Source organism: Stegodyphus dumicola, chromosome 6, assembly GCF_044657685.1.
Source record: "Stegodyphus dumicola isolate Sdum_Otavi_A_Nest chromosome 6, ASM4465768v1".
Taxonomy (NCBI): domain Eukaryota; kingdom Metazoa; phylum Arthropoda; class Arachnida; order Araneae; family Eresidae; genus Stegodyphus; species Stegodyphus dumicola.
The window spans coordinates 138865234-139009412 of NC_140773.1; the positions used below are offsets into that span (position 1 = coordinate 138865234).

Genomic DNA, 144179 nt, shown 5'->3' on the forward strand with positions numbered 1-144179 from the left:
CCAAAAACTTTTATCTGAAAATTTTCATTTTTTTCATTTTTAAGTTATTGTGTGCAGCATAATCTGTATAATGTTCCAACATTTCTCGCTAAAAAGCATATTTCATAATATTTTGGGTAATTATTTTCAGTTAGACAGCGGAGGATTTTCTTCTTACAGTAATTCGGTTGCGAGAAACATTGTCCATATTGAATTCGTTTTCTACATGCCGCATTATACAAATTAAAATTTTGTTTACTAAAACTTTTCCCCCATTTTACCAAAAGTTACCACTTTTGCATTTTTGAAGTCTATTTTATTTTATTCATTTCTTAAAGGGAATTATAGGTATCATCTAACAGTTTAAAACTTATTTAGCACTGCAATAATATTGAAACAGTATAGTATAATAAGAACTGTGAATGCATCTGTTTAAACTCACATCTTACAGGCGTGTTTAAATACAGTTATTCGGGATAACTTTAAAGGGGCGGAAAATTGCATTTTTCAAAATTGCTGAAATATTACATACACCCTGAACCCCATCATACACCGAAATCGATAAGTACGATCTAACTTATTTATGGATGATTTTGTTACTTTATTTACAGGTTTTCATCTCCATAACATAATGAATATTACAAAAGTAATTTTCCCCCTAATTATATTTACCTTGATTTCATGAAGAAAAATGATCATAGGAAAGTTTACGTTTTTAATAAAGATCGATATTTCTTTAAACTGTAAACATTTTGAGAGTTTCTTTTGTACAATTTTGTGTTATTTGATTTAAAGCTTCATTACAAAAGCCAGTCAGACACCACTAAACAGCTTTATTAATTGAAAGTTTGACAAGAAAACATTCCATTGAGAACAATTAGAGATGAAAAATCAGTCAAAACATATGACAAAAATAGATGATTGAAATATTTCTTAGGTAAACACATAGACTGGGAGTCTATTTGAAAAGAAGATGATGTCTGAAGCGAGGAATGAAGATCCAAAGATTAACAGAAATTTTCGAGAAGTACCTGAAACAAAAAGAAAATTTCAGTTATAAAATTAATTTAGACGTTTTGTGACTAACAAATATCTGAAATAAATTAGTTAATTTGGTATAATCATGTACTAATTGAAAATTAGTACATAACTGGCTTTAATTATTTTCCTTAATGTGATATCAATCGTTGATTTAAGTTCGAGATATTACTCCTTCCTTAAAACAACTTTCTAAAAATTCTGACTGTCTTGTGTCTAATATTAAAAAATATCTTTACCCAATCTAACACGTTATGTTAAAAGACATTATGTTTCTTTTGCCTCATAAATTTAGATTATTATAGATTTAGATTACTTAGATTTAATATTTATCTACTTCTGTGTAGGACACTATCAGTATACGAAGCTCATGCATGTGAAGCCGTCTTGATTTCAAACACTTCCTTATCTTTGTAAAACATCTTCAGAAATGCTTAGGATTGCGTTGCATGGAAGGGCATCTTATATTCAGATCACTACAGTAATTAACTTTTAATTAAATGATATTTTTTTCTCGAAGATCTCAAGATAAAGCCTTTTTCAAAGGAACAAATAGCATACACGATAACCGGATGTTGTAATCTTTACTTTCGTACTTAATGAAATGCATCAAAATAACCACAAGTAAATGTTTCATTTTAATTGCTTATGACTGTTAAATTTTAAGATATACTACTACTGGCTAAGAACCTATACCGAAGCCATTTTTAAGCCCTACTTCTAATAGATGTAATTTACCTTAACTACCACAGAATATATTAGAATGACTACGAGCCTAGTTTAAATTTATAATAATTTCAACGAGATTTAATATTTTTTTTTCTCTCTCCTAAGCCTAATCAATATATTTCTCTAGCTACAAAATTCACCAAGTTTAAGCATTTGGATGAAATTGTACATAATGCCTTCAAGAACTTGTTTTAAGAGAAAATCTGAAATATCATATTATATTTTAATTAAAAAATTAATAAATGGAAATAAATAATACTCGAAATCTTTTATATGCGTCATAAAATCTAACGGGAGGGGGGCTACGGAGTGCTAAAATTTTCATAATGCTTCCATTTCAACTATGTTCTGCATTTAGTTTTGTATTATTCTAGTATTCTGAACTATTTAAAAATTATCCTAATTTACTCGTTCTTTTGTTCTTTCCCCCGAAATAATAATTTTGTTATAATGCAATTTTGGGCTTACTGATGTTATAATAAATTTGGCAATAATGATGTTCTTTGAGAATACGTTAGAATAACAAATAACTGTAAACCTTTTCTAAATTAATTTTATTATATCCAATTTATTTTCCTCTAAATATTTAATTTCAAAAATTAACCATTAAAAATTTTTTAAAAGTTAAATTAAATATTCCAAAGTTTTTCGAGATGTGTTTACATATAGAAGATTAACTGCAGTTTAGATCAAGGCTTCCCAAAGAAGATTCCCTGAGAATCGATGAAATTTTAAAGAGAGTTTATGACCATTAGTTGATGGTCGATAACTGTTTGTGGTCGATTGGGCGTCGATAGCCGAATATGCACTGAAATAAAGAAATATGATCAATAAACTTGATAGTTAATTATTTATTTATATAAAGCTGTATCATGTAGTATAGAAAAATGCCATATAAAATATATAATTTATAAATATGATATATAAAATAAATATATATATTGAAAAATCTACTAACATTTTTTAATATATTTTAAAAATCAGTAATATTTTTTAATTATGTAGATTTATTATGCAATAAGTGCAAAATAAAAAAGCAGAAAGCAAGAACATAACAAAACACAGTAAAAAAAATACGAACGCAAAACCAGATTGGTGAACAAAAAACAAGTTAAACATTTTTGAACGAGATGATTTAATTATTAAATCAAACAATTTTATGCCAAATTTTAAAAACACTGCATGAGTGCATCAAATGCAGCCATCATATTAATAAAATCGAACTTTTGTGCTATTAGAAACTGCGAGTTTCTTACTGGAAACTTGATTATATTTGTGTAAAATTAAAAATGGTAAAATATAAATCTAACAAACTGTGTTTTTTTCATATATATGGAGAGAATATATCCATATATAAAGGTTTTTAAGATATAAGAGATTTATTATATTTTTCCATAGATAGAAGAAAATATATATTATATTATAGAGAAAAACTATATATTATATATTACAGAGGAAAATGCGAGGGGGGTCGATGAAGAAAACCATTCCTTTAAAAGGTTTCGATGCAAGAGAAAAAGGTTGGGAATCCCTGATTTAGATGAAGATATCAAAAGATGCTGCCGTTTTATAAAGTTAGGCTTTAGGTAAATTTAAGTATTTGTGTTTGAGAAACTATGACTAATGCGTATAAAATTCTGTAAATAAAATTTCAAATGTCAGTACAGTGATAAATTTAATAGAGGTCATATCATAAGAAATAATTTTTTTTGCTTTTATTTCTGCGTGAATGCAATAAATGTGTCTTTAGAATAAGTATACTTACTTTTAAACATGCACGGGTGAAGAAGGATGCTGGTTGGATGCATCTCTTTTAGAACGCACTACATCATCATACGCAAAATTCTGCCTTGAGTTCTGAAATTCTGCATCATTCAGCTCTAGCAGCTGTAAAGGAGAAAAATTTTGTGTCATGTGATATCATTTAAATATATATGTTGTAAAAGAGGCTGAAGAAAAATTAGCATTTTAAATAATAAGAATGAACATATCAAAAATTGAAATTTGGATATTTAAGCTACATGAACAAGATAATCAGCCTGTTTGAAGAGACCGAATATCTGAATTTTTCACTTTAAATATTTTATGAATTGTCGTTAAAAAAAAGAAAGTAATTAAGAAGCATCTTTTTTAAACATTTTCTATTTAATTTTTTAAACATTATTCTTTATTTTTATGCGCAGGAAACACTGAAATTTTTGAGACAGAGCCAAATAACACTCACTAAAAAACAATTATTGTTATATATGTGAATATGAATTCTTTCGTAACTGCAGACAATAATTTGTGGCAATAACTGCAGTCTATGTATAACTTTTGAAGGAAAGGAAAATGGAGCCGACTCTAGAACTTTATCACGCGTCTATGAGTTTAGAATGAGGCTAAATTAAGAAAAATGCCTTCAGTGTTTACAATTGGATTATGGAAATAAGCCAATTGTAAATACTGTATTTCGAGCTATATTCAGATGGTTTATAGAAATTCGCAGAGATCGAAATTCTTTTTTGGTTGAAAAACATACAGGAAGTCCTTTGTCAGCTAAAGTTCCAAGAAATGTTTCGGCTATTGTTCACCAATAATAATCGCTGTGCGTACCAAATGATACAAATGGGACTTAACATTGAACTTGTAGCTGTATATAAAATTATTCATAAAGAACTATAAGCGAAAAAATTAGTTTGCCGTAAAAATTAGTCTCCTATGAGTTAAAATAACACTAAAAACCAGATCATGCCAGAATCAGAAGGAACCCTAAAGTTTCTTAATGGTGGTGAATATCGCATTAGTATGTTATCTTAAAGCTAGTTTTTTTTGTTTTATAATCTTATTTTAAATCTTATTTTAGATTTAATTTTATTTCGAATAAACATTTTGTTTAGATATCTGTAGTTGATACCGGGTTTACGTTTTAGCAACTAAATTTTAACTTCTTTTCTTTCTGAATTTACGAATCCTAATTTCCATACAATACTCTATGCTATGAATAACTTCATAGCATAGAGTATTGTATGGGCGAAGTTTTGGCATTGATTCTTTTGGCATTGTGCGCTAATACATTTGAGATGCAAAGTAAATCTACAAAAAGTTTCAATTTCATAATGTAAAATATATTATCTATAAAAATATCTTAAAGTTTTTATCAGTTATCTTATGATTTAACAATTTCAACAAAATTTCAATTTCAAAATATACACAGTTATTAGTTACAAAAACTTTCCAACGTTTTATTAGTTATCTTCTAAATTTATGACACATGTTCTAATAATGGTTCTTATGTAAATTCATTAGATAGAATAATGTATGGGCAAGGTTTTTGCACTGTTCCATTCACATGCACTTCATGTTTTTCTAAATAAGCATTTATTCACCTTGAATGAATTCGCGTTGCGCACTAAAATCTCATCCGAGGTTCAAAATAAAGTGTGTGTTTTTGTAAATGGGACTCAAAAGTTCTTGATCAGAACATCCATTTAGTGAACTCTCGAATCACACAAGCTGTAGAATAATAGAATGAAATAGAAATAGAATGAGTTCTTTGTTATCCCTTAAGTTGCATTAATTAAGTCTGACTGAGCGAGATCATAAAAACGGATCTGCCTCAAATTATTTTATGTAACAATAACAGTAATATAAAATATTATTGAACTATTTTTAGACGTTTGGTTTCACAGTTATTAAGTTATTTCGATATGTGAAACCTATAAAAGGTTTGAATGGAATCCCTGGGATCCATAGAATATAACTGAAGACCATAGATAATTTGAGCTTAGCATTTCTGAGTTAATTTAAATTGAGATAAATTTATGAGTTTGGCTGCAAAATTTTCGAAATTTTGCAGAGAAAATATTTTTAACTTTATAATTTTAAAAACAATAGAAGAAAGGGAGACATTTTGAATTGAACTTTTACTTTTTGGTTTATTTCTAGTAATTGGAAAACATGGCAGAGAGTCTAAAACTCTCCGATTTTTATAACCAGTAAATTAGTAAATCATAACTTAAGCAATGCAGAGTTGGTAAAATCTTGATAGAATATGAAGAATAATAAAATAAACGAAGAAAAGGAATATAATAAGAAAACAATACTAAGTACTGGAAAAAGAAATTAGAAAGCGAATGGTAAGATAAACAGGATTAGATTATCTGATTATGATGATTATGGAAAGCACATCATGATAATTTGCGTAAGGAGTATGGTATCACATTTAATTTCACTAACAAAGTTGCTTTTAATTTACACTTTTCCTACATCCTCACTTCGCCACGGAGTTCGGTCTTTACAGAGATTACGAAGATGTGAGTAATGGAATGTAACTTCGAATACGGTCTCCCGTTTCCTATACTTATATTTAGAGAAGTTTTTACTCGTTATGAAAAAATACTACTATAAGAAGTTTTGCTCCCGTACGGCAAAAATTGAGCGGGTTATTTAATTTCAAAATTTGCAGTGTTTGATGTCCTTTTCAACTTGTCTTGAGGAATCGATTATACTATAATATCTAACCCCCTTTGCTACCATGCAATGTGATTATATCTCAATGTCAAAAATTGGCGGTTTCTCGCACAGGAGGGAAGATGATCACAACAGGGAAACAGTGTAAAAGTCCTTTTATTAATCACAACTCTACTCTTTAATAGAGAGGCACGAACTTCCTGCTTACTATAGCACCGACTACTTGGGGTGAAAACTTAAGATAATGTAACAATAAATTCAAAAGAAGTAGTGCTAAACTATGCAATTTAATTTAATATAACAGGCTGACTCAGAAACCTACACCGACGATAGACTAAACCAGCAATTCTTAACCTTTTGACTAACGCGTACCATCTAAACAAAAACTGAAAGCCACCACTACAAAGTACTACTACCACCACCACTCTTGAACAAAGCTCAAATCGCATAAATTTACGAGTGTTAGAGAAAAAACTCAATCAGGATGTTGGGGTTTTAATTTTTTAATTTAATAGTTAAAAATACTTTGCTTCTTTGTGTACAACCTATTTTTCTCTTGCGTACCACCGGTTAAGAAGTCCTGGACTAAACTCTTAGTAGCGTAGCCGCTATTCCGATTAACAGCTGGAGGACAGAATAGCAAACGTGCGCTTTCAACAATGAAATCCCGCTCTGCCTAACCTTTTCGTTCCAACAGATCTCTGTTCAATAACCTCTGTTCTGATTTCTGAAACCTCTGAACAATCTCTGAGAACAACCTCTGTTCTGATTTCTGAAACCTCTGAACAATCTCTGAGAACAACCTCTGTTCTGATTTCTGAAACGGTTGAACAGGACAGTTCCGATATTTTGGTATTGTTTCAGAAAAGATACCAAAATTAAAATAACTGGTTAGTAAAACTAAGGGAAACCCTACAATACATGTTAGAATAATTCGAGGAAATACGCTTGAATGAAGTGCAGCAAAAAAATGTGTATAATTTGATAGACCGTACAAGTGAGTCATGTAATCATCAGATTTTTTTTTTTAGTCCAAAGGGGCTTTGTCCCTGAAGAACTATAGTTTTCGTTTTGCGATTTTGCGTTGAATCGCTATAAATATCGGTTTCACTTTTCAAACTGTTGCCACCAAATGTTAGAATCCTGCATTATATTTGAAGAAATTAAATTATGAAAAATCTGCATAAATGTATGTATATTTCTCGCATTGTGATAAAATAACGGTACATAGAACCATCGAATTTTGAATGACGTAATCCTCCTATGAATATGGGCATGTGGAAGACCAAATTTGAAATTTGGAATTTGTTTCATGATCGATTTCATGTTTTGTAAAACTTTAACGAATTTTTGAGTAACAAACTCAACGATTTCAAAGCGAGCAATGGCAACACTTTACGGGGGGGGGGGAATTTTTATCTCCAGCGCGCGGAACTGTGTATCGGAAATTCTAAAGATAGACTCATTTTAAAATTATTTTGCGACATTGGTATTGAACTGAATTTTATGGTTTAAGTGCAAAGAACGGGATATTTAATAAATAAAGATAACACACAAAACGTTTAAAAAAAAAAAAAAAAAAAAAAAAAAACCGCTTCTCTGGACGTAATTTAAAATCTGAAGCCTTTCAGATTAAAAAAAATTTTTTTTTAAATTTATTTTTTAATTTGTAAGTTTATTGAAATTATTACATTAAATTTATTTTACAAATGAAGACTTTCAGACACAAAATAAGTCATACCATCAATAGCAAGCAATATAATAAAGTTCACTTATACAGAAAAAATACCAGACCATGAAACATATAGAAATTTTCGTATGATCCTGTGTCATCATCACATAAGTATTTTATTATCTACAAAATCAATTCATCCACGCGATATCTTTCAGCATATATTTCATGGTTCACGCTTTCTGCCATCGTAGAAGGCTGTCAAAATGTCGGTCTCGTATTTCTCATTTCGTGCAATATATCTTCGTCACCAGAGAAGCACTGTGAGAAGTTACAAATAGGATGACATCGTGCGACATCCACGCTTAGAGTAAGCTTTTCTAACAAGACGTTAAACGCAGTCGTGCATGGATAACTGGTAACCGCAGACTAGTCTGTGTTGATAAGGCAGCTTCATGTTGAAGATAATTCAGATATGTCTGTCGCTTCCTTTAAAAGAATAAGCATAAATAATTATTCGACACCTAGAATCAGTAGATTCGAAACGATTCTCATAGAAGAGTTCATATAAGCGAGTGTTATCGAGTGTCTGCAAATGGTCATTGTGATTCTGAAGCAGAATAACTAACTACATTTTATTTTTGAAATAGATGAACAATGAATGTAGGGGTTAATAAAAAGGCCCTTTTTCTATTTTTGAAGTGCGGTATTTCTATGAGAGACCCTTGGTTATGTGAAGGATCATTCGAGTCACGATGTTTTGATCAGTGATTCTCAAAATACTAATCGCGATTTGCCTATGGATAGTGAGATACTTTGGAGTGGATCGTTATGTATTTCTAAGCTTTATTTCTTTTTCTTTGTCGTATTTCTAACTGTACGCAATGTTTATATCGGAAAAGAGCTGCTCTCGTGTGAGGTATTTATGTTAATTAACAAATTATTATAATTAATTCAGACCTTTGCTATAACTTCCTCTTAACCATAGTCATCACCAGAATGTGAGCTTCTGGCAGCCTTGCCTGCTAGTTATTCATAACGTCAGCTTTGTCAGAGATTATTCCGGCTTTAGCCATTTTGACACCCAACGTTAAAAATGCGCCTTTAAAATATTTGAGTTAGCTTAAGAGGAACATTTTGTGTAGTCATCCGATCACATTACCTCAAATTTGAATTTCAATCAAATTCAGTTATTTTAAATCCCGGCAAGTGGAGGATTTTTTAAAAAAAATCCTTAACACATCGTCTGTCCTTAACTCATCCTAAGAATTTCAGCAAAAACTGTTCAATATTGCGTTCCATAAACAGTATTACTATTGTATAAAAAATATATAACAAGACATAAAGTATATTACTACAAATTGACCATCACTTTGTAGTAAATCTATTTGTGAAAGATACATAAATGAAATGCCTGGCATGGCAAACTGCCATTTTCCTGGCCAGGTTTTTGTGCTATAAGACAGAGGTCTCAAACTCGAATTACATGTGGGTCAAATGTACGATCTGCTAACATTTAATGAGTTCAATTTTTTTTAAATCAAAATGAAAATTTTTTATTAACAAATTAAAAGATATTTTAAATAAATTTAAAATTTTTGCTGACTAAATATTTATTAAAACATATATAAACAATAACATTAATATTTCAAAGGGTAATAGAAATTATATCACTTTCTATCTGAAATCTAAAGTTTCGGATTTGTAAAACAGTTTTAGTTGCAGCTTGTTACTCAAATATACTGATAGATAAATAGTGTCTTAGTCTTTAATTTAAAATAAAAAAATGTCTTAGTCTTTAATTTAAAATAGTTTATAATATTTTTAATTTAACATTAAGTAACTTGCTTAATTTAAACTAAAATTAAACAAATTATGAAAGCTTTCTATGTTTTTCAGAGATAATTAATTGAGTAAAAACTTGAGAATAAATAGTCTTTTTCTTTTATTTATTAAATTTTCTTCGACGGGCATATATTTTGCGTAAATAAGTATACACTTCTTTATTTCTTACTGCAGCTTGATAGTGGATATTGTTTCGATTCTGATAAACTGTGTAGGCCTGGAGAGCACTTACTGTAAATAATCTTCATCACGGATTGTAGATGCTCATCGGTCAATCGAGTTCTTTTCTTACTCATTTTTAACTGTGGAAGAAAAGGTATTCACATATCCCTAAACGAATTTTTAAACAAAGTGATTATTCTTTGTGCAAAACTCCGTAACTGAGTTTATTTACGTTTTGATAAGAACGAATAAAAGTTAATAAAATATGTATCTTTAAATCTTTAAGTGTTATATCGCACTGTAAATTTATTAGCTCAATTTATAAATTTTTCTGGTTTCTTACTGACTTTCGTTGCTTTTGATAGCAATGAAAATAAACTCGGATTTGAAAACAACTACAATCCTGAAATCGTCGCACCACCATATTTGCAACAAATATATAATTGAAATGTATTCTAGGGCCGTTAGTTTGTACTTTTTTCTTGAATATCCTGTATTTTTAGTATACTTCTTAATATACTGAATAATATAATTGTATATTTCTTAATTAATTGTTAATAAATTATAGAAAAAAATCTGAGGGGGCTCAAATTTTAATGGTTGTCCGAAAAGGTTTGTTAAGGTATTTCTATGCTCTCGCTGAGCTCGCAGTCTACCAGTCTGCTGTTCCACTCGCTCCTGCTAACCCATTTCTTTTTTACTTTTTAGCTTTATTATTACTCATCATTTTCATCGCATTTACGCCACATACAATTCAACAGCAAAATTACAAAAATTTTAAAAGCAGTATGTGTTCAGAACTCCCAATGAGGTGCTAAGTGTTGCATTTTTCTATTTTTTTCAGTCTATTCTCTGTTTGCCATATCCATACACTGTTTTTTTGAGTAAGATGGCTTGGAGAGTTTTGTTTATTAATATTTTGTGTGTTAAATTTATTAATTAAATAGCATGTTCTTTGAACTTACGCCACATAAAATTCAGCTGAATAGCAAAATCACAAAATATTTAAAAGCAGCATATTTTTAAGATTTCCGATATACAGTCTCGCTCCCGGTAAACAACAGTATTTTAATCCATACAGTATTGCCACTGCTTGCTGTCAAATTGTTGAGTTTGTTAAAAATTCATTAAAGTTTTAAAGTATATAAAATAGAAAATTTGAAATTCAAAATTCGGACTTCCAGGTGCTCATATTCGAGCGAAGGACTATGTTATTCAAAACAAGACGGCCCTAAGTACCGTCGTTTTTTAACAGTGCGGGAAACATGCATACATTCATGCAGATTCTTTATTATTTAATTTCTTTAAAAGTAACACAGGGCGATAATATTTCTTTGAAGCTATTTGAAAATTAATTTAGGCATTTAAAGTGATAGGCCGCTAAATCCCGTTTCGAAACTCATAGCTTATTATTATCGGACTAACGGCCTTTTGGGCTAATTATTAATTATTCGATTCGATTAGTTCATTAGGATCCTTTTTTGTCTTTATCTGCGGCGTTGAGTTATTCTTGCCGTTAGGCTTGCTTATATATATCCCTAAACAGATTTTTCAACAATTCTTCATCTTCAATTTTCTTCACTCTTAATCTGACATTAGGACAGAGCCAGCTTGGATGCCATTTCAGTTGTGAAACAGTTTGGCCAACTTATTTTCATTAGCCTTCATTTATATATTATACTTAATTTAAGTCAGAATTGTTGGTTACTGTAAGCATGAGTTGGTAGCGACTGTTCAACTTTATATGAGTTAATAAAAGTATTTTTTTTTTACCTTTTCCCTGTCTCTGTGGTCTTACAGGACACACTGATAATTCACAGATTGTCTTTTAGAATTCTGAATCTAGTTTATGCTACCTAAGAACACTAAACTATATGAACTCAATGTATTCATTTTAATTTTAAATATTTATTTCAGTAAAAGACATGTTATACATGTTAATTTATTTCTAAAACTTCTGATCAAATAAGTGAAACACTGCAAACTTATCCCGCAAATTATTTTGTTTTTCAACTGGAAAATATGGAGATGCAAACTGAGAAATTTCTGAAGTAGTCCTTCTGCGCATTCAGTAGACAAATGGAGAAAATTATCTATGCGTGAAAACTAAACATTTCCACGGAGATGTATTACATAGAAATCGCGTGTACAAATACTGGATAAATAGACTTAAAAGAATTTAACAAATGTTTCTTTAAATGTATTAAAAAGAAATAAGAACGCCTTTCTTCTCTCCTCCCAAGAGAAACCACAATGCTATTCATCATTATTCAAACTTCAAACAAGAGAAAACTAACAAAATGCAGTACTGGTTGGATAATTTTTGTCTCAGCCGTCTGTTTTGGTGATGTCCCAAAATAATTTAATCCCAAAACAGCCTTGACGATTTTATGCCCGGTTTAGCTCAATTCCCATATTAGCCTTCGTTTTCCAGTTTCTTCTATTTCTTTTTGCTTGTCGCACTATAGTGGACTCGTTACTTTAGAAGTTCTTTTAACAAGATCTTAGGAAAATGCAATATATTGAAAATCAGGAATAAATTGAAATGGAATGTATTGAAACTCAGAAAAGACAAAAATCTCTAGTTTAGGATGGCAGGTCGTTTAGACTGAAGCCGTCATATGAAAGTGGAAATATACATTAGGCTTGCCGATCTAACAGTTGCAATAGAAGTAATTATTCTTTTAAGTACAGAGGAGAAAGGTATTGACTAGAAAAGTCATATTTGAGTGATATGACATTAATAGAACCGTGTAAATTAAGGTCAAGAGTTTCTACTAAAATAATACAAAATAAAGTTAAAACCAAAATATTTATGCAATATTATTTTCGTAAAGAATCTTATCCAAAAGTGATAAATCGTGATTAAAAAGTGTTATGCCTTTATTATGTACCCATATTTATGTAAGAGCGTTGCAAAAACACACTTCGTGTTATAAATGATATGAAGGGATATTTCCTGATCGTTCTCGATTGGGAATAAAATTACTGAACCCTCTATTCTAGGTTCAGATGGGAAGAATTTTCCTTTTGGACCTGTGGGTTTTTTGAATTTCAATTACGGTGTTCGGCAGTGGACAGGGTCAGATTTAGGAGTTTATGGATGACGTACCTTTTGCACTAAATGAAATCGAACGGAATTCGCAAAACAATTCTGCAGTCCCGGAACCAGCTTTTTTATTCGTTTTAAAAGGGTTTATCGTACAATTTCTCAACCGGTAGAAATTATTCGTTTTAAAAGGGTTTATCATAGAATTTTTCAACCGGTAGAAATTAACGAAAGGTATTTCACAACCGCTTCATCTACGCATCAGTTATGCCATTCTAATTAAACTCCTAGCTCTGATAATTAGAAACCGATAATATAAAGATTATAGTGATAAGAATGTAAACTATTTTAGTCTTTTAAAAATGTAGTTAACTCCTCCCAATAAACCAGGATAACGTCTTCCATAATATCCTTAGTTAACTCACAATCACGATTAAATCCGTGATATTTTCTCTTAAGTCTAAAAGTTGAAAGGTTATTTTGCCCCTCTCCTTTATGCCTCATTTCGTTACGTACTCGCTCAGTACAGTTTATACGTATTCGACTGGCCAACTGTAGTTTAAATTGAGTAGAGGAACCTTAACCGCCTGACTTATAATAGAGATCTTTTGGTGTTGTTTCGCAGTCGATCTTACCTTGCATCAGAAGCAGCTGCTCGAATCAGAATGTTGCCAGGCATTAATTAATCCATGTTGATAACTCAGTTATTATTTAGATATAGATCGTCCGACCGAAGTATGTTTGTAGCCTCAAGTAGTAGCACTGGTATTGTAGCCAGTTAATTAGTACGTTCAGCCGGTTCCTGGAATTCGGGAAGATTTAAATTTTGTTTTTGTATTGTTTGCCTTTCAAAAATGATAAATAGTGAAGTAAAATACAACTAATAGTTTACATTATTGAGTGATTGTTGCTCCCACAGTCAGTTTAAATTAAAGATTATAGTTCGCACCGTTCGAGAGGTGAAGTTTAGTACAGGTATTTAGCAAGTTAGAAGATCCCTCAAACGTTGTTAAGCTGAGGGCCGTTTAAAAAACAAGAAAGAGGAGAAATCCATATAAAAATAAACAGAAAAGAACGGGGTTCAGCCAGTTAAACGAAATTCCGGTTAAAGCGGAGAATGAAGTAAACAATTATTTAATTAATGGAAATGCACTTTAGTTAAAGAAGGCTGAAAATTAGGCGACTCGCTCCATAATTTCGCCATGTTTTTTAAAAGCTCCACGTCAATGGAGGAAGCCTATGCCTGTTTTTCCACATAGCATAGAGCATTTCCGAAACTTTTGCTCCATCTGTATGTGATATGAAGGAGGTCTCATTTTCATCGACGTCAGATCATCGATCGTTATAGTAAACAACATCAGTAACAGCTACGATGATGTCATCTGGAAAAGTTTCTGGATGAAGGTTCCTGTCATTAGTCAATCACAGCTCCACGTCTTCAGTATCAACATCTTAGCATCCACTAAGGCATTGCTTTCTTCGACACCGTCTCTTTAAATTTTCAATACACCCTGGTCCATGGGCTGTAGTTGAAACGCTACGTTAGCCTGCAAGAAAACTGCATCAGTATCACCTACTTTTAATTCAACGAGAAGGAGCATTGTCCAACAAAACAGTGCTGAGATATTTAGTCACAGCTGGAACAAACTCAGAATGAAGCCAACTCTTTGAATAGCTGCTGGATCATTGAAGCAATCTTTACAGCTCGATAGTACACTCGCAGGACTTGACGTTAATATTTTTAAACCCTCTTGTTTTACTGATTTGCCAACAATTGCGATCCATGCGCCCTTTCCTTTAAATTTCAACACGTGTCGTCTCTATTATTGAACTGTATTCTAGTTAACACCTTACCCACCCATATTCTGAGATCCTTTTATTTATGAATCAAGAGAAGTGTGCGATAGCATTAATGCACAAAGTGTCCTTTTCTTAAAAGTTTATTTATTTTTTTATATTGTATTTAAAATACATAATTACGGAATTTTCATTTTTTTATAATCTTTTTGCTTATTTTTTTATTTTCATACTTAAATTAATTATGGCCAATTAAAGCGGAGATCCGGTTAAATGAAAGCCGGTTAAGAGGGAATCTACTGTACTAACAATTCACCTACACTTTCAAGCAGTTTAATGTCAAGAATAAGTACATTTGATTATATAAATTAAATCAGTATGCAAAATTAAAAGAACGTATTGAAGAATAAACGGCATTGGAAGTAATGAAAGAGAAATGGAGCATTGGAAAAAGCAAACAGAAGCATTATAAGGGCAGCGAATTTAAATGTATTCTTACATGTGTGCAGCTCGACTCAAAAGCCAAAGTAGGGTTAAAGCCAAAGTAGGGGCAGACTTTCAGGGATGTTCCCGTAACCCAGCCAGCACTGCTGAGAGTTCAGAAACGAATTATCACGTCTAGTGGAATGTCACAACCTCAGCATGTATGCATCTCTGTTCAGCGCGAAGTAAAAAGGAGTAAGCGCATAGAAAAATGGAAATTTTTTTCACTTTCTCCCTTGAGAAAGCTGCTCTTCTTGTGGAAACCAATCTGTTTTGCAAGCTGGGTGTAAATCGAGGATCGGCAGTTTGATAACGAGCTTCATTTGATAATTTGTTGTAAATAATGTTTCGCATGTATTTGAGTCCCCCCCCCCAAAAAAAAAATTGAGAGGTTTCAGATTTTTAACAGTAGTTCAAAAGAGCTTGTTAAGTTTTTTAAGCTTTCACTTCGGTTTTTTAAGCAGTCTACCAATCTCTCTTGCACTGCTAGCGTCTTTATTTTTGTCTTTTTATCTTTGTATTAACACTCTAAGCTTAATGGAAGCAAAATTCCGTATCGATGGATAGCTTTCTCAATGGTTACACATGAAAATTTCTGTAAAATCCTGGTGAATTCCATTTCGGGTTGGATGTATATTAGAAGAAAAGGATTCCATGTACAAAATTATAGTCAAGAAAATGTTGATTATTCATGACATTTTGGTGAACTTTGAAATTTTAGAGCCAAATTCGCAACGCTCGTAGGGTTCAGCATCGCTTTCCTCGCGCTTACGCCACATACAATTCAACAGCAAAATTACAAAAAATTTCAAAGGAGCACAGTGGTACACGTTTAGAATTAAAGATGCAGCGTTAAGTATTGGCATAAAAATATTTTTCTGTTTTTTTTTTCAGTTTTTTCTAAACTTTTTTTTGTCTTTTTATTATTAACGTTTTGTGAGTTTGCTTTATTTACTAACCATCACATTCTTGGAACATACTTCACATAAAATTAAAATAAATATTCTAAAGACAGCATGCCTTTAGAATTTCCGACAGACAGTCTCGCGCGCTGGACATAAAAATGTTTTATTCCGCACCGTGTTGCCACTGCTCGCTTTGAAATTGTCGAGTTTGTTAATCAAAAATTCGTTAAAGTTTTGCAAAATATGAAATACATATAAAAAAATTCGAAATTCAAAATTCGGGCTTCCAAGTGTATATGTTTGAGTGGAGGACTACATTATTCAAAATTTGATGGCTGTAGGTACCGCTTTCTTTTCACAGTGGGGGGAACATACATACATTCAATGCAGATTCTTCATTATTTAATTTCTTGAAATGCAATAGGGCGATAATATTTTGTGGGAAAAATCTGGAAAGTGATACGGCGCATTTAAGTGCTTCGACTCAAAATTCCGTTTCAAGACTAACATCCCATTCGGGACTAAAGTCCCTTTTGCACTAAAATGGCTTTCGCAGGTCCGATTTGATATTAGTCTGTGATATTACAGTATAAAAATAATTAAATTTAATTTATGAATAGTAATGATGAACAATAATATTTGACACAGAGATTGAACAATGCCCCTGAATCATTGGGTTGAATAATTCCATTGAATAAATTGTGATACTAATTTTCCATTTGTCTGTAAAAAACGAGCAGCCCCTTTTTTTAAAGATTGGGTTCATTTAATGCGTAAGCCGTTCATTCCGCCATCGTTCACAGAGAGAAGACCGTAAGACAAAATAATTATTTTTGCTTTATTATAGATACGGTACGTTGACAATAAACCAATTTAATAAGAAACTTAACCTTGAAATGTCAAATTTTATTGTTCAGTTTTCCTACACATCATCTTAGCATAAATACGCTAAAATTGTCTACATTGACTTTCGAGGAAGCGTCAGTCTATCAGTCTAAAGAAGAAACGTAATACATACGTAACGTAAATACATAAACATGTTTTAAATTCCAAGTATATATTAAGCATTTCTGGAAACTTTATTTCTGCAATTGAGATATCATTGTTTAAGATAGCAATTTACTCAGTTGCTAGAAATCTGTTATCTAAGAGGATAAGAGTTGGGATACTTACAGCCCGCAGAACTTCCTTGATGCGCTCATATCGGCTGTTGTCCGATCGCGTGGGCAAGTAACGTCCATCCACTCTAAGAGTCGCACACACCAAAAGGATTAAGAAAATGCAGACCAGGCTATGTTTGACAGCTGTAAAGAAAATAAAAATATCATGATTATAGAAAACGAAAGACAAGACGGGATAAAGATGAAGCGCTGAATGATTGAGTTGTTCTATAATCATTTTAACTTTCCCGAGGACAAAGCGGAACAAATAAAACAGACAAAACCGATTTTGAAATGCAGTTTTCTCTGGTAACATGAAAATAATGTTTTGTTTTATAGTTTTTTACGGAATAAGAGTTGTTGAAGTTTCAAAAAATTTTAAAGTTACTCAATTTTTGACTAAACATGGTAATTTTAAGAGCTATTTAAAGCGATAAGACCTGTTTCAAGCGTTTTGTGGAGCTGCAGTAGCGGCGATGAAGATATAAAGCATATTCTTTTTGAGTGCGTACATCGTGTCCAGAGGAAGCGACTTCAGGAGTCTTTTAAGCGCCTGTCTTGGCCACCACTTTTTTCTGACTATTTTTGGACTGAAAGATAATTTCTGCTTTTCGAATTTTCATACTCCATTTAGATTATTGAGCTCTCTTTATTTTATTACTTTTTTATTTTATTTTACTTTTCTTATTTATTTATTAATTTTTATTTATTTTAATATTTTTTCCTACCTGCAGTGCACATTTGTTCATCCATTTTTCTAGAGCTGCTATTTACTTGAATAAGCCTCATGCTATGTAGAACATGAGGAGCTAAAATTAAAGCTAACAATAAAAATGTATACTAAAAGGAAAAGAAAATATGGTAAAACTAAAAAGGCCATAAGCATGTCAGGAAAACATTTAAATGTATTTGAAAATAAATGTATGCATTTACGGTAAGCTACGGTTAATGTTATCACATTTGTCCTAGGCTATTTTGATGATATTAAACGACTAGCCGCTACACGGCCAGCCTGCGTTTGGCTTTTAAATGTACCAGTAAAATGCCTAAAGAGAACAGCAAACATTAAATTTAAAAACTGCACAGAATTTTACTCTGCAGAACAACTTCATAAAAAAAAAACACAAATTTCAACAAAAATGTATTATATATATAAAAAATTACAATGAAATAAGCAATATCCCTTAATACGAATATTAATTATCCTAATAAATAAATTAACCAACTTCCCGTTGGAAAATCCTAAGAATTCAAATGGTATAAAGTAAGTTAAGAACTTTGTTTCCTAAAACAAATCATGCAAAACATTTTATGTAATTAAAATTATATATAATTAAAACATAATATAAAAAATTACAATGAAATAAGCAATAAATCTTGTATTTTTAAGAGAAAACAGTCAGCAGTCCAGTATCCAAAGCAATGAATGAAAACCGCATTTCTAAAAGAATGAAACTATCATTAGAAAGTAATAACAAATCAAAATTGCGCTTTCGGCATGACATAATTAAAAATATACAAACCTCTTTACCATTAGCCAATAAAGAGAGAGAGAGAGAGAGAAAAAAAGGAAATTCTTTTTGTTATGTCTCGCGAGACACATGCGCGTCAGAATAAGAAGATTGCGATGTGCACGTTGCATGTTCAAAAATCAAAATTAAAAAAGCAGCATTTTATCTCAGATTTTCAACAGTCAGCAGTCCAGTATACAAAGCATTGAATGAAAAACTGTTGCTCTAAAAGAATGAAACTATTCAAAATGATGCGATTTCATCAATAAATAAATAAATAAATAAAAATAAAATGAAAAAAAAATCTGATTCGAATTTTGAAAAAAAAAAATCGCTTTGTCTAGATGCATCTATGCACTAAATTTCGTAGGATCTATTTGCTTACACGTAGCACGAACCAAAGACAAACACACAGACAGAAAGACGAAAGGCACACACAGACACAGTTTCTTTTATTATATGTAAAGATAAAAAAATTGCCTCAAAGTAGCAATGGAATTTAACTAATTTAGTATAAAATGTAAAGAACACATAAATAGGTGAACTAAATACTATGTCTTAGCGGAGAGTGGACTTACTACTTTCAAAGTAATTATATTTATAATTTAATTAGCTACACAAATTTATATTGACAAAATGATGAAAATTTCGAAGGACTTTTTTTAACTGTTTATAGATAATGGCTCATATAATCTTAATATTTTGCCCTTTTTTTCAACTCCAATGAATTAATATTTCATTAATTTTATTCATACGTAAATGATGCCATACAGTAAGCTGAACATTTCTATATTATGCTTTCGAGTTTCGCCTGCATGGAAATGCTGTAGTAATCAGCACGAATTCTTTTCTTTTTTTTTTTAAAGTATAGGGCAGTGCTAGTAGTGAATATCAATGCTAATGGGCGTTCACGAAGTTCTATAGTTGGAATTTTAACCTTCCAGGACGAGCCTAGAAGTTGCAGATCAAGGAAAGTGAAAACTTCATTATACACAATGGATTGAAAATGGTACGAAATGTAAGCATACATGTATAGGAAAGTTTCCTAGTGCTTTGTAGGATATGAATTTATAACCAGTAACTGCAATTCTCTATTCAAGAGAATATTTTGTTAGAATATTTATGAAAGGTGTCGAAAGCGAATTCTTTGTGCTAATGCTACTCAAACAAGTAGTAGTTGAGAAAAGAGATTTTCTAGGGCATTATATTATTTGACCACTACTTTCGTCGACTTGCACGTGGATGCAAATTATTTAAAGAGAGATCTTGAACCAAAGAGGCGTTCTTTGCCTTGTAATTTAATAGTTAAAATTTACTTTGTAGAACAATTGAATATACATTTATTTATTTATTTTGCAATCCGGGAAACAAGAAGAATCAACAGTGCCATCGCTAGGATCCGAACTCTAGACCTTCTGATGCAAGGCGGACATACTTCCATGTATATAACAAACACACGTGGTGAGGAAGAAAACAATCCTTATACTCTTGCCCACTTAAAAAGCTACTGGGAAGGGAAAAGATCCAATACGTGGAGACGAATAACCAATACGTGGAGCCCACGACACTTTAATTCGAGTGCCACTTGTAGAGACTTTTTAATACGCATTTGAATGCAGGAAAGAGTAAAAATAACGTATCCCCTCCCAGGGATTTGAAATCTGAACCTCCTGTGTATCCAATTACATCATAAAGGCAGTGGTGAGTAAGCACGAATTTTTTTCAAACTTGAGTATTTTTTTCTGAATTCCCGTAACCTACTGAAACTCGATTTTCTGTTATTATTCAGGCTGATTAACGGTCAAGCTGACGGATAAATAAAGAGATTTATTTTAAGTTTCTTTCTGATTTGGAGTTATTTTACTTAAGTCTAAGACGAGAAGATAAGTCGCTCATCTGTCTTTACGATTCCTGGAAATTAGTGAGTTTTTTTATAGTTTAGATCCGTACAGTTTCACACAAATCTAAGATAACAACTGAAGTAGGTTTTGCTCAGCATGCAGTAGCATACGGAAGATATGATTGTGAGACTTCATGTTTATTAATGCATTATCTTATAAGTCTAAATTTTTATTTAGTTCACTCACAATGCTTCACTGTGAGTGTAATTTTGTCGTCGACTGATAAGTTGTCGAATTCAGATTTTGTGTGTATGCCTTAAATTTGACCGGAAACATAAGATCCACTTCATCTGTAGGAAATGTAATACTGATCATTTCACTTCTAAACATTTTCTTACCTATTTAGAACTTGTAAAACAGAACCTATTGAAAAGACATATCTCCATTTTGGATTTATTGACAGTTCTTAGACTCATGGATCTGATCTAGCCATCTAGCATAATGGCTAACCAGTTATGATCAGTAACAACAACAACAATGATAGATTTTGTGTACACATTGCTAGTCGATGGAAATATAATGTGCTGAAGAGACGTACTTAGATTCATTTTTTAAAATATTTAATCGATTTTTTGCACATCATATCTTTTATAATGAACAAACTAAACATATCAAAATTTTACTCTTCGCCGTTGGTATTTCTTGTACTTCTAAATTTGTGTTAATTACAACGTCTCAGTGCTCCTACATCAGTACTTCTAAATTTGGTTTCATCACGCACAAATATATATATATATATATATACAGGGTGATTCTAAACTGTTTTTACAAATTAAGAGGGGTGATAGTACTCATCCAGATGAGTAATAATTACCATAGAACATAAGGCCGCATTTCATTCTGAGAGGCAGAACGAGACCAAAAGTTGCGCAATCAGCTTAGTAAAAAAACTCACAGAGAATGCACAAAATGTATAAAACCGAAAACTTGGCGTTCGAGTGTTAATTCGAGCTCAGACTTTGATGGCAATCACTCATGCACATCTTTGGTTGACAAGGTCTCAACCTCGCAAACGATTGCATTAAGTTAATTATCTAAATTATTAGGGGGAAAAACTGATGCCTTGATATCAAATATCAAAGTAGCAGTTTTTTCCCCTTCGCCATCTTCTATCCTGTTATCTTGGACTTACTGTGCTGCACTCATTCTGCTTGAAGTGAGCCGGAACACAGCATGAACTTTTCATGCTGATCCCGGTATACAGTTAAAAGTGGTAGTTAGTTGATAATATTCTGCCTTTGATTAGATAATTAACTTGTTGCAACTGCTTGTGAGGTTGAGACCTTGCCAACCATATATTTGCATTTGAGTGTTTGGCATCTAGGTATGAGCTCGAATTAACACTCGAACGTCAAGTTTTCAGTTTTATCCATTTTGTGAACTCTCTTTGAGTTTATCACTAAACTGATTGCGCAACGTTTGGTTTCGTTCATTCGCTTTCTCAACACTGTTGTAAGTTCAGGTTGGAATACTAATATTCCTCTTTTCTGGCTCTCAGAGTGGAATGAGACCCTATGTTATATAGCCATTATTGCTCATCTGGATGAGTGCTTTCATCCCTCTTAATTTGTAAAAACAACTTAGAATCCCCCTGTATATGTAATAGATTCTGTAGTAGAACGCAGGCGGTTGAAACCGTAATGAACAGCGAGAATTTTGGTGGCTTAGAGATGTTTAAACTTCAATCCATAATGAATAAGAAATTTGGCAGTCAAGGTATCTTTAATGCAACTTCTATTCCAGCAAGCATGTTGCGGCCACAAACATGCTAGCTTACTGTGCCGCTATTTATGACTATTCCAAAAGTTTACATTTCTGATAAATTTTCAGTGAAAAAAAAAGGAGCAGACAGACTACAATCCAGCTAGGTCAACACGTAGAAAGAAAGTGCGTTATGTTCAGGGTGAAATCTTAATTCAGACTGAGTTAGTTTTGGTTCTTAATGCATTTTAATTGGATAATTAATATTGCTGTAAAGTTACTATTGGCTGTTTGAGTTTTAATTCCCTTTACACCATCAGAATTATGTAAGAGTCATGTGTCATGGATTAATCTCGAAATAACGCAGTGCAGAGAGATTACTATTTTTTGAATAGAGAAGGACAATTAATTTACGCTGTTAATTTAATCTTATACGTAATTTTTATTTTTCTTACACACACTCATATGTAATAAAAATGTTAACATTCTGAAACAGGCACAAGTAGTGCGCCAAGTTGTTTGTGGCCACAACGTATTTACAGAAATAAAAATGAAGATTTAATCTGCCTTGGCTGCCAGTTTCATTAGAGATCACCATTCTACAAAATCAAAATTCTTGCTGTTCATTACGGATTCTACATTCTATCTACGTTTCCACGTCATCAATTGTGTCTACAAAAATCATGATTTCTAAATTTGTTTGTAATTTTGATGATTTCGAAATTTGTGTCTAATTGAATTCTAAATCATGTTCTTAAATTTGTTTTTATTAAATATATAAATGAGTCCAGCTATTGTGGTCTCATGGGCACACAAAAGAGCAGAAGGACTGCCTTTATTGCTTTTGAACTCTAAGGCTTAGTTTTTCTTTTTTAATCAATGTTTTACAGTTTAAATTTGAAAGAAAATTTACTTTTGAACTTTTTTTATTTTGGAATTTTTTTAACTTTACCAAATCGCAATAACACTAGAGCAGCAGTTTTCAACTAGCGGTACGCATAACACTGTTAGTGAACAAGAGAAATGTAGGTGGTACGCAGAGAAACAGATTGTTTTTAACTATTAAGAACAAAAATCTCGCGAAGAAAAGAAAACAGTTAATAGAAATTTCCTGTGATCAAACTCGAACTGAAGATTTCAAAAATAACACACTGGTTAACTTTTGACTGAACGGGAAAAAAGAATTTGAAGGCATTAAATTAAATCTATTAAATTTTTATTGCCATTTTGCACAACGTATTTGTGTGAACACGTGGTTTTCTTCCATGTTTATTTGAAACGTAAATATGGAACAAAATTAGAAGTGGATCCTAATTTACGGTTAAAGCTAAGTGAAATAAGGGCAGACATAAAGAAACTGACTCTCTTAAATAGACTCAAATTTCACACTAAATTTTAGAATTTAAGTAAACTTAAATTTTGATAATTAAAATGATAATCAGTTTTTAATCTAACATTTTTATGTGTGCATATTTAACACGTCAATAAGGTGTGAAAATGGCAATATATGTATGTCATAATAAAAGCAAAGGAAAAGACGGAGCAGTGTCGATGCTTGCTTAGATCCATATTGAAGAAGAATTTTTATTGCGTAGTATTTAAAGAACTTGGCAGTCGAGGCAGTTTTAATTCCATTTTTATTTCCAATTGATATTTGTGGCCACAATCACTTGGCACTCTAGTCGTGCCTTTCCACAGAAGATTTACATTTTTGATATTGTTGAGATAGAAAGCAAGCCAGCGAAATTACATCTTAGCACAGTAGAGAGCAAAAGCTGAAGTGCGTAGTTATGAAGAATGGAAGCACGCGAAGAGGAAAATTTTTGTTTGTTATTTGGTGATTGGTTAAGAGGCATCTGCATTAGTGGTTACGTAAGATCGCATGATTAATTTGAATGACGCAATGCAGAGAAGTTATTACGATTTTAGAATAAAGAGGAAGAATTAATGTTTTATAGTTTAATCTATAATTTTGATTCATATATTTTTATCTTACATATATATATTCTATTGAGAATTTGAAAAAAAAAAAAAAAAAAAGCATTGTAAAATGTAGCGGTGATACTAAAGTTTTTCAATTTTTTGTTTAGATGATACGTGTTAATCATAAGGTTGAGAACCGCTGCATTAGAGTATAGAAGATAAAATTATTTTATTTCGGATAGTGGCAACATATTTCTTTTTAAATCTCTGAGTTTGTTGATTACGTTTAAAAGATAAATAAATACCTCACGCTTTGCCGAGTGGTAATTCATTTCTGTTAAACCACTGAGTTTTTTTTTATTAAACTTGAAGCGTAAATATATTAAGGCACGTTTGCCGAGTGGGAACACTTTGCTTTTAAATCGCCGAGTTTGTTAATACAAATGAGTTTGCATACTACATAAAATAGATGAAAAACAAATTCGAAATAATTCGGGTTTTAAGGTTCAGAGGTTCTTATAGAGAACTCCTACGTGTTCAAAATATCGCGGCTCTTCAGGTGGCGGTGTTTTGGTTGCACTATGCGAAGAAAATATATACATACAGAGTGCAGCATTATTTAATGATAGAGAAAAAGGCCTCAGAAATGTCATTTCAAACATGAACTTTTTTCTGGCGTTGTGCTATTCGTTTGACAGTTACAAAATCTCAACGTGTAACGTTCTGTTTACAGATCCGATTGCTGATCTCAGCATTGTGAGGAAACTATACTAGGAACGGGCAAGAAAGATACGGATCTAAGAAAAACGAGATAAGAAAAAACGGGGAAGGGGAAGAGAGAGAGAGTGAGGCATCGGAGAGGGAATGAGGGAGAAATGTTTATTTTTAGGCCGATACAAAATTCAGCTTTCGTTCATTTATCGGCGGGAAGACTCAACATCATGTTATGGCTCTGGAAAGCTTCAAACGTCCAGTTGCATTTCAATCATGGCTGAAGATCTATACCTCGGAAACAGATTATTTTAATGTTTATAACTTATCTTTCATCACTGTACCCATTCAGTGTGCAAACATCCTGCAATAACATCCCTTCGGACTAGAGCCTGTTTAGATACTGAAATCTAAGGTTTCGTTATAATGTTCTTTTATAAACAATGCTTGATTATATGTGCTTTGGCTTTTTATAAGATAATGATTTTTAAATAAAAAGAAACGAGAATATAAACCTAATATTAAAAATCATGTTTCTTAATTTGAACGGTCATACAGCCAGTTTATGTATATCAGTGTTAATCTAACCAATAAAGCATTACATATTCGGCTACAAAGTGCAACTTTATGTATCTTTACAAATTTTGTATGTATGTAAATAGCTTTAGTGAAATTATATGTAAGCTGTAGTATCTCTTTCACACTGTAACATGAAATGCTTGAAAGAGACAAAGCTCTGCCGGAAAAATAAGGTTACAGCGATAAATCCATTTAACATTGGGGTAAATGGCTGTTTTAGTAAAATAGGGCCAAGCTGGCGATTGGCTATAGTGACTAATTTTTTTCACCAAATTTGGCGAAAGTCGCCAAGCTTGGCGATCATTTGGCAGCATTTTGGGCCGATCCCTTTGTAACTACAACTACTTCTATCGCTATGTAGCTGTAACCGTGTAGGCCTTCCAGCAATTTCGAGAAATCGAAGGTGCTGGAAATTTCTCGGGGATGGGAGAAAACTATATAAGATCGGAGAGCAGTTCTCTAGATACAAAACTTGCAAATCCTGCAAGTTAATCAGCTGCGTAACCAGCGGAACTTGGAACTCGGTTAAGATCAGAGAAATCACCACTACACACAGGGAATGTGGGAAAGCATAATTCTTTACAACATATGAGAGCTCGTTTTTTGATGTGTGTTAATTTAAGTAAGACCCATACTGTTAATATTTACTTAATCTTATACTTAAATCAGTTAATATTTTGGAGCAAGAAAAGTGAAAACTTTATTATGCCGTCTTCGGAATTCGAACCATGGATCTTCCACCTGGTAGATAGAAGCGTTAACTATTTACACCACGAGATCACCTTGTTGAACTATGATAATTCTTTACATTTTCACTTAATCGAATGACAACTACAGAGAGGCAGGATAGTTGTGTAACTAAATTCAGTTGATGACGAGTTATTAGCATCCCGTTTTAATTTGGACTACCCAGAAGGAAAAGTGGTTAGCTGCTCTCACTGCTGTATCGAAGAATTGCTGCTGCACCCGGATTCATACTTTCAAATAATTTTAACAAAGTGCGTAAATCACATTTGGCGTTATTGTGACAAAACAAATATACTAAATTTTAAAACGCTCCAGTGTATAAATTCACGTATAACTTTGCAAATTTTGAATAAAAAACTCTAACTTTCTGCATGTACGTCTAGAAACACATCTACTTTAAAATGATGGTCAATATTTTATAGGTCTTAATTAAAAAAATGTTGTCGAAAAATTTATGAAAATGACTAAAAAATACAAATTAAACAATTAAACAATTACTGCGAATTTTATTTGGATCGAATCTAAATTTCGAACTATGAAAGGAGTATCAATCAAGTTAAATAAAAAAAAGAGATATTAGTAAACTAACGCCAAATTCTATAAGCACTGAGGAACTAAAACTTTTAGAGCTAATTTCTAAAAACTACTCGTGCGGATTTTATAAAACTTGGTCCTTTGGCGTAATTTGAGTTGTAGAATGGAAATGCGGAAAGAAATCGGTATGTCGTTTCAGAAAAAGTCCAATTTTGTGTCAGAATACCTATGATAGGACTAATAAATATCCTAATTCGCTAATATGTGTAAACTAATAAATATCCCAATTCGCTCTTTTGAGACAGGAAAAAGTGATTCAGGTTAAATTTCGCCAATCTGTCCAGTAAAACTGGAGATACGAAGGATTTTTTTTTCTTTTGTGCAAGCTGTATCTTTATACGTCACGCAAAAAATGCTTCCGAATAGGTTGGGGAACTGTCAAAATGGATTTTTATGTTGAAATATGATTCCCGAGATTTTTCATGAATATAATATTTCCTTTTTACTTCGTTAGTATTGTTTATTTAATTGCGTTATTTTAGTTCTGCGGTCAAGTACTATTTAGAGGTTACCTCGCTTTTAATAGAGCTAAGATGGCAGAATTCAGGGCTTGCTTTACACGCTTGCTAATTCAGTAAAAAAAATAGTAATTCTGTAGTCTTTTTAACAACCTTGCTCATATATCCCCTCCCCCCAAAAATATAAAAAATTTAAAATTTTATCGCATTTTTCCTATACGCGCTCTCATACCGCTTAAAAATGGACACCACAAGATCACGACGGCCCTTCTTCTCATTGTGTTGTCATCTTCTCACAGAGGGAAAGACAGGATTTTATCGAATTAGGGAATTCGTCTTATTTTTCCATTTTTCCGCAACAGTCATTACTATATTTATGGGGCATGGCTTGTGCTTATTGGCTTGTGAGGGAGAATCGCTTTGAAGTGCATCTTCTAAAGTGACAAACTATAACAACCTGTTAAAAAAAGCGAACTATTGTTAAAGTTTTAAATAGCTCACCATTGCATGCATACTGATGATGTCTGCGAGAATCAAGCGCTGTTTACGTTAGTTTTAATTGCATGTAACTGCATCGTAAAACAGGGAGGCTCTCTCAATACCAGCAATACCCCCCTCCCGATAAAAAGAATTGAAACTTAAACAACTGAACAATGACAAATTTCCAGTGAAACTATACAATTCTCGAATTTGTTTAAAGCGATGAGTGTAGCGTGAGTATAAATTACACGAAACAAAAAAAAGTTAAAATAGAATCTGGCATCCATTCAAAATTACTTTGTTACTTTGTCGGAATATACCTAGGAAAAGGCGTGGCTGTGTTACTTACGAAAAATGTGGGAGAAAAAGTTGGTAGGAAAGATCTTGCTGTAGCAAAGAGCGAAACACCGAAAGCTGGAATTCCAATTATTTGCCACGGTGAAGCTTCAAAAGTTCCGACAGAAATAGGAAGAAGGTAGCGAATGTATTTAGGAAATACGTTGTTACTTGAAATAACATCCTGAAATAAGACATTTTCTTGGATATTGCTTTACATTGAACTTAAATAGCAATGCCACCTAACCGTAGAAATCCAAAGCTCGGTTATTTCTGACGTCTTTGTTCATTTGAAGAAAAACTGGATTACGCTGTGTGCACAGGAGCACCTATGTGACAAGCACCTATGTGAAGTACCTATAAGCACCTATGTGACAAAAATTTGTTACACAACAGAACTTTTCATATAATCATTTTACAAGCAACACTTAAAGAAATGGATGACATGCATTAACTTTTATCTGCATTCCATAAAGCATGAGCATAAAAACTGAAATTCTCCTTTTTCTTGTGTCAAAACAGACCAAAATGGGAAACAATTTTACTTATAAATCTCTTTCAAGTAGTTCTCATTTGGCTAGAGTTTTCCTTTGGTTGGTTTGGGTTATTTGATTATAACAAAGCTCACGAGGGCTATCTGCTTAAAAGGAAGGACAGCCTTCGTGGAGGATATTTTGTGGGAAATGCGCTTGTATCTATGTCACGCATGAAGGAAACCAAGAGAACTCTCATGCAATCAGCTCTTGTTTAGATCAATGGGGCTAAAATTTCAGGCTTTTTTCTTTCATTTGTATGGTAGATTATACTAAAATGTTCATTATAATTTCTGTTACTTCACTGAGCAGTTCAATGTATGTATATTGAATGTCAGCTCGTATCCGAATGAGAGCTATTTGAGAGTAGGCGGTTCGGTTTGTTTGAATGTTGTTATGCGCGCGAAGAAGAGATGCCTTCGTGAAGGACTTTCTGAGGGAATCTAGCTTGTATCGTGTATCCAGGTTACACCCGACGAAAAACACGCAAACGCCTGATGCAGTCAGCCCATTGGTAAAGTTTTGAACCCACGACGAACTAATAATGGTCAGCAACTTGTTGAATGGATTTAAAAAAAAATCTGATGTGGACACCACATGACATTCTTGTACAGTCTATTAAATTACAGAGTTTTTGTGGCACTTCAGTAGAACTTATGACCTTGAATTATTCGAATTATTCTAACTTAATTAACCGAGTCCTCAATGGAACTGAAAATGACATAAAAAATTGCACAGTTTGAAATTAAAACTAATTTTAAAGGCAGAATAAAAGTACATATTCAGATTTACAATGTTTTCTCTTAGAAAAAATACAAGATTTTGGCTGCTTCTGGAAAAAGAAATCAGATTTGGCCATACATACTTGGACCCCAAATCATTTGAATTCACTTGTTTGGTTAGTTCCTGCTATTTATGACTACTAATAATTTAGGCGTCCACAGTTTTCAAACATTTTACCCAAATCCCTTTTACAATCCCTTTTGAAAAAAAAAAGTCCTTAATTCTGTCCATACGTACAGACGCCACGCAAAAAAATCTTCCAAATGGATTTGGTAATGGTGAAAATGCAGGTTTTCGTTAAAATCTGATGTCCAAAATTTTTCGTGATTAGAGTACTGCCTTGTACAAAGTAAAGGAAGTAAAAAATATAGTTGGATTTTATGAATTCATGCAAAATTCATCATATTGCCTTCTTATATTATCGAATCTTCCATCGTAGCATTTATACATAATATTATCTAACAAATAATTGTAGTTTTTCAACGAGAGAAATTAAAGACGTTATCCTTCACAGATGTTTTTATGAAAGCACACTCATAAAATATCATGAAAGGGTTCCAAATTAAATTTGTCTTTCTGTTTTTCATTTCTCCCTAATTATTTTTATTGTCGCTGCCATCTAACCGCAACATAATAAGAAGAAACATTTATTAGTAGCTGTCAGCATAAAGGGGGAAAAAGTGCTTCCCTGAAATTTGTTAATTTCGTTAAATAACTCAGCAACTGTAGCAAATGTCAGTATTTGCATTCAGGGACCACCATAATAATTTTTAAAGCTAGTTTTATTTTATCGAGTTTTCTGTTAAGGAAGATAAATGCAATATTCCTTTTGAAGACCAAATACAATGGGGTCATAAATTATAGGCAGCATTTAAGTGATAGATAAATAGTGAGCTAAAAAAAAATATCTATCTGTATTATATATTCAAATTATACAGCAATTCAAATAGTGTTTTAATGTATTTTTATGAATTTTGTACACACGTAAATAATTTTAGTGAAATTATGTATGAAATTGTAGTATTTGTTTTGTATAATGCAAGATGAATATTAAAGACGCGATGCTCTGTTGAAAAAATAAGATTACAGGGCCAAGTCTATTTAATATTGAGGTAAAAGGCTGTCTCGCTAAATTGTCAAGATATCGCCAAGCTGACGACATTTTTGGCGACTAATTTTTTTCGTCGAATTTGGCGAATAATTCCCCCAAAACTTCGAGATCGTTAGGCGACATTTTGGTCCGGTCCCTGTAAAACTGTAATTGGTATTGTAATTGAATTACTGTAATTGATCCCTATATGTAACTGTATCCGGCTCTCATATGCTTTCCAGTGATTTCAAGAAGTGGAAGGTACTAGAGATTTCTAGGCAGCCAGGGGAAAACAATATAAGACCGCAGAGAGCATCAGCTTGTTGTCAACGGTTGTTGTTAGTGAGCTGAATTCAGAGTGAGATGAATCATGGGTCAGAAACGTATTTAGACTAGTCTTTTCGAATTGCATAGAGTTATATGTAAATAGCAGTCTGACAGTATCGATAAAATAAGTAAGAGGAATAAAGGGTAGTAAAGTAAGGATAATAAGTAGCGGTAAAAATAAGGGGAAAATTTATCAGTGGGAGAGTTCAACGATAAGGTTGCTAATAGCCCAATGGTTAGAAAGGATTTTAATGGAATCTTTTCGAATACTTTGAATAAATCATAATGGCTTAAGAATTTAATAATATAGAAATTTAATAATTTATAATATTAAGAATTTAATAATTTATAATATTAAGAATTTAATAATTTATAAATTAACAATTTAATAATTTATAAATAAATTAAATAAAGATGCAGAGAGACATTAGGTATTTTTTGGAAGCAGGAAGGGTGAAAAATTAACAACGCCTTCGCCGGCTATCGAACCGCGGATCCAGATTATATATAATTATATATAATCTGGAATACCGGCCCAGTGTGCAGACCACCACACCACGAAGGCACGCCAAGAAGGTGGAAGAAATACCTTATAAAGAAATAATTGAAATTTTGTATTTATTGAAGTTTAAATTTAATTTGTTCATAACATATCCAACTGATGGTTTTTGCATGTACCGGTGAGTTTTTATGAGTACTGTAGAGATCTGTTAGAATTTCTAGAGAAGGAAAGAAAAAAATTTTACTGGTGCTTTCCTTCGACTTGAGCGCGACATTTTCCAGTTGCTAGTTGCTAACTGGAACTGCTATGCTAATCCCTTACAAGCCGTCGGGGGGTATGTGGTAATTTCGTCCAATTTACCTAACTTAAGGGCCACTAGGGAGAAACATGAGACGCAATCGACCGAATCTAGGTAGCAAGGAATTATAGCCCACTACATTCTAATCTGGACATTACTGTAGAACATTCAAAGATTTTAGACGCAGAAGGTATGAACAATGATCTACGCCTTTGCTGCAATTCGAGCCAAGTATCTTCCGTTTGCAAACTAAAAGTGCTAGCCATCACGAATGCAGGCACAAAAAAATGTCTGAATTCCTTATAATATTGTAATTAATTTTAATAATATTCCCTATAATATTGCAATTAATTTTAATAATATTCCTTATAATATTGCAATTAATTTTAATAATATTCCTTATAATATTGCAATTTTAATAATGATTTTATGAATGTTATTATAATTAGTGAAAACTGTTTCTAATGTTGCAGCAATATAATTTCTAATGTCGCACAGATTAATGTTTTGTAACAAGCGATTAAATCACGATGAGATCTTTAACTCTAACTTGGTTTGTATTACACTACTCTATTCTAAACTGCATTAATACTCAAAAACGAAATTTAGTTAGTGAATATGTTTGCTTATTTGTTATGGAATATTCCGAATCAAAAATATTTTTCATTTTCGTTCTTCATTTCGTTCAATCAAAAATATTTTTATTTTCGTTCATTTACACGAATTAGTTAACACATTAAAAAAATTCTTTTAAATTTTTACATGAATTTGAAACTGTACAGAAAATATTAGAAAATAAAATCTCCAAATTTCCTATGCATTTTTTTACACACTTCCATTTTCCTCATGAATTATTTCATTATGGAAAAATCACACCGGGATATCAGCCTATGAGAAGGAATATAGTCGTGGAGGACGTTTTAAGGGAATCTGGTTCGTAGTCATATTGCACATGAGGAAACCCGAGACACCTCCCATATAACCAGCTCTTTCAGGCGATTCGAATTTTGGTCAGACTACCAGGGTTGAGTGATTTTTACCATTCCAAAATTGGTGAGTTCAGTTTTCCTCAAAAGAAGAAAACTAAATATTCCGTATGTATTTAGGGAACATAATGTCATCTTCTGTTCTTTGCAATCAAACTAAATAGCTAATTTAGAAGGAAATCGCTCAAATGCAAAATTTTAAACAAGTGTAATTTGGTAAATATTTTGAATAATTTTTTATTGCTCTTGAAGAAGTGGGATTTGTAATCTATAGATGTCTCTCTCGACATCTATAGAATTTTATTCACAATTTAAGCTTAAAGGTGTTGTTTTGCCTAATTTAAAGCTAAGTATTTCCTTATGAGAATAATTTTCTTGTTGCAGACTGAAATACATTTACGATTTTAATTAACATTATTTTTAACAATAAGATTTTAAAGGCAGATTTTTTTAAATAAAAGTCTTTTCGTTACAGTTTTAGAAAAACTGGGGTGAGGAATCTTTTTACTATATCTTTTTTTGCTTCGATTTGCAACGGCGCATTGAATACAATGAGACTGCCTGTATTCTAAAAGAAAGAAAAAAAAGTTAAAATGCAAAATACCTAAGTGTACGCCTACCTCGTTATTCTGTTTATTTACTCAAACAAAACTATCTTTCCACCCTTCTTTTCTTTTAACAAGCGGACTTTGAACTTCAGGCGTTTCTAAGTTTCGGACTGAAAAGATTCTACAACAAAAGCTACAGGAATGGATAAATGAGCATTTATGTCAAAATTAGCAGTTCAAAAATTTTCTGCATTACTAAGCTGCATTACTTTCTGCTGATAAGTAGGAAATCGCTTTGTAAAAATGATCATTTTAATTTTACAGCTGTATCGCAATATACCAATTTTCTATGATAAATAGACTGTGATTTTTCAATATTACAAACACTTTTGCTGCTAACCATATGTCACCAGCCCCGGGATTTCACGCACACTAATAAAAATGAAATAAAGCAGGGTTTCAAACTGAAATTGCATGTGGGTCGAATGCACGATCTGTAAGCTGGCAACTAGCCAGAATATATTTTTTAACAAAATTTAAAAACGTTTTTACCGAAATATAATAAAATAACTAAACAAACAAATCTGAAAGTTTTCGGGTTTTAACGGTAGCCCAAAAGGACTTATGAAGGTTTTTACGCTTTTTCTGAGCTCGCAGTATGCCAGTCTCCTGTGCACTCATTTCTACTAACCCACACTTTTTGTCTTTTTCGCTCTAAGTATCATTTCCTTTGCACTTATGCCATATGCAATTTCAACAGTAAAATTAAATTTTAAAAGCGACATCGAAGTGTACGTTCAGAACTCCCATGCAAAATTAAGTGTTGGCATACATTTTCCTTTTTTTTTTCTTTTCTCAGTTCATTATATCAATGGTCAATTTTCTTACTAAGAAGGCCTTTTTTGTCTTACTAACATTTTGTGCTTTTACTTTATTATTAAATTCCTACTATTAGCTCATACTCTCCCTACATCTTGTTCAAATGTTCAATCGTTAATAAAGTACTTTTTATTCAAGTTCAAATACACTTTTCTAAACTTGTAATGGATGGCACTTGATATTAACACAGTTGTTTTACATTTTTTCACATTTTTTTTAGCTTTAATTCATTGAGTCGGATATATCGCCTTGAGTCGTGTGAAATCATTAGATGGAATATTAATTGAAAAATTGGACTGCTCGAAACTCACTGGAAAGGTTCTTTGCAATAATGAAACACTATAAGCGATGAGAAATTATAGACCACCATCAGCTTCATAAATTTAGAAACGAAAACATGTTAATAAAAAGTAACTAAAATAAAATTTTTCTATGTTGACTTAAGTAGGAACTGACTTTAAAAAAATTATATTACTTCTTTACTAAACATCCCGTTCTTGGCGCTTACATCACATAAAATTCGATTCAACAGCAAGATAACAAAATATTTAAAGACAACATATCTTTAGAATTTCTGACAGACATTATCGCGCGCTGGAAATAAAAATGTTTTATTCTGCACAGTGTTGCCACTGCTCGCTTTGAAATCATTCAGTTTGCTAATCAAAAATTCGTTAAAGTTTTAAAAATATGAAATATATATAAAACAAATTCAAAATTCAAAATTTGGGCTTCCAAGTGTCCATGTTTGTTTGGAGGACTACATTAGTCAAAATTTGATGGCTGTTTTTCACAGTGGGAGAAACATATATACATGCATGCAGATTCTTTATTATTTAGTTTAAGCATAATATTGGAAGATAATATTTGGTGGCCACAATTTGAAAAGTGTTACGCCGTTCATAGTGATTCAGCGCAAAATGTCGTTTCGAGATTAATATCCCATTCAGGACTAAGGTCTCATTTGGGCTAATAAATAACAAATTTTAAATTTCATTAACTGAATATTTATAGAAACCTACATAAACAATAATAACAGCACAAAGAAAATATTCAAATTTATATTAATTTTCTATCTGAAATTTAGAGTTTGTACGTGCAAATAATTTCCAATGTCTTGCTTTGTAATTCAAATGCACTGAGAGTACACTCTACACTAGGAAGAAGGGAATTCCAGACCTGGGCTATCTAAAAACCTTAACATGGTTATTGACGCCCCAACCTCTAGAGGCGATCCAAGGAGGCATAACCCCACAGTCAATCCAGGAGGGCAAAATAGCACATAGTGAAAAATTTGAAACGCAAGTGAGAGGCGATTAGGCTACAGGCTGTTCACCTGAAAACAGAACGAAATCAAGTGAAAGACTCTTTCCTTGTTTTGACCAAGGAGAGTAAAATCACCAAAGGAAAACCTTCGATATCTAACGATGTAGCGTGCTCACAACCAAATGGCATACAAAGCAGTACCACTAAGGTCCCTGCTGAGCCTGAACATACCGAAGAATCGATGGTATTCGTCACTGTGAAGACTCATTATGTGCCCGGGGTGCCGAGTTTGCAGATGTGCTTCCTTACGGATGGTATTCATTGAAACAATATTTCCGGATGCCTGTTGAAACTCCTCGCGGATGAGGGCCATAGGTTGGGTGCGGATCTTCCGAATTTCTGTGGACAGCATTCGTCGGTCTCTGTCTCCCAGTTTCTTTGGTCTGCCTACTCGGGGCACATTCCGACAGTCACCGCTTACTTTCCATTTCTTAATCACATAGGCCACTGTCGATTTTGGGTACTTCAGATCGCTAGATATGTCCCTTAAGAATCTACCCCATTTGTGATACCCGATAATTATACCTTTCTCGAAATCAGAGAGCTCCGAACTGCGAGGTATCTTGCATGCGACTAAAGCCGATGCTGTTTCCTACACGATATATATCGGCGGAGTCCGTGACGTACCTTAGGACCGCAGATATCGTCATTTGCATAGTTGTCCAAATACTTACTGGTAGTCAGTGTAATAGGAACATCTGTATCTACAGTAAACTTTTCATCGATGAATAAAGTAGTCTTAGAATATTTTATCAACGCACTAAACAAGAGCATCTTCAAATCCCCTGAATGAACTATTGAATACATATACACGGATGCTAGATTAAATCGTGACTGTCCATTAATAATGAAAGCAACCACACACATATCGCCTGCTTCTGAATCATTACGCTGCTTTAACAGTAAATTCTGTTGGTATGCAATCTGAGACACTCGTCGAATTTCTATTAATCGCAACACCAATTTCGTTCTTTGGGAAGTGTAACTTTGCGTATACACATTATCCAATTAAATTTTTTTTTGTGTGTGTGTATTTGCTAAAGCTCTTTCATTCATTTAATGATACATTTAGATTGATCGTAACACTTTCAGTTTCGAAGGTATAAGGATTAGTACAAACCCCAAACTGCATCTTATTATTTGCTTTCCCGTCACACTAATAGCATTAAACATCACACTAATTGCATTTTGAAAGCAATTCTATATATACTCTTAGACCCCCCCCCCAAAAAAAAAAAAGTTGCACCACGACGCACCGAGAAGATATAAAACAAATTGGACACAAATTGATATGCATACAGGTTTCGACGGAATATGCAAAATTTTACATTTTGACTGCCAATGAAAGAACGGTTATGGCTACAGCGCATCTGATCTGCACAATTGGCAGGATATTTAAGAGGAGAAATTAAGATTCCAAGTCATAATCGCAAGTTCTTCGTCTCACTAGGCAATGAAACCTTTACTTTGAGACTTATAAGATCTAGTGTCCCAGAGGGAAGCATCCTCGGACCGGTTCTTTACCTGTTGTATATCTCGGACTTCCCTCATCCTGGACCTGATAACTACTCTCTTCTTGCATGCTACGCCGATGATACCGTGATAACTATCAAGTCTATCAACGCTAATCATGCAATTGATAAAATGCAAGATTTTCTTTACACTGTAGAGGACTGGTGCACCTATTGAAGAGTTAAAATTAACGCCAATAAGTCTCAACTTTTAAACCTTCGCAAAAACAAAAACGCACCAAGTTTAAAGAACTTTTCCTTTTTCAAGAGCCTGTTCCGTTAGTTACAAAAGCCAAATACCTGGAAGTCATTCCTAACCATAATCTCACTTGCACCAACCATATTAAAAATGTTAAAAATAAAGCAATTGGAATTATGTGCAGATATCTTCCAGTAATTGGAAAATTTTCTAACCTTAGCCTAAGAACCAAGAGACATATTTATACTACTTGTATCCGACCTATTCTTTGTTATACATCTCCAGCTTGGAATACTGCCTCTCCTAATCAATTACACCAACTTCAAATAGTGCAGAATAAATTTCTTCGTATTATCACTGATGCTGACTTTCTCATCCGAAATGAACTTATTCATAGAGATATTAAGCTTGAAACCATCACAGAATTTATTAAAAGAACAAAGGAGAAATTCTTCTCTAAAATCTGTCAACTACAAAATACTCAAAGAAGACCGCAACATAAGACCACTAGCAGCTCACACCTTCATGGGATGAGGCCTCTGCTTCTTCTCTTGCTCTTCAATTGATGGCTGTATTTCTTTCATTTTACCTGATGAAGACAGTGCTGTACTTTAAATTGTTTGGATTGCTAGTGTGATGTTGTAATCACCATTGTATGTTGATTTTCTGTTCGCATGGGTTGAATTTGTGTAGTTTTATAGTAGTATTGAACTTTTTGTTGTTGTATTGTATTTTGAACTATGTTTTGCATTTGTCGTTTCTCTGAATTGTCAAGGATCCGTTTGGATTTTCGTCATCTTGCCAAGTTCCGTTCGCCTGCTAGATGCCTTTGGCCTTTTTTCTTTTGGTACCCTTCTCACTTTTCCTTTCTCCGTTTTCTCATCCGAGATGTTTTCCATTTCCAGAATTCATTATGTCATGAGCCCTTGGGCTTAATTTAACCTTTTAACTGTCATGCCCGAGATTATCTCGGGCACAGCACTGGTGTTCGAAAATGTCACGCCCGAGTATTTCTCGGGGTAATTTTTTTTTTAGTGCATCGTATTGTCATACCCGAATATATATCGGGAGATGTTTATTTCGGCTACATTTGGTTTTTCCAATAAAAAAATTTGACAATTTGTGTACCCAAATCATCAAAATAACTTGACATTTAAAGGGTTAAGGAACCGGCAACGTTGCGCCTGCAATAGTTCGGTAATATAGAACTGTCTAAGTCTTCCAGGTCATAAATTTTTCACGAATTTCATTCCGTGTACTCTGGTAGATAGTAACTATGCCTCGCATACAGGTGCGCGAACGATATGCGCAGATGTCAGAATTGGTGAGAGGTCGTGTAGTGGGTTCAAAGGAGCTTATCGGGTAATAGCTCGACATTTGAGCAGGAGCGATGCCGCTATTAGACGATGTTGGCAGGAATGGGTGAAACATGGCCGCACACAGTGTCAAAGAGAAACGACAAAACGTGAAGACCGAGCAATCGTCTGAGCGGCATTCACAGCCCCAGATGCATCATTATTATCGATTGTACGTGCAACTAGTGCTTAAGTGACCTCAAGGACCATTCATAGACGGCTCACAGAAAGGGGGCTGAGGTCACGGCGCCCCTTGCGGCGACTACCATTGACCCTGTACAACGTCAAGTCCATTTGGCTCATTCGCACTAGAATGTCACTGACTGGAGTAGAAAAGTCTTCAGTGATGAGTCCCGCTTTGAACTGAGCCCCGATGACCAGAGAAGGCGAGTCTGGAGACGCCGCGGACAGCGGTGTTATACCAACCTGACTGTCTTCCAGCAGATAGGCCGACAACCAGCAGTGGTGATCTGGGGTGCCATTTTTCATAGTAGAGCCCCTTTGGTTTTCATCCGTCGCAACCTTACAGAACAGCGCTACGTCGACAAAGTTCTAAGGCTCGTTATGTTGCCCTTCATGTCAAGCCACCCTGGGCTTACATTTCAGCAAGATAATGCCCGCCCCCACACTGCACATGTTTCTACTGCTTGCCTTAGTGCTTGCCGAACATTACCTTGGCCAGTAAGGTCGCCGGATCTCTCTCCTATTTTAGCACGTTTGGAGCATTATGGGCAGGGCCCTCCAACCAGCTCGGGATGTTGACGGTCTAACGCCCCAGTTGGACAGAATTTGGCACGATATCCCTCAGGAGGACATCCGCAATCTCTATCAATGGATGCCAAGCCGAATAACTGCTTGCATAAGGACCAGAGGTGGACAAACGCGTTACTGACTTTTTCACTTTGTGAAGCTCTATCACTTCAATAAATCATCCAGTTTTTCTCAAACTATAATCATTTGTTTTTCTATACATGTACATCACTTCTACCTATTTTCGTCCCATTCAAATAACTCCTTCTTAGTGCGTCGTTTTTTTTTTTTTTTTTTTTTTTTTTTTGTCTAAGAGTGTAAGACAGTGCATTCAAAATAATTAAACCCACAATGCGAGCAAGTGAACTAATCAACAATTAATGCTTACTAGTAACATCTCTGGCCAGAAGTTGTCAATAATTTTTAAGTAGGGAGGGAGGCAGGATTTTCAGATATAGAAGGAGAAATCAAAAAAATTGTAGAGAATAACTATCATAAAATGACAAATGAAGGATTGGGTGATCTTATAACACCAGCAGAGGGCGAAAGCAATGAGAGTGAAGAAGACAAAGAGCCTTTTATATATAAAGAAGTTAAATTAATTGGTAAAAAATACATAGAAGTTGTCTGATTTTGGAATGGAGATTGACCCACGTGAGAAAAAAAGAGAACGCTTGATGAGAGGTATGAAAAACTTCGCACTCTTCACTGCAAAACTTTAAATGAGTTGTGACAGATAATGTCCCAAGCAAAAAAACTCTATCTATTTAAAAAAATAGTTATATCATGTACCCATTTATTAAAGAAATCCTTTTAACTAAATTTTGTTGGATTTTTTTTTTCCTTTTGAATTATGCCCACCAGCGGCCGAGTGGTAAAAGTCGCTAAACACTGGTAGTTCGGTCCGAGGTTGGAATCCCGCGAACGGGCTGGCTGCATGGGCGTTTTCGTGGTTTTCCCCATGTGTAACGTGTATACGAGCCAGTTTCCCTTAGAAAGTCCTCTACGAAGGCATCCCTCCCCTTAAACAGATAGCCTTAATGTGCTTTCCCATACTTAAATAAACCAAACCAAACCTTTTTAATAATATTTAGGCTTGTTTAAAATCTTAATACTTTAACCTGATTTATACCTACCCCATTTTTTCCATACAAAGTAAACTTTGTTTACTGCGATTTTGTCGTACTTCGCAATGTTGTAGCCTCGCGTTCGGCTAAGGTTTACTATATTAACAGTTTCCTTGCATTTTCAAACAGTATAATATAGCGAGCAAAAGGAATACTTTGTAAATAATGGAAAAATAAACATTATTAAAAATAAAGGCAAACACCAAAAAACTTGAATAGCGAAACACTCATTTTAAGCTCTCGTTATAAATATTGCGAAATCTCAAACATAAAGTTTAAGCTCGCGTTATAAATTGTTTCTAGAACGTTTTGCTCGCTGCTGTATTTATCTGACAGACATCATCTGTTACCATTGCTTTTATCGCACTCATTTTTCTCTTCCTTCCTGAATTTCCCATAGACAGTTTTGTTTTACGCTAATGGTTTGTGATAGTCATTTTTCCATCGTTCCATAATCAAGCTGAATTTACCGTTTTTACATACGTGTACAGGTAGTATTGTATTTTACGAAGTAAAGGCAGTATTGTAACCAGGAAAACTTTCGGGTAGCGTATTTCAATAGAAATACCCATTTTGACCCTTCCCGAACATGACAGAATAAAGGACAGTTTTTTGAAAAATGGATTTAAAAGGGATTGAAAGAGTCAAAAATCATTAGCCCTAGAAAGCTGAAATTTCGTAAATAGGTCTGTTATAATATCTAGTTGAGCACCTTCCTTTTTTATTTCAATCGGCAATACGAGACATATATAAAGCCACCCCTTTAAACGGGTTAAAAATCCTGACATGACCTTTATTTTTATAATCGATGGTCGTAGTCAGTCAATTCCATTTACAGAAGTGTTTTAAATGGCGAAAATATTCAACGCAATCTAGCTTGTAATGCAGTCTGCCGTTTCCTATATTTATGTTTGGGAAAGTTTAATCTTGTAATGAAAAAAATAAGCAGTTTGACTTCCGTTTGACAGAAATTGACCCTAATATTTAATTTAAAAAAATTGCAGTTTTTTATGTCATTTTGAACTTTTTTTAAGGGATAAGTTAATTAATTATCTTAGAATAATTCTTGAAAATTAGCTTGAATGATATTAGTGTGCCTTTATATGTGCTTTTTATTGTGCGAAGGTTATTATTTAAGCCATCTCTTTACAAACAGTAGAACGCGTATTTTTGCCCTCCCGATTTTCAAGCAGTAAATAAATAGAAAAAGGGAAGAAACACACGGTTAAATAAAATTTTAATGAGTACAGCTATTATAATTTCACGAGTTCAGATAGCAGTTAATAATAAGACAGATAAAGAACTGTTTTATAGTTTTCCACTTAGTTTGTTAATCAAAAACAGATGGGCTAAATTAAAGAAACATCAAATATCTTGCGTTTTGCCGAATGGTAATACTCTCATATACATGGAGAAGATATATATTTTTTTGGGGGGGGGGCAGCGGCAAAACATTTCTTTTAAATCGCACAGTTTGTTAATAAAATTTGAGAAAATAATAGCTTACGTTTTGCCGAGCGGCAAGACATTGCTTTTAAATATCTCAGTTTGTTAATCAAGAATAGATAGATTAAAATTGAAAGAAAAATTAAGTACTTTACGCTTTGGCAAATGGCAATACTCTGTCACGCACATGGAAAATAAAAATATTTTATTTCGGGCAGTGGCAACGCGCAGTTTATTGATAAAATTTGAGAGATTCATAGCTTACGTTTTACCGAGTGGCAAGACATTGTTTTTAAATCGCTCATTGTTACTCAAAATTTTATTAATGTTGCACAGAATATGAAATCAATGAAAACAAATTCAAAATTTGCGCTTCTAGATGCACATGTTCGGGTGAAAGAGTATATGTGTTTGTTGTTTTGTGTTTTGTCGACAATTTGATGGCTCTGCGTGCCGTCTTTTTTCCGCAAACATACATACATACGACAGATTCTTTATAATGTAATAATTCATCGTGTAATAACAGTAATAACAGTGTCTTGATAATCCATCTCCGATTAATGAAGATTAACAAAACTATGTATCATCTGCAAGTCTATTTAACACAAAGACATATATGTGAAACGTAAGCAAATAATTCCTAAATTTTTTCTAAATTTATAACTTTATGAAACACTGGCACTCAAAGCCCATGAGCATTAAAAGAATAAATGCATGTAAAAATAGAAAAAACCTAAGTTATTCGAAATTCAATTTGTGCAATTAATTTCTCCTTTTGAAGCCATGTAAATTTAAGTTTCCTTATTTATTATTTTCCTTATTAATTCATTTACGTGTTTTTAATTTCATATTAATTTCAAGAATAAAATAAATCCTAAAACTTCACTTTCAATTCTTAATCTAATTCTCATGTAAATTAGTTTATTTTTTAAAGCAGTAAACCGAAACTAAAAATGAGAGTTTATTCGAAGGAAATTTCCGTTATCAAAGCTATTTTCTTCTCATAATGTTTTAAATTTACACATTTTTCGAAACTTATTATTCAAAGCTGTTATTAAGTAAATACTTAATTAGTCCTCTGAATGTCTTGAATTATCCGAATAATCTTTCCACCCTTATAATTGTAATTCCAAAATTGTTTACGCATGCTATCTGATATGCAATTGCCGGTTACCTAAATTAAAAAATGTAATTATATTTATAATCTGAACATTGTGCAATAGATGGCGCCACAAGCTGCTAAAATTGTACAAGCGTAGTCTTGCAGTAGTTTTTGCGGGAAAGTTGGTTATTCTAAACAATTTTAACTTCCGCCCCCTCCCCAATTCAATATTGTAATTCTCATAATATTTGCAGACGCATTTATGCATGCTATGAATGATATTTTGAGCTTAACTGATCGATGACTGTAATTTTGTTTAGCTGTAAACATATGCAACAGGAACAAATAATGCTGCATTCATTCTAAATTCTTTAGATTTCCTTGCTGCGGATTCAAGTTACTTAACCATAGAAGAGCAACGAGGGGAGAACAAGGATCATACTCATATGGAAGCGACTGATTTGCATAACTATATATATATAATTTAATTTTGCGCAGATCTTAACTTCTAAAATTAGAAGTGGCGGAGCTCTATGGAAAGTTGTTACCAGATATAAATAAAAATAAATGTGTAAAATAATAAATAATGAGTAAATGAAATTAAAAATGGAGTGAGATAAAAAATAATTAATTAATTAAATTAACGGCAAATAATTAAATAATGAATTTTAAATAAAAAAGGAATTCACCTTGCATGAATTCACCTTCCGTTTGAATTATGATTTCCATGCAATTGAGGATGTAATATATAGAAGTTTATCTTAAGTATAAGAGACTTTTTTTTTCCATTTGATGAAGCAAGGGTTTTAAAGTTATATAATACTGAAAGTAATGAAGTCAGGGAGGAGTAGGCGTTTTTTCCTTCTGGCATGTGACACCACGATCTGAAAGAGTGCCCTTCTAAGTTGTATGATTAACTTAAAAATATACGGCCAATTTTAAGTTGCTGCTTTAAGTTGTTATGACACACTTCACACTTAAATATATTTATTTTATTATTCGAGATATATTTCTCTTCATCCCCCTTTATTTCTCCCAACTCGCAACTTTTAACATTTGGAATTACCTGATTTATTTTATTTGGTTCCAAGCTTATGGCAATAAATAATGTCATTTGCTGTACGTGTTGCTATAACTTCGACTGTAATCTCTAGAGAAATGAATCTGCGGAGTAAAAAATCTCGGCAAGCGTTTTTTTATCGAAGGCAAGATGATGTTATTAAACCGAGATCAACATTTTGATACAACAAACAAGCAGTTTGACTTTCACCTATCTAAAATCAGCGTCTTTAGTTGTCAAAAATAATTTATAAATGATTTGTTATCTCTCGGGGACAATTCAAAAAGTCCCGAATAGAGATTGTGAGAACAATAACGACTCTAAACTTTCTTGCAAATCTACCGCTGCTTGGATATGTATGGAATCTACCGCTGCTTGGATATGTATGGAATCTACCGCTGCTTGGATATGGACAGCGAAGTTGACTGCAAGTACACAAGATTTTTACTATTCGATAGTCAATTCTTTAAGAATAACATACCGTTGTTTACGTGCTGGTAGAAAAGGCTACTGAACACGTTTGACTGAATTAAAATAAAAACAGCAAAACCATATTATAAAATGTGTTCTGAAACGTTACAGCATAAAAAAAACTAATGGAAAGGAGTTTTTGCTGAGGTATATAAAAAATTAGGAAAAGCGAGAACTAGTAAATATTCAAGAAGTTAGGAAACTTTAATTTTGCAGAACCTAATCAGTATTCTTTTGAATACTTTATAATATGCATTCATAGATCCTTCGTGTGAATAGCTCAGAATGGGAACTTGATGATAATTGTGTAGAATGTACATTCCACAAATCTTTGCGAGCGTAACGACACTGGCTCAAAGTTTGCTACCTTTAGGAAATAAATGCAGTTGTATCTTTGTTTCTCTCACTTCTGTGATATCATTGAATGTTGGGAAAAGAATAACTTTATCTATAGTCTATCCTGAGATTTTGGTGCTTTCGATGACGTGGATGGCAACAATTCTTCTTGGAGTGGGCCATAGCTACCTCTTATGGTTAGAGTTCTGGCAGCAATGGATTCATTTTGTGTCCAACTCTTGTCCGAATAAGGAAGAATACAAGGAAATGCTTGAAGAGTGGACTACCCAAAGAACAACAAAGGTACCCAAAGAACAACATAATAAAAAAAATCTGAATTTAACTGTCGCCCAAACGGTTTTTACGCTCTCGCTGAGCTTTCGGTCTACAAGTCTGCTGCTACACTCACTTCTACTAACACAGTTTTTTTTGTCTTTTTAGCTTTATATTATTAAGTATAATTTTCTTCGCACTTACACCATATAAAATACAACAGCAAAAATTACAAATTTTTAAAATCAGCGTAGCAGTATACGTTTAGAATATCCAATGCAGGGTTAAGTGATGGCATAAATATTTTCCTCTTTTTTTCAATCTCCATGTTTTCATTTTTCTTACTAAGATAGCTTTACAAAACTTCTTTTTGTCTTTTTATTATTAACGTTTTGTGTGTTTACTTTATTTATTAAATAATCCGCCCTAGGCGCTTACGTCGCCTAAAATTCGATTCAGCAGCAAAATCACAAAATATTTAAAAACAGCTTATCTTTAGAATTTCACACAGACTGCAAGGAGACTGAACGCAAGAGAATGCAAGATATCGTGAGCTGGATATATATATATATATATATTTTCCGTACAGTGTTGCCACTGCTCGCTTTCAAATCGTTGAGTTTGTTAATCGAAAATTCTTTAAATGTTTACAAAATATGAAATAGATAATAAAACAAATTCGAAATTCAAAATACGGGCTTCCAAATGTTCCTATTCGAGTAAATGACTACTTTGTTCAGAACTGGATGGGTCTAGGTACCGCTGTTTTTCCACAGTGCGAGAAACATGCATACATTCATGCATATTCCTCGTTATTTATTTTCTTTAAATGTAACACAAGGCGATAATATTGTTCCAACAATCTGAAAAATGATACACCGTTTATAGTGATTCAACGAAAAAGGCTGCTTGCAGACTAATATCCCATTCGGGACTAACATCCCTTTTGGGGTAAAAATAGCTTTTATGCGAAAAAGTATTAATTTATATAAAAGTAATCATCACTTAAAAACAAAATATAAATCGACATTATTTTATGTCCTTTACGACACTAATTAACATTAAAGGCCAAAATAAGAAACTTTGAACCCATTCTAAACACAGACGGGGAAAAAAAAAAAAAAAAAAAAAAAAAAAAAAAAAAAAAAAAAACCCGGAATTTTAATCTTACTTTGTGTAAAAGATTTGCTTAAGTAGTTTCTTGTTTTCAAATTTTCACTTTTCTTCAAATGGAAGTTTACTATTTTTAACTACCGGATTGCTACTTCATGCTTTGAGTAAGTTTTATATTCATATTCTCGGTTTATTTTGTTATTTATTTCAATGTTTAATTCAACGGAAAAGTATTTTTTCCTTTTTCGTCGAGACGGACTTCAGAAATTTTAGATGAGCTGTTATTTAAAATACTTTAGAATAGTTCAACAGCTTATTTTGAATGCAGAAACGCAAAGGGTTTCTAAGGGAAAGTGGATTGTAATTGGGTCTGATGTTTCTTCCTCTTCATAAAGTTACATGAAACCCATTCAATTCCTCTTTTTATTTATTTTTTTCTGGTATTGTTACCTTTTTGAAATATTTATTATTTTTGATTTTTGAGTTATAATTTCACATTTCTTTAATTCTCAATTTGTATTTATTGGGGTTTTTGAAATTTATTTGAATTTCATTTTGTTTGGGATTTGTGTAGAATGGATCCTACATTTCTTACTTTTTGCCTATACTGATCCAGTTTCAGCAGCGTGTTGTGCGAAAAGGCTTTAAATAATTACGTTTTTAATAAGAAAAACTTTTTGTGATATTATATATATATATATATATATATATATATATAAAACTGATTTTATCTGTTGTCAAATAGTGTTTGCGCTATACTTTCTGTCCCCCTTAATTAATTTTTAATTATATTTTGAAATTATTTAAAAAGAAAGCTCTTTCTACAACACACACACTGAAAGGGATTAGAGATTTTTGTTGCAAAGTTAATTTTATCTTTAAGTATTGATAAGTCAGATTGAACAACATGCTGAAACTAATCTGCAAGTGTATCGTGATCTTGCCTAATGAATCGTCATCCATAATTCATGTTCAAACAGTTGGAGTTGATTGTTCAACTCTGCCGTAGAAATGTTTGAGAGACTGACATATGGCAAACAAGAAAGTCAATTTAGACTCTCCAAATCAGAATAATGTTTATCCTACCATGCCCAGTGAGTCGACCAGAGGAAAGATGCACTGTTTCGGTAGCTGGGCTTTGACGCCTGAATAACGCCTTTTGATATGAAACGGGTAAGATACGCGGGATACGCGAGGACAGCCACGTTCTTAAAACGCTGAAATTTTTCTGAAGGTATTTCTCCCACCTTCCTAGCGTGCCTTCGTGGTGTAGTGGTTCTGCACGCTGGGCAGGTATTCCAGAAGTCCGTGGTTCGAATCCCAGGGAAGGCATTTGCTAATTTTTCATCTCTCCGCTTTTAAAAAAAAAAATAACCTAATGTCTCTACAGTAGCACCCGAACTAAAAGGGTGTTGGATGATGATTCTCCGAACCCAGGATTTGGTGAGTGGGTCCCCTAAATACCCCAGTCGCCCTTTAAAAGGGGGAGTATATAAGATATTTCTCCCACCTTCCTAGCGTGCTTTCGTGGTTCATGGTGTAGTGGTTCTGCACGCTGGGTCGGCATTCGAGAAGTCCGTGGTTCGATTCCCGGCGAAGGCGTTTGCTAATTTTTCATCTCTCCGGCTCTCTCTCTCTCTCTCTTTTTTTTTTTTTTTTTTTAAATATTTAATGTCTTTACAAAGTGAGAGTCGAGATCGGTTTTATTGTCTCAACTGCAAAACATTTTGATACATTTGAAGTTTAATTTGTTTTTAAGTATATGTAAACAACTAATTCACTTTTTTATCTCTTTATTTCTTTATTTTTTATTATTTGTTATTTTAATGTTATATTACTCTTTTTCTAGAATTAATCTTTTCTCTCTTTCTGTTTTTTTTTTTTTTTTTTCTTTTTTTAGGAGCAATAACTTCCATGTAGGTCGCGAAACATGGGAGATGTGAAGAAGCTCGAGAATCTTTGGCTGAAATGAAAGACTTTGCTCTAGCATTCTCTTGCAGTATAATATTCAGCAATTCAGTTTAGTGATCAGAAGAACAGAGGTTAACATCCCGGCAAGAACAAGGTTCATGTGTAAGATTACCACTCCTCCTGATGATAAATTAAATGTTTTCATTCTAGTGGCATTAAAAGTTGACGATTCGACATTCTGGCGAGGGTACTATACAAAAACGGCAGCTATCTCAGATATTGATTGAAAAGTTTGCATTTTAATGATATGGGCCTAATCTTGATTCTGCAACAAGTTGCTGACGGGGAATTTTGTTTTGACAAATGTCCAGTGTAGATTTAAAGAAGAATTTGTTAAATAATACAAGAAAATGGTTTTCGTGGAACGAATATTTTATCTTCTATAAAATAAATTGGTAGAATGCTTTCTCATTGTTGTCATTGATTATATTCTAAGCTGTAATTTCTTTTAAGGTTTAGGCATGCTGGAAATTTACTGCTGGAATTTACAAATGCTCGGAACTTATCCAAAATTTTTGTCCAGACCTCCTGATGTCCTCTATCTAATCTCTACAGCGCTCGCTTCGTCAGATTAAAATGTATGGGATCTTGACCTATCAAACTAGTACAGCATTTTCAAACAGGTCAAGGTCCACTTTAAATGTTTCGAGCCCTGAAAAAATGTAGCTTTAGAGTTCTATTCTATGCAGCCTCAAGGCAAGGACTGTGTGCAGGTGGGATTACGACTTAAATAATTAAGCCTTACAAAGCCTTGAAAAATTTTGAAGTAATATTGTTGAATGACCAGGAAATTAATTGAATGCTTTGATTTGTTTTATGTATGGCAAACTACTCGGGGGCTATCTACCTAAATAGAAGGATGCCGTCGTTCATTGTTTAAGGAAGACTCACTCATATAAACGTTACACATGAGGAAAACTACGAAAACGCCCATGCAGCCAGCCCTTTCACTAGGATTCGAACCCCAGACTGAACTAACAGTGTTCAGCGACGTAACCGTTCGGCCGCTGGTGGGCAATTTTAACTGAATGTCATTTGTATCAATATGACTAATGTATTCAGTGACGTTATGTTATTCTCTGTTCATTCAGGAAATTTCTTTGACCAATATTTATTGCCACAGGAGCTTGCGATTACGAAATAACTTAGTGTTTAGAAAAAATTTAGTTCCCTTTATTTCTTTGAATTGAAAATTTTAGAATTAAAGAAGAGCGGTAATCGGTTTTGCAGAGTAAGATACGGCAGCTAGATCTATGACACTTAGCCGACAAGACATTTAGCGGACACATACATTTTACTGATAGGGCATTTGCCAACACGGACATTTAGCCAAAAGGACATTAAGACATTTAGCCGACAGCACGTTAACCGATAATGCGTTTAGACGACAACGTATTTAGCTGACAAAGCGTACAGTTAGACAAAAGCTTGCTGCAATGTTCAAAGAATATTCCTTATATTCTCCCCCTTAGATAGCTATAGGGAAAAGGGAACTCAATCTTCGTATCCTGGTGGTGAAGAATTAACGTCCACCATATTTTTATAGTTTGAGCTCAACTTATAGAGATATTTAGAAGTATTTCAGAGGAGGCAACATGAAAAATCAGCAAGTTCCTAGCCGAGATTTGAAATTCAATTCTCCCATTTGCTTCCAATCTTTCTGATTGAAAGTGAGTAATCAGAAGCGGCAAGTGGTAAAGTAACTGAACATTGGTAGTTTGTCCGGGACTCTAATCTCGGCGAACGCTTTGCTGCATGCGCGTTTTCGTGGTTTCCCCATATGTAAAGTGTGTACGAATTAGTTTCCCTTACAAAATCCTCCACGAAAGCGACCTTCCTCTTTGGCAGATAGCCAATGAGTGCTTTGCCATAATTAATTAAATTAGACTAAGCTAAACTAACCTCCTAGTAGGACGTGACACCTATTCCCCGAAGGCAGGTGATAAGAAGAAATAAAAATTCTCCACGAATACATCATAAAAAATTTGTTACAAGTTTTTTTTATTAGTTATGGCACTAACAAAATAAATAAATAAATGTGCAGTAGTTCTGCAAAGTGGGGAAAGCGTAAATAAGTTAAGATGAAAATAATGTAATAAGATAAAGAGATTCTAAATTGATAAAAAAGTTCCGAAAAATAGAAATTATCTCTTTAGTCAGCATATGTTCAGAAAACTTTCGTGGCCTTGTTACAGGCAGGTGCTTCAAATTGGTCTGGAATATCTTTCTCTGCTGGACCTAATGAAAGCACTAAAGAAGAATAAGATTTGCATCTTTTTTCCGCTACCGCAGCTGCACAATGTACTTGAAGCAAGTCCAAATCACTATAAATACCTCTTAAAATTTATCCAGTCAAAAGTTGAGTTAATTACAACAAAGTCTTAATCTTAATAATAACCTGAATTTCAAAAGCAGATTTCTCTGAAACACTAATTCTCTGCAGTAATTTTAGCGAAGAATGAGACGCACTGCATATTAAAACGCACATTGATCTCAAACCACTACAAGAATTGTGAATCCATATCACAGCAAAGTTTAAGATGCGCAACTCAGTCTGGAAAAACAGAGCACTCATCACTGATTCTGTGCTATTTGAAGTCTCTTTTTTTTTTTTAACTTCATAAACAACAAAGCATGGCCAACCTTATCTTCACTTTTACAACCCAACTCACGGAGTTTCCTAATTCGCCTATATTTTTTAAATCTTTCTTCAATTTCAGAGAAACGTTTTTAAATTTCTCAACCATTTAAAAATTCCTTTTATAAATTTAGACGTATGCATTAATTAAGTTTTCAGATATTGGCATATCTGAATAAAAGAAGACAGAAAGAATACTAAAATTTATTAAGTTATGGAAATAATCTAATCAGTTAATTAGTTAAATAAAAGATGAAAATTGTCAACGTTAGTGTTCGAAGCGCAAAGAAAATGTTTAGTCTAAACTTTCCAGTTGTCAACTTTTCCGAGCTTTCAACTTTTCTTAAGCTATAATTTAAATCTAATTTTTGACAGTTTCATGTGAGCTATTAAAAGTTTTAAGGGCAAATGTTACTTATCCGCAAACTAATTTATATTAGTATTGACAGCTACACTTAAAAAAGATTCGAATTACTGTTTAGAATTCGTAGTTATAAAAAAAAATCTGAAAGGTTTGAGATTTTAATATAGCCAGAAAGAGCTTGTTAAAGGGTTTTTGTTTTTACTCTCATAGCATTCTATTAGTCTGCTGCTGCACACATTCCTATTAAAACCCTTTTTTTTTCTTTGAAGCTTGATTATTACGTATCGTTTTCTTTGCACTTACGCTAGATGTAATTCAACAGCAAAATTATGAGAATTTTAAAAGCAGCAGAGGAACATATGTTTAGAATTCCGATGGAGTGTTAAATGCTGCCATATAATTTTCTATTTATTTCAGTCTTTTCTCAGTTCATAATACCAACGTTCGATTTTCTTTTGCAGAACACATTTTTGGTCTTTTTATTATTAACGTTTTGTGTGTTAACGTTATTTAGTAAATATCACGTTATTCGTACTTAAGCTATTAAAATTCTTGTCACTGTCTAAACATAAAATTCAGTTCAGCGACAAAATAATAAAATATTTTAAAACAGTATATCTTTAGCACTTCCTATAGACAGGCTCGCGTCCTGGAAATAAAAATACTTTATTCTGTGCTGAGTTCACACGCTTGCTGTGAAATCGTCCAGTTTGTTAATAAAAAACTCGTTAAAATTTCGCAAAATTTGAAATAGATAATAAAATATATTCAAAATAAAAAATTCGGGCTTTCAGGTGCCAATGGTCGGGTGGAGGACTACATTATTCAAAATTTGATGGCTCCAGGTACCGTTGTTTTTCACAATGCGCGAAACATGTATGTGTTCGTGCAGATTCTTCATTATTTAATTTCTTTAACAATAATACATGGCGATAATATTTGGTGGCAACAATTTCAAAAAATGGTAGTCGCTTATAGTGATTTAACTCAAAATCCCGTTTTGGGACTAATAGCCCATTTGCCCTAACACCGTTTTTGGACTAATGAAGATATTTTTGGTTGATTATAAATTTATGCATGTTTTACCGTTTAATTTTTTAATAATTTGTGATAATGTAATTTATATTTTTCAAAATGAATATATCTGTTATGTAGTATAAACAGATGATCAGTTGATTTGTTAGTTTGACTTTTTTTTATCCTCAATTGAAAGCTTTTTCACGCCTGAAATTGTAAGCGAAAGAATATTTGATAATGTCTCATCAGTTACGAAATTATGCCAAACGAGTCGATGGAAACTGGAAGTCATCAATGAAAAATCCTTTTGGATTTTTCACTGATGACTTTCGTTACTCTCGGCAAAAATTAGTTTCGGTCTCTGAGAAATGTACAACTGTATATTCTACAGAAATAAGTAGCTGGCTTTAACCAATATGCCTAAGAAATACAATTGTCTAGAAATTCACCTGTAATCGCTTCTATCTCGTTGAGAAAACTGGAAAGAGAAAAATATTTACTCCAAACTCGTGTTTTCACTGCATCGAAGGTGGGGTTTCTTATATAGGCATGTTACGATTTTCTTCATCGCCCAACCAGGAAAATGTTCAGTGACTCTAACTACAGTACCGAAGGGCCCGGGTTCAAATCCCGGAGAAATCATGCATGTTTGTCAATGTATTGTGTCAATGCGGCATGAGGGCACTCAAAATACGCGGCGAGCCGGAAGTCCTCTAGAGGCCAGTCCCCTAAAATGCTCTCCTTTAAAATTGGAGTTGAGCAAAGTCGAAGTGTCACCTGTATAGTGCACTAGGTTTTGTTAGCGACAGGCGCAATCTTGACTCCTTGCCACGATGAATGTCGTGAGTTTGCTCTGATTTCAGACAAGCGAAATTAGTCCAACAACAACAACAGTAATTTTTTTTTTAAATCTAGACTGCATAAAGAGGCGTATTCGAATTACATCATGTTCAATATTTTCGACTGCAAATCTTTTTAATCCAAAGGGGCTTTGTCCCTGAAGGACTATTGTTTTCGTTTTGCGATTTTGGGTTGAATCATTACAAATGTCCGTTTCACTTTTCAAACTGTTGCCACCAAATGTTAGGGTCCTGTATTATATTTAAAGAAATTAAATAATGAAAAATCTGCATAAATGTATGTCTATTTCTCGCATTGTGATAAAACAACGGTACCTAGAGCCATCGAATTTTGAATGACGTAATTCTCCTACGAATATGGGCATGTGGAAGACCAGTTTGAAATTTGGAATTTGTTTTATTATCGATTTCATATTTTGTAAAACTTTAACGAATTTTTGATTAACAATTTCAAGGATTTCAAAAGGGGAAGAAAAAAAAAAAAAACCTTTTTATCTCCAGCGCGCGGAACTATGTATCGGAAATTCTAAAGATATGCTCATTTTGAAATTATTTTGTGACATTGCTCTTGAACTGAATTTTATGGTGTAAGTGCAAACATGATATTTAATAAGTAAAGGTAACACACAAAACGTTAAAAAAACGCCCTTTTTGACTTCATTTAAAATCTAAAACCATTCAGATTTTTTTTTCGCTTTTTAAATAAGTTGTAATTTTTTTAAGATTTTGGAAATTTACAGGGATAAGAAATATATAACCAATTATAACACACATTTCGCAGGCACTTTCAAACACGAAAGCAAAAGTTAGTCCCACAGCAATCCGATATAAAAAAATGAGTAAAGTATTGCAAGGGCCGTAGTAAACATAGCTGGTGATTTAGCTATGATCCACAGCTTGTCATTCGATCATCGCTGATCCAGAAGATTCTAGTAAGAGAGTGCATTTGCTTATTTGCAGCGTGGATACATAGACGTACATCCCTGCAATATAAATGGAACTCTACATGCAAACCTGCTTACGCTACGCCCAAGATTTACCTATTTTACCTCTCGCCAAATCTGTATACACAAGTTAAGGAGGTAATATTTTCGGTTCAAAAATTAGATAGGATACTTTCAACGGATTTAAGCAGTCCACAAAACCTTTCTTTTTTTTTTTTCTTTTTTTTTTTTTTTTTTAAGAAGGATGTCTGTCTTTGTGTATGTGTGTGACGGTTTTTTCGCCTACAATAACTTTTATATATCAATTTACCAAAATTCTCTGCGTTCCGTATTTAAGCTTTCTGCAGTCAAACAAACAGTTGATTAGATTTTGGGTTAAAACTGGGCAAAGGGAAGTGAAACTTTACAAAAGTTCCCTAACAGTTTTTAATGAAAAAAAATATATATATTAAAATCCAGAACTTTTCAATTTTAGTATTTAAGACCTTTACGTCAATAGAAATAACGAATTAGATATTGGATAAAATTAATAAATCGAAAGTGATACCTTATTTGAAGCTTTGAACAGGTTTTCGTGAAAAAATATGTCAAAAATATATAAAAAACTTCTAAGATTTGGTATTTAAAACTCGTATATGCATGTACGATAAATATACAATCACGTTTGAGAACAGCAGATCAGTTTCGACCATGTATGATAAACTGGAAGTGGTACTTTGGAAAATCAGTTTTACATAAATAAATATCTAAAAGTCTATTTCTTTATTAAGAAACATTATATTATTTATTTTACTACGTGTGAATATATTTTCAGGCATTTTGTATGAAAGCAAATCATGCTCAAAGGTAAGTATGCTTCTTGCGCTGTGAAAAAATGCATGCTGCTGTTAAAATTTTTGTAATTTTTCTGCTGAAAATGTATATGGTGTAAATGTGAAGAAAATGAGGCTTAATAATAAAGATAAAAAAAACAAAAAAGAATGGGTTAGCAGGAGTGAGTGGAACAGCTGAGTGGTTGACTACAAACTCCGCGAGAGCGTAAAGAACCTTAACAAACCGTTTTGGGCCACCATTAAGATCTGATCCTTTTCAGTTTTTCTTTTCTTTTTCTATTTCCGTATGTACATAAAATTTACTCATACATGTTAATTTTTTTCCGATTTAAAATAATACTTTTACGGTATTCGAAAATTTACATGAATTGAAAATAAAAATAAAATGTGAAAATGATGCGATTCGATAAGTTCTCAGAAGCAGATCAGCAAATTTCCTTTTAATACAAAGAATAAAAGATCCGAGCCTTTCAGAAAATAAATTTTGTTTGAAAAATAGAATTTTCTTTTGAGACTGACATAAATTTCATCATCGAATTACTTGCTCCACAGACTGGAGAATCTTCTTTAAACTGTACAAGGTCCTTCCAGTTGAATGAATCATAACTGCATCCTTATTTTTTATCCCTACTCGCCGAGCTTAAAGATTGGTTTGAACTTCATATCGATTAGTGTCATTAATATCGATTGCAAGATCTCTGTAATTTAATTACTTCTTGTCTAAGTTTAATATTTGTTGCCAGCTGTGGTAAAGAAATTCACTATTCGTGAAGTTTAAAAAAAATTAAATTTTTTTATTTTAGGAACTTAAAAATGAGCTGATCATTTACTTAATTTATTAAATCGGGAAAAATGATACTGAAATTCTTCAATTTTTTCGATCAAATTTCGTACTACAGTCGATTCCTGATTATTTGGTCTGTTTAATCGGGTTGTGGATTAACTGGGTTTTGTCTAAAAAAGTGCAAATTTATCTATTGTATTCTAAATTGTATTCTAAAGCAAGGGAAAAATTACTATCACAAAACATCATCAGAAAACAAAACTGTCTGCGGAAAAAGGGGAAAAAGTGCATGGGATAGTAGTATTGATTAGCAGAGCATATGCCAACCCAACGTTATAGTGGTTAGCGGAGACTACCGCTGTACCGTAGGGACCGGGTTCGAATCTCTGAGAAAGCATAGATGTTAATAAACATGGAGCGTCCGTGCAGTTTTGGGGCACTCTAAATAAGCGGCGAGCCTAAAGTCCTCTCGAGAGGTTGTGGTAGGGGAAAAGCGCTGAGAAGACTTCGCACTAGCCTCTCTTCCATGGGCTCTCCATTAAAATTGGGGGCAGAACTGAGCAAAATCGTACTATTACCTCTATGGTGCTCAAGGCATTTTGACAATGATAGGCGCAATCTTGCTCTTGCCACGATGAATTTCGTGGGTTTGTTCTGATGTTACTGTCAGAGAAGTGATATAAGTCACAATAACAACATTTACCTTTTAAATTCGGGGAAGAGGGAGGACGAAAGCTAGAAAGTCCGAGAGGATTCAAATTTTAATTTCGCGCCAGAGGGCTTTTTAAATTTTTTTTTTTATGCTGTCCTTGAACATTCACCCATTTCATTTGGGTCTGGAATGGGGTCTATGCTTCACATTTGTGTGAGCTACATTTCTCGCAAGCCCAACACTACACTACTAATGTGCGCTGATGGCACAGCGATTATTGCCGGAAGTGCATTCGTTAATCCAGTCATATAACATTTACAAAATCACTTACGGGCACTGGAAACTTGACAGAAAAGGTGACAATTCAAGTGAACGTTAACAAAACTTTGACAATGTTATTTACTAGAAAGAAGAAAATCAACAAAAATCTTCAATTCTATGGAACAACTCTGGCTTGGTTAAGCAAGTCTCTTATCTTGGGTGATGTTGTCTAATTCTATCCCGTTCTCACCCATTACATTTATTATCCGCCGCCCAGACAGGAAAGTGGCTAGTGATCCTACTGCCGTACCGAAGAGCCTGAGTTCGAATCTCGAAGAACACATTGATATAAATTGTCTGTCACTTCATACGAGGTAACAGCGGCCGCCTCTGAGCCTAACTCCATAATAAAATGACCATCGCTTCTGGCCTTAGTAGTGGCCAAATCCTAAAAAATGGCTATTGCCCGCCATAAATAATATCCAGAAGTTTCGAGCGTGTTAATTTACACTCTGTTCTCTAAACAGTGTTCTATATATTGGTAACAAGTTACTCATTTATAAATACGTTCTGCATTCCATGATCTGCTATGCCTGCCTAGTCCTGGCTTATACTGGCTGGACTAGTCCTCGCTGGACGCCGTATATGATTGTAATATCATAAATATATACTTGATCAAAAAAGAAATAAAGCAAATCGGGGTTGAAAATTAGGTCTCAAATTATGAAGATAGTTTATGTTTTACTATATATATACATATGGAAATAAAATGACGCATTAAATTCACTATTAACTTCACTGAATACAAATATTTTTTTTTCAGTAAAATATATCATATTTATTTACGCAGTTTATTACACTAACAGAGAAAAGATCTTTAATTCATCTCCCGCCTTCTTTTCTACGAATCTGTTTATATTTGCTACTGCAAAATAAGCATTTTCCTATTCTTCCATACATATAACAGTCTTGTACATTTACTTAATACAGCATCAAACTTCGAAAAATGAAGTTTGCTGTTTTTAAACACATCGGCATACGTACAGTTAGATTTATGAAACTAATTTCCATTACAAAAATAGAGAGAGTTACAAATGCTCGTCTTGAAGCGCAAGTGGAAAAATACGATTCGTATTTTTCCACTCGTAGATTTGGCTCAGACTCAAGTTAGAGATGACAGGAAAAGCAAAATGGGTAATTCTTTATCCAAAGAAATATTTCTTCAACCCTGCTGATGAAAAAAGAATTAAACTGTTTCCAATTTTTTTAACATGCATCTAATTTTGAAATTGACAAGTTTCAGGATTTATTTTTGATTGATGACTAATTTTAGTCATCAGAGCATGAAATTGTTGAAGTGGATTAAAAAAAAAAAAGGAAAAGTGAGCAAAACTGATTTAAATCTTCTATTTACTGAACACATAGTTTTTGCGAATTGAATTATGTTGTTTCATTAAAACAAAAAACCTGAGAGCTACCTCTCTAAACTTCATTCTGACTTTGATGGAAAGTACCCTAGGGGTTGGATATCTTTTATAATGAAGTTACCAGTAATTAATTAAAATTTGAATAGTTGATCGCCATTAACGTGAGAACTTTATTTGCCAATCAAACTAAATTCGAAACCTTTAAATGCTTTATCATCTTTGAATGCACAGCCACCAGTGGCCGAGAGGATAGGAATAATTAACAAAAGGACAGTGAAACCTCACATCACGATAGCCTCAATTTACGAAAACGTCGACTCACAAACAAATTAATTGTCCCCTTCCCTCCAAAAAACGAAGAAAGAAAGGTTTTTAAATTTTGACGTTCCTCCAAAAGAGTTTATTAAGGTTTTTTACGCTGTCGCTGAGCTTGCAGTCTAAGAGTATTTTTGTCTTTTTAGCTTTATTATTAAGCAACGATTTCGTCACACGTACACCACATATAATTAAACGAATATCTGATGCAGTGTTAAATGCTGAGATACATTTATTTATTTATTTATTTTTAGTCTTTTCTCAGTTCGTCATATCAATGTTCAGTTTTCTTAAAAAGGTGGCTCACAAAACGTTTTTTTGGGGGGGGCCTCTTTATTATTTTTTTTTACCTTTTTGTGATTTTGTCTGTTGACCTTATTTATTAAATGACACATTCTACACACTTCATTTTATCTGGCGTATATGACACATAAAATTCAATTAATCAGCTTTCATAGAGCCGAGTTTAGTTGAAACTGGAAAAAATCTTACATTTTTCCGAGTGGCAAGAATCTCGCGCGCTGGAAATAAAATGTTTTATTTCGAACAGTGTTGCCACAGTCTTAACAAACCCTTTTGAGCGACCGTTAAAATCTGAGCATTTTCAAATTTTTAAAAAATTTTGAAAAGTCTTGTGAGATGATCCATTTTTCTTATCGGGTCGGATATAGCGAACCAAACTTCCGATCCTAATTTAGTTATAGCGTATTTGGAGTGTACGTATGATTTCCTTCACTTATATAATATAAGTTTTCATTATATTTCATTTACATATATAAATTTATATGTTTCATTCATTTATATGTTCCTTCATTTATATAATATAAGTAATATTTAATTAAAAATATTCATTTAAAATAAAGCATATTTACTAATTCCTTACGCATAACGTTACTGAATCTATTATCCTAAGGTATCATTATTAAAATGAGTCATGCAAAATACTTCATTATTAAAAGTATTGACTGAAGCATTTAATGTGTAGCACTTATATAACAAAATATATTGCTTTTTGATGTAAATATAATTTGGATTTTACTTGCATTGCTGAAAAATTGAAAAAGTAGAAGATAAATTTAAAATTATAATATTCGAGATCTAAAATGAGAACTAACTTCGAAATGTTCATTTCTGAAAAAGTTCCGAATAGTTCCACTTTCACATAAAAACTTTCAACTAAAGCACAGCATTCCGAATTCACATTCCTTACATTAGGTATAGCTGAATTCCTCCTATCTTAACGAGTGTCGAACCAATTTAAAAGCGAAGCAGAAATGCAGTCGCACAGATATTGGAACTGAGATATATTTCAGAAAAGTGAATAACGTGTTCGATATATTAAAAATAAAGTATGAACATACCCAAGGAGAAAAAAATTGCTTGAAATCTTTTAGATTGTGCTGTGCTCATGAAACGCCAGTACTTTGCCTTCATTTTAATAGAAAGCATATTTGACTGTGACATTTTTTCTTTGCCAAATGTGAAATTCTCTCTGTATTTATTTGAAAATAAAATGTGTTTTACTCTGTTATATGCAGAGAAAGTTTCATGCACTGTCCGCTAGAGTGAATGTATTTTAAGAATCGAAATTCACAAAATGATATTCAGTGGTTTCAAACTCATATTGCATGCAGGACGAATGCGCGGTCTGAAAACAGCTGACGGGTCAGAATTTTTTTGAACAGAATGAAAATTTTTTATTTACAAAATAAAAAATATTTAAAATAAATTTAAAATTTTGCTTATTAAATATTTATCCAGAACAATTATAATAATATCGCAAATGAAAAAATTCCAAATTTTTATTTAATTTCTAGCTGAAGACTAAAATATGATCCTTTAAGACATTTTTGTTGGTTATACATTTTTATTCAAATATACTGATAGCTAAAATGGTAAATTTTCTGACTGATATTCATTTAAAATAATTGTAACATGTTTAATTGATAGCTAAATAACTTACTTAAACTAAAAATAAACAAATTAAGAAACATTTCGAAAATTTCAGAGAAACCTTTCCAAAGGGGACAAAACTTGAGAATATATACTGATAACCTGGTGTTTTTCTCTTATTTATAAAATTTTCTTCAATGAATAGCTAAAACTAAGATGCCTGTATATAAATAATTATGAATTTCTTTCTTTTTTAACATAGCTTGCCAGACTTAGAGACGTTTCGACTTTGATGAAATTGCCTTGGCGAGAAATTACTAGAAATTATTTTTATCATGTAATGTAGGTGCTCGTCGGTCAATCGGGTTCTTTTCTTATTCATTTTCAAATGTAAAAATGTTATTCATATGTAAATGCATTCCCAGACAAAATGATCGTTTTTAGTGCAAAAATTAGTTAATTTAATAGTTAATTTTTAACAAGAATAAATCAAAATTAATAAAATCTGTATCTTTAAAGCTCTTATACATATATGTAATAAAATTGCTCCATTATTGTGATAAGACTGCGATATTATTGTAATAAGATGACTTAGTACAGGAAAGTTGCAACGGATATGCGGCGGTTCTCTGCATCATAACGGGAAGAATTTGCTGCCTAGTTAAAACGATTGGATGCATAAACCAAAAAACCTGCAGACATGGCCTAAATTCCACAAAACATTTTATTTCTTGGATAATGCACATCATTACTGTATATATATATATATATATATATATATATAATAGTTTAGAACGTTGACAGTCAGTCAAAAAATCATTTCCTTAGCAGGGGAATTTTGGGGCAAAACTTGTTATGGAGTACTCCGCCTACTAGTGTTCACTTCATTATACGAAGTAAAGGACGTAATGTAAACGTGAAAAGTTTCGGCTATCAGATTTCAAGGGAAATATCCATTTTGATTTTGATTATTAATATTTTTTTTGTATGACGTCTGTATGTACTGTATGTACGAACAAAATAAAGGACTCATTATTCCAAAACGGACTGTAAAAGGGACTTTTTTGTGACGTCTGTACGTGCGTACGTATGTATCTCTCAAAAGCGATTAGCCGTAGAAAGTTGCAATTTTGCATATGGAACTGCTATAACACCTAGTTATGTACCTCCGTTTATATATATATATATAATTTATTTTATAATAGATTATTTAATATATTATCTCGTTTGACAAAAGCAGTTATTTCCAAAAGGAATAAAAATTAAGATTATCCTATATAAGGAAAAAGACGTATATTTACCCCCTTTACTCGACTAATCCCGGAATTTATTTTCGAAATCGTTTGGTCGTAATCATATACTCCCAGTTACAGAAGTATTTTTAATGAAATTTTGATTGAAGTTTTCCTGTTTTGGCAATGTGGAATTTAAAAACAAATTAATCTTAGACAAATAACGAAATCTAACTTTTAATGTGGTCTCCTATGATTGGCTCCCATGTTTATATTTGGGAAGTTTTATATTCGTTATGAAAAAGCAAAAATTGTTTGACTTCCGTGCAACAAAATGTGGCCAGTTTATTTAATTTCAAAATTTTCCATTTTTTTAATGTTATTTTCAACTTGGCTTGATGGATCGATTAATTGAGTTATAATAATTCGAGCAAATATGTTTAAATGAAGTGGGGCAAAAATGTTCTTAATCAAATAACCCATACAAAGAGCAATGTGGTGTCTGCATCAGATTTGTTTTAATGTATTAGATGTCACAGTTGCAAGTTATAATCAGTGCAAAACATATCTCTTACAAAAATCTTGTGAAATAAATTTATAACGCAACATTTTTCATTTAAAGTTACTTAAATGAAAAAAAAGTTTTTTTTTTTACCTTTTTGTATGCTTTATCCTCATAGTTTTAGATAAATATGTATTGTATAAAACAAATATATACACATTTTACACCAAGAATTCTTTTTAAATCCAAAGGGGAGTTAGCACAGAAGGGCTATTAGTCTCGAAACGGCGTTTTGCGTCGAATCACTATAAACGGCTGTATCACTTTTCAGACTGTTGCCATCAAATATTTATCGCCCTGTATTATGTTTAAAGAAATTAAATAATGAAGAATCTGCATGAATGTATGCATGTTTCTCACACTGTGAAAAAACAACAATACCGAGTTTGTTTTATTATCTATTTCATGTTTTTGAAACTTTAACGAATTTTTTAATTAAGAAATTCAATAATTTCAAAGCGAGCAATGGCAACACGCTGTACGAATCTCCAGTCCGCGAGGCTGTCTATCGGAAATTCTAAAGGTATGCTGTTTTTAAATATGTTTAGCCCAAAGGGGCGTTAGCTCAAACACTCTCAAAACGGGATTGTATGTGTAAATGAAAAAAAAAAAAAAAAAAAAAAAAAAAAAAAAAAAAACACCCGCTTTTTGCGAGTATTATAAAATTTGAATGCTTTCAGGTATTTCTTGGCTTTCACCAGTGGGCGAGTGCTAGACCTCTGAATAAGGATGTTTTGACTTGCGCTGGCTGCATGTTTGCTTTTGTGGTTTCGTGGTAATGTGAACACGAGCCAATTTGCCTCAGAAATTTCTCCAAGAAAGCATCATACCTCTTACACAGATAGCCCTCGGCACTTGTAACTTTCACGTAACCTAACCTAAACTAAATTATAATTAATTTTATTTTAAATCTTAAATTAAATTACAGAAATGTGTGAAATTTACTGAAATAAAATTTTTGCAAATTAATTACATCAATAAAATGCGTAATTATAACATTCACTTTCAGACTTTGTGTAAAATTCCAAAATTGCTTCTTCTGAATCCTAAATTAATAATCTATAATTTTAAATGAAAAAGACCGCTGTTGTTTTGTAGGTAATTTCCCTTTAAATGATCTATAATTCAGTAATCTATAATTAAGTAAAAAGCTCTTCAGTAATTTCAGTATTTTAATAGAAAACATTCAGCTAAGAAAGGCAGTTAAATTAAATTCTAAGCTAACCGACCTCTTTCGAAGGGTTTCTTTGAAATTGTTTGTTATATTTCTGTATTTAGAAAGCTTTTCTTCGATTAGATATAATCACTTCAAAAGTGACAAAAATTCATTATTTTGTGAAACTATGCAAAACCTGAAAATTTCCTGTCGAAACATCACTTATCACTAACAAGAAAATAATGAAGATAAAAGCATATTTTTAGTTTTATGTTTTATATATATATATATATAAATTAGTTAATCAACCGTTTGCGTTAAAACTGCAAAATAATAACATAATAATTTATTTTCTTATAGATTATTTAGTATATTATCTTCTTTGAAAAAAATAGTTAGAATTCTATTGAAATGAAGTGACTCATTAGCATATTTAAAATGAAAACTTTTTTATGAGATCATTATACCTTTTTAAATGTTTTCATTTTAAATATATTAGAGTTTTCATTTTAAATACACTTACGAGTTACTTCATTTCAATAGAATTCTATCTACTTCTGTCAAAAGAGATAATATACTAAATAATCTATTAGAATTCCCGAAGCTCTACTCTTACTCTGAATCAAGCATAATAATGTACAAATTCTGCGTACGTGATTCTATGAGGAACTTTCTGAGGTATTAGTGTTGATGTGAACATAAATCATAAAAATTTAAGAAAAAAACACAAATCCCATTTAAAGTTTTCAGATTAGCGTTGCATGACATATATACACAACTATTCAAATTGCCAAATGAAAATAAGAAAGCAAATTATAAAAATACTTTGCCAGATTCTCTAGGCATACTAAAACGTTTAAAACTATTTAGTTAAAAATGCAAAAAAGGCAGAAAATTGCATTTTTAATTTGCTTTAAACTTTGACTTCCGATGTGTCAGACAGTAACTTCCGATTTGTCGTCTCTCAGAAAAAAAAAAAAAAAAAAAATGGTATATCTCCGCTTCTAATCAACATATCAAAAAAAGAAAAAATGTTTTTGTTAGCTAAGTATGTGGCGTTTAAAAATATTATTAATAAAAAATTAACATTTTTAGCCAAAATCGGCCTTTTGAAAGATGTCGATTTGCCAAACAAATTTAATATCCATAAGAATGCAAGAAAAAGTTTCAGCAGCATAAAAGATGGGAATACGGAAGTTTAATATTTTATTCCTGATCATATTTTTATATTTTAAATCCTATAACTTAAAATGTGTATAAAATGTTTTGTATATTAAATGCTGTTACTTATGCTTCTTTGAAAGACCAGACCCGAGGCATATGACTTGTTTGTGAAAGTGTTTGCAAAAGTGAAGCTTCCGATAAAGGTTTTACTTGATGAATTATAGATTACATGCGGAACGGAAGTAGTTTGTACTAGTAGATTTCCTTCACCATGTGCATGATTAAAAGCCAACTGCTATCTAGTAGAGTAAAGTAAATTTGGTAATATAATTTAGTAACTTAATTTGGGGTAAAAAAGGAAAAGTAACCTTTTTTTTAAATTGTTAAATTAGAAAATGAAGAAAAGACGTTTTTCTAATTTACAAAAATTAAAAAAAGATTACACGGAAGTCATTGAATTATAATTTATTTTCCTATTCAGTGAATCATGAGCATTATTTATTTTATTTTATCATTTATTTAAAAAAAGAAGTTTTTTTTCTTTTATTCTGAATTAAATTTAGCGATACGCATTATGTATATTCTGTTATATAATTATGACATGTAAATTGACACATGACATATTTTCAAAATGCTTTCTTATTAAAAAAAACAAAAAACAAATCCATAGTTAGAAAGATAAAAGTTTCGTGCTTCAAGTATAAAATTACAATTTAAATGTAACAAATAAAAATTAAATTCTCTGTTTTAGATATATATTTTGTCTCTTTTTTAATATATGCGAATTTGCACATTATGCTGTTGCATTTTTTATTTTCTTTAAGCAGCTTCGATAACAAAAGTTCTTGATAGTGTCCAAGTATAAAGGACATCTTACCTGTAAATGCCTTTCATGTATAATTCAGAATATTGTAGTGTATTGACAGTATTTCAGCGTGTATTTCAATGACATTATTAAACAAATAAATATTAGAAATATAATAAAAAATATTTCCTCAAAATATAAATAATAGTAAGGCTGTATTTTTAATGGTCCAAAAATTTACAATCTTGAGTGGATTAAGCATGAACACGAGTGGATTAAGCATGAACACGTCAAATAGCTAAATGTTAAAACAACGTGAAAATACGTAACGCAGAACCGGCATCAAAAATGGTGGGGCAGCTTCAGGTTTTAACACTTAGAGGCCGTAAAGCTCGCACCGGATGGCAAAAAACCCAGAAAGTTTATACTAACATGAATACTTTTCCGAAACTATTATTTCCAAATTAAAATTTGAGCCTTCTCTTTCAGCTATGAGTGTAAGAATAACGAAAAGAAATTTGCATCTAGGACAGAACAATACAAATATTAGAAACGAAGCTTCTAGTGCCATGTGTTGACCAAAAAGTTAAAGAAAAGAAAACAGGAAATAAAGTTGGGAAAATTGACTAGAAAGATGCATTAGACTAATTGACATCAGTAACCAGAGCCGAAAGACGTATACGGATGTGAAAAGACTCCAGAAAATCTAATTCTCTAATATTTTTTTTTCAATAATTTTGGTGGCAGAGAAATGAAAATACGATTTTTTGATCAGAAACTGTGGCGAAAGAAGGATTTGAAAGTTTAGTTTTTCCGATCATATGTGCTTGAGTGCGAAATTTCAAGGCAGTCTCAAAGTAAAGTAAACTTAATGCTTTAAATAAAAGCCCTCTTTTTAGCCCAAAATGCGTTAGCCCGGAAGCCCATTCTTATTTTTATTTTGAGTGTAGAGATAGTTTCCGGATTATTCAGTAATTTCATTGCTGCATTTTAAATTTGTAGGTAAGATCCCTTGACTGCGAAGCTTTGCTTTCCTAATAGGCGTGAGCTTAAAATTATTGGAGCCATCGTATCTCATTACTTCCGCGTAATTTTGAGGCGATAGAAACGTATTGTTCAGTATTTCGGGAGAAATATTATTAAAAGTAATATGTACTGCTTCTGTTGTGCCCCTTTCTTCTAAGAGGAATATGTCTAAGTTTTTCAAGTTTTTCTCCATAATCTTTGCATTTACGGCTACAGTTTTGTTTTTCCAAGGAATCAACATTAGCGTAAGATTCTCCTTCACAATTATTTTCGGAAGCACGTTTCTTGATTCTTGATGGGGTCATTCTATTAAACTTAAATTGTCTTAGCTTGCATCTTTCTGCAACTTTTTGTTTTCTTTCCTCTTTTTTTTTTCTTCGGTTGCATAGAGGTTTGGACTATTGTAAATTGATCTTTGTCTCAAAACTCTCTTTTTGTCCTCTTGGTTTTAGAAAGGATTTTTATCTTTATTCAACCGAAATAAAGCAACTGATTTCGATCAGCGGATGAAATTAAGAAAATAATTATAATTCGCAGTAATTAGGTTAACTTAAAAATAGAAATCTGTGTCCAAACAAGTAACAGATGTTATGAAACATTGATTTGACTGAAGGCTTTGCAATTTCGCTCTACAACGTAACTTAGAGCTGCATTCGCCAATAATTCCCGTTTATATATTCACTATTTGCTACTGTTATGCTGCATTAGGAGTAATAAATAATATTTCGGAAGTAATGTATTCAAGAATTATACGGCTTTTGCCTGCTTGTGGCAAATTATGTCACAGAAAAATCGGTTTTATAATAAAGGTCTGTGAAATAAAACTCTACTGCAAAGTTCCAAAAATAAATGTAATAATGATAAATTCTCACTTGATATTTATGAGAGAGGGCATGGGAAATTTTCCGCTGTGAAATATTAGATAAGTAAAGTACGTTTATTAAAATTGATTTCAGAAACAGAGAAAGTATGAAAAGATATGTTCTACATTGGAAAAGGAAAGTGTACATTTCTTTCCATCAACTCCGAAAGAATCTTAAAGTAATTCTCAGCATCGTCGGAGAGATATTGATTTTCACGCAAGTTCAGAAGCAAAGGGCGTCTTTCAGCGCCTATGTAAATTTAATTCATCTTGAAAATTTTATCGGAACTCTGCATTTGTTTTCATTTCTGAGCGAAGAATATGATTTATATAAATATATTTCTAAGAAATTTATCTTTCTGATAAAGTTTTGTTTCCAAGAGGTGGGTATTATAATCGAGAACTGAATTAAGAAGAATGTTTAAAATCTGCTTCAGAGAGAGCAGAATCAAATTAATATGACTTGGTATCAGAGATTTCTTTTCTTATTAACTATAATTGTTTTTCTACCGAGCATCAAATTTAACCGTTAATTCAATGGGGAACATTATGGAATTAGATGCAAATCTGTAAACTTAGATAGTTTTGTTGTTTTCAGATGTATAAATGATATTATGTTTTATTTATTGAGGAATGTTTTCTTTTTCGTATGTAGACCAAGCCATAGTTTTGTCCCCTTTCTTTCTTTTTAAAGATATAAAACTTTTGGCAATTAGCTTGTTTGATTGCAAGCTAAATTTTTCGAGACCAAAAATGTGTTTGTGAAGCCTAGCAAATTTTACTCGGCTCCTAGTATGACTATTAGATTATTTTAGTTTATGACAAAGCATACAAAGCATACAAAGGCAATTTGCCAAAGGGTTTGTTTAGATATTTTGTGTCTAACCTCTCTTGTTCGAATTAGAACAAGCCCACGAAATTCATCGTGGCAAGGCGTACAAGATTAAGTCCGCCGTTGGCAAGAGTCTTGAGTACCATATAGGTGACAACACGATTTTGTCCAGTTCCACTCCAGTTTCGAAGAAGCGATTCTCAGCGGGTAAATTCGAGATCCCTCTTTCCCTGTCACCAAACCATACGAGAGGACTTTCGGCTCACCATATATTTATAGTGCTCCCATGCCACAAAGGCACTATGTATATACAAACATCCACGCCTTCTCCGCGATTCGAACCCGAGCCCTTCAATACGGTAGTCAGAGTCACTAATCATTATCCCGCTTGGTTGACAGAATTTCCTGAAAATATCTACATCCAACTAAAATTTTTGTTTACTTATTAGTCCAAAGGGGCTTTGTTCCTGAAGGACTATTGTTTTCGTTTTGCGATTTTGCGTTGAATCACTATAAATGTCCGTTTCACTTTTCAAACTGTTGCCACCAAATGTCAGAGTCCTGCATTATATTTGAAGAAATTAAATAATGAAAAATCTGCATAAATGTATGTATATTTCTTGCATTGTGATAAAACAACGGTACATAGAGCCATCGAATTCTGAATGACGTAATCCTCTTACGAATATGAGCATGTGGAAGACCCAATTTAAAATTTGGAATTTGTTTTATTATCGATTTCATATTTTGTAAAACGTTAACGAATTTTTGATTAACAAACTCAACGATTTAAAAGTGAGCAATGGCAACACTCTACGGGGAAAAAAAAAAAAAAAAAAAAAAAAAAAAACATTTTTTTCTCCAGCTCGCGGAACTGTGTATCAGAAATTTTAAAGATACTAATCTCATTTTAAAATTATTTTGCGACATCGCTGTTGAATTGAATTTTATGGTTTAAGTGCAAACATGATATTTAATAAATCAAGGTAACACGCAAAACGTTAAAAAACGCCCCTTTGGACTTCATTTAAAATCTGAAACCTTTCAGAAATAATTTCTCTCAACGTTTAATGTTATCACTTGATTAATGTTATCAGAATAACCATGGACATGCCTGATTACATAAAGGGGCGTTTACAGCAGTTATTATTTATTAGTTTAATGTATCGATAACCTAGTGATTCTTTTAGGTGTTCAAATAATTATTTAAGAGCATTAATTTAAGAAACACTTTTATGGCCTTCAGTATGTTTTACCCGTATGGGAAACAATGACATATAAATGATAAATAAAATTATTTATATAAACCACCTATGCACCTTTTATGTTTGTGTTTGCTGTAAGAATAATTATAGCTTCCATAAATTAGTTTAATGAATCTATAATCCAGGTATTACAATTTATGTCGATTTACATACCAAAAATATACTTTTTTGATACATTTAAATCCCTAGACAAATCTACTAGAATCCCTTAATTTAATGCTCATCTAAATCTATTTTAATCCGCTTAGTATAATAACTGGAAGGAAAGTGCTTGCATTTAGGTTAAAAAATTTTTTAAAGGAATCAGATTTCCCTAAAAAGGCAGATTGCGGGGAAAACAATCGTTGTAATAGAATTATTAAACAACATAAATTGTTTAATTAGAAAGAACAGTTAAAATATTCCGAAATTGATATCTAAAATTTTGTTTTGCCATAATCTTAAGTGTTTTTGTTCTTTGGCGATTTCTTACTGTTTAGAAGGAATAAATAAAGCAAAAGGAAGGATTATAAATTTATAAAATTTTATTTATCATTCGAAGATCTTGCATTTTTCAATTTTTAAAGATAATTCTGTCCCCAACTTCCGAGCATTTTAATTACAATCATTCTGAAATTCATTAAAACGATAATAGTATTTTATCATAATCATACATGTAAAAATATTTTACTCTCCTTTAACGAAAGTAAAGAGAAAAATGGGAGAAAAGTATTCCTATTTAAAGCCTATTTAAAGTTCTTTTTCTAAAAAATCTAAATTTAGGAGTTTAGACATGCAGACTACAAGTTTTGCAAAACGTTTTATCCGTAACAAAAAGAACGAAAAGTTTAAATTTCTATGTCAGATTAACCTCTAAGTAACAAAAGTCGAAGAAGTTTTTGGCTTCCAAATTTTAATAAATTTCATCCACTTTTAGAAGGTTGCTAGAAGTTAATCCCCATCAAAGGTGAGATACTGAATTTCTTCTTGCTTTTTTCCTTTTTTACTTCCTTGTACGAAGTAAAGGAAGTATAGTAATCGCGAAAAATTTGGTTATCATATTTCAGCGAAAATATCCATTTTGACTGCTCTCGAATCCATTTGAACGATGTTTTTAAGAGACATCTGCATGTGCGGAGAGAATAAAAAATGTTAAAGAAATCTTTTTTCCCAAACGGCTCGTAAAATGGATTTAAAATGGATTCAGAAGAGATACATTTGCGACGTCTGTACCTACGGATATACAAGACGTCAGGAACGTACGTATTCATGTATCTCGCGGTAGCCATACAACATTGAAATTTTGCATATGGGACTGCTTTAACACCTAGTTGTTCACCTTCTTTTTTCATTGCAATCAGCCGCACCAAGCATACATGAATATATATGTGTAATTTAAATTTTGTGCTACCAAAATATTGTCTTCTTGCTCGCTGGCCGAGTTGCTTTTTTTTGTGTAGGAAGTCTAATTTTAAATTTAAAAAATGAACTGTTTTTAACTGCATTTGGTGTTTTAGCTCTTTTTACAATTTTCAATGAAATTGTTTTGAGTTTTTAAATATTTCTGCCTTTCCGCGAAGGGAGGAGAACTGAACTAATTGAATGACAACAAGTGAAATTCTAGGAAATACGTTTAATCGAAGTGCAATAAAAATGTCTATAATTTATAATAGGTCTTACAAGGAAGTCACGAGGTGTCGATTTTAAAATAATTTTATCGTTTGACAGTCGGTAAACGAAAGTTAGGCGAATTATTAAATTCCCGAAAAACGCAGTTACAGTAAGAATATAACAAGTGGAAGTAGAGTTACATTAATAACAACTATAACAATATTATTATGTGTACTAATTTACTAATTTAAGTTACATTTTTTGTAACTATCAGAATATTTTTTCCTTAAAAGAAATCTGAATTATAATAACAATACATATTAATATCAACATCACAGTATCTAGTAAGATATCGTCATTCCTGTTTCCTCGTAACTTGAATCTCGTTCCTTCTTATTGTTGTCTCTACTAATCCTTGGGCCTCAGATAATCCATATGTAATTAGAGAAGGTGAATCTGCAGCTTATTTGGCGAAATCGTAGATTGAATGTCTGTTCGTGTTTTCTTCGCTAGGTTCGTTTCTTGTGTTAGGCCGCTATACGGTTTAACAGTAAGAAAGGAAAAGCTCAGTATGACCTTCGCAGATAGTTTGCGAGAGTTTGGGTTTGTTAGTAAGAAAAAAACAATCCCTACGTGGGCGAACCCATTTTAAAATACGCGAAATACAGTCTATACCTTTATTATGATTTCATGATGGGATTTAAACAGTAAAAAATGCTTCTAATAAATTAAAGGATTTATTTGAATAAGACGAAGTTAATTTAAAATATTAAAAAAAATTTATTAAATATCCTGATGTTTCTTCAATAATATAAATTAGACGTACATTTAGTGAGATAATGGATATTTTATTTCTCTCTGAGCCCGCTTGTTGATTAGATTATGGTTGCAATATCTGTGCAGCAAAGGAGAATAAGTCATTGATTAGATTAGAAATCAATTGATTAGATTAAATAGATTTATGAGGTGAAATTTATATGTAAAGACTTTTCATTACAAAAGCATAATGATGGCGCAGAACGTAGAATGTTGTATCCGTAATGAGCAGCAAATTCGGCAGCCGAAACAGATTAAATATTCATTTTTATTTCAATTGAATTTGCAGCCACAATTCACTTGGCACACTAATTGTGCCTGTTTCAGAACAGTTGCATTTTAAATGTTGTTGCGTTAGGCAGAACAGCATCAAGCAGCATTTTAGCGAGAACAGAGGTAGAAGCAAACTGCACAGTTATCCAATATAGGAGCTCACCAAGAGAAAGGTTTCAATTCTCAAAATTTTGAGTTCAAGTTCCAAATTAGTTGCATCAAAGTTTTGGTTTGGTTTCCACATTAGTTACGTCATTTGCGTTATTAAGTCATATGATATGGATTGATCTAGAAATGACGGAGTCCTGGAAAAGGCATTGATATTTTTTGAATAGAGAGGGGTTATCGCTAGTTTTAATTATAATTTTGGTTTACACATTTTTTTGGCTTGTATATTTATACTATATAATCTAGAGAAAATAGTTATATCAAAAATTAAATCAAAAAAGAGGGTTAGCATTCTAACGAGAAATACATACATTAAAACTGAAGCAAATACAAAACAATTCAGTAAAATAACATAAAAATAAAAGCAAAATAATTGAATAAAATAATATAGCAAATTGTCGAAAATTACTTGAGCCTTTTTCAACAAGCAACTGAAAAATGTTCAACAGAGTCAAGTTTCTGAATTATATCTGAATGATTATAAATTCTTGAGATAATTAAAAAAAGCACCAAATAAAACTTAATTTTATCAAAATTATTAAAGTGCAGTAATGCAGTAAATGCAGTAAAGTATGTGTGAACTGAAAATGCAGTAAAGTAAGTATTTAGCATTTTAGCGAGAACAGAGGTAGAAGCAAACTGCACAGTTATCCAATATAGGAGCTCACCAAGAGAAAGGTTTCAATTCTCAAAATTTTGAGTTCAAGTTCCAAATTAGTTGCATCAAAGTTTTGGTTTGGTTTCCACATTAGTTACGTCATTTGCGTTATTAAGTCATATGATATGGATTGATCTAGAAATGACGGAGTCCTGGAAAAGGCATTGATATTTTTTGAATAGAGAGGGGTTATCGCTAGTTTTAATTATAATTTTGGTTTACACATTTTTTTGGCTTGTATATTTATACTATATAATCTAGAGAAAATAGTTATATCAAAAATTAAATCAAAAAAGAGGGTTAGCATTCTAACGAGAAATACATACATTAAAACTGAAGCAAATACAAAACAATTCAGTAAAATAACATAAAAATAAAAGCAAAATAATTGAATAAAATAATATAGCAAATTGTCGAAAATTACTTGAGCCTTTTTCAACAAGCAACTGAAAAATGTTCAACAGAGTCAAGTTTCTGAATTATATCTGAATGATTATAAATTCTTGAGATAATTAAAAAAAGCACCAAATAAAACTTAATTTTATCAAAATTATTAAAGTGCAGTAATGCAGTAAATGCAGTAAAGTATGTGTGAACTGAAAATGCAGTAAAGTAAGTATTTAAAAAAATTAATTTTTATTAATCATCAAAATATAATCTGCTCTGATGTGACCCTAAAACAAAAACTAAACAAAAACTACTGAAAATATAAACATTCTAAAAAAATTCTTGAAGTAGGAAACCACAAAAATTATTGATAAATTAAAGGCAATGAGCTATTAAGTATTTAAATAAATAATATTAATTGGCTTTAAATTTAGAACTAAGAAAATGTCAAACTGCTAAAAAACCTCGTATAGCAAGAGTAAATATATTTAAAGTCAAAATTTACTGAGGAAACTTATTTTTAGATGCAATTTACTAAAAGTAAAATAAATAACAGTTTTTTAATAATAATTTATACAGAAAAGTTTCCAGATTAAGGAAAAATACTGTTACGTTTTTTTATTCTTCTAACACCAGTCGTTACGTTATTTTCTCCCTTCACGTTCGTACGGGGTTCATAGATTTGGAGTGAATAACGACGGCACTTGATGAAGTATCGAAACACAATTTATTAGCCAGCATTGTCAGGACAGCTCCAAAACACATTTTACAGTCGTCGATGAACTACTATAAACACGCTGACACGATCAGCGACACAGCCTTCAGGTTATCAGGCTATCACAGTAGAGACAACTTCCTGCAAAGCCCCCGACTTTGCTTTCCGGAGTACAGCTCCCGACTCTGCTTGGTCGTTCTTGGAACTCCACGTACTCTCGAGACGCTACAACTCGCGATGCACTCGACGACACACGAGCACAGCTCCCGACTTTTCGGTTCAGTCGTTCCCGGAGCTCAACACGCTCTCTCGACGATGCACTAACCGCGATACACTAACAGACTCCTTCGGTGCACTCGACGACCCACTCGGCACTCGCTGCCCGGCTGTCAACTGGATCAACTCCGCAGGGATTGATTCGCTAGACGAGGCACCAACTTAATACTGACTAACTCGCACTCTAGACGAGGCACACACACACTCGATACTAACTCGATGAAGCACACTGACTGACTGCGGACCAGTAGGGTTTATATAGCTTTCGGCTTTTGTTCGAGAACATTCTGGGCTAAACCGGTAAGAATTCGTTCCAGAAGATTCTCCATCCGTCCATGACATATCGCCAATTTTGTCGCCAAATGTGCCATCCCTGCCTTCTTTTGCCCATTTTATGGCAATCTTAAAACGACTTTGCGGGGAAGGCATCTCACCTTTATATTTCGTAACAATACATATATTCTTGGATAGTAAGCATACGGCTTAAAATATCAAGTAAAATCGCATTTACTTGGCAAATTTAATCTTAATATAATTGTAATACTTTTGGGATGATTGCTTTAAAAATATCTAAAAATAAATTTTGGAAATTATGATCAATATGGAATGTTTTAATGAAATGAGATTCCCCAACTGAATGGAGTCTTGGGAGTAAAAGAAAAACTGTAAGAATTTGAAGAACTGCAAAAATCTGTGTTGAGACTAACAGTGATTCAATACAGAAAATTTTCTAATTTTGTTTGCTTTTCATAACTAATTTTTCATATTCCTTAACGTGTTATTTTAAAATGCTTTTACGCAAAATTACATTTTTGATTTCTTCTTTTCAACGTGAAATTAAAAAAAAAAAGTTAATTTTGAACAATTAGCGAAATATATTTTTTAATACAATCTATTTTTAATACAGTCTCCAGTTCCTATACTTATATTTGGTAAAGTTTTATACTCGTTATGCGAAAATTATAAGAGGTTTGGCTCCCGTGCGACAAATTTCACCGGGATATTTAATTTCAAAATTGCAATTTTTAATTCATTTCCAATTTGCCTTGAAAAATCAGTTAAATAAAGAAGAATATTCAGGGAATTATGTTGAAATTAAGTGCTGCAAAAAATGTATATAATTTAATGAACCAGGCGGTGTCGACATCAGACACTTTAAAAAAAAAATTAAGATATTTTATTTATTCTCTTTCTGTAGCAACAAATATGTATAATTATTTCAAGTGATTCAAGATATTTCAAAAGGCGCATTTCATTAAATTATTAATAAAAAAATGAGTATTATTTGTAACGATGAAAAAATATTTTAAATTTTAGTCAAATGTCTAGTCAAATTAGTGTAAATGTTCGAAATGTGCTTCTTTTGCAACACGTCACACATAAAAACCGTACTCTAGTTCTTTTCATTTTTTTATTCAGTTTGTAAAAATAATTCAAGGTCAAAAATAATCAAGAAAAAGGATACAATTATAATAGTCTATATTGTCAGCATGAGTTATGAGAAATCTCTAAAGAGATAAAGACACAAAAACTTTTGGAGCTCTCTTGTTATCCATAAATACGTAATTCGTTTGGCATTATAGTTTAATGCAGCACGTCCTTTTCGAATTAGCCTCAATCTGAGGTACTGTAGAGATTGCATTGTGTTTTGTCATTGCCTTTCTAGGGAATTTTGTTTATGGTTGTCTATCTTATCCAGCATTCTTTCCCCAATAAGAGTACGTGAACTCGTTTTCTCTCCTTCTCAACTTTCTTCTCAGATCATAAACATTTAATGGCATCAGAAGTTTTTCGACAAAAATCTAGAACAACTTGCAAATGATTCATGTATTACTTGTCCAATATATACAATAATATCCATAAATAATGTCCTTTTGCTGGTACAGAAAAGAAGGATAAATATTTACGTTCTCAGCATTGTCCTGTTATGAAATTTGTTTAATATAGCTTGCATTAAATAGCGGAAGCATTCTGAGGTTTAAGATAGAATTAAAAGTCTTACAAAAACGTAAAGGAAATCAAAAATGAATACTAGAAAAGATTACAGAGACTCACATAAAAATTCCGTATAATTTTAAAAAACCTTAAATTATTAATTTTATGGAATATGTTTTCCCTGAAACATCACCTCAAAACGGTGAAAACAAGCTGAATAAAAATTTAATGTGAGCTTCTTGTAAGGCCCATTAAAGTTATCTACATTTTGTTGCTGTACTTCATTTATTTTACCTTAACCAGCCCCTCGAGGCAAGTTGAAAATGACATCAAAAATTGCAAATTTTGAAATTAAGTATCTCGGCTAATTTTTGTCGTACGGGAGTCAAACTTCTTGTATTTTTTTTTTATAACAATTATTAAACTTTCTCAAATATAAATATAGAAATGGAACACAAAATTAAAAGATAGGTTTTGTTATTTGTCCAAAATTAATTATTTTCTGAATTTGAAATTTCCAAAATATTGCTATAAAAAAGGAAAGCTTCATCGCTTTCTATGTGGGACTACTATAACATCTGCTAATCGTTTTTTTAGTTATGCAAGATAAAAACGTACTTACGTACGCACAGACGCCAAGAAAAATTCCATTTTCAATCCCTTTTAAAATCTGCATTGGAATGCAGAGTCTTTTATGGTGTCCTTGCTTACAAACGTCAAGAAAACCTATCGTCCAAATGGATTCGGGAGCGGTCAAAATAGATATTTCCGTTGAAATACAGCGCTGGAAATTTTTTGCGATTGTAGTACGTCCTTTACTTCATACAAGGAAGTAAAACATCAAGCTTTTTTATTCATTTTTATGTCTTGATACTTCATTGCTTTATTTGTTTAAGTTATTTAATACAGCATTCTTTTAGACCATTATAATCTTTCTTCTCGACAGGAAGCTAGAGACTGTCAAAATTTATGTGTTTCGTGATAACACATTCCAATAATCTGATGAATAATCTGTTTCTGAAATACTAGACATACTATATCTATAGGAATATTTGAAATACATGATAATGAGCTATTACTCTTTTTATTTTAGAAGTAATGTCAGCAAAGCGTAATTGTATTTTAATGCATAAAAGTAATAAGATTTCCCTATTTTAGCAGAACTTAAATGATCGATTCATGCAAATGAGATCAAAAGAAAATAAATGTTTCTGATACGCAACGAGATAAATTTGAATTATTTTGCAATTCGATGAGAAAGAGGAGAAAAATAAAAAAATTCCGAATCATCATTTCTGATCGAACAGACTGTATCAGAAATTGAAACAACAAATTCAAATCGTCTTCTTGGCCCGCTTTAAGGAAAACAGAATATTTAGGAGCTACTGATAGCATTTATAAATCAATCTGTCAAACGAAACAAAACGTCTTTATTTAATGTTACAATACTGGTTTTAGTTGAAAACGTTACGAACTTTGTATTTTTTATATTATTCTATTAAAAAACTTATTCATATTTATTGCATAAACAAAGACCTTTGTTATCTGCTTTGTAAAATCTAAGGAAAAATACGAAAACGCTGATGCAGCTAACCCGTTCGCCTGAAATCGAACCCAGGTCGAACTACCAGCATCCAATGAATTTATTGTTTGGCCGTTGGGAGGAACTCAGTTCCGTATAAAATATGCAGTTTTTATGAATGCTAGTTACTGCTGTATTTCGTTACTAATTAGCAGGTGATTGTTATTGGAAATTGTCGATGCTGAATGGCCATATCGACTTGTACTTAATCACTCAATCACGTAATTAGCTATATTATCGATAAAAGTAATAATATTAAATACAGTCAACGGTACACATTACTACTTGTATTTTCTTTAATTTTTTATGATGATATATAAAATATCTGTTTATTAAACTCAAGTTTAACAATTTAGTTACTTTAATTAATCATAACATCTTATAAGATATTTTCTCCATCTTTCCAGCATGCGTCCGTGGTATAACGGTAGCACACTCGGTGCGTATTCGAGAGGTCCAGGTTCGAGTCCTGGGGAAGGCATTTCTCATTTTCATGTCTTCTGTTTAAAAATAAACTAATGTCCTATATAATGGCGTCCGAACTAAAAAGCGGTGGATGATGATTCTTCACCACCAGGATTTGAGGATTGGGTCCCCTAATCCCCAGACTCTCTTTAAAAGGGGGAGTATATAAGGTATTTTCTCTCCCCTTCCAGCATGCTTACATAAAATGTAAGATATTGTCCTTTCAATTTTCTTTAACAAACTCGGCTTCATGGAAGCGTTGTGGTGCCGCGGATGGAAATAAAATGCTTTTACTTTCAAAGCACGAGTGTGCTGCTATTCAGTAAAGCCTAAGATAGTTTCAGCTTTAATCTGGAAGGTAACTGAGTAATAATCTAAGCGATTTAAAAGTAATAAACACAGTTCTTAAAAACATTTTTTCTGATTTTACATGTGCTTTTTAAATCATATTAAATGCATGATATGTCTAATTAATAACATGCCATATTTTTTTCACTAACACTATCTGCATTAATTGATATCGCTGTATATTGTTTTTTTTCTAATAACTATTTTGCGCGGCTGGTAGCGCAATCGGCTAGCTTTTAAATAAGAATTCTGGGAATCTAAAACTATGTATGGCAACCTATAATATTCTATCGGGATTTCTAAAGATATGCTGTTTTTAAATGTTTTGTGATTTGTGTCGAATTGGATTTTATGAGGAGTTAGTGCGAAGAACATGATATTTAATAAATAAAGTTAACTCGCAAAACATTAATAATAAAAAGATTAAAAAAATGTTTTGTGAGCTATCTACTAAACCTTGATATGGTAAAATAAGAAAAAGACTGAAAAAAAAAAAAAAAAAAAAAAAAAAAAAAGTATGCTAGCACCTGACGCTACGTCGGAAATTCTAAATATATGTTGCTATGCAAATTTTAAAATTCTGTGATTTTGTTGCTGAACTGCAAAAAACGTAAAAGGGAATAAAACAATGTTTGATAATAAAGCTAAAAAGATAAAAAGGAGGAGGGTTAGCAGGAATGAGTGCAATAGGAGACTGGTAGACTGGAAGCTGATCGAGACCGTAAAAAACTTTAAAAGACCCTTTTGGGGCGGTTGAAAAACACTGTAGTTTTAAAACATCGGCGTAGAAAATAAAGCAGCAGCAAATTATCGCATGAAGATAACATCGCAGACAAGCTTTAAAACTTGTAAACGTACGTTCGCATAATGATTTGTGAGCGCAAGAAAGAATGAGGAATATTTGTACTTTTAAATATTTTTCAATTATAAGTAATACATTTTTGTAAAAAATTAAGAAAGAAGCATTCAAAAACAGAAAATGAGTAGACAATGCTATTTATTGCTGTTAACAAAATTTTACAAGTTGATAAATAATTAAACAATTTTAGGAACCACATGCAGGTACTTATCTTCCTTTTTCTAATTATTTTTAGACGATGCTTTTCATGAAAAACTACTAATACAGCCTCGTACACGAGATTAATTGGATAATGACCTTTAATATTAACCACATAAGTTTAAAATTGGTTTAACTATTATGCGTAGTATTCATTTTCTGCTCATTTTCAATTTTTAATTGCTTAAGTTTCCTTCTTGGATTTTTATTAAAAAATTATTAGTTTTCAAACATATAAAATATATAGGTAAAAATATTCCTCATTCTTTTTTGAAATAATTAATCATTATGCTAATAAACATATACAATTTTTGAAGCCTGAATACCCCATGTTTGCGATGTTATCGCCATCCAATGATTTGTAGGTGATTTGTAAATGATTTACGACGATGTTTTAAAACGGCGGTGTTTCTGAATCGCTTTATTTTCGACGGCGCTATTTTATACCACGATGTTTTAGATGTTTTCTTCTTGGTTTCATTTTCCCACGAAGTTTTGCACGATGATGGTTTCGCCTTTCATTGTTTTCTCCGTGACGATTTCGTCCGCGATGCTTTTCCTGCAATGTTTGCGGTGGTCAAACAGTGGCTATTTAGTCACAGTGGCTACTTAGGTCACTGGCTACTTAGTTATGATGCACCATCAGTTGGATTTCATTATTTATATTGAGCATTCCACCACTGAGTGCCTCCGGAAGCATTTTCATGATTTTTCCAATATGTGATGTTAATACGAGTGAGTTTCTCTTAGAAAGTCCTTCATTAAGGCATCCTAAGCAAATAGTTAGATAGTCTTAGTTGTTTTGCTTTAAAATTTGATAACCTTCTCTTACTTTTACTTCAGAATCTTCCCAGAAGCGGCTTTGGGAAAAGCAGAAGTTAATTTTAGGTTAAATTTTAAATATGGTTATTTTGAGTGTCTCCAGATGTATGACATACATATGTACCAGGCAATACATTAAGCCCTAAGCTTGGCTATCGAATGGGTAAGATCGCTAAACACTAATTGTCCAGGTCGAATTCCGGCAAATGAATTGGCTGCATAGGACTTTCATGACCTTCGCTATATGTAGTATGAGCCAATTTCTTTTAGAAAATCCTCCACGAAGGCACCTCCCCCCATTGGAAAAGGTAACACGAATAATAGATTAATTAAACGAACAACAGCAAGTTGCTGATACTATGAAGTAAGTACCTGCCACAAGATGTTGCAGCATGTCACCGCAATTCGAATTTCTTTAATAAGAAAAATGTTGTTTTATGAATACCTAATTTTGATGAATTTCAATTTTTTTAGTCTATCCAAAATCTAGTTTTCTTATAATACAATTAAGATAAGTTAGCTGTTATAATTTCAGAAAATTTGAATTTAACTCTGTTTCGACTGCCTGCTGTAATTTTTGGGAACGTCCAGTTCGTTCTTGCCCCATAATATAATGCATGATTATTTATATAAAGTCTCTTTTATATCACACTTGTAAGCCCACTAAGTTACTTACATTTATATATAAATGTAATGTTCTGTTACATATATGTAACAGTAGAAACATTCAAAATCTTGTCACATTAATAAAATTAAATTCCTGATTATTTATAAGGCTAAGAAGGGATACCTGAAAATACGGTTAATACAAATAAAGTCTATTGAATGAAGCCCATAAAACTATTAACGAAAATGAATTTTTAGGAGTTTTAGAAGCACGGGTTATAGCTTATTATCTAAAATACAGTTCAAGTAAACTAAGAAGTTAGGTTGTAATAAAAAGGTATTGAATGTCATATAGTAAGTAACTCTAAAGGAAGAAGGGATTGTGTAGTAGCTAACAGCACTTTTATTCACTCAACCGATAAGTGAGTGCTAATCCTATATTAACTTTGAAATTGATATATTAAGAGTATAAAGTATTTTCTCCCTCCTTCCAGAATGCCTTCCTTCTATAACGGTTAGCACACTCGGCACGTATTCGAGAGGTCCAGGTTCGAGTCCCGGCGAAGGCATTGCTCATTTTTCACGTCTTCAGCTTCAAAAAAATCCTAATGTCTCTACAGTGGCGCGCAAACTAAAAGGTGGTGGATGATGATTCTTCACCACCAGGACTTGGCGATTGGGTCCCCTAATCCCAAGTCCCTTTTTAAAAGAGGAGTATATAAGGTATTTTCTCCCTCCTTCCAGCATGCCTTCGTGGTGTAACGGTTAACACACTCGGCGCGTATTCGAGAGATCCTGGTTTGAGTCACGGCAAGGGCATTGCTCATTTTTCATGTCTCTTGCTTCAAAATAACCTAATGACTCTACAGCAATATGAATATAAAGATCAAATTCCCTCTGGTTGATAGAAGCTCTCAAGTAGCCGAGCAATGAAGACCACCGATTAATGGTAGTTTGACCTGTGTTGGCAGCATGGTTGATTTTCGAAGTTTTCCTATGTGTAACATAAATACGAGTCAGTTTCTTTCAGAAAGTTCTCCACGAAGGCATCCTTTCTCTTAGACAGATAACTTCGTGCCTTTTCCAAAGTACCTAACCTAGCTTATATTGATAGCTGCAGATTTATAATAATCAAAATAATTATAGATCGGTTACGAGGGGCCATTTGATAAATAAGAGAGAAGAGTAGAGATACGATACAAGTTAGAAATACGAATTGTTTCTTGAATAGTTGAGAGATAAAAGTAAAATATAAGCATCATCTCCGCACTCGAGTCAAAACTCTGCAGTGTTCGTAGCCGTATATATATATATGTTGAACAACCTTTCCCTTCATATCTTCAAGAACGTATGCATACGTGCATTCTGAAATGTGTTTAAACTAACAAAACCTAAGACGACATATTACGAGGAAAAGAACTTCATGTACTAATTGAAAGAACATTTGTAATTGAGAAAAAATGATTTTCTCGTAATGTTTGGAGAACTTTTGATTTCGGAAGCAGGTCCTTCATGATATGCTTGAATTAAATTTGGACGTTTGGAGGGCTGACGACTTTAAAGCAACGACTACAAGATTCATAATTAATTTGAACTAGTAACATTCTGTGAACGTCTGTACTAAAGTGATAATTTTGGTGCTGAAAAGAGGCAGACGCTGTTCATATAGGAGTACTTCTCTTTCAGCCTGTCGATTGCAAAATCAGATTTATATGAACCAGTTCACCGTTGTATAAAATTCAAATATTTGCTTCTTCCTCCCAAAACATAAACTTTTGTCTCTGAAACTGGCATTAGAATTGTTTCTTTCTCCCTTTCATCAACTATGAAAACTATTTAAAAAATCACTTACTTGTCACACGCAAGGATATTGAATCGAGTCATTCTACTCAGGAGAAATAAATCTTTTGGGCTTCCTAGTTTCTTATCTGAAAATTACTAAAGATGATCCCTGAAAGGCGCGCTTTCAAATAAGTAATAATTTCCATTGCAATAACAGCTGAAAAGAATTTGAAGTGCATTCCTAATACCCATCGTTTCAAGTGAAAATTGCTTTGTATGATCTTGATATAACTCCGCTGTTGAGAGAGCATGACAAGTTAGGCCATAAATCCCCTCTTTTCGCCGCATTCTGAGGGTTGGAAAATACGAAGCGACTAGTTTCTATCGGGATGGGGCTAATGCTCCAGATTACATCTAATCAAACGTGTGTCTCGTTTCTGGCGCTTCACGCCACTTTTAAAAGCAACGAGTCTGTTTCAGGGGAAAAGATAAGCTCTCTATTACTTTTTGTCTCTGAGTAAAATTCTGTTTAGAAACTTCCATGAGCTGTGATGATTCCGTGTTTAAATTTAAGCAGAAATAAACATTATATTGATTGTGATGATATAAAGGAGAATATGCGGTTCAAGGAAGAAAGACAAAAATCCCTCTTCTTCAAGCAGTAAAAACTAGAATAATTAGTGAATTAAGAACTAATGTCATCAAATTGATAATTATGTTCACAATAGTCATTTTATGGATAACATAATTTTCTACTCATATTTCATTTGGTCAGATTAGGCATGATTAATTAAGGAAAAGTCCTATAAGTTATTTGTGAAGTTTGGATGACTTTATTGATACTTTCTCATAGACGCTGGCTGCTATTTAAATCAATACGTAGCGAAACAACTAAGGTGTTCATGTAACTAACCCTAGATGTAATTACCAGAGTTACACGAATTTAGCCGCTGGTAAGTGATACTTATTTTGATATTCTTGGAAGTCCTATTTAATTTCATAGCCCAGTTTTTGTTTAACCTAGTTACCTGATGATAATATCGAATAATGATTACCATGACCAAAAATAAGACCGAATTACTTTTCACAACTTACAGATATCCACTAAAATGTTACCTACTTTGTTGGAAAATGGACTTGTCCAAATCACAGAGGCCTGAAGGAATTAAAATTTTCCTACTTCACTTGCAAAGATAATATTGCCAAAGCCAAAAGTAATTTTTAAAAATAATTCTTTAATGTCTATCTGTAAAATATACATACATGTATTAAAATATTTTCTATTATCATATTAATAAATATTTTTTTTTGTTACTCACTGAGGTATTGAATTCTGAAATTTCGAAAAAATTATAAATTTTTTTATTCTTGTATGGTTATAAAGAAGCACTGAAAAATATTTAAATCAGTTATTGATGAAATAGTATTTTTATAATAATTTAAATTATAATATAGTACTAATTTAGTAATTTAAATTATAATACATTACTAATTTAGTAATTTAAAATATAATACAATACTAATTTAAAATATAGTATTTTATAGTAATTTAAATTATAATATAGTAAAATTGTTCCCTGATTTTTTTTCTGAATTGTGAATGATTTTATTTTTGTATTATGAATTTGTCAAAACTGATTATCCTTTGTTCTCTTCTAAATGTCGAATTTTTTAAAAAAAATTTATACACATTTTCCATTCATATATTTGGGTAATTAATGAACATTTGTAGCTCTGAATGACAATTCTGTTTTTCGAAAACTTGCTTCTTGCAGTAAACCTTCTATTTTCAGAAAAAATTCCCATAAAATTCTAAGGAAAAATTAACCAATGAAATACAAACAAAAAGAAGTACCGAAAAATTTCCAGAATTCGATATCATTCAGAGGCGTGAAAAAAATTTTCGAAATTTTTTTAAAGATTTTATTTGCATATTTTCAAATTTTAAAACCTTGCCACTCTGTACAATCATCGTTTTTAAAACTCAAACAAAACTACAGAATTGAAATAATATTTCACCAAGAAAAAATCAAGATGCATTTCATTGGATTACACTAAAGTCTGTCTGTAAACTATACAGATAATTCTTTAAATAACTGCACTATTCATTATAAAATTTTTAAAATATAGTTTTCATGTCATAAAAAAGCAAAATTAATTTTTTAAATCAAAAGAAATTCAAATTTTTGGATGAAAACTAAACGATTTACCAGACATAGTGAAGTTCTCGGAAGGGTTGTTTGAAGATGTCAAAATGTCGTTCTTCTGTTCGGAAGCACCCTCGCAGACGAATCTTGAAATGATGCGGGAAGAAGCAGATGAGGCGCGCAAGCCTTTATACTCCGCGCGCCGGACAATCTGGAGCCGCTGCGTTCAATGGGTGGTCAGGCGAATGACGTCACGGGCGTGGGTGCTCCCCGACCACCCCCCAAACATCTTCCGATTGTTCTCCCCACTTTCTGCCTTCCCGTGATTTGTCCTTCCTTGCCCTCCCATAATCTTACGCCATTGAATAAAGGGGTTTCATTGCTATGTCTACCGAAGAACATTAGAAGGGTGGGTGGCAACAAATATGGGTCTTAAAAGTTTCTGCATAAAACGCTATTTATCAGTTTACATGTCTAGAAATATCTCTTCCTTTCCCCCTAATGTGCAGCTATTTGTACTTATATAGATATCATTCGATAACTATCATCAGTCATGTCCAATCAGAATCTTTGAAATGGAGTTATGTGATTTGTGGGTTATATCTAATATGATGCTTCGAAATTTTTATACGTCTTACCATGAAATAATGATAATAATAGCAATTGATAATTTAGAAGCATTGATCTTTTAGGAAATTTACATAATTATTTTATGGCTATGTTTGAAGGGCCAAAAGATCTAGGTCCTTTTCACTCTTGGAATATTTTAATACACTTTTGTTTAAATTTTTTATTTTCTAATATTAAATAAAAAATATATATTTTAGGATCTATTCCTACTATTCTGAAAATAGCAGTTTAGTAAGTAAAATTCGCAGTTGAGAACCAAATTAGAGATTTGTCCATAAGTTGTTGTAATAGAAATATATAAAATATCTGATTTTGATATAGAATTCAAGTAATCAACTTTAGGATAAAATATTTCTCAATTTTCATCAACTGATAAAAAGGATTCATAATTTCATGTTTCATTTTCGTCGGTTGATGAAGATGTATTCAAAATTTTATGTTAAATTCGTCTTAACCTATAAACGCACTGAAGCCTCATACGGTCGACGCGGGTAATAATCGAAATGGTAGAGAAATTTAATTAATGAATATGCAAATCAGGCGTTTCGATACATTAAAAAAAAAACCACTTGTTTCATCGCTCCATTTTTAACACATATTTTGCAATAAAAAAATCATATCAGTACATTGTATTCAATAACAATGAGATATGAAACCTCTTTACATGAGATGATTTCTATGCAAGCTTGAATTTAGCCGAGACTCATTTGAAGCTTGAATCCTATACTGAGAAGTATAGTTCTCAGTCTCTGAGAGAGAGACTGGCATCTACCAGCGGCAAAGCAAGAAAAGTTGAACACTGGTAGTTCGATCTGAGATCAAACCTCTGCGAGCGTGAGAAATTTCATGGATTTCCTATGTTCAGCGTGGGATCTAGGCCTATTTTCCTCAATAATTCCCCCCCCCCCACAAAACATACCTCCTCTTAAACAGATAACTTGCTTTTTCATAATCTAAATAAAGTTAATCTTAAGAGGAACTACAGTTTTGGATAGAGAACATTGGAGCTATGTAGGAGATAAACTCTGGTGCATTTTAAAAATTTTCTATTTTAATAAAAAGAAGTAATTCTGTTATTTATGTAACATTTATTTCGGCACTTAGTATGAATGATATTGATACCAATCTCCTTAGACGTGCCTTATTTTCGTCCCTTTAAGGAGAAAAAGAGATTGCAATAAAAAATATCCCCCATTATGCAGTCAAAATTGACACACATAGCATTAATTGAAATCTTAGATAGATCTCAAACAAATGCCATAGATTGTGCCATAGACCTGGACTGATCAAACTACATGATAATAAGAGCTGTATAGTAAAATTCAGAAGGTTCGAGAACGGAAACACCGTATTTACGTCATTTTAAAAATGATGAATTACATTTTGAATTGAAAAAAGCATTTGCTAATAACGATTTCGCATCTACATATAACTCGTGTGTTTTAACATAAATATAAATGCCTTACTTATTTCGGTAGTTTCCCTCATAGCCTTTTAGCATAAGGTTCTGAAAATTTTGAAAATATTCTCCGAATTTCCCTCTTCAAGATATTTAGGGGAGCTCGCTTCCTAGTGAGCTCACCTAAATTTTAAAACGGATTCTTCCAAGTGGCTATTGTTTACATCTCACTAACTGACTTGCTCATGATATTAGGGCTTGTGGGCTCCAATTGATGGAACGATAACAGTGAAGAACTTTGAAGAAACGGGGATAACTACTGTTTTTGATTGTTCTGAAGATTACTACAAGTAAAAAGATAAATAGACTGAACGGTGACGAAGACGATTATGACGACTTACAGGCTATGAAGAGTACATAGTCAGCACTTCCAGCAATATTAAATGATTTGATGCTTAGGGATTAGCTTAGGGACAATAACTAAAGAAGGCGAAATTCAATATACAGGTAAGCAGAAATGAAGATATGTTATTAGATAGGTTTCGGTTTGATTATGGCAAAGCACACTAGAACTATCTACCTAAGGAAATGGATGCTTCGTGCAGGGCTTTCTAATGGAAACAAGCACTGATTATCTGATTATCTGCTTTAATTCTGATCATTTCAAACGTAATGCTATTTCCAGTGGTTTATGCTTACGCAGTGTCTTGATATTTTCTCTATTTTACCAAGAAGTACTCTATTTATGAGTGCGTTGGACGTCCAAGTTGCCCAGGCACAATCCGCTGGTTTCGTTAGGTGCCAGAATCTTGTGTTAATCCAATGAAAGTATTAATGGTCCATGTCACCTTCCCCTCTGCACTCGGAAAAGGGAGTATCTCTAAGTCTGAATTTTTTCTAGGTATACTAGGAATGACTCATGACGTATCAAGAATTAATTGTGTTAAACGGTGGGTCTTGTGTCCATGTTAACTTTGGGCAATAAGCAAAATGCTCTTCATCCTACCTTTGATTCTTACCATCTATTTTGCCAGTTTTGTAGCAAGCTTATCAAAGTTGCTCTTTTAATATAAAACCAAGGAAGTTTAGTAGTTTCATGCCATTAGCTGTCTGCTTGGTCAGAAGGTCCGCAGCTTCATTACCTTGAATCCCTGTATAAGCGGGAATCCATTTTAGAGCTTGTCGTTGTAAGATAGGCATTGCTAGAAGCGATTCTTGATTTCAGTATATCAAAAGATATTTTCTGTTTTGTCCTGCGATAGCCGCCAGACTTGACACTGAATTACTGAGTATGGAGAATTTCTGTTGCTGATATGTGTTAGTGCAGCGCTGATAGCTGGAAGCTTTGCATACTGAGTTGTTTAACCTTAGTCTTTTTTTCCACTCACATACTTCATTATGCCGAAAAACGTTTGCTATGCGATGTTTTCTCCGGTAACTTTCATCAAATCCTGCTTGGACGACAGGCAGATAGACCTTAAGAGTAGTAATGATGCTGGTTGCCAACTCTCTTTTCTAATTTTCATTTTCAGCGGCTACTTAAAACCCGCTTAATTTACACATCTGGTGAAGCTAATGGAAGAACAGAAGTAAAGCACAGCTTGAATACAAAATCACGTATTAATTAAAATAAATCTTACATATATTTATCATTTTTATTTTCATCATATATAATGTTCTTTTAAATTTGTCTTACGTGCTAAAGTTTGATATGTTTTCTTAAACAAATTTAGGAATTCATCCTTAAAACTTTAAGTTTTTACTTGACATAGATTGGGCATCCGAAAAATCATATGAATTTTCATACCAACATAAAAATTTTTATTCTTGATTGAAAGATCCGTAACATTGGTTTCATAACTTTCTTTCAACATTTTTCACACTGTTTAGTATTTTTCCAAATCTGTGCCCTAAAATTTAAAACAAATCTAAATTTTGAACTTGAAGGTTTTTTTTTACTCAGATCAGAAAGTATATCTATGTCTAATATCATTACTTTTTATCACCCTTCTTCAGAAACGGAAATTATTTATGGTAGACTTGAAAGAAAAGAAGTGGCATAATGAAAGTGTCAAGTTCCTGACTGTAGCATTATTGAAAATCGTGGTGGAAAAAGCATTAAACCTTCCATAGCTTCAAAATATTTTTAGGAATTTTACATAATATATATAACATGAGAAGTCTGAAAAGAGTGAAGCTCTACTGGAAAAATAGAATTATAAGGGCAAAGTCTGTTTAACATTGAGGTAAATTTCTATCTCCCTAAAATAGGGAGATATCGCCAAGTTGACCATAATTTAGGCGACCACCTTTTAACGCCAAAAGTCAACTTGAAGACCACTTGGTGACATTTTGGTTCGGTTCGTGTATAACTGTAACTGAATAACTCTAACTAATCCTTACATGTAACTATAATCGTATCTAGCCCTTATTTGTAACTTTAAGCGTATATGCCTTCCAATAATTTCAAGAAATGGGAGGTACTAGACATTTCTTGGCAGGCGTAGGAAAAATTACATCAGCCCGGAGAAAGCATCAGTTCGAAGTTTCCAATTCAGAGTAGACTTCGGAGTATTGAGAGATCTTCGTATGAGCTTCGCTCTTTAGATGAGTTGTGCTTAACGTTCTTTTGTTGAAAGTTCCAAAACTGTAAGGTCTTTCTTTTGATAAAATAATACTATCAACTTAACATCGGTTCTGCGTGCATTCAATCTACTACGAACCCGTACACACGCAAAAATATTAACACAATGTGATGTTTTATTTCTTTCGCACGGTAATTACTTAGTACCTTCCGAAAACATAGAAAAATTCTGAAAACACCTTAATGTAATGATGTGAATATTACTCTAAATCATTTACAGTTTAAAAGAATTTATGCTTTGTTTAAAAAAAGTTTAGAAAGGAAATTTTTTAATTTTTACCCTTATGGGATCTATTGTCAAGATATAGTAGCATTTTTCAAGTTTCGATACCGAAAGCACTTATAGCGACATTTGCTTTTCATGAAAAAAGTTTTTCAGATCAAAACTTACCCAGCAAATTAGAAATTTTATTTCATCAATAATAGAGTTTGAGACATTTGCATTCAGCATACATGTGTGAATATTTAGACGACATTAGAACGACATTTGTTTGGAATAAAATATAATAGGGGGACCGGAAAGTAATGTCTTTTCTGCATCTGTCGACAACAACATTAGACAACAATGTGCTAAGGGTAGAATTGGAAGGAAATCCATGTCAAACAATCGAGAAATTGTCAAACACTCTTAACCAACTTTGGTCAACCATCCAAGAACATTTAAAGCAGAATGGAAAAATAAGCAAAGCAGGTGTATGAGTCCCCCATAATCTGTCCGAAAAGAACAAAGCCAACCTATCCATCACATGCAACGTATTGCTTCAACGGCACCATACAGTAGCGTTTTTTGATCGTTTGATTAGTGGAGACAAAAAATAAGTCCTATGATAATCCAAACTCAAAAGGCAGTTTTAATAGGGGTTACAAAGGGTTTACAGGTTACTTGTTACAAGGGTAGGGTTAAAGAGGTTACTTGATACAAATTTATTTATTTGAATTTAATGTAAGAAAGCGACATTACTTTCCGGTCCCCCTATTACAAACTAAAAGAAAAAATTCTATTTCGTGCGAATACTCTACGAACATTATATGAGGTTATAAACTGTTCATCCCCATTTTCATGTCAAAAGTGGTAGATATAAACCCAGGTACTTCTAAGTTTCCACATACGAGTATTAGAAGTTTAGCATTTACATTGCGTTCGTCTTATAACTTCAACAGTACTAATGTTTTTGTCGCAAGTTCTAAGCAATTACCAACATATGGTATTTTGAAGTTCCAGAGAGTAGCCTCTTCTACTCAGCTACAGGCAGAGAGAGATATGATTATCAGCAATGAATGTAACAGTGCATTAATTTTTCTTTCTCTGAGCAAAAAAGGTAAATTACCATCGCAAAATAATACTGATTACTATAAAATAAAATAATACTGTTGCGTGCGTACGGGTTCGTTATGAAATGAATGCACAAGTCCGATGAAAAATGAACAAAAATTTATTATTATCACAACAAAAATGCTTAAATTTTCTCAAATTATCATGCAGTATTACAATATCTCACAGTAGTTATCTTTTAACTACTCAAATGTCTAATAGAACGTCATTCAAAACAGCTAAAGAACGCTAATCCGCGAATTCGCTACAATCAACAAGAGCAGTTTTCTAAACAACAACAAACTAAGCAACTACTACAAACTGAGATGTTTTCCTCCTTTTATAAGATTTTAAAATCACGCGCTAGAATTTTCCAGCACTTTCTCGAAATCAAAAAGAGATATTTATTTATTTAACGCACGCGCTCTTGTATTTTTAATTTTTCCGGCTTAGCTTTCTTTTAATATTCGTCACGCGCTGCACTGCGCGAGAAATAAAACCATTTAAATTATAATTGAACTAACATTAGCTTTTTAAATACCAAATTCGTAACACTGCCCCCTTCCCAAGGACTGCACGTCCCGGGCAGTACAATCCCTGGACAGGAAGCTAAACTTAACTGTGGCATAAATGCAACTGAGGCATAAACATTACATTACAATATCAAACAATATAAACAATAAATGCAATAACTAACATAAACAAATCAAATGCTATCAAATACTAAATACAAAACAAATACTAAATACAAATCAAATACTAAATGCAAAACAAATACTAAATACAAATCAAATCAAATACACATTTATAAACAAAAAGGACCATGGTCTGATACTATTTACAATTTTTTACATTTTAAATACCAAATTCGTAACACTGCCCCCTTCCCAAGGACTGCACGTCCCGGGCAGTACAATCCCTGGACAGGAAGCTAAACTTAACTGTGGCATAAATGCAACTGAGGCATAAACATTACATTACAATATCAAACAATATAAACAATAAATGCAATAACTAACATAAACAAATCAAATGCTATCAAATACTAAATACAAAACAAATACTAAATACAAATCAAATACTAAATGCAAATCAAATACTAAATACAAATCAAATCAAATACACATTTATAAACAAAAAGGACCATGGTCTGATACTATTTACAATTATTTACATTACGTACTATGGCCATAGTAATGAGCTAACCTGTCGTAATGAACGACTTTAGGTTTAGAGTTCGAAGACTTACGAATCCGAACCACGACGTCATTCAGCCTTTTTAGGACTGTATACGGGCCATCCCAAGGTGACTGTAATTTCGGACAAAGTCCTTTCCGTCGAGTCGGATTCCACAACCTCACCTTGTCTCCTTCGTTGGATCTATGTCCAGTAACTCTCGTGTTGTATCTGGTCTTCACTTTCTCCGTCGCCAAGTTCACTCGCTTTCGTGCGAAACGGGGCATCACTTCAAAACGGGCCTGGACATCTTGGATGTGTTCCTCAGGCGATGAAGGCGCATCCGTACGGCGATCAAACTGGCGGTCACAAGGCAGACGAAGGTCTCGACCGAAGAGCATCTGGGCTGGAGAAGAGCTGGTAGTCTTGCGTTTCTTTTCTACCCTAGTATGATTTCGGCAGCTTCCCAAGCTGGATCTTTCGGACAAGCCGTCGGCATTTCCAGGCGAGGATCCTTTTTGAGGATGGATAGTCATGCCATCAGATGCTGAAAGCAGTTTGTTGTTTTTCAAGTCTAAGGAAAAATTGTATTTCCTTAAAAAGTCCAATCCGAGTATGAATGGATCTGTGATATCCGCCACATAAGCCGTGTGATGGTAGGCGGCACTTCCAAACGTGATGTTCACGTTTAACTTCCCAGCTATCTCGATCTTGTCACCAGACGCAGTCTGAAGGGTAACACAGGATGGCGTCCAAATAAGTTTATCTTTAAACTGTTCAGCTAAATCTTTCCTAATGATGGTAACATTAGCTCCTGTGTCAATGATCATATTGCAAGGAACTCCATCGATATTCCCATTGATGGACAGTCCGTTATTGTTGCCACTCACTATAGAGATCTTGAGCGCTTTAAAACAGGGTTTTTCATTATCTGGCAACCTCCGTTCCTTGATATGGTCATTAATTTGTTTCCTGCGTTGTTGCTCAGAAATTGTCTCAATTTTCGTTCCCTGGGGTGTTCTGCAATTCTTTCGTACGTGGCCTTCAGCTCCACAGTTCCAGCACTTTGGTTTCTTGTCAGTCCTTTTCCTTCCCGTGGCATTTAATTGTCTGTTTAAATCGTATGCCTTATTTTCCGTGCTCTGGGAAGTTCTGCAGTTTCGTCGAATGTGTCCTTCAAAACCACATCTCCAACATCTTACAGCCACTTTGTTCTCACTGCTACTCCGTATCAAAGCATCGACTTGTCTGGATAAATCATCTAAACGAGCCATCAATTGGTCCCCTGGGTCGTGGACTCGCACAGCTCTGACTGGGTAACGATCCCTAAGAGTTGCTTGCTGGGCTGCCTCCAATTTCACGGCGTACAACAGAGCGCTTTTTACATCCTTTACATCTGCCATTCGCAGTGCTTTCTGTATTTCAGTATCTCGGATGCCATCGATGAAATATTGCAGGGACAGGATTTCCCTTGTTTCTGTCGGGCACTCCGAAAAGGCGTGATGTGACAGCCTTTCAACATCCGTGGCGAGTTCCTGAAGTGTTTCGGTGAGCTTCTGTTGACGGGATTTTAATTGGAGCCTGCTGTAGTCTTTTAAACATTTCTCCCCGAAGCGCAGCTCCAAGGCGCCGGACAGAGCTTCGAAATCTAACCTTTTGTTTTCGGGAAGAGTCTGAAGGATATCCGCTGCGTCGGCTCTTAAAGAAGCGGCGAGATGACAGGCCCTAGCTTGGGAATCCCATCCATTCGCATCCGCCACGATAGAAAATTGTGTCTTATACACCTGCCAGGAGGTCTTCCCATCATATGTCGATAGCTTCAGAGAGGGACGAGCAGGCATGGCTAGAAATTTTAAACCATCCGAAGTGCTCCCTGCCGTCGCTACGAATTTCTTTAAAATGTCAACTTCTTTGGCGACGACAGCAGAAATTCTGTCTTCGATTTGTTGTTCAATATGTCCTTGGACGGCAGAAACTCTTTCTTCAATTTGTTGTTGGAAGGCCGAAACTCTTCCTTCGACTTGTCGCTCCACAGCCGACACTCTATCTTCTATTTCATCTTTGACAGAAGAAACCTTTTCTTCAATTTGCCCAACTTTATTTTCAACCACATCTATTCTACCTTCCATAGCATTGAATTTGGTTTCTATTATGCAGGCAATTTCTCTTTTCATTTCGTATTGACTTTCTTCAATCTTTACTTGTACGGCTTTTATTTCGTCTTTAAAAGTTAATTGACCAGCTTGAATGGCCTTCATCTCTTCCTTAACGGATTCTTGGCCCAATTTCATCTCGCCTTTAATTTCTTCTTTAACGGAGTTGACGGCTCCTTCCATCTTTTCTTGGAAAGCAGCAAATGCAGTCATCATTTGCCTGAATTGTTCTTCCATCGCTCTTGTTATTGGCATTCAAATCCCACCGCTGCCACCAAAAATTGTTGCGTGCGTACGGGTTCGTTATGAAATGAATGCACAAGTCCGATGAAAAATGAACAAAAATTTATTATTATCACAACAAAAATGCTTAAATTTTCTCAAATTATCATGCAGTATTACAATATCTCACAGTAGTTATCTTTTAACTACTCAAATGTCTAATAGAACGTCATTCAAAACAGCTAAAGAACGCTAATCCGCGAATTCGCTACAATCAACAAGAGCAGTTTTCTAAACAACAACAAACTAAGCAACTACTACAAACTGAGATGTTTTCCTCCTTTTATAAGATTTTAAAATCACGCGCTAGAATTTTCCAGCACTTTCTCGAAATTAAAAAGAGATATTTATTTATTTAACGCACACGCTCTTGTATTTTTAATTTTTCCGGCTTAGCTTTCTTTTAATATTCGTCACGCGCTGCACTGCGCGAGAAATAAAACCATTTAATTTATAATTGAACTAACATTAGCTTTTTAAATAACAAATTCGTAACAATACTGATTATATAAATAATACTGATTATTATAATACTTGCTAGATATACTTTATTATAATTGCGGATCACGATTTTGTACTGAAATGATTTTGATTGAATTGTGTTGATGATGTTTAATCTCGTAATAAAAATTATGATAAATCTTTTAAACGTATTTTTTGACAGTTACGATTTTTAAACATATTTAATGTTTTCTTCATATTTATTGCTAATTTATATGTTACTATTTTAACTAAATGTTTACTACATATCCAGTGTTGTTCCTCGTTAAGTAGGGAACGGAGATTATTTCTCCAAGAGCTTTCTGTAGTAGAATTTGCATTTTATTGAGAATTATTTTCGCAGTTTATCTATACGTGGAAAAGGTTTAAAGTATGGCTAGACGGATTATTGCTTTACAAAGTATTATCTTATAGAAAAGTAAGAGGCTGTTGTTATTTTCCGAGAAGACATCTTAAGTTTGCTATGGAATTAAGCATCATAGTAAGGTTCACGTTGACAAAAGTGTGGAGATTTGTACTGTAAGACACAACCAGAAGTGAGAGCAGCCTAAAGTATACTTGATCTCGCGAAAAGCTTCCGGGAAATCTAAGCTCTTCAGAACGCAGTTCATGCAGCACTTCTAAATTTTTGTTTATTAGCATTAGCCTAGCCCCCAAGAGGCATTAGCCCAGAAGGGCTCTTAGTCTCGAAACGGCATTTTATGCCGTTTCACAGTACCTGTTCGTTTCACTTTTCAAATTGTTGCCACCAAATATTATTGTCCTGTAATATATTTAAAGAAATTAAATAATGAAAAATTTGCATGACTGTATGCATGATTTTCGCAATGTGAAAAAAACAACGGTACCTAGAGTCATCCACCCGAACGACATAGGTATTTTTTTTTTTTTCCTTTGAGAACATACAGACTCCCCGTGCACCACATATGTACAACACGGGGCTTACAGAAGTAAGTTAAAAAGACATAGGTATTTGAAGCCCGAATGTGGAATTTCGAATTTTTCAATACCTGTTTCACATTTTGTAAAGCTTTAACGAATGTTTGATTAAAAATCTCAACAATTTCAAAGAAATCATTGGCAACATTGTATGGGAAAAAAAAAAAAAAAAAAAAAAAAAAAACCCATTTCCAGTGCGTTTGACTGTCTATCAGAAATTCTTAAAGATATGCTATTTTTAAATATTCTTCGTACAAATGCTCTCGAAATGTATATGTGAAAAAAAATGAAAAAAAAGAAAAATGAAAAAATCTGAAAGGTTTCAAATTTTAAATTACGTCCATAAAAGGCGTTTATTTAACGTCTTGGGTGTTACTTTTATTAATTAAATATCATGTTCTTTGCATTTAAACCATAAAATTCAGTTCAACAGCAATGTCGCAAAATAATTTTAAAATGAGCCTATCTTGACAATTTCCGATACGCAGTTCCGCGCGCTGGAGATGAAAAGTTTTTTTTTCCCTCGTAAAGCGTTGCTATTGCTCGCTTAAAATCGTTGAGTTTGTTAATTAAAAATTCGTTAAAGTTTTACAAAATATGAAATCGACGCTAAAACAAATTCCAAATTTCAAATGTGGGCTTTCAGATGCCCATATTTGCAATATGATTACGTTATTCAAAATTAATGATTCTAGATGCCGTTGTTTTACAGTGGATGGACAAAAATATGGAAACACCTTGTGAAATGCATGTTTGCAAAGAAAGATTGATTTTAATGAAATATGTAGGTGCGCTGGCGTTTTTGACTACTGACGCCACCTATACAACTTCGTAAATGTGCTAAACAGTTCAGTTGTTGTCGGAGTACTGTTATCTGAGGTTGTCATTGCATTATGTCAGAGTTAACAGACTTCGAACGTAAATAGAATGATTTACTATTCTCATTAAACTATATGATAAATTATATTTCTCTTTTTTAATGCATTAATTATCATATTTACTTTAAATAAAAGCTTATTGTATAAAAACCTTTTCTTAACTGTCTCTTTTTCTCCTTTTAATTCATTTTTTTTTTATTTTAGGGCTTTTAAATAAAACCTTTATATTATGAAATCTTTTTTTGATAATTTTTTAAAATTTCATATCTTAATAAAAACCGAAATTAACATGAAAATTTAAATATCTGTGTTCAGATATCATATCCTCATTAATCTTTATTTAAAAGCCTTAATTAAGTCTTCTTGTTTGATTTAATGTTGTTATTCTTTAGTGTTATCGATTCTAACTGCTGTTTCAATCGATAACTGCAGTTCTCCATAAGTTTTCTAAGAAGCATGCTTCCGCTTCCTGCCTTATATCGTCGTCTTTCCTGTGCTCCGCATGGCTACCTCCTTTTCAGCATTCAACCCAAATTCTAGCACACACAAAAGTATGTTTACTTCCTCTTAAAAAAATTATTTGATTTTTATTAGCGCTCGTTCGTTTTTTGACTGACGCTAAAATTTAATAGATTTTGAAGTTCTTTTGTGCATGAGTTATTTTCTACCAAGTTATGGTACATTGAAGAATATCTAATTGTAAATGTTTGAACATCTACTCCCTCTGTCTGATAATCATTATATAACAGCTGATGAATAATTTAATTTGTCCAATAATAATAACAGCAAGAGAAAATAAATATAGAACGCAACATTTATAATCAAAAACCATATTAAATTAATCAATAAATTAAAACGTATTACTCCTAATTTTTATTTCGAGTCTTCAGAGAGTTTCTGCATTTTTCAATAATTTCATTACTGCATTTTAAACTTGCTGGTAAGCCTCCTTGGCAGCGAAGTTTGGCCTTTCTCATACACGTCAGCTTAAAATTATTGGAGTCATCCTTCTTCATTGCTTCCAGCATAACTTGTAAATGTATTATCCAGTATTTTGGAAGAAATATTTATGAAAGGCTATTTTTACGGCTTTTGTGTTGCCTCTTCTGCTTAGAGAAAGAGGTCTAAGTTTTTGAGGTTTTTCTCCATGATCTTTGCATTTACGTTTTCTCAAAAAATCTACATTAGCGTAAAATTCGCCTTGACGATTATTTTCAGAAACACGTTTCCAAATTCTTGATATGGTCACTCTGTTGCACTTACACTGTTTTGCAGCTAACGCTTTAGATTTTTTTGAAGCAGGAGACGTGAAAAATCTGCATTGCCCTAGGCGCGACTCAAACCCTGGACCTTTCGAATGCGCGTCCTGTATGCTTCCAATAAACGGATTCAAAAGGAACATTTTTGTGACGTTGGTGCACACGTACGTACGTACGTACGTATGCATGTATGTATGTCTCTTGCATAACCCAAAAACGATTAGACGAATAATGTTGAAATTCTGTATATGGGACTTCCGTAATATCTAGTTGTGCATCTCGTTTTTTATTACAATCGGCATTAACAAATATGTTGTTGCGTTCTACTGGTATATGTATATAATATATATGTGTGTGTGTGTGTGTGTATGCATATATATAGTATTACAGAAATTTTTTACAGCAAAAATATCCCGAATCATTTCCGCGCAATTATTGCTAAAATATTAATTAATTATGGACAAAAAAGTAATAAATTTAATAATAACAATAAAGCCATGAAAGAAATGAAATGTAAAACCAGTACAATCCTTAAATCTGCCAATAAAAATGTAAAATGACCCTATCAACTCAGTCTATTTAAACTAGAAGAAACCCATAAAACAATAGGAATACAAAACATATTAAAAAAAGAAAGAAAGAAGAGCACAATCAAAATCTTATTCAACGTTATAAAGAGGAGGTCGTTCAGATCCCACCTGAGTCAACTTCCAAGGGCTCAGTTGTGATCACTCTTGTTTCTTTTCACCTAAAATTAGCTGATGAAGCATTTTAAATTATTTAATCAGTATAGTTTATTCGAAAATTTCGAATGCCATCCCCTACACTGTCGCCTTTCATTCATATATATTCATTTAAACTGTGAATAAAGTCAGTTGGTGCAACAACTTCAGTGTCTTTTTGCCAGTGGGACCAACAGGTAACTTTCAATTTTAAACACCGAAAACTTGGTCTTCTTGCGTTTGCGGAATGGTTTGCTTTTGCTTAAAAGCTTTAATTTTAATTGGAAAAATTATTTTTTAAACTGTTTTAATAGTATTTGATGTTTTAGGTTTTTCTGTATTTTAGAATTTTTAATGAAGTCGTTTTGAGTTTTTATGTAATTTCTCTATGCTGCGAAATGAGAACTGAATTAATTGAATGAGAAACATATCTAATGAAATTTGTGGAAATAAATTTAAATGAAGTGTAAAAAAAATGTATATAATTTAATAGGCCGAACAAGAGAGTCATGTGGTATCCACATCAGATTTTTATAGTTAATGAAAGAAATAGTCATAAAGAATAGGGTTACAGCTCTCTTGCAAAATTAATTTCCAGCTCAGTAGAGGTTTTAAAATGTGGAAGTTTTCTAATGCAAATATACCATGTAATCTTTCATAACTGAAAACCTATCAGATCGAAAGTTGCACCAAAGAAAAACAGAAAAAGTAATGAATTTAAATGAAAAGTAAACAAAGGAAAGCTAGGACGTCTTTTTTTTTTTTTTTTAAGCAAGAGGAAAAAATTAAAAAAGTCTTTCATTCGCGAAGCAATTGTTCTTTCTTTTATCATAATGGAAACTTAATCAAAAACTTCTAAAGTGTTTTTGTATCTGAAGTATGAGGTAAAGAATGATTAGTAACTGAAATGATTTCCTTTCAATTAAATATTAGATAAATGGAACATAAGGAAAATAAATATTAGTTTTATTTTTCTACAATAATTTGTATATATTTGTGTGTATTTGAGGTATTCGTTTTCTCAGACCAATAAAACTTTAAATTTATACTGAAAGAACTGTAATTTTGAGCACGAGAACTGAGTTTAAATATAAGTTACATTAAATTTAAATGGTTTAAGCGTGCATTTCCTTACCATTTAAACATTAAGAATTTAGTGGCAAGTGTCAAATTAATAATAGAACTAGTTTTAATCTAATTCTAGTGAGAATCTTTGAAATACTGCTACATTTTACCATTTTTAAATATATAAAATTTGCAGAAATTTATTTTTCTTAAAATTAAAAATAAAGAGAAATTCTTAAGACAGGCAAGTTTAATAACAAATTACATTAACTACGAAGGATGCTTACACATTTTCAGAATAATTTCAATAATGAATAGGGAAAAGAAAATGTTTTGAAATAAATATTTTTGGCAACAACGCATTATTTGAATGAGCGTTATTGTCTGCTACTTTAAAACCTATTCTTCTTTAAAAATATTGCATGTAAACAAACTGTGGATCTTAGGATATATTTTTGCGGTTTTCGAAAGTAAATATTCCTATTCCGTAATTGAAAAACATTGTGAAATGCATAGTGTTACAAATTGTAAGGGCAAAATATGCAACATTTTAATCGGAAAGGAAAAAATTGTCAGTCATTATTTCTACATGGAAAGAAGACTGCTTACGAATACTCGAAAAAGGCGCGTACTGTTTCTGAGGTTTCTAAAGTTAACTGGCTGGCAACACGAGAAAATCCTTAGAGAATCTGTATGGCGATGTTCTGGCGACTAATTTTTGTTTCCAAATTTATGAGAAATCTCCAAAAGTGGACAAACGTGGGGACCCTTTAGAGACATTTTGATACGGACTCTGTATAACTGTAAATGGCATTGCAATTGAATACTGTAATTGACCACTATATGTAACTGTAACCGTATCCAGCCCTTATACGCCTTCCAGAAAGTAGGAGATGCTACAGATTTCTCGGCGGTCGGGAAATAACTAAATAAGATCGGGGAGAACATTAGTTCTCAGTTGTTTAGTTCAGAGTTGAGGAGTATTGAAAAATCTCCACGTGAACTTCGCCTTTTAGATGCGCTTTGCAGTACTTTGTGTTTAACGCTCCTTTGAAGTGTAACTACTAACTGAGCTCTGAAATACCGAGAAGAGCTATTCGAGTATTTTTGTGGAAAATTCCAGAACTTTAAAGTGTTTCTTTCGGGGAAATAAATCTTAACAAGCTATCATTCGGTTCTGTGCGTATTCCATCGATTACGAACACAACAATATAATTTAAGTGTTCCTTTATTTAATTTTCTTGTTTCTGTGTTGCCCTTGTCGTCTCCGGCATCGGCATATCAAGTGCTGCTGTATTTTCTATAATTTACCCTTTATTTAAAATGTGATATATCGGGTTGTCTTCCAATAACAATTATTCGTTGCTCCCTTATGGCACTTCTTTCCCAACTTGACGTAATGTTTCACGAAACTGTCGTGTTTCTTACACTCAATTAATTTAGGATCTGTACTTTCATTTATACATCTTATTTTCTAGAAATTAATACTTTAATAGTTTTTGAGTCTTTTACAACAAGAACAAAACGTAAAATGATTGAACTCAGAATGCATGGTTTTAAATTCTGTAATGTTTGACCTTTATACTATCCCTAAAAACCTTAAAAATCTTGAAAACATTAAAAAAATATATATATTCGGCATTTTTCTTATACAGTTTTTATTTTTTGGTAAACACTAAACTGATCATCTATAACCGATCTTTACAATTAAAACTTATTTAAACTTTGTACTATGGTAATTAAAATTATTTCACTAAAAATCATTTCTATTAATATGGTTTGAGGATTAATATTCAAAATGATATGAACCGGGAACCGTATTATGTTTAAAATATAAGTATGACGTGTTATTTCTTTAAGGTACACTAGTGAGGTATCTAAACTGAAGTGTTCAATAAAACTAAACAATTGCTTTTTAATAAGGAAATAAATTGTCTCATCGGTTTGTTTGGGACTTTAAAAATGTCTTCTTCTTCTGTCTTTCTTTTTTAAAAATGTCTTCTCTCAATCATATATATATAGCTGTTCAGTTGCGACCTTTCGCTGCTATTGGGCATTGTCAGCTTCTTAAGTCCGTTGTGCATTAATCATCAGTCATTAATCACAATAATTAATATATATATGTAAAATATTAAAAAATACGATGGCTTTGCTCTTCGCGAACACGCAACCTTTAATTAACTTTCTGCAATTTAGGATCTTACCCCTAGGCCAGTACCTTCTAGAATTTGCGAGCCTATTACGTAACCGCTACTATAAATAACGAATGCGCACCATTTTGCGTCAGAAATTCGCTTCTCCTCCTATGCTATACATCTCGCTGCTTCTTGATTTATCTTTCCTTTGTTAGAAATTGTAAGGACGCATAAAGCTTAAATTCAGTCGTACTTGGTTTAAACTACTATTGAATATGTGATTTGAGAATTTCATATGAAGTAAAGCATGATCTACGGTAGAAATTGAATTAAAGCTATGGGATAAAGATGTACCGTTAAAAGCCAAATCATCTTGCCTCATCAATTGGTTTTTGTCTTACCACTCTGCAAAAATCATATCTGAACTTTGATGCTAAGCTTCACCAGGACTGCTAAAATATGTGTTGTATTTATATATGTATATATGTAGATAAATATATGGATATGTCTTATACCTCTATAGATTTTCGTATTCCTAAAAATTACCGGTAGCTGTCGATAGTAAAGTATCTCAATAAGTTGAATTTGAAACTTTATTTATACTTTTATGCATAAAAGAATACTGAAAACCATCATTGATCCAATGCTCCAGACCAAGGCCTGAAGACTTCCAGACCATTGTTAGGAAAAAAAAATTACAATATATTCCACAGCGAAAGGTTCGATTGCATGGTTACAGTTAATTTATATAACAAAATATTTCACGAAAGTCACTGAGTCTATTCTTGACAATATATGTATATATAGAGTCGAGAAGACGCCATCAAAAAGTGATGAAATGAGAATGACGTTTTTGAATTCAAAGAAATGATTTCAAAGGACTTGTCTAGGATGCTAACGTCATGCAAAGAGAACAAAAATAATCGATTTCCTGCAATGAAAGTCTTCGCTGACTTCGTTCTAGCAGAGTAATATTTCTATAAATTTCTCAAGAATAACTCTTTAGAATAATACTGAGAATTACGTGCATGTATGTTACTTCTGAAACATTAATATTTATTTGCTTGTAATTAATATAAAATGTTATAGACTAATATAAATTGTCAACAACAGTTTAAAATATTATATGAGAATAAATATGATGTGCTAGAATCATGATCAATACTTACTTTTGCATTACATATAATATTTGATATCAAAAGAATCGATGATTAATTTGCTATTAGTTAATAAAACATGCCGTTTGGGGATTTCTAAATAACACTGTTCAACGCAGCGAACATTATATATTAATAATTAATAATAATTGTTATTTTCTTCTCATTTCAATTTTCTTCTACCACAAATATAATGTGTGGTTACGCATGTGATATCATCTTTACCGCGACGATTGTATCATATATACATTATACATTGTTATATTATTTAGCACTATATTGGCTTAATATAAAAGAAATAATGTATTGTCAATAATGCGCAGCTATCTTTCTTCCAAAATTAAAGTAGTCATGTAAAACAAAATATGTAACTGCTGAAGATGGATATGACATGCAATCTTGCGATATAATTCTTTTGTGAATTATACTGAAATTACTACCTGTAGTAGTTTCTATTTGTACATTATATTTCTTATTGTACATGATGAAAAAATTCAGCTTACAAATTCTGTTTTAAAATAAAATGATAAACAACCAAAATGTTGTTATGGCAGTCCATGGATATGGTGTATCATAACCTAAGATTATTTTCATCAATGATACAATTCTGTTAAGTTTTATCAATAACTTATGAAATTTTTATGAGAATAGAAATGAGAATATCTCTTGCAAAGAAAAAGGGAAAAATTATTTTTACATACTAACAAAAGGTATACCACACACTACCATCTCCTAAAGCTAGGGTTACAGGTAAAAATATCGCGAATGAAAACTCTGCAGGGAAAACAACGCAAGTCGAGAAGATCGTCATACAAAACATCGTAGCAGAAAAGAAAGGAAGGAAAAACATCGTAGCTCTAAAACATCGTCTTCGAAAATAAAGCGGATACAAAACATCACAGATTTAAAACATCGTCGTAAAAATATCGCTATCAAAAATAAAGCACCTACAAATCATCCCATCGTGATAACATCGCAAACATGTGTTTTTTAGGCTTTAAAAACTATAAATGTACAATCGCATGACAATTTGTGAGTGCAAGTAGAAATGAAGAATATTTGTAGCCTACATTTCGTATTTTTGGATTAATTAATAATTTTTTCGCTAAAATAGCAAGAAGAAACTCAAGAACTCAAAAACTATAGATGCACAGAACGTTAATGCTACGTGTAGCGGTTAACAGAATTTTAAATTTATCTACAGCCATTAGAAATCCTAATAGTTGAACTAGCAATTTTTGATGAAAAATATAGTCTGAAAAAATTAGAAAACAGAAGATGAGTAACTGCATAAGGTTACCTATATTAATACTGTTTAATTAATTATCAAATTGTAAAATTATTTTCTTTATTAATTTGATATTCTCTTAGTAAAAATTGAATCTTGCTTTGTTTCTTTCAATTTCTTAAACAACTAATGATTGCGAAAATAAATGAAGGGTAAGGACACTTAAGGAGTTCTTTATTTTGTTCATACATATAGTCATCACCCAAAAAATAGTCTGCCGATTGCAATTAAAAAGCAGGTGCAGAACTATGTATATTGTAGCATTCCTATGTATAAAGTTTCAACGTTCTACGACTAATCGTTTTTGCGTTCTGCAAGATACATACGTCACAAAAAATCACAAAAATTCATTTAAAATTCATTTTGGAATAAGGAGTTCTTTATTTTGTTCATACATATAGTCATCACCCAAAAAATAGTCTAAATGGATTCGTGAAAATGTCAAAATGGGTATTTCCGCTGAAATCTGATAATCGAACTTTTTCGTGATTGCAAAACTTTCTTTATTTCGTACAAAGAAGTAAAAGGTAAGAAGATAAAATACACGAATATTTAATTTAATTCTTCCATAAGCAGAATGGATGGCATAAATGGAAGTAGATGAGAAACAGGAAAGGGAGAGATAATATGATTTAAATCAGAAGTCCTCTTCCATAAAATCATCCGTTAACTATCTTTCTTAGGCATGATTTTTTGTTGTTACAATTTAATGTGCTTTTCAAGTCAGATATAGTATTGTCATTGCAAATGTATATACTGTAGTTCGCTAATACACTGGTGAAATAAATTAAGAGAATTTGTATATTTTATAGAATTGCATGAAAAGAACTGAACTGAAGGGAAAACCACTGCTTCTAGATAAAAATGCAAATCTTGTACGGCAAATAGGTAAGCGTACACGTGTGTGTAGGGGAAGCCAGCAGAAAAACAGGCTTTATAAGCGCGCGGAGGGTAAGACGAATTGCGTTCGCTAGCACATCTCGGCGAATTTCTTGGTGTTATCTTGCAGCAATCGGTTAAATTCACATCGTAACAGTAAAAATGAGTAACCACCAATGATTAGATGATGGAATAAGGTGGCTAATTGTGAGGAGCCTAGAGGCAGACCAATCGCAAGTCCAGATATGCAGAGAGTTTAATTTAACACCCAGCTTCGTGTGTAACCTACGGAAACATTACTGGATCTATCAAGAGAGAGGCTGGGCAAGGTCGTCCAAGAACCACGACGGCCAGAGAAGATCGCTATTTGTCCATTTTAGCGAGGCGTAACAGAGCGGCTACAGCTTCTCAGCTCTCTCGGGACCTGTAAGCAGCCACAGGAACCCATATAACAAGGGTGACTGTTTCCAAAAGACTGAATGAGAGAGGTTTGTTTGCCAGAAGACCGGTTGTTTGCGTCCTGCTCGCGTCTACGGACAGGAGAGTCCGATTAGCATGGTGCAGGTAGCGTATGATTGGAGCACGGAGCAATGGGCGACCGTTCTGTTCACCGACGACTAATGATTGCGAACACAACTAATGATCCCGCTTTAGCCTAAACCCGCTTTAGCCTAAACACCCGCTAAAGTCCCGCTTTAGCCTAAACACCGATTCTCGCCGTACTTTCATAGAGCCAGGACCCGCTACCTACACTGCAATGTCCGCGAAATCAACAGTTATGGCGGTGCCAGTGTAATGGTTTGGCCAGGCATCATGATTGCCACACACCTCTCCACGTCTTTGACAGAGGCTTTGTGACTGATGTGAGGTATAGGAATAAGGTCTTGGAGCCCTATGTTTCTTTTCCGGGGTGCAGTGTGCCCCGAGTTCATCTTACAGGACGATAACGCGAGGCCACATAGAGCTCTTCTGGTAGACGAATTTTTCGAGAGTGAGGATATTCGCCGGATGGATTGGCCAGCCAGGTCTCGAGACCTCAATTCTATAGAGTATGTCTGGAACGCTCTGGGGAGGGCAATTGCAACTCGTAACCCCTTTCCGAGAACCATGCAGGAACTGAAAACAGGGTTGCTGAATGAGTGGGACCAATTGTCACAATAAACTGCCTTATTTTCAGTATGATATCACGCTGCGAGGCCTGTATGGCTGTAAGAGAGGACCATTCCCCCTATTAACCCATTTCTTTTGTGTCTTCTGCAACCACTGTTTCAGACTCCCATGAGTGTTACACACGAACATGTGTGTCTATTATAACTGTTGAATGTTTATTTTGTTTATATTATATCAACCTATAAATGTTCACACCAAAATGTATTAAAATTTGTCCAGTAAATCTGGAGATCGTAGATTAAATATGAAAATGCTCTTAATTTATTTCACCAGCGTACTTTGACCATTACCTGAAGTTTTCTACCTTGCTTTATTCTGAAAACCTTCACGGAATAAAGAACTAGGTTCATCTTCTTATTGTTATTCTTTACAATTGCTTTTCTTGCTGCTTATACAAGTATTTTATTTCTTTAGTTTTGAGCTCATTTTCTTCTTCTTCAATAACTCCTTAACGTCTTTACTGTTAAGTTTCAAGCCCATGGTTTTGTCTAGTGAATCACTTTTACAGATAACAAGAAACAAAACTTCAAAAGTCCTTAAAATTTCAGCCTGCAGCGCAATCTAGCCATAATTTTGGCAAGCCCAATTTTTGGCCCAAGACATTCGCTGCTAGATTTTGTTAACGAGTATTAAGTATCGCAGAATATTGAAATTATGTTTCTAGAAGTCCAGTGTTGATTCTTTATCAGCGGTCCTTTGATTATTGGCCTGAGTGTTCATAATCTGAGACTGAGCGCCGCCTGAGATAACCACTGACCTGACTTTGTTTTGACTTCGTTCATCATTCGTGACATCGTTCAAAGTATTTGTTCCTGACGTCATTTCTTTTGGATGAGATGAATTTGTGATCAAAGGTTTGACAGTTGTGTGATTTTACTTCTTATTGTTGCTTACAGATTTTTTAACTGAATTGCCTAAAATATTTTTTGAAATTTATTACAAAATTCAGGTGTATGTATTTTTGATAATTATACATTATAATGAATTATGCTTCAATTAATTAGTTATTTCTTAGATGGAGCCACTAAAAAGATATTTTTAGATATTTTTAAATTAGAATGCGCAATAAAATGAAGGGAACCAGAAATTATTAAAAAAAAGAAAGAAAAAAATCTGAAAGAATTTCAAAGCCTCACCAGCGGATTTGTTAAAGTTTTTATGCTCACGCCGATCACTGCAGCTTACAATCTGCTCTTGGATTCACTCCTGCTAACACATTTTTTTTTAATCTTTTTAAATTTATCCTTAGATTTATTTTTAGATCTTTCAGAAGCATCCTTTTCTTCGAACTTGCGGACATAAAATTTAAGAGGAAAATATTTAAAATCTGCATATCTTTAGAATTTCTGATAGAATGTCAGAGCTTGCCATAGTTTTGTTTTATATTTCTATATTATCTCTTGGAAAACTAGCTGCCTAAAAGTGTTAGCAGGAAAAAATATATAATGATGTAAAGAGTCCAGCTAGTGTCATTTCATAAAAATATTTAATATTTCTAATTAGACATATGATTATTTAAATCAATTTTTATTTAAAGGAATTCAATGGAAATCATAAAATATTTTTTAAGGACTGAGTTTATTGTTTTCCAGTCACTTGGTATTCTACTCCCTAACAGCAAGAGGTTCGAATCCCGCGAACGGGCTGGCTGCATGGGCGTTTTCGTGGTTTTCCCCATGTGTAACGTGTATACGAGCCAGTTTCCCTTAGAAAGTCCTCCACGAAAGGCATCCCTCCCCTTAGGCAGATAGCTCTCGTGTGCTTTGCCGTAATTAAATACACCACCACACACACCACCCTGACAGCAAATTTAAATTTGAAAGTTAAGTATCTTACACTTTACCGAATAGTAGCACGCTGGTGCGTGGATAATAAGTATTCTATTTGAGCACTGGCAACTCTTTCAAACAGTCAAATTTGTGAATTAAAATCGGAAGGTAAATATTTTACATTTAGCCGAATAGCAATAGTGTGGCGTGCCGCATATAAGAAAGATTTATTTCGAAAAGAATTGCTACATCTCGCCTTCAAATTGCTGAGTTTATTAAACAAAAACATATTAAATTTGTACGAATTGAAAACAAGTTAGAAATTCAAAATTCTGGTTTGAAGTGTTCATGTTCGGGTAGAGAACTACGCTTATTAAAAATTCTGTGACTCTTGGTGCTATCTTTTTATCACTATGCAAAGAACATACATACATACATACATATTCTTTATTATTGCCTAATTTTTGTTAAACATTACACCGTGGTATCATTTGGTGGCAACTATTTGAAAAATGATTTGGATACAATAGTGATACCGACAAAAGTGAGTGTCGAGATTCATAGCACCTCTGCTGCTAATAACTAACTTTAGTTCCGTCTTTTAAAAAATAAATAACTATCGCATATTATACCGTTATCGCATATTTTAGGTTTTAATTTTGCGAAAACATTCAATGTTTCTTAAAGCCCTTAATTTTCTATATAACGAGGGTTTAACTGTTGTTTCACAACATGCAACTATCATCTGTCTCCTGTGTGTTATAAATCCATTTTTATTTAAATGAATCCAATGAAAAGTAGAAAATATTTTTTCTAAGGTCTGCGTTTATTGTTTTCCAGTTACTTGATTTGCTACTTACTAACAGCAAAATTAAATTTGAAAGTTAAATAAATATCTTACACTTTACCGAAGAGTAGCACTCTGATGCGTGGAGATAATAAACTCGCCCAGCTAGCTGTTGGATGATCCATGTTTCGAATTCCGAAGATTGATTGATTGATTTTTCCTGTTTCCTGCGAATGATTTTTCCGCTTTCATGTTCCGAAGTGTATAATGATCCCTTAATCACTTTCCACATTACAAAGATGAAGCAGAATCTTTTATAACAGGGGCAATAAAACAAAGTGAAGTTTAAGTCAAAGCAGAAATTTCTTTTTACCATATAAACTATTTGTTAAAGGACAAATAATTAATTTACCGACTATAATATCATCTTTTAACCATCTAGGAATTGTTATTTAGTTTGTCATATGCGCTAACATTGAAAGCTTTTCCTTCATTTTTTGATAAAAGTCAAAGTTGAGTCAATCATTTTTAATCGAAGCATTTTCATTTTTTTATGCGGTATGAGACGAAAATAGCGTTGTTGTTATTCCCTTGCGCATCTTTATTTACCTAGTTTGCTTTTTATACTTAATCTATTAGACTAACTCGATTTAAATTGATCCATGAACTGGAAGAGTTGCTATAAATTACTGTTTTTCTTTCAAGTCTGGAAGATTAGTTACGAAATATTGATCACACGATTACGTTACATTGTGACATACTTAAAAATTCCGAAATGTTTAATTTTGTTTAAGTTCAGATTTTTTAATATGTTTAATAAATTAAAGAAGAAAAATATAGAAAATGTTAATAACTACCGAAATTGAAATAAAAGTATTGCTTTATATTAATAAAATTAAACTAAATACTTAACAGGCAAATGAGAGGCTGACTGCATTCCCCCCTGAAACTGTGAAATTCACCTCTAAAGAGTTCCTGGTCTAGACCATTAAGTTCCTCGGAACGAAAAACCTGACGTGTAACGTGTATACGAGCCAGTTTCCCTTAGAAAGTCCTCCACGAAGGCATCCCTCCCGTTAGGCAGATAGCCCTAGTGTGCTTTGCCATAATTAAATGCACCAAACACACACACCGAAAAACTAGAAATATCGAATCACTTCCTGGACAGATGTGTTAATTACTTATAACACCAAAGCGAGCAAAGGGACATGCTACAGATCCTTATATTCTGTCCTACTTAAAAAATGTGATTGGAGAGAGTCATGAACTGCAATCGACCCAGTGCTAATTGTATAATTTATCATCCACCACGATTCAGTCGGGTTTCTCTGTAGGGATGGTTAGGTTTTTTTCGTAAAAAGAAGTTAGATGGAAAAAAAAAATGAAAAATTGAAAATTAGATGTGTTTTTGTCGTGATTCGAACCACGGATCTTGCAGATGCTAGCCTTAGACAAATACAACGAAAGATTGCATAGGGAAATATGATAATTCCTTATAATGTTCTGAAACGATTTTAAAATTATATAAAGTTTTTTTTAATTAAGTGTAGTTACTGTAAAACTAATTTAACAAATGAATTTCCTTGACATACAGCTTTACATTCTGGTTTAAAATTTTAATATGAATGAACTTATATTTCGTGGACTGGTTACAACATTTAGCTTTGAAACAAAATATAATTTAAAAATGAGCCAAAATTCTGCTTTATCTGATAGATTTTTTTTCGCTGATAATTTTAAAATTTCTTTTTAATTATTTTTTTTTAATTGAAATTACTTTTTATCGGTACCATTAGTATTATGAAGCAAATAATTTTGTTAAATGTGCATTTTCACACGCCTGAAAATTAAAAATATTTTTACTGGGTCTTCACTAATAGCTTAGCTTCTTAATTTCTGAGTGGGAATATTCATCACAAAAGTCATTTCTTAATTGCAACGCATAAAACATCCTACGCTCAACGAAGTAATGGACGAACTTTCATCCATCCGCGTCATAAAAATGTTTGACTATCGCCGGTTTCCTGGAGCCTCAGCAGCCTTACTTAAACAAATCATTCTTATAATTTGCTAATTTTATTACCAGGGCAAATTCTTTTTGTCGTTAATGAGAATGACAAGTTATTCTTCCGTTTCTTCTGAATCTAACACAGAAATAGAGAGAAAAAAACCTTCTTGCTGATAGAATAAAAGAAGATATGGCTCTTGAATAATAAATAACAATTTGAAACTGTCTACTAATATACTTGGAAAGACTATTAATTGTCATAAATGGAACCGGCAAAACTAAAACTAATAACCCTTCACTTAAGAAAGACTTCACCCTTCTTCATGACTGGGAGCTTTTAAATGTTTATTTGTGTTCAGTTCAGTTTGTCTTCTTGAACACTATAAACAACGTATGATAGTGATCTTTAGGACACGCCTACTATAAGCAATATATGCGAGTGATTTACTGTATATTGTGGAATTCTAGGCCACCATGCAAATCATTTAGGAATCTGCAATTCAGAATCAAAATTCTAAAGTTATTTTATGTTTTTCATACCATGTAGAGGGAAAACCAAAGCATCTGAAACAGTAATTAAGTATTCTTTTTTAGTTTATTATGCTCCGTGGAACCCTTGGTATCCATTAGGGACTCCTAAGATACGTAACTTCTTTAGGGATCCATAAGTCAAAATCAAAATTTGAAAGATATTTCTAGTACTATTTGAACCGAAAACTATGTATCTAAAGCAATAAATTAAACACTTTTTTACTTTACTGTGTTCCTTGGAGCCTTCGGGTTCCATTTAACACCTTTAGGAATTTATAAATAAAAACCAAAATTCGAAAGACATTTTGAATACCATGTGAACTGCAACACGAAGTATTTGAAGTCATTAAATTAAATACTTTTTTTGGTTAAATGTGTTCTTTGGAACTCTAGAGTTCCATGCGTCTCCTTTAGGAATCTGTAAATCAAAAACAAAATTCAGAAGCTATTTTGAATACCATGTAGACAGCAACATCTAAAACAAATAATGATTTTGTTTTTTGTTTTTTTGTTTTCTGTGTTCAGTAGAGCTCTAAGGTTCCATTAAACTCCTTTAGGAATTTATAAATCGAAATAAAAATTCAAAAGATGTTTTAAATACGACTTGGACTACAATACTAAACATCGGAAGTAATTGAATATTTCTTTTTGGTTAATGTGTTGCGTGGAACCGTAAGTTTACGAAACTTCTTAAAGAATTCGCATGTAAAAATCAAAATCCGAAAGATATTTTGAACACAGGTAAACAACAATACTAAACATGTGAAATAATTAACTACATTTTTTTAGTGTACTGTGTTCACTGGAATCCTAGGGTTCCATGAAATTCGTTTAGGAATCCACAATTTCGAAAAATCAAAATTCGACAGATATTTTGAATACTGTGTCAATCGAATAACTTGGCATCAAAAATATTTTTCTTTTGGCTTCTATGTTCCATTTAACCCTTAAGTTCACTGCAGTACCTTTAGGGATTCGAAATATTACATATCTGAAGGAATCAATTAAACAACTTTTTACTTTAATTGTTATTGTTATTTATAACAATATAAAGTAAATCAGCGTTTTTGTAAATTTTATGAAATAATCGCATTCATTTTATTTTCAATATAAAATATTTCTAATTTTGCAATATTTTCCATGCCGTTTTTCTTACGTTTATATCGCCTGCTCAGAAATTATTTTTTTAACTGCAGCTACGTTTTTGAAGGTAAATAATCGTCTGTTATTTGACAGTTTTGTTTTCATGAAAAATGGCGCTTTTAAAAACGCAGTGGTTGGAAGCTATGTTTATGCTCTTTCCAAAGGAAATTATTCTTATCTAGTCATTAAAAACGTTATGAAAGCCCTGGTTTTTCGATATCTAAAACTACGATAGGTTATATTGTCAAAGTGAAAGGGGAAAAAAAAGTCAAAGTTTGCCTTCATGTGGTAAAATTGTTCCCAATGCCTATCCAAGCAAAAAAAAAAAAAAAAGGAATGTTTTGAATGTTGCAAAGGTAAGATTTTTAATATTAAGATAATGCACAAGTTAAAGAATAGTTTTAAAAATCTTTACAATGCTCAGTGTCTACTGTAAACAAAGTGGTTAATGCGGATTTGAATCTTAAAAGGGTGAAAAACATCGTATTTTTCCACGACATAGCTCCGAACGCAGAACGCGTTGCAGAATTTTTTTATGTCAAACATATATCCTAACAGAAATGAGGAAATGTTGTCACAATAGATGAATCTTGGTATATTTAAACGATTGCAATAAAAGAGATCGATTTTTTATCATCAATGGGGGAAAAATCTTAAAACATGGTTGAAAATTCTAAAGAAAGTTTTACGAAGGTATATATGATTGTTGCTGGTTTTTGATATAACGGCAAATAAAAATTAAAGAGAGTGTAGAAATATAATGTTAAAATCAACTCCACATATTATCAGAAACACGTTTTACACCCAGTAAATATGAAATACCTACTCCTCACACATAGAGCCATAAATCTGCACCAAGACTGCAGAACTGCACCAAGACAAAGTAGTGCACAAACAGTGGTTTTTGACGACTTGCAATAGTTGCAAGACAAAAGAGTGGATTTTGACGAGTGGCTAACTCGTATAAATCCACTGTTAATTTCCTGGCAAAAATTTAACAAGTAACGGGTATTAAGGCTGTAACCCTTCGCTTATATCCCTATTAAATCTTTTCATGTATCACCCATGGATTTTTGTGCTTTGGGACTTTCAAAAAGAGGACTGTCCAAACATCGACCAACAACCGTTTTTGGATTTTACGAAGATATTTAAGAGGAATGAGATAAAATATCTAATCCGATACAACAGAAGGCTTTATTGTTTTGGACATCACGGTGTAGATAGGGAAGAATAAGGGGTATCAAAAGAGCATTTTAAACACAAAAATTTTAGGTACAATATTTCTGTAAATACAATAAAATCGTTTAAAAATTGTGCGAACAGCCTCTGTAGTTTTATTTGCTGGCCGGTTCGACAAAATATGCGAAAGAAAATATTTCAAAATTTTCTTGGTTGATTGCGTATTTAGTGAATTATATTACTAGATAAAATTGAATCCAAAAAGTATTTATCTCTGTTCTTTAAAATAATTAATTCGAAAATTTATTTTATGTAACTTTATTTTATGTAAACTTTTTATGCTACAAAGCGGCTTTTTGTGTAATTCCGCAATATAACTTTTCGTGCACAAGAACACGAAAAAAATTTTTAATCTGAAATAAAATCTAAATCTGGGATAACATTTTAAAATATAAATTTGAATTTATATTTGCAATTCACAAGTACTTCAAAAACGTTTGCGCTCTTAAAAGGTTATTTACAATCAATTTTTTAAATTTATATAACTTTGAGAAGTACAGTTGATCCTTATCCAAAACGGTTATAAAGTTCTTATGTTATGTGATGTCATAATGTAATGTTATGTGAATTCATGAAATACAAAAAACTTGGCCGAATTTCTCAAATTTGAAAAAAAAAAAAAAAAAAAAAAAAAAAAAAAAAAAAAAAAAAAAACCTCGATCCATTTTAATTTTATGATTATTTAAATCATGTTCATTAAAAGTATTTATAATTAATAAAAATATTACAGAATAACTATTTTAAATGACCCACGCAATAAACATTTTGTCTTCAACTCTTCTAAATAATATTAAACTATTAAATGAACGTTTTCTTTCTGGAAAATACCCACATTTCCTCAAATTTCTGAAACAATTTTAATTCTATGTTATGCTATTATATGTGTTATTTTCATTCCTCTGAGCTTTTCTTTTTATATAAATTTTGTAATAGAGAGCTGAGCATTTAGGGAGTTACCTTTTCAGTCCTCTGCTTTTTTTCTAAGCACAAATATCTGCGTTTACAAAATCTAGTTCTACTCAATTGTTTATATATGCCTGCTTGTATAGCAGACATATGTATCTTTGAAGGAAATTTTTGAGACATTTACTTTGTTCTCTGAGTTTAGAGAAAATTTGTGCTTTAATTTTGAAAAATATACTTAAATTTGTTTCATTTTTTATGATAAGCTTGGTTTAAAATTTTACATGAGAATGTTGTTCTTGAACTAAGCTAAATAAAATCTGCATTTATAAGAATATCATGTTATACGAGAGTCACCATTTTCTTTTAACCAGCTATATTTCCTGTAAGAATTTTCTATTTTACATGAATGTTCCCTGTAATTCATTCGTCAAAGTAAAGGCTTTTTTTAGTTAAAATTTCTAAATAAGCAACTGTTTTTCTTAGTAGAGTTTTATGCATTACATTACTATTTACATCGTTGTTATACAAACACAATTAACTCGTACCTACCCTCGTCACGACTGGCGACTAATTTATTAAGAAAATATTTAAGTAAATCAGTACTATTAATTTATATTAAAATAGCAAATAATTAAATGTTGTTTATATTTAAATCTCAATGTTTCAAAAAGGAAACATATAGGGATACTTGACTAGAAGAGAAACACGCTAATGTGACAATCAAAATCGTAAAAACAACCTTGTATTTCAATATACTTACGCTAAATACAAGGTTGTTTTTACGATTTTGATAGGGATATTTGTTATAATCCTTTAAAAGTAAGAATTCGAGATTTAATCTTTGCTTCTAAATAACTAATGTAAGATTGTTTTAAATGTAAATTTTAAATTTAACTAATGTAAAATTATCTAATCTTTAGAAAGAGTACAGAAATTAAAAATAATTAATCTAAATGGATTTTTTTTTTTTTTAGGCTTATTTGATTATTGCAAAGTATTCGAGGACTATTTTGCCTAAGGAAAGACACACCTTCATGAAGGACTTTTCTAAGGGCAATTGGCTCGTGTACCAGTTGCACATGGAGAAAAAAACACGAAAACGCCCATATAGCCAGCTCGCTGGCAGGGGTTCGAGCCCCGAACCGAACTACCAGTGTTCAACGATTGTACCGCTCGGCTGCTGGTGGGCGCTGAACTAAATGGAGTATAATACAATATTCTACTGCAATAAGCGGAAATAAAAAGGAAAGGCTTAAGTCAGCCCATAACACTGCGTGTAATTTAATGTTAACATAGATATTTATAAGAAAACATTAGAATTGTTAGCATCAAAATATGCTTTTTACACCTATTTCACGCAGACAGGAACAAGTTTGCTTCACACTTATCCTTTTAGAATGTTATTGAAAAGGAAGAATCGAAACAAAAACGGGAAATTTAATAACTGGTCAGATCAGAAGGAGCGAAATTTCGAAATATTTTGATAAGATTTTTAATTTTTTAAAAATGTCGAAATTCCTTACTAATGAAATTTCAGATTTTCTTCTAATTTTTATCTTCATTTATAATAATACTATCTGAATAGTACTTTTATAATTTTCGAATGGAAATATTTGAATAGACAAAAATTTTATAAATAATAATGCAACGTTGAACAAGCTAAATACATAATTTTGCACGCAAAAGTAATTCCTCATTTATTTATATTGTAAATGATTAGAATAATTCTCCCGTTTTATAATGCTCCATTTAAAGCCGCATTCAAATAATCTAATCAAATCACGCCAGAATTCATTTTTATTTTTGACGACTCAACACTACTGCTTTTGACGCGAAATTTAGTACAAAAGAGTCCGTCTATCTTTATTAATAATCCATATATTTCTGTAGTTCATAGATGTGTAAAATAAAAATTTGCAATATTTGATGTCATTTTCAATTTGCCTGGAGGGATCGGTTAATTGAGTTAGAATATTTCAAGAAAATAAATTTAACTGAAGTGAAGCAAAAAATATGTATAATTTAATAGGCCGTACAAGGAAGTCATGTTGTGTCCAATCAGATTTTTTTGTCATAATGTAATTATAAATTTATTTGCATATTTTTTCCTATGAACATGCATTTGTAGCATTACTGAATGCAATAAGAGTTATTTTCTGTAAAACCTCACAAACTTCACTTATTTTATTAAAAGTTATATTAACTGAGAATTTTCTGTCGCGAATAACCCGAATACAATTATTCTCCTTTATAATATTAAAGAGCTTTAAATCGATGATGCAAAGTATACAATTTACGCTTCCCAAAGGAACTCAAATGTAAAAGTGTATTTTAAAATCCTTTCCAGCATCACTTTAACCGGAGTACAAAAATGGGTATTTTCTAAAGAATGCTGGAAAATGTTCAGACTGAAGCGTTTAAGAGCACTTGCTTTATTTAAGTGTTCCTTAAAATGGATTTAATTGCTTTGTTTCGAAACTAATTGTAATTCTCAATAAAGTCCCTTTATGCTTCCTTAAACTGCTATTAAAGTTTTTTTTGACAAGAATATTTTGCTTTTGTAAGAGCGTTATTTCTGAAAGGAATAGATATACACCAATTAACGATGTATAACAGCTTACACACGAGTGCTTTGGCTCACATTTCACATACGTGAATGTATTTTAATTTTTATTCATGTTTTTCAGATTTTGCTTTCTTTCTTTGGTTTTGTTATATTCTTTGTTTATAAACACTAAAGAAAAAATTTTGCAGAGTGTTTGTTAATGATAAATTAAAATATTATTTCAGTTTTACGCACGATTTCCTATTCAAAATGTTTTATAAAAACTAAAAAAAGTGATTTTAAAAAAGCTTTTATTTAAAATTTATAAAATAATTAATGAAATAATAAAAGAAGAAAAATAATTTATCATATAGCTCAATGATAACAGTAGCTTAAAAAGTTCTCTTTATAGAATTGGACTACAATTTTATATCACAAGTAATAAAAGCGTGGGGCTTGAGCTTGATAAAAAATAACTTCATTATCCTGACATAAAATTATAGATGAATTTTATAAAGACTCTGTTCCTTAAAAAACAATAATAATTTTATTTTTGCAATTCTCAATGACGCTTTTCAATAAAATCATTCAACTGAAAATCGTTTTTTAATAATGATTAATCACTTCTTTACTTCCAACAATTACGTTACGACTACGTTTCGACGACGTTCATCTGGGGAGATCTTGGAAACTGATACCATTCCTTCAACATCAGAGAAAGTTATAGCGATGGAGTGTTGTGACCTGCACCCTCGTCTTTCTGGATCCACATAGGCCCACCAGCGGCCGAGCGGTAAAGACGCTGAACACTGGTAGTTCGGTCTGAGGTTCGAATCCCGCGAACGGGCTGGCTGCATGGGCGTTTTCGTGGTTTTCCCCATGTGTAACGTGTATACGAGCCAGTTTCCCTTAGAAAGTCCTCCACGAAAGGCATCCCTCCCTTTAGGCAGATAGCCCTCATGTGCTTTGCCATAACTGAATAATCCAATCCAATCCATCCTGGATCCACATAGAATTTCTTGTGTTTGACAGAAGTTTCATGACTACGCTAAGAGATTTAGAGATAGGAGACTTTAGAGATCTCCTTTACGCGATTCTTCAGCGGAGCAATTGGTTCTGAGTCTGAACTCTTCAGACTTCAGACTTCTGCGGAGCAGTTGGTTCTGAGTATGAACGATAACACTCGTCCACATAGAGCTCTATTAGTATCCGAATTGCTTCACAGTGAAGATATTAGAATGATCATCAGTGAGATCTCCAGATATGTACCCGATTAAGCATGCCCAGGTTGCACTTGAAACGGCAACTGTAATTTGGCACCCGCATACGAGAATCACCCAGGAGTTGAAATTTGCTTTGATGCAGGATTGGGTACGGATGCAACATGGACTCTTCAAATATCTCATTATTTAGTATAATGCCTTGTTACGTGACTTGAATATCTGTCAGAAGTAACCATATTATTTTAATTTTAGACTTCATCTAGCAAAGTCAATTTTGGACGTTCCTGCCATCATGAGTTGCCCATCCAAATGCATCCTAGACGTGTTCATAAGGACACAGATCACTGTTAGGTGGTATAAATTGCAATCTCATATATTTGTTTGTACCGATGCAAACTGAAGCAAATTCTATTTAGCACATCTTGAAAAATATGAAAAATCATGTTTATTTTAATTTGTTTACAAACGTGTACAAAGCGTCATGACATGAAAGATTTCTTTAGCATCAACTACTGATAAGAAACTATTGCTCGCGATCTGTTAAGGCAACACCAAGCAATTCTAAAACACTAACATTTTATTAACTTTATTACTAACATTAATTCACAGTTGAAGACCTTCAATTAATCTTGGTGAGAAGCAGTAATTTTCTATTTAGAATTGAAGTTAAAAACGCTTTTAACTAAAGTTTACGAAATACTTTTCCTAGAAAGTTGTATTAGGACTTGCGAAAAAAAAATGGAATTTTTTTTTTACTTTATTGACTTAGAAGAGTAAATGTATTACATTTTTAACTTGTATTCTTATACTTAAACTTTTATCTATGCATTCCTATCCCCATTTGTCTTTTGATTTTAAGCATAACGTGTGTAATTCCATTATTGAAAGTGGTAAAGGAAGTGCACGAACTTACTAACCGCTTCTGATTTAATAACTATCTTGTGTAGACATTAGCTTATTTCGAAGCAGAAGAGGGGAAAAGTGAGCAATCGCCTTCGGAATCGAACCGCGGACCTCTGGAATACGCGTCCACCTTGCAGACCAATACACGAAGGCATGCCAAGAAGGCGGGAGGCTTTATAATCTTTGAACAACTGACAAAATTCACAGCGATACCCTCTTAACTCTATTACTTAAATTACGATGCACTGCAAGCTACAGTGCAATATTAACAGATAAAAGTTATGTTTTAAAGTACTTTATTGTTCTGATGTTTTGCGAAGTAGCAAAAGCTTTCTTACTTAAGTAGTTCCATCACGCAGATCCAAACTATTTACCTGCTTTAGCTTAGAATAACTTCTAGATATTAATCTGATTATCCTCTCATTCGGGGCATCCCAAGAGATAAGTGTACCAGAGAAAATAAGATTAAGTTGCTGAGATAATAACCTTGGCAAGCAAAGTAGCACCACATTTTAAGATATTAATTTTGATTTTCATGTTCTCCCATACAATTCTGAAGGTCTGACGTATAATTCTCTAAATATTCTGAGACAAGATGTATGATGAAATGCAGGGAGAAGGCGGTTCTGTTATCCGACATGTGTAACAAATTGTCAGTTGAAAACTTAAAAGAACCATTTGTAAAAATTTTCAAAAGTATAGTTTAAGTCAGGAACATTAGAAGCCACTTTACTGGGTGCAAGATGGAATTAAAAATGACAGAACTGAGTTCATATAACAAAGAGTATCAAAAACATGTATTGAGATATGTACTTTGCTTATAAATGGGATTCTGTAAACATAATTTATTATCAGAAATGACAAATATAAATTTGGAAGTAAGAAATTTATAAAAATGCTTAGAAATAAGAAAAAAAGACATTCATTTGAAATCTCGGTTGATAATATCAAGCTATTATATTCTCACATATATTTTGGTGGTTCAAACAAAACGTATTGTGTATGATAGACTTACAATTAAGATATAAAATTAGAAAAAGAAAGTTTTCAAAGTTAAAGATCTTTAACATGAATTGCGATCTTGTCACATGGAAATTAAGGACTCTTAAGATCATTATTTTATGTTAATGATGATGATGTTTAAGTTTTCATTGATAACATTCATTTCATTGGTAACACCTTTGGCAACATCCGAGGGTTTGGAAAAGAGATTCGAGACAGCAAATAACCTACCTAAAACATTTTATTTGTGCTAGATCAAATAAGTCGTCTGAGCATGATTAGCATTGCAATTTGCCTATCGTTAAGCCTATTAGCATTGCAATCTGCCTATCAATTTGACTATCAACTGTAATTTGGCATCCGCATACGAGAATCACCCAGGAGTTGAAATTAGCATCGAGCCAGGATTTGAATCCCAGAGAAGATTTTGTTGTTTGCTATAGTGTAGTGTGGTGGCACTTAAAATAAATGGATAGCCAAAAATCTTTTAGAACTGTCTAGTGGTAGGGAACGAGGGATCGGGAAAACTTGAAAGATTTTCCTAAAGGGATTTTCCTTCAAATAACACGGAACTGAGGAAAGTCATGCTGTTACTTATAAGGCGGCAAAGGGCCAGGCCAACGACAGACGCAGTCCTGCTCTGATTGCCACGATAAAATTCTTGGACTTGATCAGATTTGATATTATTGTCAAGGTAGTGAGAAAAGCCACAACAACAAGGTCAAGTGATTTGTATATCCAGTTTACAGTCCTCGACTATAATACTTTTAGAGATACTATACCTGATTATACATAGATAGATGAGGACGAAAATTATCACATAAACAACATGTACACAAGAGGAAAAATCACATAAGCATAGATATTTGCGTAAGATATTTACTTAAAATCGGCACTGTCTTCAGAATAAGTGCTCTTTTCAAAATAACTAGACAAGTGATGGCGTGATCTTTACTCGCCAGTTCAAAATAAACCTTTCTCGACACTTCTGTATAAACTACACTCTTCAAAAACGTTGGTTTCTAATTTATATTGCGTAAAAATGTCACTACTATGGCAGAGATGGAATGAAGAATATAAGTATTGCCATTAAGTTCTATTTCAGTAGGCGCAGGTTAAGTGTTTTATGTTCATAAAAATGTTCATCTTAAGATATCTGTCGCGCTGTTCACAAAGTTTGTTAGAGATAGTTTATTTACATTCGAAGACAAAAGGGAAAATTTATATTGATAGTGTCTTCGAATGTAAATAAACTATCTATATCATCAATATAACGCAAAATCAAATTTATCTCAGAATGTTTTACCTCTGATTATCTCGTAAGGTTTTTATTTTAAAGTAAACCAGTTATTTATAATTTCGGTTTTACTATAACTTCTCTTTTCCGCTACCCTACCAGAATGCAAATGAGTTACCTAGTATTTAAACTGAGTGTTTGGGATTGTAAATTATTTAAACTATAAGCAATGAAATCATTTTGTAATGTAACTTTAATATTTTATTTGAAACAAATAAACGGTGAAAAGCCACTGGTTAACTAGAGGCTGGTCGAAGACATTATCAATACAAATTTTCCCTTTTTTAAAAATAGAAGATTCATTTTATGATGTTTAATGCATTTGCTTCATGTTTGTAAAAATTTTATTAGAGTTCAGAGACTACTCAATTTTATGCTTTAATGTAAAGTTATGTTCGAAGCAGTATTAATCTGTTTGATTGATCTTAACATCCAATATTTCTCCGTTTCATGTTAGAAACAGCATTAAATACGCAATCTTAACAGTGTACTATTCGCTTAAATCCTGATAATTGGAAATTGTTTCTACCATAATGAAATTGATTTAGAGTTGTAGTAAACATTGGACTGTTACTTCAGTATGCATTTTTATGCTTAAAATCACAAGCATTGGATAACAAATTAATCTAGGACAATAAATGCTGAGAATCAGGTATATCACAAAGTATTCACCTCATATGTAAAGGAAACATTATCCTACTTTATCCTGTCTAGTAAAAGCAAGTGTAAGTATACTGAATTTTGCTTTCTAAGTATACTGTATTAGTCTCTCTACAGCAATTGGAATCCTGAATTTTACATTTTATAAGCAATTTTACTTCCTCAAATCTTCTCAAACTGTCCATACTGAAACTTTTCTACCAAGGACTACAGGTGATAAATGGTCAGCTTTCTTACATAGTATACTGTGCCCACAAATTTCTAGGACTGAATACATAAACAACATCGAGATTTAGTGGGGAAAAAAGAGTTCATGAGTGTTCAGACGTTTACATACCTATCTTCTAACGCTGTACATATTTTGACATCTGCGTAAGGTTCCTGATTGCTTTTGTAGCAATCAGCTTATAACTTCTGTGATGTGAGAAAAATTATATTACCTAACGGCTGCCCACGGAAGTTATCGAACACTTGGCAAGTGATAAATTCTGTTATTGGTTAACTGCAAAGTGTCCCACTAGAAAAGGGCCCCGGAAAATGTGCGATAAAAATCTTATAACAAGAAGAAATTAAACCAAACTTTTACATGACATATGTTTATGTTTGAGAAATGAAAGCGCATTACAAGAGGTGCTAAAAGTGATCTCCTCCCACCTTTATCACAGTTCAACGCGCCACTGCATCTTTGCATATGTTGCTGCCAGAGTGTTGGGCGTCATTGCCTGGATTTTATGGCGGATGTCTTGACGTAACTCGTCGATGATGCATGTTTGAACGTGTACCGTTAAGGAGACCCCACAGAAAAAGTCAAGGAAGGTCAAGTCTGGAAATATAATTCCGCCGCAGTCATAATGGCTATAGACATGTGGCCATGTTGCTCCATCTTGTTGGTACCAGCCAAATGTCAGCTCCTCCTCATCCAGCTGATTCATGAATTCATTGAACGGTGACTGGTACACTTCGCTGATGTTAATAACGTGAAAAAAATTGTCCAGATGATGGGTCGCTCTGATAATGCACAGAATGCACCCATCTTCTCTGAATGAAGGGGGTTCTTCGACGACTACATGCTGTTTGTCACTACTCCATAAACGTGTGTTTTCTTAGGTATCTTGGCAAATGGAACCACGCTTTCACTATACACGTGTATTCTGCCAGTAACATACACAAAAATACAACGCCGTGTTGAACTATGTAAAAGGTTGGGGGTGATGGTCATTTTCAGTGTTTCTTGTAATGTACTGTCATTTCTTAAACATAAAGACATGTCATGTAAATATTTGGTTTCATTTCTTCTTGTTATAATATTTTTGGATTCATTTCCTTTTGTTATACGAATTTTTCGAACTTTTACCGAGCCATTTAGAATGGGACACCCTGTATTAACACAAAGTAAAATCGAAATGTCAAATTTAAACAGAGCTTTGTTAATCCCAAATGGTAAGCTTCATAAAACTTAAAATGATAATATAAACTAAAATGAGAAAATCTTGTGAAATATAATAGGCTGCTTGCCTTGATATTCAGTTTCCGATTATCAATTCTGCAAACACCCAGGATTTAAACGGAGTCCGTACTGGGCCACAGTATGATTTAAATTAAGTCACATAAAGTTAATCTTAAATTATGTTATTTGCCTCATTTTCAGAAATTTCTGATCTAGGTGTGTATCGGGACTAGCCAAGAATAATAGGATGAAATTTAATTTAAAAGGGATTATTAGTAAAATCTTAAGAGTAACTATCATAAGCTGTTGAAATACTGTTTAATACGTTCGTATTTCTTCTTCTTTTTTTGTGCACTTTTAAACTGCTTTCAAGATGGCGTCCTTTTTAATGTGAGACTTCACTTTAAGGAATGAAAAAATATTTAGCAGATATCGAATCTATAGAGTAAGGGAAATGATTAAAAAATTTACACATTTTACTTTGTAATTATTGCTTAATTATAAAACCAATTTAATGTAGAAATTTTTACTAATTTTCATTCTTAATTCCCTAAATCAGTAATAGGAGATATTTAAAGGTTATCATTTAAGAAAGTTTTAGATATTTTACCATGCTAGCTTCTCTAACGTAAGTTTACAACCATCATGATTACTCATACACTTTGTATGACGCGTGTACGCGTGCGAAAAGGAACATATTTTAAAAAATAGAAAATCATAAATTTTGAAATTTCTAACAGTTTCTTAAATTATATAAAATATACGTTTAAAGAGATATTTTGTTTAAGGTCGTTCGAATAATGGAATGGTTAAAAATGTTCTTTTAATAAGGTATTCAACTTATATTTTTGAATGAGGAGTTTATTTTGCACTAAGTCAACTATGATTATCTTTATATATTAATTTCAGAGAGTTCAAAAATATATTTTAGCAATTTATGCAGCAATAAAGCATCACATTTTCAATTTTCTCATTTTTCGATTTTTACTAATTTTGATAAAGCTTTTACTATAAATAGAAGCGGATAAACTACCGAAGATTTCTCCATTCGTATCTTCCTAGAATTCTCCGAAAATGACAACAATACCCTTTCACCATTCAAACTAACAAATGCGAGTCCGACATGCTTCACCCATTAACGGTATTGGCCAATTAGAGATAGGTCTCTTTGTGTAAGTTATTTTTGGTAGCAGGTACTGATCATCGAAAAGTAAATCATTCTGAAGTCAGATCTCATTTTGTTTCTGTTGCATAAATACTATATTTTTAATATAAAATCTCTATTAGTCTCAAAATGATTCACTTTAAAGGCGTTGTTTCAATTTTCATTCGAATCTCTTGTCAAATGGTAAAATATAAGACATTTATTTTCAAATTAAATCTGTCTGTTTTAGATTAATAAACTTGTAGGGTTTATATCTATTTTAACTAACATTTATTTTAAGTTTAAACTATCTTTCCTGTCAAGCCTTACTTTCCCCTGGAATTGCCAATGCCAGAGTATGTAAATTTTAGTAGAACGCGCAAAGTATTCAAAATTGTCAGCGGAAGTAATCTGAGTTAAATAGAAGGGAAACGAGTTCGAAAGTGTGTTTTCTTGCTTCACGAGCGTGGAGGTGGCTTGGTAGAAATTTGAAGAACCACGCGTTTCGGCCTGTGTGCTTGCCTCAGTAGATAGTTAAATCTTTCAACGTAATATTCAGAAGTTTGCTGAATTATCAGCGGTATCTTAGAACGCGGTTAGGTTAGTTACGTTTAGAGAGCCTCGTAGGCAGTCACTTGTTATTATTCATTTTTAGTTTCTTATTTTTATTTTACCGCCGGGTCGGCGTAGTTTGTGAGCGTCAAGAGCACGCATCTGTAATTTCTAAAGTTGAATAAAAAGGGATTTAAACCCTTCTCAAGACTTTGTGTGCTTTCCAGTTCACAGCGGTCACCAATATTGTTGCGTGCAGGTTGAGAGAGCGCAACATTACATTGGCGCCCGAACACTTGTCGAACTGAAATGGCCGAAAACTGGATGGAAGCTGCTGGACAACAAAAAGAAATGGCAAGCCAATTGGAAGGATTTGGATACCTGGTCCAGACGATGAGAGCATCAATCAAGCCAAACGTCAATTTCGACGGAAAAAATTCGGTGGCGATATTTCTAGAAGGCCTCGAAAATCACTTCCAGCTCTACCCTGTGCCTGAAAGACAAAATGTTGCCATCGCCCCATCTGCACTAAGAGGACAGGCCTCGCTATGGTGGAAGAATATAGGCAAATTTTTATTAGGGGAATTCGGAGGCCAGACATATACATTTGAAAATTTCAAAAAATCGTTATTAAAGGCCTTCCCCACAGTGAAAGGCCGAGCAAGGCTAGAAGCCGAAATATATAGTTTTTATCAACGGAATATAGAAGAGTTGACGGACTTTATTCTGCGAAAAATTAAGCTGACGGATATGCTGTATGGGAAGAAACCCGACGCGGAGATTATTGAAATAATCTTACCAAGATTGCTACCTGCTGTTGAAGATTACTTCGAAATTAGAAACCCAAGCACATTGCAGGAGCTCTTTGAATTGGCGGTCAAGTTCCAAAATCGCAGAATAGCGGAAAAAGCTAGAGGGGCATCGTATTCTCAAAGTATCCGAAGGCAATCTTCAAATGAGCAGACCAGAAATGCAAACCGCTCTTATGGGGGAAAGAGCTATCAAGCTAACTCATCGAAGCTCGAAGGTCAAGGCCCAAAAAGGAAATTTGAAAACAACCGTCCGCGTACCCAGAAGGCAGAAGTTGAAAAGAAAGCTTCAAACGAGTGGAGGGGCTTGTGCAAGCGAGGGTCCAGACCCCGGAAGTTTTGAAAAAACCCTCAAGAAGATACTTAAATACGGTCATCGTAAAAAACTCACCATTACCAATTATACAAGTCCTGGTTGGCTATGTACCAGTAGAAGCCCTCATCGATACAGAAGCAGAAGGTAATTTTATGAGTGATATTTTTTTTAAGAAAAATTTTAATAGGTTACGATTATTTAAAAATAAAAACACAGAAATCATAGCAGCGCAAGGACAAACTTGTCACTGTATTGGAAAATTATCTTTAAAAATACAGGTTCAAAACGAAAGCCTTAAAGTATTAATTTTTGTTAAATTAATACTTTAAGGCTAAAGTATTAATTTGCCTAAAGTATTACCTAAAGTATTAATTTGCAACTAAAGTTTTTAAAAGCCGCGAAGGCCAAACTGAATTTTCAGGAAAGTTCTATTGTGCTGGAGATGGATCGGAGGGTGGTGGAACCAGTGGAACAACCGCAAGTCGACCTTAGCCATTTGAATGACCATGAAATCCAAGCCATCCAGCAAGTGGTGAGTACTTTTTCAAACTTGTTTTCAGAACGGCCTGGTAGTTGTCAAATAGTTACGCATGAGATACAGTTAACTGCCGACAAACCCTGTAAGACAAAACCTTACCGCTATGATAAACAGAAAGAGCAAATCATAGAAGAACATATTCAGGAAATGTTAAAGAACCAAATAATAACGCCCATAAAAAATGAGTACGCGAGTCCAGTCGTACTATGTAGGAAAAAGAACGAGTTTCCTCCTTCGGATAAAAAGGCTTGGAGGTTTGCTATCGATTACAGAAAACTGAATAATGTTACTAAATTCCCAGCTTACCCTTTGCCGGTTATAGAGGAAATTATTAGAAAGATTAAATCTACAAGATACATGACTACGTTGGACTTAACGTCTGCCTACTATCAAATAGCTATGAGACCCGAAGACATACATAAAACCGCGTTTATAACAAAATCGGGCACTTATGCATTTTTACACATGCCCTTTGGGTTGTGTGGGGCCCGTCAACATTCCAGAGAGCTATGGACATTGTTCTAAAGCCTGTCCTAGGAAAATCGACTTTAATCTATCTAAATGATATAATTATAACGAGTAGTACGTGGGAACAACATATTAAAGACCTAGAAGAAGTTTTTAAATTATTAAAAGAGGCCGGTCTTACAATTAACGCCTCAAAATTCAAGTTCTCAACTAAAGAACTTAAATATCTGGGTTATAAAATTTCGCAAAAGGGTATAGAAACTCAAGATTCAAAAATAAAAGCCATCAAGAATTTCCCACCTCCCAACACCGCCAAGAAACTTTCTTCTTTCCTTGGGTTATGTTCTTATTATCGGTCATTCATAAAAGATTTTGCTAATATTGTTGAACCCTTGTTAGTAATTAAAAGAAAGAAAAGTAAATTCACGTGGACAGCAGAAGCAAATACCGCATTTGAAAGGTTAAAAGAAGCGCTCATCAATGCCCCTGTTTTGAAATTCCCAGAGGGGGACGAAAACTTGGAAATTGCAGCAGATGCGTCGGCCTATGCTGTAGGTGCTGTTCTCATGCAAAATGGCCATCCTTTGGCATTTTTTAGTAAAACACTGAACCCTACACAAAGGAATTATACAGCTACAGAGAGAGAAACATTAGCCGTATTAATGGCTGTACACAAATTTCGAGTTTATTTCGGCAAAGCGCCAGTAACAGTCTTTTCGGATCATGCGGCTGTTGCTAGACTTTACTCGGGGAAAAACCTAACGCCCAGGTTAATAAGATGGGCTTTAAAACTTCAAGAATATAATCTCATAATTAAATATAAACCGGATAAGGAAAACAATGTAGCTGACGCACTTTCTCGTATAAAACTGGACGATGAAGTAAATGAACTCAAATGCGCTGTGTTGACTTCAAAAATTTTAGATTCTAGAGAAACAATTATTGCTGAATTGAAAGCTGATCTTGAATTTGGAAATATCTATGCATATTTGAAAGACCCCGAAAGCTTTGAGCACACAGACATCGATGCGATAAGAAATAGAGCAGAAAACTATGAAATAATAGATAATTTATTATTTTATACGAAAACAACAAACGAAAATCTCGAGTACAAACCAGTCATCCCAGCCTCGCTTCGATTAAGCATTTTGAAGGAATTACACGACGCGAAAACAGCGGGTCATTTAGGGGTCAGAAAAGCTTTAGAAAGAGTACGCGAGGCGGTATATTTCCCACAATTATACAAAATAGTAACTGCGTATGTCAGGTCCTGCAATCAATGTCAGTTAATAAATGATATTAATTACAGCCCGACCGGATACTTAAATAGCATTCGCGCTACATTTCCGAATGAAATTTTAGGCATAGATCTTCTTGGTCCTTTCCCCCAGCGTGAGTTAAATAAAAATCGTTTACTTCTAGTAATTGTAGATGATTTTTCAAAATGGACAGAAATTGTTCCACTTAAACGCGCGTCAGCCAAAACAGTCGCAGATGCATTCTTACACAGATACATTTTAAAATACGGTGCACCGATAAAAGTCATTAGCGATAACGGTAAATAATTCGTTAGCCAAATATTTGAAAATATTTGCACTGGACTTGGCATACGCCATATCAAAATGGTTCCGTATAGACCACAAGCAAACATAGCAGAAAGAGTTAATAAAAATATTGTAAAAATAATTCGAAGTTATGTTAGCACACATCACAAGCGCTGGGATGGCTACATAAATGAGTTAGCTTATGCTTTAAGAACGGCAAATCACGATACTACGGGAAAAACTCCAGAATTATTTTTAGGACGGAAGTTAATTACGCCATTAGATAAATTATTCTTTGTGCAACAAAGAGAGCAAGAATTTAAACAAAAAGATGTGCAAAAACTCATTGACCAGGCGCTTAAAAGCTCGGATACGGCAAGAATTAGGCAAAAATTATACTATGATAGAAAACGCCGTGAATCAGATTTTAAAGTTGGAGATAAAGTGTTGAAGCGGAAATTTTCTTTATCAAGTGCCCCAGACAATTTTACTGCAAAGTTAGCTCCAAAATTTGAAGGCCCCTATGTAATTCAGGAAATAAAGGGAGTCGTATTGTACCTTAAGAACGAGAGAGGGGAAATCTGTAAAGCAAGTCCCGACCAGGTGAAAAAATATTATAATCAAATTGATTTTGAAATCCTTAAAAGTTTCTTGCAGGACTTCTTTCTTGCAGCGTAAAAGAAGTGGAAGGTCAAGAAGTAACGTCACCCGCTCCACCACCCAAGAAGCAGAGAACTGAAGAGAAACCTAGCCCTTTTACAAGTCATGCGACGGTACCGAAAAGAAGAAATGAAAACGTTCAGACTCCAGCATTTAAGAAATACAAGAAAGAACGCCGCCGCGTAAAGAAGCTTTGGTAAACTAAACGAAAAGACCATCACCGACGGAAGAAATTCAAGCATGATTCCAGACCGGAGGACGCCAAGACCAGCCGTCCAAGGACAAAACGGAAAAGACAGCAACCCGACGACTACCACTTCAAGAGGCCAGCGTGCAGAGGGCGAAAAAGAAATATCAACATGGACGACACTCGAAGGACACAAAGGAGACGACTGACGTCGATGAATTCCATATCGTGGGAGCAGTTCTTCCAGAAGAGGATGTCGGAGTTCCAATCATCGGAAACTCAAAGATAAGTTAAAATCTTCTATAAATTTTTTTTCTTTTGTTCCGAAATGTTATGCGTAAATACGAAGTTCTATGTTTTGACGGAAGTCAATATGTCTCGGTTGAGACTTAGTTTTGTTTTACTTTATTTAGTTAAGGCAAAAGTATTATTTTCTTTAAGTGTAAAAGCTAAAAACAAGCATTTTCTGTTGGTCGAAAGACTAATTCTGTTATGTTAAAGCCAAAATTTGGCCGAAGATAAAAATAACTTCGAATTCTTGTATTAATAAGAATTTTACTTTCAGTGCCGCCAGCTTGGCGAAGAATGCGTAAAGTAAAAATTTATTTTTCTCTTATTCATTTTATGGTAAATTGTAAAAATCATATGGATTAGAATTTTGTAAATATACGTAAATACTTGAAAGTTATGTAAAAGTAGAATTTAGTCTAGAAGCATAAAATTTTAGATGCTAAAAGTAAATGCTCAAAAGAAATGAATTCAAATTTAAGTATTAAACTGTAGATAAAATCATGCTTTAGAGCGAAAGCCTGCATGTCTAAAGATGAATGAAGGGGGAATTTAGAATGAATGTGTTTTGTTGGGTTCTTCACCTACACTTGAATTTTAAGAATGTTAAAATAGCTCATCGAGTTTTAGAATGTCGAGTAAGGTGTGTCTATTTGGTCGTTGAATTCTAACAAATCATTGTGGTTAGGGGAAGTGTTGCAATACTAAAACACGAATATTCCCGTTTGACACCACACATGGTGGAGAGCTAGGGTAAAGTAAAAAATTCATGTTTGAATACTTGAATGAATGTGAATTAAGCAGTAACTAAGGAAAATAAATCGATCAAAAACAAAAACTTATTCAGTGTCAAGAAAGTGTAAATTAAAATGTATTTAGAAAGATACTAATACTTATTCCTTCCAGATGCTGGAAGGAAGAGAACAGATTGATTGCTGAAGTCCAGGAAAGGTTGCTGTAAGAAGAGATGGTTAAATAAGTATCTACAGAAATTTATTCTACCTTTTGTGAGAAAACAGTTTTTTTATGTAAACGAGGCTCTTAAATTTTAGTTCAGAATTGTGGAAACTTTTCAACAGGTCGTTTCTAGGACCTGCTTCCAAGTTTACCAAATTCTGGCAGCGGCAAATGTAGGGTTTATATTTATTTTAACTAACATTTATTTTAAGTTTAAACTATCTTTCCTGTCAAGCCTTACTTTCTCCTGGAATTGCCAATGCCAGAGTATGTAAATTTTAGTAGAACGCGCAAAGTATTCAAAATTGTCAGCGGAAGTAATCTGAGTTAAATAGAAGGGAAACGAGTTCGAAAGTGTGCTTTCTTGCTTCACGAGCGTGGAGGTGGCTTGGTAGAAATTTGAAGAACCACGCGTTTCGGCCTGTGTGCTTGCCTCAGTAGATAGTTAAATCTTTCAACGTAATATTCAGAAGTTTGCTGAATTATCAGCGGTATCTTAGAACGCGGTTAGGTTAGTTACGTTTAGAGAGCCTCGTAGGTAGTCACTTGTTATTATTCATTTTTAGTTTCTTATTTTTATTTTACCGCCGGGTCGGCGTAGTTTGTGAGCGTCAAGAGCACGCATCTGTAATTTCTAAAGTTGAATAAAAAGGGATTTAAACCCTTCTCCAGATTTTGTGTGCTTTCCAGTTCATAGCGGTCACCACTATTGTTGCGTGCAAGTTGAGAGAGCGCAACATTACAAACTAAGGTAATAAAAAGCAACAGTTGTAGTTGAATTCACGATATATATAGCTGAAAATATTCCATATTTTACAGAATTACGTTTTATATCTTTTCACTTTCCAAATGTACAGGAAAACACTACGTCTGTCTCCATATACATACCTCTAGTATCCTATGAAATACTTCGCTATTGATCCAGGCCTTCTCTTTTAATAATCTCTATTGATAAACTATATTAAGCTTTTAAAGAGCCCTATTAGACGACCGTTAAAATCCATACGCTTTCAAATTTTCTTTCTTTTCTTATGTGCATAAAAGTATTAAAGAATGTCGTTATTTATTTAAGTTCTATGACTGGAACCCAAAGTAAGCATTTCATTTTGTTAATATACCTCCCAATATCTGCAGTACATGCTTAGTTTTAACTCAGTGTTACGAAATACGTATGTTTCTTTCGTGTTTCACGCAAGCAAACAGATTCTCTTTTACTCATTTGGAAAAAAAAAAAACGATACAGGGTCTTTGATATTGAATGAGGCAAAAGGAATAGCGTAGTGCAAATTCTGCAATTAATTTATTAGCCAATAAATGAATACTGGAACTACAATTGCACAAGATTTATTTGGAAACAGTGAAAAAATCTTTCGCCGGTAGGCGCAGGCGAAATTACCGAGGGAGGTATTTATAGTTAATCAAAATGGCGCAATCCATGCAGAAGAAAGCGTATTATGTTTCGTAATACGCCAAAACAGCATCGTCTATGGTTGCACAAAGATATTTTTGAACAAAATTTTTAATGAAGAACCACCACATCGTCACAATATTGAACGGTGTTTGAAGATACTTTGGAACACGGGCTGTCTGTGTAAGACTGTAATATCTTGTTATTTATCAAATAACTATATTTATTATTGAAGTGGCAACGCCATATTTGTATTTTAAATAATTGTATCTTAAACATAATGTATCTCAAACAATGAACAACATCAAAATCGTAAAAACAACCTTGTATTTAGCGTAGGTATAATGAAACACTCAATCGATTTCGAGGACAGCTAAAGGTCCCTCCTCATCAGGAGAAAGAAATACCTAGAAAGAAGAAAAATAAAAGAGTAGGAGTCTCAGAAACACGTGGTCCTTATCAGCACTGCACGTGGTTATAACTGGATTTTTAATCAGAATTGCACTGGCCGCCTACTTTTACAGAGCCAGGCTATCTGATCAAGCATAAAGGACAAGAAAATCAGCGAAGTTAAAATAGGGAGCGAGGGGCAAATGCACCTTCACGCTCAAAATCTGAACTTCAAATAATGGAAAGCAACCACTGAACGGATCTTTATACCCTCTGGTAATACCAAACGCGAGGAGGTAACGCCATCTATTCGCAAAAATAACTGAATTAAGATAGTAGAATTTTAAAGACATTAGGAAGGACTGGATGGGACTTCAAATCATTAACTAAACCTGCCAAATCTTTGTGAATGTGAAAAGCCTCAAGAAAATCCAATTCACCTATGGAAAGAAGTCTTTTGGATAATTTTTGCAGACCCAAAGTCAAAATTATGGTTAAATGTCCAACTATGATACGCTATTGAAGACTTGTTAATTTCGCCTTTTCTGACATAAGATTCATGTTCCTTGATACGAAACTTCAACGCTCTTTTTGTTTGGCCAATATATCTTAAACCACACTGACACGATATACTATAAATTCCCCAAGAATTCAAGACAGAAACGCAATCTTTTAGAATCGAAGGTGGAATTTTATTAATAAGGGAGAAACCGAATTGAAAATTGAATTTCTGGAGAATCCGTGCAATTTTATAGCTAACAGAAGGATAAAATGAAAGCACGACAAGGTCATTAATATTATTTCTAACAGTGGAATGTCTTCTTTGATGGGAATATGAAAATTTTTAACGGCCTTAATAATCACGGGAGAAAATCCACGGTCAATCGCAACTGCTCTCATATAATTAAGTTCATTGGTAAGCAAAGATTCAGAGGAACAAACTTTAAACGCGCGGAATACATAATAGTAAAAAGAAGCCATTTTTTGCTTAACAGGGTGGCATGACTTGGCATGGGGTGGTAGGTAAACAAACTGCAAAGGGTTTACGGTACACAGTGGTGCTAAAATCAGTTTCATTACGGATTATAAGAATATCAAGAAAGGGGAGGGAATTGTTGGATTCAATTTCAAGAGTGAATTGGATGGCTAGATCAATTGAATTCATAATAGATAGAATCTCGGATAAATCCTCTTTATAACCGTCAAAGAGTGCGAAAGTGTCGTCAATATACCGAATCCAAAGACGAAAAAGATAGTTTATCAAATAATTTCATCTCAAAATAGTGCATATAAATGTCAGCAAGTACCGGAGTGAGAGGATTACCCATAGCCAATCCTTCAACTTGACGAAAATATGAATTTTGGAAAACAAAGTGGGTTTGACTTTAGTAAACTTAGTAAACTTTGAGAAACTTTAGTAAGCGAAACCAACTCATTAATTTCAGTATGTGTAAAGTGAAATTCCCGAGGCCTAGTTTCAAGACAATTTAGTGCTCCTTCGACCGGAACATTAGTAAACAGTGATTTGACATCAAATGAAACCATAATGGAACGAAGTGGAGAAATATTTTAAAGTTTATCAATGACTTCAACAGAATTTTTTACAGTGTGAATATTATTAGCAAGAAGAGTAGAAAATCTGGAAACTAAATATTTGGCCAAAGGATATGAAGCAGTACCTATGTTAGAAACAATTGGTCGAAAAGGAATACCGGTTTTTGTGGACTTTTGGAAGAGCATAAAGCCTAGCGCAATTAGTAATAGGTGGAATAAGTGATTTCTTCAACTGAGTTGGCAGAATTGGGAAGATTTAATAGCACTTTTAACTTTCGTGAGGTCCGAAGTTGAAGGATCTTTAGGGATCTTGCTAACAGTATTCACACTGTAAAAAATTCTGTTCAAGTCATTGATAAACTTAAAAATATTTCTCCGCTTCGTTCCATTATGGTTTCATTTGATGTCAAATCACTGTTTACTAATGTTCCGGTCGAAGGAGCACTAACTTGTCTTGAAACTAGGCTTCGGGAATTTCACTTCACACTTACTAAAATTAATGAGTTGGTTTCGCTTACTAAAGTTTCTCTAAGTCAAACCCACTTTGTTTTCCAAAATGCATATTTTCGTCAAGTTGAAGGATTGGCTATGGGTAATCCTCTCAGTCCGGTACTTGCTGACATTTATATGCACTATTTTGAGATGAAATTATTTGATAAACTATCTTTTCGTCTTTGGATTCGGTATGTTGACGACACTTTCGCACTCTTTGACGGTTATAAAGAGGATTTATCCGAGATTCTATCTATTATGAATTCAATTGATCTAGCCATCCAATTCACTCTTGAAACTGAATCCAACACGTCCCTCCCCTTCCTTGATATTCTTATAATCCGTAATGAAACTGATTTTAGCACCACTGTGTACCGTAAACCCTTTGCAGTTTGTTTACCTACCACCCCATGCCAAGTCATGCCACCCTGTTAAGCAAAAAATGGCTTCTTTTTACTATTATGTATTCCGCGCGTTTAAAGTTTGTTCCTCTGAATCTTTGCTTACCAATGAACTTAATTATATGAGAGCAGTTGCGATTGACCGTGGATTTTCTCCCGTGATTATTAAGGCCGTTAAAAATATTCATATTCCCATCAAAGAAGACATTCCACTGTTAGAAATAATATTAATGACCTTGTCGTGCTTCCATTTTATCCTTCTGTTAGCTATAAAATTGCACGGATTCTCCAGAAATTCAATTTTCAATTCGGTTTCTCCCCTATTAATAAAATTCCACCTTCGATTCTAAAAGATTGTGTTTCTGTCTTGAATTCTTGGGGAATTTATAGTATATCGTGTCAGTGTGGTTTAAGATATATTGGCCAAGCAAAAAGAGTGTTGAAGTTTCGTATCAAGGAACATGAATCTTATGTCAGAAAAGGCGAAATTAACAAGTCTTCAATAGCGTATCATAGTTGGACATTTAACCATAATTTTGACTTTGGGTCTGCAAAAATTATCCAAAAGACTTCTTTCCATAGGTGAATTGGATTTTCTTGAGGCTTTTCACATTCACAAAGATTTGGCAGGTTTAGTTAATGATTTGAAGTCCAATCCAGTCCTTCCTAATGTCTTTAAAATTCTACTATCTTAATTCAGTTATTTTTGCGAATAGATGGCGTTACCTCATCGCGTTTGGTACTACCAGAGGGTATAAAGATCCGTTCAGTGGTTGCTTTCCATTATTTGAAGTTCAGATTTTGAGCGTGAAGGTGCATTTGCCCCTCGCTCCCTATTTTAACTTCGCTGATTTTCTTGTCCTTTATGCTTGATCAGATAGCCTGGCTCTGTAAAAGTAGGCGGCCAGTGCAATTCTGATTAAAAATCCAGTTATAACCACGTGCAGTGCTGATAAGGACCACGTGTTTCTGAGACTCCTTCTCCTTTATTTTTCTGCTTTCTAGGTATTTCTTTCTCCTGATGAGGAGGGACCTTTAGCTGCCCTCGAAATCGATTGAGTGTTTCATTATACCTACCCTAAATACAAGGTTGTTTTTACGATTTTGATTGTCACATTAGCGTGTTTTTCTTCTAGTCTAATAAACAGAGCAACGTAACAAATTGTTTTAAGGTTAGAATTCTGAAGTTTGACTAGCTGGTAGATGTACGGAAATTTTGCCACTTAAGAATTGCATATAAACTATCTCCGTAAACTAAAAATAAAATTTTATGTTTTACTAAGATTATCTGTTTTGTCAATTACTGCAAAATACATTACAAATCTAATAAAATTGGGAGGCAGTATCCTATTATTTGTGTTGCCATACGTTTTGTATATTCACTGCATTATTTCGTTAAAATTAATGCATGGCTATATCATTGAGTGATAGCATCCTTTAAACTGAAGCGTGATAAAGGCAAAATGTGAGAATCGAGACTAATAGCACTTGTTACATCTAAACTCCGGACTATCAGCGCCACAACATTTAAACTCCGAACTATCAGTACCATTACATGTAAATTCGAGAATAATCCTACGTGAGAAGAACTCTGAACCCGAACTCGAATGACTGTTATATGGAGAGCGCGTAATTTTTATGTAACCTAATAATTGTATATAAAATGTATAAATGTATCTAAATATAATCTGTTTATATTATATAGAAGTGTCAGTCTTTATGCAAAAGCTTCGAATAAGAATTTAGAATAGAACAAACTCGGCTCCAGGGTGAAAGAAAAGGTAAGAGATCTTTTTTTACCTTTCAGAATTCTATTGAGAGATACAACAGCACTGGTGGTGCCAAAAAGACTGGGCATACATTGAATGCTGTAAACATTCACGAATTTTTCCTAATATAAGCAAATGACACATGTTTCGCTTTCCACTTTTCTGGAATATGTTTAGTATTGGCGTCAGCGATTTGCGCACGACATCGGCTTGCGAAAAGGTTACACGCGCAAGGTTTAGGAGGAGCAGCACGATAAAATAACTGTAAAAAACCTCAACTGTGTAACCTTTCTTTTTTCCTCTTTAAAACAGATTTCTTCGAACGGAACTTGCTTTACTGGTCCTAACATTTAAATCTGGGTTTGCGAATTCTATCGCCACTTGTGAGCATTAAAAAAAATAAAAGGTTTCGGATTTTAAATTACGTCTAAAGGTTTAACGTTTTGTGTTGTTTTATTTATATGTAGAATTTTTTATTTATTAAATGCCATGTTCTTCGCACTTAAACCATAAAATACAGTTCAACAGCAATATCGCGAAATAATTTTAAAAGGAACATATCTTTAGAATTTCTGGTACACAGACTCGCGCGCTGGTGATAAAAATGCTTTTTTTTTTTTCCTGTACAGTGTTGCTATTGCTCGCTATGAAATCGCTAAGTTAATTTTGTTAATTTTGTTTTTAATTTAATTTTGTTAGTTTTGTTAATTTCGCTAATTTTGTTAATCAAAAATACAAAGTATGAAATCTCTACATATAAAATAAAAGAAAGAGTCTTTGTGTCTTTCGTTCGTGCTGCGCGTAAGCTGATAGACCTAGAGCTACGAAATTTGGTACATAGGTGCATCTATACAAGAGCCAGTGCACTTCGCAGCGATTTTTTTCAAAATTCGAATGAGATTTGTTTTTAATTTTATCTTTTCGATTTTATCGCATCATTTTGAATAGTTTCATTCTTTTAGAAATGTGGTTTTAGCAATAGTTTTTTATTCAACTGTATACTGGACTGCTGACTGTTGAAAATCAGCACTGTTGCCACTTGTAAAAAGTAAGGGCGATAATTCTGTGCAGTTTTTAAATTTAACGTTTCCCTTGGATACTGGACGTTCGTTGAGAGAAGGCAACGGGAAGTTGGTTAATTTACTTAGTAGGATAATTAATATTTGTATTAAGGGATATTGCTTATTTCATTTGAATTTTGTTATATATTATACTTTTTTTATGAAGTTGTTCTGCTGAGTAAAATTCTGCGCAGATTTAAATTTAACGTTTGGTATTTCCTTCAGGCATTTTCCCGGTTTCTTTTAAAGACAGACGAATGCTGGCAGCGTAGATGCTAGTACATAATAAAACAAATTACAAATTCCAAATTTGGGCTTCCAGATGCCCATATTCGGGTGGAAAACGTATTCAAAATTTGATGTCTATAGGTACCGTTCTTTTATCACAGTGCGAGAAACATACATACATTTATGCAGATTCTTCATTATTTAATTTCTTTAAATATAATGCAGGGCTCTAATATTTGGTGGTGACAATTCGAAAAGTGATTCGCCGTTTATAGTTTTCAACGCAAGATGCCAAAACGAAATCAATAGTTCTTCAAGGCAAATTGCCCCTTTGGACGAAAAACTAGTGTGTTTTTTGTTTTAGAAAAACAAGTTCCATTCTAGAGAAGCTACAGTGTACAGATAGATAATGCATTCTCGTAACTTTTTTGTGTTATGTTTGATAATTAAATGTGTTAAAAATAATTGCTGAATCTTTATATTGAATGAAATTCCGGAGACAGGTTACAAAGCTTTTAAATTATCTAGATGGCAACTGTGAGATATTTGAATTCCCCCTTTCTCAAATATCAAAGCTGCAAATGTGTGCCAATTAATAGGCTTTAATCAAGATTGTTATTTTTACAAATATGCCTTGAGTAAAAAGACGAAATTTAGTGTCCGAAGTTGATTATGGGGGAATTGTAGCGTATTGTTTTTTATTTGAAAACATGCAGACTCCCCATGCACCACAGATGTACAACACGGGGCTTACAGAAGTAAGTTAACTAAAACATTAAAAGTTACATGCAAAAGTAAAACGAACAAAACAAAGAACAGTAGTCTGGACTTCACGAAAACAGATACGTTCACTGCCGTCACTCCGAATATTTTCAAATCGTTTTCAAATAGTAGCGTATTATAAAGCATTTTCATACAGTCAAACTGCTACTTGCGTTGATAGAAGCTCGATCATTCTCGTGCGCATATATAACCGACGGGTCCATGCAAGTGTGTCCATGCAATATGCAAGCTTACAGTACCCTTGACATACCAGTATCCGAGAGGATAGACATCATATGCGAGTTGCCCATGCGGATCACTATTCGGATATGGCCACTTTATGCAACCTAGCGCTGGAAACAAAGTGCGTGCATAGCAAGTGTCTGCACGTACAGGAAGACGTTGTCTTGAGCACCACAAATTGGTTTGCGTGGCAACTATTTCTTTACTTAACTTCATTCTTGTATTCAACCATCTCATCCTTGCACTAAAAGGAATATGTATTAGTTACATTATCTTGAAACAATGCTGGTGCTGCATTTTCAGTGGCAGTAATATATTTTTACTTGATGCTTACATTCTTTTGTGATTAATTTTAGTAAGTTTTCATTGATTCGCATTATGCACTTCTGATAAAGGAAGAGAAAGTTTGTGACCTCATCCTTGCAAACCGCAAATGCCACCTGTATATCATAATCATTATGTTTTAAATTCTGCATGAGGCTTATCTTTTATGGCTAGAACTGTAAAACTTTCCACAATATTTGCCATACCGTTCAAAAATCCAAATTAAATTGTGGCTCTACTACCAGCAATTTGGACAAACAACGAAATTTAACTTCTAATGCGGTCGCTCGGTTCTTATATTTAGGAAAGTTCCATACTACCTATGAAAACATAAAATTATAAGAAGTTTGATTCCCATGTGACAAAAATTGACCGTGATAGTTAATTTCAAAATTTGCAGTTTTTGATGTCATTTTTATTTTGCCTTGAGGGATCGATTAATTAAGTTAGAATGATTTGAGGAAAAAAATTTAAATGAAGCGCAGCAAAAACATGTGTATTATTTAATAGGCCGTACCAGGAAGACTTGTGGTGTCCATATCAGATTTTTTTTAACAAAGGAAAAGAAAATATTCTGCAGTTTTCTGTTTTTTCTCTCCTCAAGAAAAAGGACTCTTCAGAAGCGATAGAGTTACTCAAAATTCACGTCAAACTAAGGTTGCCTTTTTATTTAGTTTTAAACGGTTGACTAAATCAAAACCAAGCTGTATGGTGACTTGACCTCTACCTCGCCGACATTTCTCTATCATTTAACAATTTTTGTAATCTATTTTAACCTTACTTGGTGACAGCAGAATTTAAAAACTTTATTCTGTAATATTTTGATCATATTAATCGAAGTGTTGATCACAACAATCGATGTATTTTCTGTGTTTTTGTATAAAAACAGGCGGGGTTTCAGCAAACCGATAACAATATCCGAATGATAATATTAACCGCAATCACATTAAGGGGCCAGAAAAATACAGTGAATATCTCTAACACAAATACCCACGGTTCAGCAGAATTTAGTCTTCTGTGGTGGTGGCCGTTTTAAAAAAATTAATGTTCAATACGACGATGTATTGATACGACAGGGTTCACGACAGGGCTATTGTCACGACAGGGTTTAAAATTTTAGTTCTTTTGTGTTGCGATCGTCTTAAAACTTATATTTAATACTCATGTTCTCAGCAATACTGGTTAATTTCAGTGAAGTCTATCACGAAAGAGTTCATTTTATAATAAAATTATAAAGGGTGCATAAAATCAATTATGTAAATAACCATAATAAATAATAAAATGAGTATAATTTATTGCGCCTTATGAGGAAGTCATGTGGTACCCACATCAGATTTTTTCAATTCTAAGTTCAGCATCGTATTCGGTTTCCCGAGAAAGGACATTTACAGCCTTTGTAAAGCGTTGAAAGCAGATATTAATATGCTTGCCAAAAATCGGAAGAATCTTGCTAAAAGGCAAGAAAAAGAAAAACTGATTCAAGACCTGGAAATGAAATGATGGAAAAAGAACTTCATTTGCGAAAAAGCCAATTATGTGAGCGAAGAAGATTTGTGTTCCCAAGATTAAGAGAAAAACACACTGCAAAAAGAAATTAGTATCATTGAAAAAATTTGAAATTTAATTTCTCTCCTATTTTGTATATTTATTTACCTTTTATTTATAATACAAATTTAGTTAATTAAAGGTTGTTAAAATTCTCTTACTAATTTTATATGATTTTATAGATATATTTTTTCTGTCATTGAATTTATACAAAGCAAAAATTCAATCTTCTCAAATATCCTTTCAGCGAACACAAATGGTTTCTCCACCAGAGCCTTTAAATATTTCCTTTAGAGTTGTAAAGCACAATTTTAGATCAGCAAGAAAAGCTAAACTGCAAATTTTGGCATTTCTTTAATTAGGAAATTTTTAAGAAAAACCTTCCATAGCTTTCTACTTTCTCAGTGGCATAAACAGCCAGAATCGGAAACTTCGTTACTCTTCCATCCACTCGCTGAGTACTTCAGTTAATGGTTTTTCCCGTGATGTACCTTGTGCTCCATCTGCGATGAAAAATCTTAGTATGCATTCTAGCACTATGCTGATATATTAGATTCAAGTTTCAAGAATAGAACAATTTATTTATGACATCGGTTGCTAAAAGGGGGGAGACAGATAGTGACGGCATTTCTTTTCTCCAGGGAAATACAGCCTTAGTGCCCGTTTCATGTGACACACGTGAAGTTGCTGTTATTCTACAGCGAGCATTCGCTAAATTTATCGGCTTTCAAAAACGTAAGGAGACATATTAAATTTGCATATTTCGCTCTCGGCACTTAACGCTTATTGCTGCTGTTTTAGGCCTAATTTTTTTATGCCAGGAAATCATACTTAAAGCTAAATAGTTTAGGGAAAAGGTTAGAAAACGTAGATGGGCAGTAACACAAGAATGAGGTTGATCCCCACACAGATAGGAATATAAGATAACCTTATATGTAGGACAATACCAAATTTTGGATGAAATAAATGCCTTATATAAAATGGCCTCACATACAACGCATCTAAAAAATGACAATTAAGTGTTTCAAATTATCAGTACTTAATCTGTGCCGCTAACAGGCTCCGGTTTTCTTAGTTTTTGACATGAATAATAATTCTATTTCATTTGAATAACAGTCATAAATATAGAGATTTTTTTAAACGAATTCAGGGCCGTTTAATTAATGCTTAAAATGTAAACAGTATTTTTTTAAATGTTCGATCTGATAGCCGTGTTTTTTGTACCGAATGTTTGCATCGAAATTTCCATGACAGAATGATTTTCCTTTGTCTTCCACTACTTTCCAGAATCCATCAATCGCGATGTGTTTGCACTTAGAAAGATATCTTTTCAAGAGACCAAAAGCACATTAATCCATCCATAGATGAAACGTCAGGAGATTTCACAGGAGTACGTTGAAAATAGTATCAGTCTTCTTTTTTAAGGGATGCTGTGTTACTTTTCGAAGTATGACTTGTTGCTTTGCCTTGAAGTTTCACTCTTTGAAAGTTACTGAAATGAAGAACTGGAGTTTCTTCTATCGGAGGTAAAGCTTTGTCTTGATAATGCATTGAGCTGATTTAAATTTTTTTTCACTCTGCTGATTTTTTAGATTCTCACTGAAAGAGATTCTGAGACAATCACAAACCAATTGATGAAACTTTCTTTGCATTGATGAAACCAAGTTTCTACATTTTTTTCTCTTCGTTTTTGATCATAAATAGATCTTTTTTGTTGCACTCATTTAGGTAAACCCATGCTTCATTAACAGTCACAATCTATTTCCATATGTATCCTGCTAAATAATTTTCATACAGGGTTCTGCAAATTGTTCTGTGTTGAGCCTCGTGACTCTGCAAAAATTGGTGAGCATTATTTTTTTTTTAAGTTACAAATTCAGGTTTATTTTTTTATTTATTGTTACTACAGATCAGTTAAAGACTTTACAATGCATATGTGTGTCGCTAGATTTTCTCTTCTTACCAACAATTTTAGAAACATTTGAAACAGTACGCATCTTTTTCGGTTATGCTTTAGAGTCTTCTTTTCCTAAGTTAATGATCAGCGGTTTTTAATTAATCGGTAATTAATAATGGTATAATAATGGAACGGCGGTAAGTAATAATGCTGCTTATTTTTTAGTTAGAAATTTTAATATCATGCATTTTAAAATCTTTTTGAAGTATGGAATAGGAATATTTTAAGATATTGCTAAAAATTTTATTCTAAAAAATTTGATTTTTTGTAAAACTTTTTTTTTATCGAAAACGGTTTAGAATTGTCTAAAACTCTCTGTAGTACCATGCGAATGTATCTGTAAAAACGATCTGTCTCAACGTTATAAATATTCCTGAAATCCTAATATTTTATTAACGATAGTTACCATAGAAATCGATCTATAACATCAGTCTGTTAAGACAGAAAAGGGAGTCGTTAATAAAGTGGTTAAGAAATATAATGAATTATTTAAAGTGCATTGTGACACAAATGAACTTATAATACATTGCATCATGTTGCGACAAGCACAAAATCTAAATGTCAGAAACATGCAACTGACCCCCAATTTACGCTTTTTAATTTGCAATGCACTCGTAAATATTTTAGATTGTATCGTAATTCATATTCTTATGGGCTTACAGAATTGAATGGAGTGAATACGTAGAGAACCGATGATAGCTTGATAAAATTTATTTTACCAAAATAAACACTTTTTAGTTTTGGAGCTTTTCACAAAAGTTCTCGTAAAGTTCTTCTCAGTATCACAGGGCACAATCAGAAGTCACTTCAAATTAC

The 144179-nt window shown here is 33.0% G+C and overlaps 1 protein-coding gene and 1 long non-coding RNA gene across 2 annotated transcripts; one reads left to right on the plus strand and one right to left on the minus strand.

Moving 5' to 3' along the window:
• Positions 1 to 795: 795 nt before the first annotated feature.
• On the minus strand, positions 796 to 84938 carry Proc (Proctolin). The gene is made up of 4 exons (XM_085818927.1): positions 84781 to 84938; positions 17285 to 17415; positions 3512 to 3633; positions 796 to 1010 (listed from the first exon to the last, which is right to left on the minus strand). Exons 1-3 carry the CDS (start codon positions 84785 to 84787, stop codon positions 3514 to 3516), a joined length of 258 nt encoding a protein of 85 aa, XP_085675053.1. The 5' UTR covers positions 84788 to 84938; the 3' UTR covers positions 796 to 1010; positions 3512 to 3513.
• Positions 84939 to 97084: 12146 nt separating this feature from the next.
• On the plus strand, positions 97085 to 116611 carry LOC146996849 (uncharacterized). Its single transcript, XR_015041719.1, has 2 exons — positions 97085 to 97182; positions 115664 to 116611. It is a non-coding gene; the product is annotated as an uncharacterized LOC146996849 (long non-coding RNA).
• Positions 116612 to 144179: the final 27568 nt, after the last annotated feature.

What these genes read in the sequence shown, in the direction of transcription:
- Proc (XM_085818927.1), bottom strand. An exon ending in TCAAGGAAGTTCTGCGGGCT is followed by an intron (nt 3,634 to 17,284) that starts GTAAGTATCCCA and finishes TCTCCTTTACAG; the next exon opens with CTGCTAGAGCTGAATGATGC.